This window comes from Oculina patagonica, chromosome 6, assembly GCF_052425735.1.
Source record: "Oculina patagonica isolate OP01 chromosome 6, crgOcupat, whole genome shotgun sequence".
Classification (NCBI taxonomy): domain Eukaryota; kingdom Metazoa; phylum Cnidaria; class Anthozoa; order Scleractinia; family Oculinidae; genus Oculina; species Oculina patagonica.
In genome coordinates, this window is record NC_135763.1 from 12,746,606 (window position 1) to 12,886,133 (window position 139,528).

General features: G+C 39.0%; 10 protein-coding genes across 12 annotated transcripts; 5 read left to right on the forward strand and 5 right to left on the reverse strand.

Moving 5' to 3' along the window:
• Nucleotides 1–7,807: 7,807 nt before the first annotated feature.
• LOC144658912 (uncharacterized) lies at nt 7,808–17,069 on the reverse strand. Its single transcript, XM_078519416.1, has 4 exons — nt 16,911–17,069; nt 16,619–16,693; nt 8,988–9,167; nt 7,808–8,158 (listed from the first exon to the last, which is right to left on the reverse strand). The coding sequence occupies exons 1-4, from the start codon at nt 16,967–16,969 to the stop codon at nt 7,987–7,989; spliced, it is 486 nt and encodes a 161-aa protein (XP_078375542.1). The 5' UTR covers nt 16,970–17,069; the 3' UTR covers nt 7,808–7,986.
• Nucleotides 17,070–20,385: 3,316 nt separating this feature from the next.
• Nucleotides 20,386–46,001, forward strand: LOC144658781 (uncharacterized). Of its 2 annotated transcripts, XM_078519246.1 has the most exons (17): nt 20,386–20,621; nt 22,282–22,480; nt 23,818–23,916; nt 25,178–25,276; nt 26,068–26,166; nt 27,109–27,207; nt 27,892–27,990; nt 31,433–31,531; nt 32,875–32,964; nt 34,190–34,336; nt 34,472–34,663; nt 36,143–36,234; nt 40,649–41,272; nt 41,327–41,432; nt 42,448–42,979; nt 44,119–44,366; nt 45,304–46,001. In XM_078519246.1, exons 2-17 carry the CDS (start codon nt 22,364–22,366, stop codon nt 45,445–45,447), a joined length of 2,886 nt encoding a protein of 961 aa, XP_078375372.1. In that variant the 5' UTR covers nt 20,386–20,621; nt 22,282–22,363; the 3' UTR covers nt 45,448–46,001. The 2 variants fall into 2 exon arrangements, with proteins under 2 accessions (XP_078375372.1, XP_078375371.1); XM_078519245.1 differs by having other exon boundaries at nt 40,649–41,432.
• Nucleotides 46,002–47,652: 1,651 nt separating this feature from the next.
• On the reverse strand, nt 47,653–61,515 carry LOC144655872 (acetyl-CoA acetyltransferase, mitochondrial-like). Its single transcript, XM_078516045.1, has 15 exons — nt 61,430–61,515; nt 61,290–61,337; nt 59,714–59,831; nt 57,184–57,279; nt 56,644–56,744; nt 53,262–53,354; nt 52,563–52,613; nt 51,800–51,901; nt 51,367–51,418; nt 50,650–50,745; nt 49,805–49,918; nt 49,519–49,583; nt 49,025–49,114; nt 48,798–48,865; nt 47,653–48,326 (listed from the first exon to the last, which is right to left on the reverse strand). Exons 1-15 carry the CDS (start codon nt 61,484–61,486, stop codon nt 48,206–48,208), a joined length of 1,272 nt encoding a protein of 423 aa, XP_078372171.1. The 5' UTR covers nt 61,487–61,515; the 3' UTR covers nt 47,653–48,205.
• Nucleotides 61,516–61,574: 59 nt separating this feature from the next.
• On the forward strand, nt 61,575–67,861 carry LOC144655873 (uncharacterized). The gene is made up of 4 exons (XM_078516047.1): nt 61,575–61,718; nt 63,889–63,984; nt 65,651–65,915; nt 66,669–67,861. The coding sequence occupies exons 1-4, from the start codon at nt 61,620–61,622 to the stop codon at nt 66,887–66,889; spliced, it is 681 nt and encodes a 226-aa protein (XP_078372173.1). The 5' UTR covers nt 61,575–61,619; the 3' UTR covers nt 66,890–67,861.
• Nucleotides 67,862–70,111: 2,250 nt separating this feature from the next.
• On the forward strand, nt 70,112–83,678 carry LOC144658982 (NADP-dependent malic enzyme-like). The gene is made up of 12 exons (XM_078519504.1): nt 70,112–70,601; nt 70,802–70,961; nt 73,295–73,654; nt 74,266–74,427; nt 76,044–76,147; nt 76,800–76,909; nt 77,527–77,624; nt 78,134–78,247; nt 78,618–78,729; nt 80,554–80,696; nt 81,633–81,806; nt 82,798–83,678. The coding sequence occupies exons 1-12, from the start codon at nt 70,537–70,539 to the stop codon at nt 83,035–83,037; spliced, it is 1,842 nt and encodes a 613-aa protein (XP_078375630.1). The 5' UTR covers nt 70,112–70,536; the 3' UTR covers nt 83,038–83,678.
• A 3,211-nt stretch (nt 83,679–86,889) lies between these two features.
• LOC144658520 (actin-binding protein WASF3-like) lies at nt 86,890–93,607 on the forward strand. 2 transcript variants are annotated; one of them, XR_013571736.1, is made up of 4 exons: nt 86,890–87,317; nt 90,140–90,399; nt 91,727–93,366; nt 93,400–93,607. XR_013571736.1 is itself a non-coding variant. In XM_078518947.1 (3 exons), exons 1-3 carry the CDS (start codon nt 87,050–87,052, stop codon nt 92,558–92,560), a joined length of 1,362 nt encoding a protein of 453 aa, XP_078375073.1. In that variant the 5' UTR covers nt 86,890–87,049; the 3' UTR covers nt 92,561–93,607. The 2 variants fall into 2 exon arrangements, 1 of the variants encoding a protein (XP_078375073.1); XM_078518947.1 differs by having other exon boundaries at nt 91,727–93,607.
• Nucleotides 93,608–98,633: 5,026 nt separating this feature from the next.
• On the reverse strand, nt 98,634–102,539 carry LOC144658521 (uncharacterized). The gene is made up of 4 exons (XM_078518948.1): nt 102,221–102,539; nt 101,154–101,393; nt 100,661–100,872; nt 98,634–99,737 (listed from the first exon to the last, which is right to left on the reverse strand). Exons 1-4 carry the CDS (start codon nt 102,438–102,440, stop codon nt 99,468–99,470), a joined length of 942 nt encoding a protein of 313 aa, XP_078375074.1. The 5' UTR covers nt 102,441–102,539; the 3' UTR covers nt 98,634–99,467.
• A 3,149-nt stretch (nt 102,540–105,688) lies between these two features.
• On the reverse strand, nt 105,689–109,438 carry LOC144656966 (uncharacterized). Its single transcript, XM_078517227.1, has 4 exons — nt 109,103–109,438; nt 107,790–108,029; nt 106,958–107,169; nt 105,689–106,330 (listed from the first exon to the last, which is right to left on the reverse strand). The coding sequence occupies exons 1-4, from the start codon at nt 109,320–109,322 to the stop codon at nt 106,061–106,063; spliced, it is 942 nt and encodes a 313-aa protein (XP_078373353.1). The 5' UTR covers nt 109,323–109,438; the 3' UTR covers nt 105,689–106,060.
• A 1,660-nt stretch (nt 109,439–111,098) lies between these two features.
• On the reverse strand, nt 111,099–124,330 carry LOC144657098 (pyridoxal kinase-like). The gene is made up of 10 exons (XM_078517392.1): nt 124,143–124,330; nt 121,224–121,278; nt 120,641–120,745; nt 118,506–118,589; nt 118,012–118,046; nt 117,276–117,361; nt 116,353–116,398; nt 115,791–115,893; nt 115,094–115,279; nt 111,099–113,114 (listed from the first exon to the last, which is right to left on the reverse strand). Exons 1-10 carry the CDS (start codon nt 124,233–124,235, stop codon nt 112,996–112,998), a joined length of 912 nt encoding a protein of 303 aa, XP_078373518.1. The 5' UTR covers nt 124,236–124,330; the 3' UTR covers nt 111,099–112,995.
• Nucleotides 124,331–126,797: 2,467 nt separating this feature from the next.
• Nucleotides 126,798–138,438, forward strand: LOC144656836 (uncharacterized). The gene is made up of 7 exons (XM_078517080.1): nt 126,798–126,931; nt 130,631–130,894; nt 131,662–131,973; nt 133,633–133,968; nt 135,012–135,086; nt 135,809–135,934; nt 137,566–138,438. The coding sequence occupies exons 1-7, from the start codon at nt 126,838–126,840 to the stop codon at nt 138,015–138,017; spliced, it is 1,659 nt and encodes a 552-aa protein (XP_078373206.1). The 5' UTR covers nt 126,798–126,837; the 3' UTR covers nt 138,018–138,438.
• Nucleotides 138,439–139,528: the final 1,090 nt, after the last annotated feature.

Genomic DNA, 139,528 nt, shown 5'->3' on the forward strand with positions numbered 1-139,528 from the left:
GTATTTAAAATGTTCAGGACGGAATACAGGCAGTATTCCTTGCATTCCTTTCTTAAAAATGTCGCCGGTTTGCTTCAGGAAAGATTTTGTTAGTTTTTCCAGTGATGCCGAAACCGATTGGGTTAAATCTTACTTTTCTATCTCTCTGATAAAACCGGCGAGGCTTCGTTCCTTCCTGCAGGTAATTTGTCTGAGAATTCCGTTTGTTTCCTGTGTGGTTGAGTTTGTTTTTATTCAAGAGTTACGGAAGTCAAAACAGTTTCAAGCAATGATTCATTTATGCAGAGTTCAGTTGCCCGCTGAACTGAGATAAACCAAAACAAAACCATTTGCAGACCATATGCTCAGTATATGGTGCGACAGCAAATGTCTTTTGTCATCGATAAATTTGTTAGTGGTTTATAAGAAAAAGACTTTTTGCCCCCTCTAAGCCAAGCGCTGTTTCTTGTTAGAGAATAAGCAGTTGTATTTTAAGGGCACGAACTACTGACAAAAGTACATTAAGAACTGAAGTTTCGAGATGAACGCTTTAGACGGCACAGACCAAACATCAATCACTGAAATAAATCAGTTGTATTTCAGCCGGTATTTTAGCAGCACTTTGTAAAAGAAAGCTTTAAGAACTGCCAGAAATGTTTAAAAAAGCTGATCATGAATCAATGTTAATTTTAAACTTCTGTTTCCTTATTGAGTTTAGAACTTCCTTTGCAAACGGATCTCATATCAGCTATATTTTGATACTGTCTCAAAACTCTTAGTTAAAACGAAGTTTGAACGATGTCCAAGTTTCCACTTCGAATCTTCTGCATTTTCCTTTCGGCTTACACACAAGAAAGATTTCAAGATTGATCCTGGTCAAACTAATTATTTATTTGCGTTTACGTGACCCGACTTGGTTATTTCTGTCATGAAAGATTAATTTTAAGTATTATAATATTTCACATTTCCGTGCGCTCAGATTGTATCATTTTGATCAAGGTTTCTACAAGCACGTTCAAGTCTCTAATCCGCGTTGAAAATGATTTCCAATAATTACCATGACAGATAACTTGCCTTTTATTATCCACTAAAACAACATATTATTAATCACCTGTCGTCCACACTTTGTGTTCGGTGATATATTTAATCCTACATGAGGTATTTGCAGATAAGTAATTACCTGCAGAAGGTTTTGGGTCACTTGCTAACCATGAATTACTAAGCGACCACATCAGGAAAACAACAAACACTTGAATTGATGCCAGGAGTTCAATCTGGTGCCGTCCGTCTTGAATTAATAGCGATAAAGCACCCCGACCTTGGAGCTCATTACAAGTAACACGCACCTCCTATTCTGACTAGTACTCGAATCGGCATCACCAAGCAAGGCTATTTTTAGATTTTTCGGCGAATTTTTTATGATCAAGAACTTTCAATTTATCTTGTTCACCTTGGGACTGTCTGAGAAAGCGAACTGCTAATCAATTTTTTATGCAGTTACTCGCTATATACTCGGAGTATATAGCCCTGGAAGGGAAGACTTTCTTACTGAAAATGACCTTACTGGAGAAAATACCATTGTACTTTTTTATATATTTTTTCTTTTGTCGCTCGATATCTAAAGACAAAGGCGGCTTTAATTGCACTGTTCAAACATTATTTTGTAGCACGTTGAGTGCATAAAAATTGTTTAAATTTTCCATAATGAAACCACAATTAACTGAATTAAGTCGGTGCTTATTTTAACTCTGAAACGGAATTCTGTAGACTCCGTTGGCCGGGAAATCACAGCCAAAATTAGTCATCCGGCATACCCTGTGCGGCTTCAAAAAAAGGGTTCACTTGTTTTAGTCGAAATCATTGATTGCTATCATTTTTAGGGGGGGGGGGGAGGGGTTATATCGTACTTTCTATAAATTACTGTAAATTGCTTCTAAGGAAGGAATGAAATTGGGGGGGGGGGGGAAATAATACACAACGATCAAATAGATCAGACTCACACAAGAGAGCACTTCGTGATGAAATCTTCATTTCAGTCTCACCCTTCCATTCCTTTTTCTTTTTTCCTAAATTTTAAAAGCCATCAAAACCTTCGATTCCGAAAAGTTTATGTGATCCTCCACTACTTATCTAATGACCACATTTTTAGATTACAAGAGAACTCAGAGAACTAAAGGAGATAGGACAATAGTGCTAAAACACACAAGAAATATACTTTTATCTGTAAGGGCCACTTATGACCACCTTGTATACAGCAGTATACTGTTCTTACACTAGATAAGATAAACTGTGTTAAAACGTTTGCAGCATTTATGGAATCTATCATGGTCTATTATAATTTCTAGCTGTAATGCCTTTGATTATCTGTAAATGTTTCTGGAAAATTATCAGTTCATTATATAATTAACGGCTGTAAAATCAGCATATACCAGAACATTTGTTTTTATAGTTATAATGGTAATTGTTTTAACGGCTGTCTAACTAAACATTGGACATAGACTGAGAAGTTGGTTGGAAATGCAGCTATAAACTGTACAAAAACTGAAACTATGCCGAAGAAGATGTATTATAACAGAGAAAATCATATTCCTTCCAAGTACGGCGAAAGATCAAAATAACAGCAGTAACATCTAGATAAAAGTTTTCAAAGAAGATAAAAAAAATCTGTTAGAATCATTATAAACTTATCTTAATCTCAAATTTAAAAGAGTACTGTTTTACTGATAAAAGAAAAAAATTTAACATTTTGAAAGCAATGTTACTTGAGAGAATTTAATATCTTTAAACTGAAGAGTTGAGTTTTATTCAGTGTGAAAAAAAAAACACTAAAAAATAGCATATTTCGATAGGTTTAAGGAAATACGTATAGAGATTGATAGTTTCAACCTGAAGTGCTGCCGGTGAACTTCTGCTAGAATGAAAAGTAAAAGGGATAGTAGATAGAGGTCAATAGATAGTTCAGTTCTATGTTGCCATATCTAGCCAGTCAGGCAGATCCAGACCTTTAGCTAAGTAGGGGGTCCGATCATTCAGGCCCGCTCTCGATAAAAATTTTCTAGCCCTTCGGGCCTCTATTTGGCCAAAAGATAAGGTGGGGGCCCGGGCCTTTTCCCTAGATCCCCACTGCCACTGCTAGCACTAAATGCACCGCGCGCCTTGTTAAAATCTACTGATTTATCCTTTTAGCTCAGAACTTATTCATTACTCAGCGATTTGTGTATAGTGCACATGCAATACTATGGTGCTGCTCATTAACCCACTGTTTTCCAATTCCCGTCCGGCCCGCCCTGGCGTGCCTTTCTCTAAAGTACCGAAGACACTTCGGGCCCGAGGGCTTTTTTGTAAACATCACTTTTTTATCAAATAGCGGTGTTGTTTTAGGCCGAAAACCAGTCCTTCGTGTTTCGCAGGCGTTAGATTTCATTGCTCACTTTGAAAGTCAACAAAAACTGAATCTTTGTTGGTAAACATTCTGCAAACTGAACAATACAGCTTTTCGGGTCCGAAATGTCTTCGAAATGACTTCTAGAAACGCACGCCTGGTTACTTCAGTAACCAGTTCCTCTAAACAACGAGTAGTGCCTCATCGCGCGTGGAATGATGCGCACTCGCGCGTTTCCACCCGACGGACCCTGAGAAAATGAAGGACTCCCCCGCCCCAGTTCGCTGAGTTATGACTTTGCAATATTCAAGCCAAAGGCTGCTTAACGATTGAAAATGGCTGTTATGGCTTTTTGACGATTGAATATCGAGAAAAAAATACAGGAACAAACTGAGAAAAGCGGTCCAAATAAAAGGCAACTCTCATAGGTTTTGTTTATTTAAACAAGAGCCCATATAAAATAAGAAAAACGAAAGCCAGCTTTCACTTGACTCTGTATTCATTTTGGGTAACCTCAACCAGAAACCAATATGAGTTTCTGACTCAACGTTATGCATGTTCGATCAAAACAGGAAACAGAATATCAAGCCTATTGCTCAGTGACTTTCACAATAACTTATCATTTTGACGTGGCCAAGGGACACCCGTTGAACGCTGACACCTGGTCATGGTCCCAGCCTCATACAAAACTTCTCCTAAGACTTCTAGGAGAACTATTTCGCTGGTACTACGTGTATCCGCTCAAATGTGGGAGGTTCGACATCATCATCATCATCGTCATCATTAATTAGCCACTTTAAAATTGAAAATTTACAGCAATAACTATGGTAGGTAGGGCGAGGAGACCTCCAAGAAACCACCAGGCTTATAGGGGAGGCCACCTCGGTTGGCAATATGTTAGAATCTTAGTTATGGATGTGCGGCTAGGTCAATTCAGACTCATTTAATTAAAAATTCAATCACTTTTTTCTTAAGAGTAGAAAAGCTAGTCCAACCAGTGATCGATATTGGGCGAAAATTCGGCCAAATTTTAGGACCCAAGTAAAGTCTTGTAAACTGCTTGAGATTAGTACGACAGTGATGTGGTCGATAACACTTGGCTATTCTTGTGTCATATCTGTGTATTTGACTGTATTTGAAACTGAGGACATCTAATTGATCAGAATGACTGACTGACTTTATTAAATTGTAAGGGGAAATATTAAGTTTACACAGCTATCAGGTTTAACTTTTGCCGTAAATTCAAGGTCTTGATCGGTCTAGAATGTGCCGCTCAGTGACCCTGGGACGTCTGCAAGTGATTTAGCTGTAAATAAGTTTATGTGGGATTATAAAACGACACTCAACTGGTGATTAATGCTATTTTGTTTTGGAAGATAAGACAGGATAATCGGATTTTCGTCGCGGATTAGAATCGTAAACATGCTTAAATGCGCAATATTAGTCTTGAGTGACAAGAACAACTAAGTTAAGCCCAACGCCCAAATATATGTCCGTTTTGTAAACGGTGGATTTTGTCGCTAACCTTTCTTCTGTGTAAGTCGAAACAGTTCAATGGGATTAAGGAAAATAGTGCAAATTTCCCGCGGCGCGTACCGCTGGCAACTTTTTAAGATGCAAGAGTGCTGTCCGTTTGAATGAAGCCGTTTAAAAGGTAAACTACAAGTCATTGGTCTTTTGATCCAGCAAATTACCAGAAGAGCTGTCAGAAAAATCAATATTAAAGAAAACACACGTTTTAAATTGACTTTTAAATTAAGTTTTACTTTATCAATCACTCTACACGATAAACCTGGGCTGCGCATACATGTTTCTAAACAAAAAACAGAACTTTTGTCGGAGAATAAGGGTCAAAAGTCCATTGTATGTGATCATTAAACAATTTGTGATGAAAAGAACGTTCTGCCGAAAAAAGAAGGAATGTATAACATTTGGTGCGCAGTTGCATTGTTGTAAATCTTAGCTCAATTATTTTTAGAACATATGCATGTATTCCCTTTTCTAAAGTGTATAGGAAAATACAGAAAGCATAATTCTGATGTTAGTGACTGTCTAATCGAAAAAAAGCCCGAAATAAACTTAACAGCAAAGTGAACAAACAAAATTATTGTTGTCCATAATGTTCGCTTGATAAAATATATGCTATTTACAAGGCTAAAAAATAGCATAAAATTATTGTTATTGATGATCAAATATTTAGTGAACAGTTGAAGAGAGAACGAGAGGCTTGCCAGATTAAAAAAAAAAGAAATTCCTTGAAAGTTTGGTTCATCCGTGATGCTAGCATCAGGGGAAAAACTTTCGAGATATTACCTAGATAACATGAGTAAAACCAGAATGGTGAGCGCATGGACGATGGAATTCATCTAAGTTACTTTTCCTCATATCGGACCCATGAGGACTCTTGAGGCCAGATGGAATTCATCTAGGTGAAGAAAATTATCTTCTTAAAATAATCGCATTTAAAATTTTTTAATGTGTTTCATATTTGACATATTTCATCGCAGGTGAAGAATTATTACAGATAAGCCCAACTAAAGATATGTTGATATAAGACCCAGGATTAAAAAATTTACAACAACGACGAATGGGATGCATAACGAGAAGGGCAGACATGGGTTTATGCCTGAGGCATTATATCTCTGGTCTTCGTTTTCGTCTATTTTTATACATGTACATTAATTGTGCATGAATATAACGCGTTCACTGTCTTTCCCAATCCCCGTTTGTCGTGTATAAAATTTTATTACTCGAAGCAGCGACAATTTGTCAGGAACAAGTATTAGCAAGTATTAGATTCTTCAAATGGAACAACGACGAGCAATTTCACTTATTATCACTTATTCAAGTTCAAGTACCAACCTACTTGGTTGATAAGAAAAGGGGGATATTAAAAGAGAAGCCCTGAGCCAAGTGGTCCATATAGCCGGAACTAATCCCGATTTGGATAGCATTAAGTGCTAGGAATATTTCTACTCCCCCTGGATAGGATGCTAGTCCATCGCAGGGTACCCCATAGCATTATTTCGCCGGTTCCCATTTATACACCTGGGTGGAGAGAGGCACTGTGAGAGTAAAGTGTCTTGTCCAAGAACACAACACGATGACCCCAGCCAGGGCTCGACCCTGGACCGTTCGATCCCGAGTCCGGCATGCTAACCATTTAGGACACCGCGCCTCCCACTAAAGGGGGGATATTGGTGATCCAAAAAGAAGAGAATTAAAGAAGATAAGCCAGTTTCAGCGAAAGCATACGAAAATAGCCTTTAATTGTCGAGGCCCGGGTTGACCAGTTTATGCTCAAACTGAGTTGAAGAAGTGCCTGCTCGCATGCTCAGTAGAAACCGAGTATCAAGTTAACGCATGCCTTAACTTGATATGCAGTCTCGAATACATTTGAAACTTTATGAAGCTATTAAAAACACTGACAAAGGGCACTGGTTTCTTCGTCCCCTGGTCTTTCTTAGTCATCTCGACCCTAGTCCCAAACCGTCCTCTTTTTAGCAAGAGCAAAGTGTGAGTACGTTCCTTTAAATAAACGAGTTAGTCTGGGCATCTGGTAACCCCTATATAGGGCGAGGAAAGGAGAGTTCAGGGAGTGGACTAGTGTCACAGAATCCGCCTGACATCACTAGTTAGTGGTTATGTCTGTATTCAGAGCCCCCAATACAATGCATTGCGCGGGTTTTCTTCTCCATCTTTTCGTTACAAATATCCTATCCACTTCCGCCGTTTTGCTTTCATATGTTCGGCTACCATCCTTGTGTTAACACTCTCCCAAGCCTCCACGTCAGCTATGCAGTAGGTGTTCCGCAAAATGTTTTAACAAAGCTTTTGAATAACTTTAAACTACCTAAAGAAGTCAGTGTCCTCTAAGGTTATTTTAACTTCTCCGTGAAGCACAAAGAATCCAGAATGACAAAAGTGGAGACATGTACCGTAAAATTCCGGTTATAAGCCCCCCGTTTATAAGCCCCCCGGTTATAGGCCCATCTACCTGTAAACAAAAAAAAAAAATACATCCGATTATAAGCCCCCCCCCCGGATATAAGCCCCCCTCTGCCGGATGACAGTACTGAACAGGGCTAAATGTTGTTTTATAATGCGTTTTTAACTTAAAAACGTATTTCGATCAACACTCCCGTGGCTCGTTTCGGAACGTTTTTTTTATTCCGCTTATAAGCCATCCCTGATATAAGCCCCTCCGCTTATAAGCACACCCAAAACCCCTTACTAAGTTGTATAAGCCCAGGGCTTATAACCGGAATTTTACAGTATTTGAAGCCGCTGTGGATGCACGGCTTCAAGTAACTATGGATTATGGGCACATTTCTTTGGGAGATCATAATTTGAATTATTTCGCTAGTAACCAGATGGCAACTGTTGAAAAGTATGAAGCTTTTAAAATCTTTTTGACATACACGGTACCTCTGACACGCTAGCAAGTACATATTGCACGGTTTATTCGAAATATGTACAATGTCGTTTAATTTAGTGAAAATTTTAAAGCATATTTTATACATCAAATTCGTCTACAGCTAGTAAGTCGCTCTATTCTTTAGAAAAAGAGTAAAAAATACAAGCGTTACAAACTGCATCAGCCAGTCATTCAAGTCTATTCACCATTACAACTCAGTGGAATGAAGATTAGGAAGCGAGATACTTGGGCCGTGCTGCGGATGGTCTCTCTGAAACTGTGAGAACTGACGTGCCTCTTGTTGTCGTTTTAAATCCGACAATCTTCTCTGACCCCTTAAAGTTTCCCTCTGAAGGTCAACTTCTTTGTGTTTAAGACCTCTGTAAAGGAGCAAAGTCGTCAAAAGTTCAGGGCAATACCTTATATTACGATATTGTGTACACTGCCTCAACTTGGGGCACAACTGAAACGGATTCCATTGAGGGCAACAAAGGGAACAAGTTTACCCTTACCTAATCGGTATACTTTATCTTGACCTATATGACGTCTTATTTTTATCCATCATGCGTTTTCCAAACTGTTCGCTTGTTTAAAGCAAAAAACCCCTCAAGACGGACACCTTTCCTCTCTAAAACGGAGGAAAGACTACTCTCTGGAGTCCTCTTTAAGTTAAGTTCCTCTCTAAGGCGAACACCTCTCAAAAGTAGGTAGGATTCTAAGAAGGACCCTCGCCTAAAGGAGTGCACCTTCCCAAGACATGTACATGCATACTGCTAGGATCAGCAATGTCCAAATCATCAAGTTTGTAGTAAATAATAAAGATGGTAAAGGACACGTGTCACATATCAACTTAGTAAATGGCCCAGCTCACAACGAGTCTCTGGTAGCTGAGTTGGTTAGAGAGCCCAACCGGTATCTGGGAGGCCATGGGTTCGATTCCCGTTGCGGATTCAGATTTTTTCTTTGTCCTATGCTCGTGTCATGTTGACTACTTCATCTTCGTTATTATATGTGTTATTTAAGCATTTCAAAAGTTAAAACAATTTAATGAGGGCCGTAAAAGGTGCTCTTGAAGCTCACGTTGTTATGGAGCCCAGAGCTCGAATTTCTGTTGCCTGACAGCCCAAGTTTGAACATGTTGAAGAATCGGCGCCCGGAGGTGACACATTTTTGGCCCATTTGGGACAATTTTAATAAAAGAGTACAAACCTGACGTGTTTTTCTAGTGAAGCGCATCTTTCGTCAGCAGTTTTTAGGGAAACTTCCCCAATGAAACCTTTTTTTCTCAAATCCCGAATTTCCGCCTCCATTTGAACTGTTCTGCTGTCGATGTAAGCTCTCCAAGTCACTGGCATTGAATCAGGGAAAATTCGATGCTGAGCGTGTAAACTGCAGAAGAATGAATGACAGTTTATTTAGAGGAGTGTCAATGAAGTAGTATACAGTAGAACATTGCATCTCTCTCCTCCGCAGAGGCCTCTTTTTTTTTTCGTACGAGCTGGGAAATGGGGAGAGGTGAAAAGTAAGCGCGCTGAGCCTGGGGTGAATGGCAACGAAAGCGCGCGGAGGACACTGGAAAACCTTTCCCGTCGTCCCCGCGCTCCCCTCTTTTTCATTTTTTCGCCATTTCCCCTTCACTGATGGAGCCTTTGCGGAGGAGAGAGACACTGTATTGTGTTTGTTGGCTTTGACTGGCTACAAGGTTTGGGAAACTTACAGACGTGACAGAAAGATCATAATTTGTGACCTCACACGGGAAAACGTACACTAGCGCTTATTCGTTAAACGGGTGAAAACGGACGGATAGAAAACGCACAGTAAACGGTTTTTTTAAGCGTTAAACGGTGACATGAAGCATTACAAACGGTAAACGAAACGCTGCGAACGGAAAGCTTAAAGCGTTTAAACTTGAGGTTAAACTTGCGAACGCATAACTCGAAGCGTTTAACGGTGAAGCAAAATTTGCGAACGAGTAGCTCGTAGCGTTTAACGGTGAAGCAAAATTTGCGAACGGCAGACAAAAACGTTTAAATAAACAGAAAAACTTAAACTATGAAGCTAATAGAACCACAACAACAACAAACTTCAAAATGAAATGGTGATGTTTAATAGGCCATAAAACTTATGGTATGTTTTATCAACTCCGAGCCCTTTAATACAAGCATTCGGGAAAATCACTCATTGTCGTAAAACTAAACTAAGAAATACTTACCCAACGGTAAGCTTCATCTGGACTTAGTCTGGGAAACTAAACAACTGAATGCAGACATGCATCTTCGTCTAAAAAAGTTTGCTAGCGGCAACAAGTCCAACTTTCTTATCCTTTCCAGAACAAATGCAGCTACATTTACATTTCCGTCTCTCAAATTATTAAATGTAAATGAGGAAACATGAACATCCTTCTAAAAAGAAGATTTATAACTGTAGAAGAAAGAAGTTAGAGAGAAATATACGGCCGCTTCCCTGACAAAACATGTCTCGAGCGAACGACTGTCACGTGGAATTTGTCGGCGTATATATAGTCGTCCTTTGTACCGTCGAGAACATTCGAAGTCCCGCATGTCTTGAACGATTTAATTTTCTCACAATCTCTTCCATAATTTCTGCCCAAGACTATTTCTGCTGCCTCACCTTAATCTTTTGCAGAATCAACGCTTTCGTGACTCAATCAACGCTTTCAGTGAGCTGACTAGACTTTAGGGTGCGTTTCTTTGGGAAAAATCCAAATCCGGATTCTTGATCCAAAAACGGATTTTGCGTTTCTTTACCTATATCCGAAAATGGATTAATCTTGGATCAATGATCTGAAGAATCTACACTACGAGTGGATACATCAGATCATATTTGAATCGGATTTTTAGGATTCATGATCCGTGCGTTTCTTTGGGAAAGGATTCGAAAAAAGTACCATGGCCCAGCGGTCTTTGCTGTGAAAATACAGGTTCGCTCTTTGTAAACACTGTCATACGGTAAGTTTTCAGGCGTTATTTCGATCAAAATACAAAAATATTTCACGATAAAAGGGAACGTTAGCTTGATAGGTATGAAGTGTCATTTTAAACTGGATACAGGTTTTCTAGAACAGCCACCGTGTGCCAACGGAAGTCGTATCCTTGAAATTTAAGTGAATTTGCATCGCAAACATTCTTCGCTCTCAGATGCTTTCTCGCCACATTGTGCTTGAGGCTAAAGAAGAATATTCACGTGTATTTTAAAAATTAAAATTAGCTAGCAGAGAAAATTTTTCTATTTTTGTTTGCGAAATGTTTTACGGGGTTTCATGGCAAAAAATCCATTTTCGGATTCTTCGTTTTTTGGGAGCAAAGTACCTAGAGATCAATGATCCAATTTTGGATTTTCCCAAAGAAACGCACCCTTAGTTTCACTTGTTTTGGCGACGTCAGAAACTGACCAATCAGAAGCGATTGTTCCCACGACTCAGAGTAAACATGCAACACGATCTGCTGATAGAAATCGGCTCGTTAATTTTAGTTCAAAACCAGTTCAAAAACCGAAAATTTATAATACAGTTGTCTCTAACACGAGCGTTCGATAGGTAGTTTCGTTTTTAATTTTAAGCTCACCACAGTCAAGTGTCCAGTTTCTGGCGGCCACGGCACCGATTATTGAATTGAAGTGAATTTAGTTTTGAAAAAACACTAGATTATATGATCGATTACCGCTTAATCTACGGAAGAAGTGTATTTTGAGATAGGATTGAACTCAGGTAATATTACGTAATGTTTGACTACAATAATATTATCTTCCAGCATGTAAACGCCGATCACATAAATTATATTCTATTGTGATTTTTTTTTTCAATGGGAGAAAGCGATGTAATAAAGATTTGCTGCGCTTGGTTAAAGTTTGAACAGAATATTGGTCTCGACTTGTACTTGTAGCCGAGTATGTAGGGTATTTTTCGTTAGACTCTACAGGGTTTGATAGCCAAAAGTTTAGCGTAGTTTAGCGTCTGGGCCTATAGCCTAATATAATAAATACGACAGTGCTTGCTGTTTTAATAGGTTTAAAGAGCGTTGATAAAAATGTTTGAACGGAAATGACTTGCCGTTTAACGAAAAGGTCTTGCCGAGAAAACGGATGCTAAAATTTTCGAACGGTTGAAGTTTTCCGTTTAGCGGGTACAAAACTTTTCTGAACGGTTTCGTTAAATGCTTGAACGGTCTTACTTTACCGTTAAACTCTTTGGCATACGCTTAAAACGGTTTTCATGAAGCATTTAAACGGATAAAAAACGGAGAACGAACGGTTTGTTCCGTTTAACGTTTGAGGCTTAGTGTACGTTTTCCCGTGTGAGGTCACATTTATCAAAATATGTCAAAATAGAAATAGTAACTAAATGTCTTTTTTTTAATTAATCTTCTTATGTCTCGAGTGCAATCTACGTACTAAGAAGAACTAATAAATTTCGAGAACAAACACAACGATCTTGATTTGTAACAATGACAGATGCATGTCACGTGACACGTTTGACTGTACCACGTGATCAATTTTCTTTAGTTAAGGGGTACTATTTTTTTTTTGTGCGGGGAGGCTCCGCCCCGAGGTCCAAAAACCCGGCTTTACCCTTTCACATACAGTTTTGACTTTCATATGTGCCTTCGATACCAAATGGTACCCCTTCCACATACCTACAGAAGTAATACTACTCCTCGTTTTTCAACTGTTACACTTGAAAAACCTCTTAAGATACTTAAATGAATCGACAGTTTGGTGTGTCTTTTCGAAATAGTTTCAAGGGTTCTCTTTTTTATAAAAAGGACATTTTTAATAGGGAAGGGAAATCAATCATTTAGGTATTTAATACTAAACTGACAGGTTTCCCTGCCCTTTTGAAATTTTGCTCTTAAATAAATTCGCACCCTTTACTATATCTACATCCTGAAAAAGGTACTCCTTCAATTTTTAAAAGGGAAGGGAAATCAATCATTTAGGTATTTAATACTAAACTGACAGGTTTCCCTACCCTTTTGAAATTTTGCTTTTAAATAAATTCGCATCCTTTACTATACCTACATCCTGAAAAAGGTACTCCTTCCTTTTTTTGGAAAAGGAAAGGTAAGCCTATCGTTTAGGTATTTAGTACTAAACTGACACGTTTTCCTGCCTTTTTGTAGTCTGTTCGTAAAATACGCACTCTACAGCCTAAAAAACGGTACTCCTCCAATTTTTAAAAGGGAAGGGAAACCTATCATTTAGGTATTTAATACAAACTGACAGGTTTCCCTACCCTTTTGTATACTCCACTCCTGAAATCCCTTCCCTTTTATAACTACAGCCTATTAAGGTAATTCCCTAGAAATAGAACTGCTCACAGATTTCGAACCAAACTTTGCCAGTTGGTTATTAACCTTAAGGGAAGTTAAATTTTGAAATAAAAAAGGGGGGTCACCGTATTCGTTTAGGAACAGGAAGACCTTGTATTTACCATATAATTCCTTATATTTCCTTTGCGAGAACGGGCAAAGTACACGTCTTCGGTGATAGTGTATTATTCTGCCATAGAAATTGATCTGTATTCATTTTGTAGAAAGCATTTGATCGCTACTTTCGAACTAAGAGAAAAAAATAATAGGTCACTGAACTCGACTACGAGAAAACGGTGATTTCTCTCTCGCGCGAGCCAAGCCGCATATAGAAAAGCCGCCATTTTGTTAATATGCGCGCGCTAAATACGCGTAATATTCTGCGCAGTAAGGATGCGCAATGCAATACTAGGGAATCACCTTAAATAGATTTAGCCAAGCCTAAAAGCGGAGCTTCCCGGTTATTTACTTCTCGCTTATCGAAAATCCAAATTTACGGACCGATGACAGGAAAAAAATATAGCACTTGAGCCCGCGATCCTATATAAACCATTTGTTGGTCAGCGGTAAACTTCAAAAAAACATCGACCTCGATGAGTTCTGTATGCGAGCCCGCGATATAGGCATGTGATACTGGTCAGCGGATACCTTGTTTTGACAGCTGTCAATTGACCATGACATGGATGTCCAATACAGTAAAAACCCGCGTATAAGAACCTAACATTTAAGAACCTGTTAGGCTAAAATTTCATTTTTAAGCACCCTTTACATAAGAACCATTTTACCCCAAAATTCTACAACAGGTTCTTATTTTCAAAAAAAGAAAAGAGGAACTTTGACATTTTGTCATGTTATGTTGTTTTGTATACAAGATTTATTGGGAACTATAGTGAAGGTTACAGTATAGGTTTGATTTTAACAGAATCGGATTAAAATAGTATAGTATTTTGCTTACCGAAGCCTCCAAGAATACTGTTGTTGGACATTAAAGACCAGATCATTTAAAAATTCTACTTTATTTCTTGAACAAAAGTTAAGAACCTAATTAAGAACCTAGTTAAATCCGTGGCACTTTCCGCCATTTCGTTTTTCATTTGATTCATTTGGTTGGTAAAACTAAAAATCTCTTTATTTTATATTTTCCGTTTTCGATAGTTGGATTATCTTTGTTTATTTTATCCTGCGCTTTCTCCGTTTTTCATATCTCTTTTTTCTAGTACCGTCTAATCATTTATCCTTTTACCCTTTTCTTTATTCAAATTTCTATTTTCCCTTTATCAATATTTCCTTTTTCTCTTTTCCTTTTTTCTTTTTCTCTATTTCTTTTTTCATTTTACCTTCTCCCTTTTCCTTTTTTTCTTTATTCTTTTTCTTCCTGTTTCTTTTTCTGTATTTCTTTTTCATTTTACCTTTTTACTTTTCCTTTCTGCCATTTTTATTTTCTTTCAGTCGCTTACCCAGTAACCTTTGCTGCAAATTTCGCGCCATTTTTCGCCATTTCCAGGTGAGCTTCATTTGTGCCTAGTGGTCTTCATGATCAAATTATGACGTGGAGAACTTTGTGCAAGTCCAAAGCAGAGAACAAGTTCTTAAAGTAAAGCTCAATAATAGCACGATTACTGGGTTGTCCAAGGTGTTTAGCCTGCAGGCCGAAACGATCTATCTAATCGGTGATGACAGTGTGGTAATGCCCGATCCAGACACAATGGTTTTCAATGTTGCGGGCATATTATCCTTAATCTGTTACATACGAAGTACATGGTCAGCAAATAACTGGCAAGCACGACCCCATCGACAAGTTACCCGTTCCCTTTGGAAATCGTTATTCGTACCAATCATCTTATTTGGCCGCTGGCACAAGCGGCAAAAAGAGAGAAACCAGCTGCAGTAAGAAACAGTCGCTTCCCTCGCGACGGGAATTTAAGTCAAGTAGAGAACATGTTTAAACTGAGAAATGGCGCAAGAATATTATTATCTCCGAAGTTGTGGATGGTAAACCTTTACCCATCTATCAGATATACCCCACTCTCAGTAAATGAAACAGCATCGTTCGAGCAAGTCACACGAATGGTGGCCGGTTGAAGAGGAGGTTAGAACACGTGTCATGCTGCTCGACAACAAGGGTTTGAGAATATACCTCTGAATCAACGATAGAATTAAGGAGAAAAGAAAAAGAAATAAATAGAAAAGAAAATAGTAAAAAGGAAAAAGGTAAAACGAAAAACGGAATAAATGAAAAAGGAATAAAGGAAAAAGGAAAATAGAAATAAAGAAAAAAGAAAAAAGATAAAAAGATAAATGAAAAATCGAAAAAGGAATAGAGAAAAGGATAAAATGGAACCAGAAAAAGGAATATGATAATTTAATAAAAAGGAAAGAGAAAAAATGGATAAAGCACAGGATACAATTTTCAAAACTTTATCGCACTATCGAGAACGGAAAATATAAAATAAAGAGACATTCAGTTTTACGAAACCCTACTAACCAAGCGGAAAACAAAATGGCGGAAAGTGCCACGGATTAAGTTAGCCTAATTTTACACTAAATACCATTTATATAAGAACCTGTTTAAGCTGACTTGAAAAAAGCTAGGTTCTTATACGCGGGTTTTTACTGTATCAAACATATAAGCTGGCGTTAACAATGACCTTAATCCTATTACTGGAGTATGGCGGCCATTGTTGTGGCGACGTCGCTAGGCGTACGCGCCCGCGAACCATACCTCTAGCCATGATGACCATGAAAAACTAAAAACATGGGTCTGTTAATTTTCTATGGGTATGGGGCTCTGCGGCAAGGGCCGCTGGGAGCTCCGCTAAAAACGGTACTGCTTTTGGGCGAAGCCTAGACTGTTTACTGCCTTTATTTTTTTTTAACGCAAAAAGCGTAGAGGAAAAGGGGTGGTTCTGTTCGAGATATTTTGAAATGTCCTTTTTTGGGAAAGGAAAAGAAATTACAGTTTTCCCTCCAGCTTTTGAAATTCCTACTCTTGTGTTGCGTTAAACTCGTTGCTTCTTTTCGTATAATGATATTAAGGGTGATGTTATACGAGGGGATATTTAATGACGATATTTCTATCCATTTACGCGCGACAACTTTCAACACAGCATCGTTGCTACAGCTGTATGTTGCACGAGACGATTTTTAACGCAATGGTAAAAGTCGCATCGAAAAAATGTGGCAGGTTTATTACAGCATTTTAAAGACCAGCAGCATTTTGCTGCGACAAAATGTTGCGTCAAAGATCGTCCGGCGCGCTATGGTTCACAATAGTTGCGTTAAAAATCGTCATTAAAATCGCCTCGTGTAAACTTCACCTTAGACAAATAGCTAGGGGTAATATTAGATAGAAAAGGATCCATCCAGAGGTGGAGGAAATACTCAAATAGGAAACTAGAATAAGCCCGGCTGTGTTGGCGGGAGCAACTGGACTTAAGACTAGAAGTTCACATGCTATATACAGCTTGCCATTTACTTCCAGTGTAAGAGCACTTTATCATAACCGTGACTAACTTTTTCATTAACTGATGCTGTTCTTGAAGAAGATCAATGTATTCCTCCGCCTCCTCTAACCGTCTTCTCAATTTTCTGTTTAATAAAGGAAAAAAAGTTCAATCTCTCATTACTCTCAAAAAGAATCTGAAATATTTCACACAGGCCTGCGGAACTGCGGTCCTTTCTTAATATTAAAGCCACATATAAAATTACCAAGTGCTTGGAAATACTTTCCTAAATTCCAGTCAGGCAATCTGAACTTCTTTTTTTTTAAATGCGAAGAGAAACAATTGACATAAAATGCGCATACCTTTTAACTTCAGCTTTTTCCTTTCTTTTCAACTTGTATGAGCTCCAAACTGTTCCCATTTTTAGTGTTCAGGCATATCTTATCCAACAAAAATCAAGCCCATGAAAGCAACACGGCTAGTCAGGCACATTTCTCTTTCCGAATAAAAAGTTTTGCATTGTGACCAAAACAAAGGAGGGAAAGCGCGCGCGCTCTTGTCAACCAATCATAGTCTGTTTTACATTGCTGTCAATCAAGCGCGAGCAAGAAGAGAAACATTTGATAAAGTTATTTTTTTTTTTCTGCAAAATAATGCAAAAGCCTGTTTAAACCAGGTAACTCATTCGTTAGTCAAAGAGTAAAATTAGTTTATTTATTATTGCAAAAAAAAAAGTTAAATGCATATGAGGCTATTAATTATTTCACACAAACCGCGCGCGGCACTTTTCAGTTCAGTAGCATGAAGCGATCAAGAGTAGCTAAGAGTACCGCTGCCCTTGGATTGGATGCTTGTTTTACAACACAATTCGCTGATATATACCTTCAGGTAATGTGAGAGTTAAGTGTATCGTTTATGCTAAGAACACGATGAAGACATGGAAGGGCTCAATCTTTAACGCAGCGAGCCACATTTATGCTCCAAAAATAAAAAAAACTTTCTGATTGCTCTCTTTTCTGCTTTAAATTAGTTTCTCATTGAACAGTTTATAATGAAAATAAAAAAGAGACAAACAACCGGACTTCAACATTTGAGAAGAGATTCGTTCCAAACGATTCAAGAAACTGTCAAACTGGAGTGAATAGAAATTAGTGAAATCTAGTGATTAGCGATTAGAGAAATCTTTTAATCCAATTATCTCCTTAATTGGATCTCCCGCGTGAAACTAAATGCTGTCCAATTTGGAGAATAATTGGATAGAAGCGTAACCTTTTACATTTTTGTGGTAAGTCCTTATGTTTACGTTCCATCCAACTAAAATGACAGTGTTTTTTCTTGGCGCATCTACGAAACAATTCAAACGAAATAAACGAGCGGTACATTAAAAATAATCGTTATAGAAAAGGAAAAACAGGAGTGGAAAAAACTGCTTGTTTTTGGGCATGTGACAATATATGGTGTATTTTTGCGCGTGGTTGCGTGACCTTTCCAAGAGTTTCACGCGCGTTTAAATTGTACCTGAACTGATGAACAATTCATAGGTCCGCGTTGCGTACATACTTGAAATGCAAGTGCATTTTGTGTGTGTCTCTTTCCTTAGAGAGGTGATCGAACTAAATACCAAGCCTGGACTTGACAAATAAAATAGATTCGCGATCGATCAGTTTGAAACGCGTTTGCATTAACGAACAAAAACGGTATTCGATTTTACATGGAAAATTTCTGGAATTTGAACAAGAGAATATGAAAGGTTTCTATGAACGAATTACAGGGAAACATATTCTTCTTTTCCTAGCTAACTCCCTCATTTTCCCGCGGATTGGAATGGAACGCCGTAAAGATTTTCTGTGCGACCTGAACATTTCCGGTCATTTCCCCAGTTCTCGAATTGTTTTTAGAGCAGTTGCACGTACTTGGTAGGTCTGTTATAAGATTTGGCAGTGATTTGAAATCTTGCGGTTTAGCCATGCAGCAGAAAGGATAGCCGAAGGATTTTTGCGCTTGAGATTTGTGGGAGAAAGGGGAGCTTACTTCGTGGAAGAGAGCTTGAGATCTTGGCGTATGGACCCATTGCAGTGAGTTCCTTCTGTGTATCGTGAACGAGATCAGCTCTCGTCTGGCAACCAAATTCAGCTAGAAAGTGTTATATCATGATACCTTTTTGAGCGTAATTTATACAAAGTTAGTGTGGAAGTGCGTTGATGAATTACACGGATAATGTTGAATTCTGCGCGATAATTGAATAGCTGATATGTTCGGTGCCCCTCTCCATTTTTTGGTGAGTGTGCTTTAAATTGCAGAGAGCTGTCTTTTTCTACAATTGAATCCTTGTTGAAGGAACTTTTTTAAAAATTAAAAGCAATCCCAACCAACTTGAAAACGGACTCAAGTTGATTCTGTTTGGCTATTTGTTCATCGTTAACCACACAAGTTTCTAACTGGGTCATGTGTTGGATATTGCGCAAACTATTTTTATTGCTAAAAATTTATGTCATTGCTCCTAACCTGCGCTTGCTTTAGGCTTCTTTATGCCGTTTACTAATCAAGACTCAATTTTACATCGGGGCCGAATATCTTGGGGAGGGGGAATCAGTGCAACCTTCAGTTTGCTTAGCATTATACTTTAGTCGTCGAAGATAGCAACCGCAAAAAAAAATGGAAGAGCGAAATGAAATATTTCTACGCGTAAAGGAAAAGCGAAGAAAAAGTAGAGAGAGAGAGAAAAAAAAAAACAAACAGCTGCAGAAGACAGGCCAAACTGTCTTAACTGACCAGTGAATATCGACTTTGCGCTTACAAAGTGGTGTCAAATCTCCACGAATGATATCCCTGTTTGCATGGGACAGGGTCATTTAATTAAAGAAATCCCTTTACCTTCCATTTCTGGATAAATTTGGAACTAGCGACTTGGGCACGCTTTTCCATTAACATTTCCCTTCCACATTGATACAGACTCAGTTATGTACAAATGCAATTCAGCATTCTGGCCTGCACTTGCAAATCGAATGTTTGCTTGCCACTGGCGGGCACCTTCCTCAAACCGTGCCACCTTAAAGGTTCGACTGTTCACAAAATGGCGACAGCTGCTGCTAGTTAAAATAAAAATATCTCTAATTGTTGAATGCATCTGTTTTCTGATCAGTTCCAGATAGTTTCATTGTCTTTTCTTTGCACTGATTTACTTCGGATGGGCATAGTGTTTTCTCGTATGTTCCATGTGTGAAACATTTTAATATAAAGAAGAAAAAATAATGTTATAATCAAATGTGAGCATAATTCTGAAGGACAAATCTACCCTGGGTGCCAGAAGGTTTTTTTGGCGGCGAAGCCGCGATCGTTGATAGAGTAAAGAAAAAACCCACTGGCACCCAGGGTAGAACAAATCGCGTGACGAACTCAAAGAGCTATAGTATTAAACATCCGGTTTTTGAAAGGATTTTTATGCACGGTATGTGGTAGCATTGGATCGATATGCGCAATATCTGGTTGCGCTGATATTATTTTTAGGTCAAACAGTTTTGAGAATTTAATTCATAAGCCCTCCAGTTGTATATAGCTCTCTATAAGGTTTGATTGGAACTGAAACTCATGAAAATCCTAGAAACTATTTATTTGAAAAGATCACACTAGCAGTCTTCAGATGGATACTTCTCCTCATTCCTTCTCAAGACTGCAATTTTGTATGGGAGGCAGGGGAGGGGGGTGAGCATCGTGGCTAACACAAAGCCTTGTGTGACGAGACTGAAGGGATCATGTGACACATTTCCGTCACACTACGTTACTTTGATTTCGTGACAAACCGCGAAGATTAGTGGTTTCCGCTTTGTTTGTTCTTCTTCAGTGAGGCTAGCTGTTGTGGTCAGTGGCCATTGTTTTGACAATTTTCCACTTATTGTCGGCGTGCAGTGTTTTGAACGAGACTAAGAGAACACGTACCGGTACCTTCTTTAAATTTACTTTTGGACGATAGAAAGAAATTGGTTTTAGCACACGTGTATAAGTTTATAGATATCTGCCTGCCTGCGTGCGTTTTATGGCGTCCCGTGAGGCGAGATGAAGTCATGTGCTGTTTGGTAAGTACATTGTACGTTCACCTCTGCATGCTATTTAAACAGTCACTCTGATATCTATAGTTAATCTACAGGAAGTTATTGTTGTTGTTTTATGACTTCTTGGTGAGAAATGTTGTTTGATGGACCTAATATCACGCCGAAAGTGTTTTCGTAGTCAAACTTCAAACGCAGCTCAAGTAATGTTTACAAAAAGCTCAAGTAGACTTCGGAGCAAATTAAGACCTCGAAGCCATATCTTCAATATATAGACGTCATAAAAGTTAAATCCGTGCAATCGTTGATCCCGATTTGCTGTTTAATTCATGAACAGTGCCGAATATATGGATTATCCGAGAAAAAGCGTTGTGAAGGGATATGGTCTTTCTAATCCCGTTTCGAAAACAAACCAGTTAGCTTTGAATTAAAGCAGACTTCTTTGGGCAAACGTGTCGTTATTTCACCTTTAAGTAACACCTAATAAACCTCAAACCATTTTCAATGACAACATTTAAACTACTTGTTGTTCTACCATAATCTTGCGGTTCAAATTTTACACCTTTGCTAATGGTATAATAGGCATGTCGTGAAAGCTTTCAACTGAAAGCTATCAATTACAATAACACCAGATTATGCCCTCTCAGACTCCCATTTAGAAATAGCAGGCCTAACGTTCGCTTTATGATCTTTTCTGCTGTTAAATCATTCAGTTTCGCTCAAGTTTATTTGTTCAATTTGCGTACTTTGGAGTTTGGTGAGATAAATCAAAAGTGTTGGGTTCACGTTTTAGTGACGGCGTATCTTTCAGATGCAGATTAGATCAATGAAATGTACGCGCTCGTGTGAAATAGGATCTAATTGCGGAGAATCGTTTGCATATTTATTCCACAAGAAGAAAGGACATTTGTGCTTTTATCTATCACAATAACCGCATCTTGGAAGGTGATAATGACCGATATTGATAATTGCAATGATATAGTTAGTGTACAATTCAGTAGCACATGGTGGGGTGAAAGTAATTAAACAATTAAAAATACAATGCAATACAAATTTAAAGGAAGTCTTTAAAGAGAAGTCGTGCAAATCTTCAAATTTTCTTAAAAATATTCCTCAAAAGAAGCGAATAGCTATATTAGAGAAGACAGAGAAGAGGAAATTTATATTTGGTCTTTGCTAGCACAGCGTTTTTCTTTATTGAGCATTAGCATTGACAAAAGTAAGCCGTGCAAGCAACAAGCACTTGTCAAAAAGCTACCTCCACTAAAAACCAAGCATGCGAACGCTTGTAAAATTATGCAAGCATGAGCAAACAAGCACCCACTAAAAACCTGCAAATTTTTCCTTGCTTCTATTTAACACTTTGCGAGTTAGTGTAAAGAATATTTCATTTTTTCAAAGTACCCCATGGCCAGAAGAAAAAAATATAAGGCTGTTAGATTATTGTTCCAATCACAGGTAATTATGGTCTCTCGATCAAGCGCGATTCTTAAAACAGTCGGTCTGGAAACCCACCCATTGGCACATATTTTTTATAGAAAATACCGGTACTGTACATAAAGTAAGTCTCCTTGATCCATAACAACCAGAAGTCTATCGAAAGTTTAAAGTAGTTAATTGGTTGGGAAAACCAAGAATAATAAAATTAATATTATTTTATTTTTTGGAATTGAACTCATCAATGTAGGTGGAGAACAGAAATGCTTCTGTAAAAAGTTAAACTTGTGATGCGCTAAATGACTGTGTGGCACTGAAGGATTTTGAGGCGAATGTTCAAAAAGAGCAATGTGGGTGATCAGCTTCTTATTGCTGTCAAGCTCAATAAAATCTCAGAAATCTCACGACTTGTTGCCCTGGGTGTTGATGTCGACTCAAGAATAGACAAGGTAAGTACAAACAGTTAATTTCTTTGTTTTTGTTAAATTTGCAATCATGGTCTAATTAACCAGAATGCCCAAAAGGGGTAAAATGGGAACTGGGATTTGGGCAAATTTTCGCTGGGAAAATGGGATTTGGGATACTGAGAATGGGAATCACAAACACACCTCCCTTCAGGACCCTCTAACTGTCAAGGTCGAGAGTACCTTACATGCCTGGGGTGGGTACTTGACCTAAGTTTAGGTATAGGGGTGCCGCTGGGGGTTTGAAACCCTGACCCTGTTTAGGACAATAAAAACTTAAAATGCCACCCTGTGTAGGACAACACCCCCTATTTTAAGACCCTATTTAGGACAAACGACAACATCAACAATCTTTTTCGCTTTATTGCGATTGCGTCCCGTACGCGATGTTTGACGCATTGAAATGCGAAAACGCCGATCCCACCAAATAAAATAGTGCTTTTTATTGAAGCAAAAGCGAAAACAATGTAAATACATGGACGACAGTCTTTCATCCATACCCTGTCTAAGACAGCTTCAGGCCCTGTTTAGGACAGAAGAGCTTGAAATTATATACCCTGTTCAGGGCCAGAGGAGTAAAAAACCATACCCTATCCAGCGGTACATCCCCGTATAGGCCATATATGGGAGTGCCCCCCCCGGGCTTACATGTACAGGGAGTGGTAAGGGGATTAACCTGCTACATGCACTGTTTCATTGCTTTCACACATTCCAAGGTTATGCGTCAAACATAAGCCTCTACTTTCTTTTTTTGGGGGAGACATGATGACCAAAAAATATGCATGTCATAATTCAGATCAAGCAGACCAGGTTGGAGTGCTGGCCAGGACCATTATGTTGTGTTGTTGCGCAAAACCCTAAGTGCCTCTCTCCATCCAGGAGTACAAATTGGTACTCAGTGATATGCTAGGGCAACTTGGCAAATTGCAGTAGGGTTACATGGAACAGCATCTTGTCAAGGGGTGTAGCAATACTCCTTGTCAGTTCTTGTTACAGAAACTGGAATTAAGTGAAGGCACCAAAATTGGCCATTGCAATCCACTTTGATTTAGAGAACACCCTACATGGTATCAAATTCATGCTTTTTTAACATTGTTCAATGAGCTTCCCCATTAGTACCATATACTGTGTAGGGAAAGGGGGTGGAAACTTGGGAGTAGAACCTTGCACTTTATCCGTCCTTCCAACAACTGGGAATTGGTGACTGGGTCACTGTCTGTCCAAATTTTATGTTGTTCAATCTGCTGTGCATTCTGCTGCGGAGTTAAATCTTAATCTGTAATGCAGTGTTATCAATTGGCTGGTTTGTGTTAATCTTTTAGAATGGTAAAACAGCTCTTCATTATGCAGCCTACAAGGGTCAGTTGTTAGCGGTGAAGGCTCTGATAGACGCAGGAGCTGACTTGGACTTGACAGATGAGGTACAGGGCACCCTTAAACAATCAAATCTACAGTTTCTTCTACAGTCAAGTTGCCATCGGCGTCTGACATTTGCAGACTTCAGACTGTAGACTAAGAGAATATATCGTGTTCATCATCATCTGAATCTTAAGTCTCCTCTGGGAGAATAGAGCCATTGATTAGTTTCCTCCACTCCACTCTGTTTTCCGCAAAGTTGACTGCCTCTGCCCAGGTGGCAAAACTCATCTTCGGCCTCTCACCCTCTGCCCTCATCCCAGGTGATGAAGTTGTCCACCGGAGTTAGGCAAGTCAGAGTGCTTGATCCAGTGTAGACTATCCTCAACGAATCTCTGGTTTCCAAAATCAGTAGTTTTTACAGTGCAGTGTGATTAGCCCTACAACCAACTCCAGATGGAGGGGATATATCCTGTTACTGGTCATTACCATTATTGAGAGTTAACCGTAAACAGGCTAACCGAATACTATCCAGGCTAACCAGAGTGAATACCGGTAGTAGACTAACCGGAGTGCGTAGTAGGCTAACTGGAGTGAAAAGTCTGCAGTCTGCTAATGTCACACACTGAGTTGCCATCTCAGATTTACAAACTTGCCTCTGCCAAAAGTTTGTAAATCTGTAGATATATGATCCAAAATATCTTTTTAATAATACTTGAGATTTTTTTTTGTTAAAGTTATAAACTGCTTGTCATGTCTAAGTAAGCGTGACATACAGATTTGGCTATAAAACGAGCACTTGTACAGTGCATTTGCTCAAAAAGATAAAAAGATCTCACGCTTGCTGAGATAGTATCAATTGGCTTTAGTTGTAGGAGGGGGTTGAAAAGATTAACGGATTTCGAAAATACAGCAGATCACGGATTAGCTGAGTATCTTGGCCCAGATTCTGTACTCTTCATGTGACGAAGTTCGGACCATGAATATACTAAATGAAGCTTGGATCACTTTGGTCGGTCTTCATCAGTATGTTGGTGGAATTGTTGCAAAATGCACTGCCCGGAAACGAAAGGTTGTCTGTTGCAGTAAAACTATACCTCACAAAGTTTCCCAGTAATAGAAATGCGGATTCTGATTTGAGCGAAATTAGTAGCAGATTGATGGATTTTGAATAAAAATTAACATGGATCAGGGGATTTGCGTACCCTTATTCACCCCCCTCTTGTAGGCCTGCACCACTCAAGGACAAAATCACAAGCTTCTTAAGAAACTGTGTAATAGTGAATAATACAATTTTATTATCAAATTTATTTTGGCATGTGTCAGAATGGAGTGACAGCTCTTCATCGTGCCATTATTCATGGACACACAGATGTTGTTCACACTTTGTTGGGAGCGTGTTGCTCTGTCGACAAGATAGATGAGGTAAAACACATTTTATATCAAGTCCCCAATCTTATGTTCAGAGCATAATGAACAATAGTAATTAATTTTAGATGCGGCACACCTCTCCTGGATAATAACCCTTAATAACCCATGATAACCCGTAAACTCGTATTGGCTAGCATTATAGGGATGCATTGCATGCCCGGGGGGGGGGGGGCACTCCCTAGAATGGCCTATACAGTAAGACTCTGTCCGAAAAGGATACCTTTTTCAGGCTTCAGGTATATAAAAGGGTAGGGATTTCACAAGTTTAGGTATATCAAAAGGTATGTCTGATATGTCATTTACATATTTAAAAGGGCCTTTAATTAAAATATTTTGAGCAGACGCAATTTACGGCTGTATTAGTTTAATTTATTAAACGATACATGAAAATGACAAGAAAACTTCTTGTTCTAAGTCTTTGCCATGTCTTATACGAAAGGTATATGAAAGGGGTACAATTTCTGTAAAAATGGTATATAAAAGGGTAAGGGGTCAGAACAGGGGTGGAGCCTCCCTGTTTAAAACGTTTTGTCACATGTCACAAATTTGTCACATGTCACAAAGTTTTGGGTAGGGGGGAGGAACTATCTTGCGAGTTTTTTTCCCTTCTTGCTTTAGTTTATGTTAATGTTAAAAACCCCCACAATAATTTTTCTGTAGAATTGTATTGTTTTTATTGAATGCATTATTAGTAGTCTAATGGAAAATTATAATGCAGTAGTTATGTGTTGTTTAATTTAGTGATAATTTTTAATTAAATTAATTAATTAATTAATAATGCTTAGAATGGGAACACAGCTTTGCATGAGGCAGCCTGGAATGGTTACAGCAAGTGTGTTGAGCTTCTTGTGGCAGCCAAATGTGATGTAAATATTCATAATCGGGTAAGTCAGCAAAGCAATGACAACATTAAAAAATATATTATCTGCACATTATATATGCTATACTGTAAATGATCTAATAAACGCCTACTCTCAAACAAATCTTTGTATCTAATAAATGCTTCTCCTGAGGTGTAAGTTTGTATTAGACACCCCTCTCTTATAAACGCTCCACGTTATAGACACAGTCAAAAACATACTAACTAGAAAATGGGGAAATATCTTAATAAAACAATGCGCTTGTGAATTGCAATTTCATATTATAGCAGTTTGATTCAATTTAAAATCTAGTGTAAAACGTGGTGGTGGGGATTGCTTTGCTCGATTGCGAGAAAAAAGAATTTGATGAGCGTGCGTTCCGGTGCTCTTGTTGCCATTTTGGTTATAATTTGGTCTATGCCTACAAAAGTGATACAGCTGTGGTGATCGTTTTTCAATAGCAGTTAATGGCAAGTTAGTTAATTCTCAAACTTGAGTGGTGTTACCCCAAAAAATCCAGTTGAGCCACCTTTATATGCCCCAGGTGTTTATTAGATCATTTACGGTATACAACCAGCTGACGCAATATTAGAGAAAAACTTTGTGCAATCTGATGCACTATTTCAGCACATTCATCAAGAAAGTTCCATATGAAATATGAAACTAAATATGAAACTAAATGCCAATGTGATGTGATAATATACTTATTGACTGGGTTAGGTTGGGTTGGACGAGCAATTAATGGTTTTTGGCCATTTTGCATGCATGTACACGTGACCTCGAGTCAAATATTTTCCTCTCTGGTCTTCAACTCAATAAATAATAGCTCATAGTCTCCTTCTCAACAGTTCTTTGGATAATTTGTCGCACAAAACGTCTTTCTACTAAGCATTTTGTAACAGCAAAATAACAGCCAATGATCAAGAAGAGGATAATTATTTTGATATATTTTTCCTTTTTTTTCAGACTGGTTACACCAGCCTCCATCTTGCTGCACAAAACTCTCACTGTACGACATTAAAAGTTTTGTTAGATGGAGGATGCAATCCACTGGCAAAGAATAATGTAAGTGTTGTTTTGTCCCGGGGGGGGGGGGGGGTACTCCCATAAATTTCGGATAGGGGTGTGCCGCCAAGGTTCTTAAACCCTGACCCTATTTAAGGATAAAGAAAGCGAAAATTGATACCCTTTTAAGGGCCCAAAACCGAAAAATGACACCCTATTCAAGGGGAGGAGAAGCGTTCCGTGACGACCCAAATAACGGCTAACTGCGCACGGCAAGACACAAATCTTTATAAAATCGCTTTTCTAATACCTGAACAGAAAATTCAGTTTTAACATATCTTTTTTTCGTTTAGCTAATAGAATTTAGGTACGCTATCTAAGGATCACACCGGGAACATATTGCCAAAAGGAGCAAAAATGATACCCTATTTAAGGACCGAGAACCTCAAAAACCATACCCTATCGGGCGGCACATACCTATATAGGCCACATATGGGAGTACCCCCCCCCCCGGGTGTTTTGTTAGTCAGCCAGATCAACATTTGTTGATATCATTAAATTAAGTCGTGTTTGGCTTTTAACTACCATCAGTGACATTTTGGTACGATAAACTTGAATACCAAATATGAAGAGACCATAACAAATTGAGTAGTTTTGCCTAGTTTAAAATAAGAAAACAAAAACCAGCTTTAAAGGCACCAGTCATATCTTAATATGAATTTCATTATTAATGTTTATCAACAGTATGGTGATACCCCCCTGCACATTGCAGTACGCTATGGTCATGTTGAAGTGTGTAACATTCTTATGGAAACAAAGATCAACGTCTCTGAGCAAAATAATGTAAGTTGAGCTCTTGTCAAGGAATGTAAGAACACTCCTTGGCAAGGGAAATTGAAAATTGAGAATTTTTTCAGGTGTGTGAAATATTCTTTAGAGTTTTAGTGCATTTCTTGATAGCAGAACCAGAGCTCAAGCCCTTAAAAGAACTTGTAAGACTAAGAGACTGCACTTACGTGAAGCCTGTAATCAGATTTCCGTTCATGATAGAGTAGTTTTCAATTGAGTGTCGTAAAACCAAAACCAAAGTAATTACTCTGGCCAATCACAAAGGACACAGACAATAAAGTGAACCAATCAAAACTCGAAGCAAATACATGTAGCTGGCACGAAGCGCGGGAAAACGTGCGCGAGCGAGTCACGATTGGTTTTGGTTTGAGTTCTGATTGGCTGATAAAGTGGCGCGAGATTTTTAAGCCAATCACTGAGCGTAGTAATGCAAAACCAAAGCAAACGCAATTCATTTTCGACACTCAAGTGAAAACCGCTCTATGGTAACTAAGACAGGAATACAAAAGATGCTGAGCTGTCTCACAGTTGGTGCAGCTTAAAAATGTAAGAAAATGGTTCGTAAAGGAAAAGTTTGCATTCGAGCCTAGTGGCCCATCAGGCCAGAGCTTATCCTGGTTTCAGTAGCATGAGAGCAACTAGGAGTATTTCTCCCCCCCCCCCTCCCACTGGAAGGGATGCTAGTCCATTGCAGGGTAACCCCAGCAGTAAGTTCGCCAGTACCCATTTATACACCTGGGTGGAGAGTAGTCTCCCACGCAGTCGTTCTAGAACGACTGCGTGGGAGGCTAGGTGGAGAGAGGCACTGTGATAGTAAAGTGTCTTGCCCAAGAATACAATGCAGTGCCCCGGTCTGGGCTAGCACCCGGACTGCTTGATCCAGAGTCCAGTGCATTAACCATTAGGCCAATGCGCCTCCCTTCGTAATCCTTATAACTCTTTCCCACTCTCAACCATCCCCTCTCAAACAACATGTCGTATGCCCTGTTTTTTGATGAATTTTCGAGATTGCTTGAACATGTATTATCCGAGCCCTCTGCTAGTTTAATGATTGCTGGTGATCTAAACTTTCACATGGAAAATTCTCACAATGTCCATACTAAGCAGTTCTTTGAAATTCTTGAAACTTTTGATCTTAAACAACACGTCTGTTCTGCTACTCATGCAAGTGGCCACGCCCTGGATTTGCTGATAACAAGATTAAATGAGCAGATTGTTAGAAACATTAAGATCCGTGACCCGATGATCTCTGACCATCTTGTGGTGCTGTGTAACCTATCTCTCAAGAAACCTCAATTTAGAAAAAAAGTTATCAGCTCCCGAAAACTGCGCACCTTAGATATTGACTCTTTTTGCGAGGATGTTCGTAATTCTAAGATTGTCCAGGAACAACCCATGGACTTAGACAGTGCAGTTCACCAATATGATAACGTTCTTCGATCACTGTTGGACCAACATGCCCCGCTAAGAAAGCGTTTGGTGACAATACGACCTGCTGCACCTTGGTATTCGCCGAACGTTGCTACCGAGAAACGAATTAAACGACGACTAGAGAGAAAATGGCGGAAGTCTCGGCTCCAAAGTGATGGGAAGCATACCAGTATCAGTTTGCGTCGTCAACAATTATAAGTTCCCTTAAATCTACTTATTACACATCACTTATTAATGATCATTCTTCAGACCAAGGGATGCTTTTAGGACTGTAAACAAGCTTATGCAGAAGTCCCATGAGACGCGATACCCGCCTTCCCGTAGCAATGCTTTACTAGCTGATTCATTTGCTGACTTTTTCACTGCCAAAGTTGAAAAGATTCACACCGTCCTTGTAGCGAGAAAAGAAATCTATGCTAGCTGATGATGATAAATTGCCTACAATCGCTGCTGAATTAAACAACTTTCATGAGGTCAGTCAAGAGGATGTCAAAGATTGCTTATAAGCCTCTAAGCAGTCCTGTTGTCTTGATCCGCTTCCGGCATCTATTATTAAGAGCTGCTTCCCTATACTCCTTCCTGCTATCACCAGGATTTTAATTCGTCTTAGCAACTGGTATGATGCCTGATGCCCTAAAGATTGCTTCGCTTTCACCAACCTTAAAGAAACCAACTGCCGACTTCAAGCAGCTTCAAACCGACCACCAATTTTTTTTCTAAACTGGTGGAAAAGTGTGCAGCAGTTAGCTAAGAAACATTTATGACCAACCACCTTGACGAGACGTTTCAGTCAGCATACAAGGAATTTCACCACTGAAACAGCACTTCAGAGTACAAAATGACATCTTGTGTGCTCTTGATCAAAACAATCTCATATTCTGTTATTAGACCTTTCTGCAGCATTTGATACGGTTGATCATGCAATACTAATATCTAGACTCTCAAACCGTTTTGGAGTGAAAGGAACTCATTGGCCTGGTTTAAGTCTTACCTAACTTCGCGTAAACAGTTTGTTAAAGTAGAGGAAGGCCTGTCGTCAAATCGACCCTTGCTTCGCGGGTGCCTCAGGGGTAGTACTGGGCCCACTGCTGTACCTCATCTACACTGCACCGATTGCTGATATCATCAAGCAGCACCTTCTATTCATTCTACGCCTTATATCCTCAAGATATTTTTGACCTTGAAAAAGCAAAGTCTTTGAAGCTAAAAAGTTATTTACATTACACAGGAATGTAGTCGTCAGCTCAATCGCATTGCCTGATCTTAAACATATTCGGGTTGAATGAGTACATTGCCCCTAAGTCTTCTGCACGCAACCTAGGAGTAATTGATTGCTTAGAATGAAAAGACAAGGAAAAAAGCCTCCTAGGACCGTCATGTTTTTGTTACCGATTCACTATAGTAGAAAATTTTAAATCAAGAATCAGCCCCGTCACGTTACAAGGAAATATTCTATACCCCATATTTAACTACATGCTACCTGTACAATTCCGTTTTTTTTAAACTACTTTAATAGTCTACAAAGCACCGACGACACACCATCCTATTTTATATTTTAAAAGTCTTCGGTCACTACGTTAGTGGCCCTCTGAGCCAGCTACCAAGACTACGGAGACCGGGCGTTCAGCACTGCTGCGCCAGGTGTGAACACCGCCACTAAGCGCGGGAGAAAGTTTTTTTATTTTCTTTGTCGGTTTTCATTTTTTTTTTTTTATTTTTACTTTTAAATTACCTTATTTAGTTTTTAGCTCAATAGATTTTTAGTTAGTTTTTTTTTTTTTTTTTTTAAGTGAGTAAGCGAGAAAGAAGCTTAGCGCTATAGAAATGATGATGATTATTATTATTATTATTATTTTTTTAAAACTTATTACTCTTTATTTTTGAGTAAACCTTAAGTTTGAAGAATGTTTCGAACAGTGCAACTAAGACAAGAAATAAATACGATATTATTGTTATTTGCAGCGCAGTATTTAGCTATTGACAATGCCGGTTGTTTTCTCATCAGGACGGCAACACCCCTCTGCACATTGCTGCCAGTATGGGACATGAAAAACTCACTGAAATGTTACTGAATGCGGGAAGTGAGACAACTGAGAAAAATAATGTAAGCAGTTTCCTTGTTTCTGGACTGAGCCTTACAGTAAATATATTGGAATGCAGAACGGTTAGAGGTATCGGTAACTGCGTGCTGCCCGAAACGATCCTTGAAAGAAGTGTCGCAACCTTCCCCGTTGCGTTTTTTATTTTTAATTATCACTGAGAACTTTGATGTTTTTTTTTTTACATCAGTAACGTATAATCAAAAGAAAGGACGAAGATAACCTCGACATGACGTTTTTGACCTCTCAAGTTTCACTAGAGTTAGGTTGCAATTGCAATGAGATTTCGTTGATAGCTTCTTGACATTTTTATAAGAATATGATTGTCTTCATTATCCTGGAAATTTGACAAGCGTCAGATATGTATCGTCTTGTCGAAGCAAACTAACCGACAAAAACTTCGACTGCCTAAATTAAAATGACAGTTCATTTTCTGAAATGTCTGTAAGTTTCAACATATTTTGTCAATGCCAACCCTTTCGATGCTGAATTTCCTAAAAAAATGCTTTTCTTACCCTTTTAAATTAGATTTTTTGGTGCTCTGATACTTAATTTACTCTACATTTTGCTATAAAAGCACTTTTTTACACTGGAGCTAGAAGTTTGTACATTGAAATGCACATTATTTTATTTGGCGCATGCCAATAAGGCTAAATTTTGACTTGATCAAATATAGGTTTTTTTGGCCTATTTTACCACCAATTTTGCACCAAAAACCGATTATGTTTTTTGATTAGCTCTGTCACAATGCAGTCGAGATTCAAACTGGACAATCGTGGGGAAAGATAGTTGCGTATCACAAAAATCCGCTGACGTGCAAATCGATGACGTCACAAATAGTTCAATGACTCCCCCACCACCAGTCTAGTTTAAAAATAAACCCAGTGATGAATCACAGTTTATCTTAAGATTGGAGTTTCCATCTTTAAGTAGCTAACATACTTTTATAATAAAACTGGTGAAAAGCGCTCCTTTACTTTCACCATACACGAAAGCAAGAAATTGCCCCCCCCCCCCCCAAAAAAAAAAAAAAAAAAAACTCTGTCTCCCCGTGCTTATAAAAGGGCTCGTAGTCGAAGTAACTATTAAAAAAAAATACTTTTTATCTGAAGACTTCGATTCTTATTTTTATTTAACCAGTTAAAACCGGTTTTATATACGTCACTTGGCCTTATCGCGTGTTACACCCAATACATGCCCTTGGCTTCGTTTTTCCGGATTTCGCACATCACGAGGTCAAGATGGCGGCACACCAAGAGCTAATCCATTTTATCCTGCCATTTTTTACACTTCACATATTTAGTTTATACCTTGTTATGTTCATTTTCGTTTCTCGCTTGTTTCTCAGGTGGGTGACACTGCTAGAGATTTAGCTGTGAGAAATGGGTTTAAAAAGATTGCCAAGTTACTAGCCCCAACCAGAGACGACTCCCTGAGGGTAAGCGGTTTTTTTGATTTAAGAAAAAAATCTCTGTGATATTGAATTTCCAGGTTTCTGTTCTGAAGGAATTCTTGCGTGAGAAAAGCGCCGTGTTCCTCAAATCGATGTCAGTAGCCGTGTATTTGTTATTTAATATATCAAACACTACAGACAGTGTCTCATCACACTTCCAGACGCCGTACCGAGGGGTGAGTTGAAAATGCGACGACGAGACAGCATCTTGTTACATTAACATTACTTAGCCGTCCTCTCATTACTCACGTATTAAGGCCTGGCCAAACGGAGACACAAGTAGGCGCAAGTTTTCAACTTGCGTCCACTTGCATTTTCGTTTTGCCAGGACTTGCGATGACTTCCGTTCACTTTGGTCGAGATCAAATTTGCACGTAAGTCAATGCAAGTTGTTCACCGTTTGGCCACCCAACGCAAGTCGACGCAAGTCTTGCTGTTTACTACAAGCACTGAATTGCAGCGCGCGCAGTAGCATTGAAATGGCTTGCGAGTAAACTTGCGAGTCCGTTTAGCCAGCCAATGCAAGTCTGTATGCAAGTTCAACTTGCGACAAATTGCGGCCACTTGCACTACCGTTTGGCCAGGGCTTTAGAAAGTTTATGTCTTACACATTTTAACGATTTTCATGGCGTTTTCCACCGTAAACAGCTTAATTTCCGACTGAATAGGACATTTTTTTTCTAACATGTTTGATGAAAGGATGAATCGGCCAAACGATCAAACATTGCCTTTCACCAAAAAAATTGAATAAAAACTTTTTTTTTCAGTTGAAGTATTTTTTTTTTTTCAAATATTTCCCCAGCATATTTCTTGAAAGGTTTACGTCATGATATTTAAGGTAATTCTATTAATTTTCGTTAATTAAGAGCTCTTAAGTTCAAATTGGCAGAGCAAAAGTCTTTTATGAACAAACAAGGACGATTTCCGATCATTGTAAATGACACTCATACAAATTGAGATAAACTTGAAAAATGTCGGGCCGATCTTTTTCAAGTTTACCCGAACGCAATCCGTTTTAGTTTTCTCGAATTTTGCCCATCCATGCCCCTTTTGGGCCTTTCTGTGTTCTTTGAGTTCTTCTACAGCTTTAAGCCGTTATTGTGATATTTCAGACCAGTTGGTCGGTGCCAAAATTGCGTGACATAGCCCCTTTAATGAGCCAAATTCCTGGATCAAACCTCTGTGTTCTCTCCTGCTTTCTCATTCTCAGATGTTTAGCCGGAAAGAAAGGAAAGACAGACAGAGGCCTTACAGTGCTGATGTATCACAGTTGTTCAGCGGCACTACAGACTCCACTTTAACTACTGCAACTCAACTATGGATACCAAAACCTATGTCTCTCGACCCAGACTCCAAGGTGAGCTCACGGCAATGTTCTTCTCACGCTCCGGTGTTTATATGAAGTGAAAAACTTAAATCATCAAAAAAACCTAACTCCTTTAATCCACACTGCAAGCTTTAAAGAAGCCTACTTCACTTTTATCTGTTTTAGAAACAAGGACACAAACGAGACTTTTCAAGTCACTTTTCATGGGGTAGAAGAAGGAAAGACGAACGCAAACCTAAAGTGTTGACCATTAAATATGACGAGATGTGCTCAATTGAGCGAGATTACATCAAGAAACGAAACTCATCAACAAGAAACTCACAAAAACGCCATTCAAGAAGTTCCTTAAAATCACAGGTAGGGGCTAGAGCTTTTTTGGTCTTTGTTGTTTGCGAAGAAGTCAGACAGCAGATCACTGCGGCGGCAAGTACTGTAAGACTAAGTTAGACTAAGCGCGGGAAAACACGAAGCGGGTGCCAAGCGCGAGAATATGTACAGTAGAACCCCGGTAACTCGAACTCGGATAACTCGAACAACCCCGCTAACTTGAACATACTTCCATTTCCCTTGGATTTGAACTCACTTTTAAGTCATTTTTACTCGGTTTACTCGAGCGGAACTCGAAAACCCCGCTAACTCGAACTAAATTTCGTTCCCGATCAAAATTGGGTCAAACCCCGATAACTCGAATTCCGTTCCGCAACCGCCACGGTTGCCCAGAAGAGCAACAAAACAGATCATCTATTTGACAGCCTTTTCCACTCTATCCTAAGAATTATGATCATTGATTTCTACGAGATAAGTTATTTGCACTGTGCGAACGAGGTGAAATCAGTAAGCTATCATTTTGATTAAATATTCAATCAACTCCGATAACTCGAAACCCCGCTAACTCGAACGGTTTTTCGTTTCCCTTCAGAGTTCGAGTTACCGGGGTTCTACTGTAGTCGCTGAAAGCGCGGGAAAGGTCACGTGGGGATATTTTGCACCTGATTGGTCTACAAGAGAACATCTTCGCTCTGATTGGTTAAAATCACTTCCACGAGTTTTTAAACTCACAACAAAGTGCAAAAAATGTCCTAAACCATGCTTTTTATTTTCGTGGCCGTTTTCAAGCCATTGTAGGACCGCGAAACTCAAACCTCGTGACAATGTAATAGCTGCGTAATGTCAGTTTTTGATAACGCAAATACAGCTTTTGAAAACATCATTGAATTTTGTACATTTTAGAATTGGATATAGTTTTCCTGATGCCGGCTCTCAAGGGTTTGAATTTACAGAATTTATTAGGGGAATGAAAGCAAACTGACACTAGATCACTAGATCTGCTTGTTTGCCAGTAAATGTAAACAACAAGGGCAGGGAAATACTAAGTTTTGATTTGTGTCACACTATCATTAAATTCACCTAGTATATAATAAACGTTACCATACCTGCTAACTCTCCAGATTTTCCGGGGAGTCTCCAGGTTTTTCATCAAAACCCCAGTCTGATTTTCGGAGAGTACACATATGTCTAAAAGATTCCACAGCAAAGATCAGACATCTCCAGATTTGTACTCTGGGGGTTGGCAGGTATGCGTTACTATTTTGCAATGAGGATTTCAACTGAGACTTTGGACGGTTTTGGAAAGTTTCGCTCAACCTTCAATTTTCAGATTTTCTTCTTTAAATGTACATTGGGGACTTTACTCCCTTAATCTCACTCTCAATTTGAAGCCCTGCAGCTCTCTGTTACTTCACTTGGATTTATTTTTTTAAAATTATTATTTTGGCGGAGATTAGAATCGCCATGTCTACGTGGGTTTTAATAGCGTTTTCTTTGTTTTTACTTTAGGAAGAAAGAGTGCGCTCTGACCCAGGGCTCAATCAGAAGTCACGGAAGTTCCATTCACTTGTCAAAGTCGACGAAAAAGTGAAAATGAAAAGGTAAGGAGAGAACAATATACAGAACTCAGAACCTCAATGGGACATTGATGCAACGTTCTAAAGTTTGAGGTTAAATTTATTTATGAGAATGTTTCATCACTTTTGAAAGTTTTGTCAAACTTTTTAGCCAGTCAGGAAAAAACTGCTGCATGTGCAACGTTTTGTCATGTTTCTGTGGGCTTTTCAAACTTCTTAGCCAATCAAACGCCAAACAACTGGACATGCAATGTTTAAAAATACTTTTTGTCGGTTTTCCTAACTTTTCATCCATCCAATAGCAGGCAACCGCGCGTACAACGTGTCCACATATTTATGTTGGTTTTCCAAACTTCTTAACCAATCAAAACCCAACAACCGCACGTGCAATGTTTAGTCAACTTTCTGTTGGTTTACCAAACTTCTCAGCCAATCAAAGGACGAATAACAGCATGTGCACTTTGAATCGTCGTCATTCCCAGACCTCTTTTTGATGCCATAAAAAGATCTGGTAACGAGATTAAGATTGAATACCATCGGCCTCCCAGACTAACTTGGTTTCTCCACTGAAAAGAAGCATTTCGCGGCGATCGAATCAATGGCTGTGGAAGAGACTATATTCTGCCGTGGAAAATCATTTTAGGAATGAGTACACGTGGATTATCTTATAAAAATAATCAACGTACTTAACATTACAACCGCCAACAGGAAATTGCTGTTGGACCGCAAGTTTTACAAACAGTTGTTTGGGCGTGAGAGATAGCGCTTGAAAGAAGCCGCAATTCGCCAGAGGGGTCGGCTTTTCAGCTAAATTCAGTCTGATCACAGTTTTTGGGATACGAAAAATAAACTGCTCATTAGGAGGCGATAACGAAAAAATTGCACCATCGACATAAAGAAACACCCCTTAATTTTCATCTCGAAGGCGTCAATGAATTAAACTGTTTGTTTTCAAATTTTCAAAGGATTAATTCTTCAAACGCTTCTGGCATCCGTTGTTCGCTGTGTTATTATACTGCTTCCGATTTTAAATGCTCTTAAATCGTGTCTGAATGCATACGCCTTTGTTGTGTTCAAATGCAAATTTCATTTGGTTCCTGTCAATTTGAGAGCTTTTCTCTTGAAACCCATAAAAAGCCCTTTGGCTTTCTTAATTGCAGGTTATAACAAGCATTTGACAAGCTTGCGGTTTTTATTAAATTAAATGAAGCTAAATAAATCTTAAAAATGTGTTAACCACTTTGCGTTAATAACTGCAGTGCAAGTTCTGCATTGGACACCGAGATTTCCAAACTGACACAATTAATTCAACGTCGCGTTAAAAACTTTGACAACGTCAACACGACCGAGCGAATTGCCAGCTTGTGTTAGCAAGGGTTATAGCTGTGTTATTAGCATTCAGTGAGGACCAAGCGTCACGTCCATTGTAAGTGTGTTTGCTTCGAGCCTTGTGGGCGGTCCCTTGTCCCGAGCATTGTAATTGTGCTATGAACTGTGAATTGGTCTCATTTGAATTCACACGACAAACACTTGTGCTGAACAAAGTGTCTCGTCCTTTGCTCGCGCGAACTCGATCTTCTCGAGGCGCCACAACTTCTGTTCAATTATACATCGACGTTGTAGTCAAAAACTTGTAATTTGACGTTTATAGAATGGCTAGAAGAGGAGTGAGTCCCTGGATTTGTACGCTTAGCAGGTTAGACGAAAACTCGTGCTCGTTAGAATACTTCCTTTTAACTTTACTTTGTCCTTTGATCTACGAGTCGTGTTTATTCGAACTTTCATTCGTAATTTCGTATTGTTTTGATTACGTTGTTACATTCCCTTCGTTGCTTATGTTTCGTTGTTTGTTTGATGATGTTTTAAATGTTTTAGGGGGTCTTTCAGGCATAATTCACCTGCTTTTGTGGCATAACTCGTGTTTTGGTACAAACCTTCGCTGGGTCTTTCTCTTCGCTAATTTAATACTATTACGTACGTAGCTATTTTCATTTTGTGCAGTCTTCAGTTTCGACTGCTTCTTGTTCATGTTATAGCTACACGGTTAGTAAGCGTGTTAAACTGATTTTAAGACCAACTGGGGTACTGTTCTGTGAGAGAGTTTATTGAATCTCTACAGCAGTTCTGTGATCCGGCCTGTTTGCTAACTAAACATAACAGAATAGAGCACGACATTATTTCACAGTATTTTGCGTTCACGAGAGCCAAAAACATTCGATAGAGATGTTTATTTTAGATAAGCTGTTTATTTTGGAAAAACAGAAATGAAAGTTTTCAAGAGGTTTTCTTTTCTTCTGTCGATTAGCGACGACGTTTTAGATGTACTTAATTACAAGCTTTAAGCGTCGGGTTTAAATGAAAATGAATTACGAGGCGATAACAGAGGAAATTTGCGAGACTCAACGAGACAATTTACATGAGAAATTAACCGAGTCACGTTTCGCTTTATGAAAATGTTAATTTTATCTGATTCTTTTCATGCTTGAAGCAGTTTGAACTCAAATAAAATGCCTTTTGGATTTCTATAAATGGGTTTAAGTTTGACAGCTCCACTCATGGTTACTTTGTTATTGTGTTCTAGCTGAAGTAAATGTGGCATTGTGGTTTTTTAATGCGGAAAATAGTTCCGTTTAAAAAACATATATTGAGTGTTCAAGACGTTTAGCGAGCAATATGACCTTCGCCTCGGGCGAAAATTGCTTCTTTGTAATTATTATCGATTTGTTTGGCTGGGTACTGTTGCCGAGTTTTACTTTTTTAATAAGAACTGGGTCGATGTTTGAAATTCTCTGATATGTGGACAGTTTCTCAATGTTTGGTGTACTGTTTATCGGTCTCTTCGAGCAATAACAAGAACAATATTGGTAAGGGTGGCATTCTTTGAGACACTGAAGATAACACTGTCTCGATGGGTGTTCTGATTAAAATTTTTTAAATAAACAAATTTAAAAACACAAAGAAAAGAATACTCTTCAGCATACCAAAAGACCATTTCTCGCTTTTTTTTAGAAATGCCGATTCTTCAAACGTACTGTGATCACAAGGGGCTTAATTTCCGGAATCTCCCACAGCTAAATTGTTCAATCTTTCCTCTCCGTCTTCGTAATAAAACGAACAGAAAAAGACACGTTTATAATGAATACAATTTTTTTATCTTTGAAAAAGACTTTGAAAATGATTAATCATTTAAATGCAATCATAGCCATATCTTAAATAACCGTCAGTGTTTCTTCGTTTTTATTGTTAAATATCTGCTCTATCTATCTAGAGACACTCTGAAAGGTGTTTTATGAAAGACAAAAAAATCCTGGTTGTTGACACTTGATGAAATTCTTGATGAAATTTTCACATTTAAGCTGGTTTTTCATTGCTTTTCAAATTAAAACCCCGAACCACGTGACGAGAAATAACACGTGCAATTGCTTTGTTTCTTGATTGCTTGTTAAAGTTTGGAAAACCAACAAATCACAAAAAATAATCAAATCTATAGCCCGTTGTGTAATTACGATGCCTCTCGCTAGTTCAACAATGGGACAATTTAAGTTATACAAAATGTTGGGTGAAAATGTATCTTGTATAAACAATTTTCATCTTATTTGCTTGATCTTTTAGCCGGAATTTAATATTGATTCAAATGCACTCCAGCCGCGTTTATTTACTTCTAGGAGAGTTAAAACATGAGCGTTAAAAATATCTGCACAACCCGACTCAACTTGTTTCTCTAATGTCACACAAAATTACAAATAATAGCAAAAAAGGAAAGTGTATTTGCATAAGACTTGAAAGGATGAGATAATTCAACTTTAAACATATGTAGAGCTTCATTTTCAAACGATAGCTCCCTCGTCGAATGAAGACGTTTTTAATCTTTTCCACTCAACTGTTCCTGACCACGATAACAGATGGGCATTAACCTCAAGGGAAAATTCTAAAAATAATACAATAAGCAGTAAAATTTGTAATGTGAATAAAAGAAGTTTAATGAACCAAGACGCCAACCCATTAACAAAAGGTAAATACAAGAGAGTTGGCGTCAGTCGCAATCTGCTTGCTGGAACGAAAAAACAAAAAAAAAACATTTACAGATTTCACCGTTTTATATATTATTACTTTTCTGGATAATACTTAAAAATTGTTATTACATATGACCTGAACGTAGTTTGAAAATATGGCAAAAATATTAATCATAAGTCATAAACTTTAAATCAACGAAAATGATTGAAAACGTTATTGAAATAAACGCCAAAAACAATCTTCACATGTGCAAGGCACGTGCAAGGAACGTTAAGTACGCAGAGTCGGCAGACGCATTTGTTACCCTATTCCAAGATGGCGAGACTGCTTTACTTGCATTTGCGCTTCCTTTATTTATGTTCACTAAGAAAGTTTTTAAAGCATTTGGTTTATTAGACTTAACTGTTTTCTCATTTCATCTTAGCGCTCAAAGCAGAGACGATTTGGAGGTTACTCTATCGCCCAAGAAAAACAAAAAAGACAAAGGTTTATTTGCGTTGTTTAGAAGTTCCAGTGATCCAGACTTCAACACTGGCGAGCAGAAGAATGGCTTGTGTGGTAAAAAGCACAAAGACAAATACCCCCCTTCTGGGGAGGTGATGGGCAATGGTTTCCACCACGTGGGCAAAGAGGTGAAAGAAAAAGGAGAGACTGAAGAGACTAAGGAGAAGAAAGACAAACGAAAAAGCGAGGAAAAAGCAGAGAAGAAAGACAGGACTAGTAAGAAAAGTCGCGAGGAAGAAAAGTTAGAAAAGAAGGAGAGGCGGAAAGAGAAAGAAAAGGAAAAGAAACAATCACGTCGAGATGAGAAAGATGGGAGTGAATCTGATTGCACCATTTGCCAGGAAAAACGTCGAAAATCCCGAGAAAAAGCTCACAGTAAGGAAGCCAAACAAAAAGAACACAGATCTAAGTCTGAACATAGGCGGACTAAAGATCATAAAGAAACAGAGTTAAAGGACAAATATGAAAAGACGCTTGTAGATAAGAAGGACGAAGAGAAGGAACATAAGAAAAAGAAGCATCATAGAGATAAAGAGAGGGAAAAGGAACACAGGGATAAAGATAAAGACAGGGATCACAGAGATAAAGATAGAGAAAGGGAACACAGAGATAAAGATAGAGACAGGGAACACAGAGATAAAGAACGGGAGAAGGACAGATCCAGGAGAGACAAGAATCACAAAAGGAAAACTGAGGAGCATGTGGTAAGTAAACAGGTCAGGGCAGGTTATTCTTGTAAGTACATGTTGGTCTTAAAAGCCCACGTAAATGGGTACACAAAACAGACCTAAGGGATTACTCGTGGAGATGTTGACGCAGTACCACGCATACATCATACGTCAAGGCAACCGAAGGTATCAATCTCGTCCCCTGAGCCCGCTATTCGTTTTGTCAGCACCAAGAACGCGGACTCTGGCCAAGTCTGAGTTGAAAGTCCTCGATTCACGGATATCCGGTGTGGTTTTTTTTAGTTTCTGCTCAAATCTGATTGGCTGACAATCAAAACTGGCTGTTCTGCGCACGCCCAAAAAAATCGGACTTGGCCAGAGTCCGCGTTTTCGTGCTGACTAAATGAAAAGCAGGCTCTGTGGATGAGATTGCCAAAATTATCACAAGGCGAGTAAGCCATTTACTGTCTATTTATAAAACAAACAAAAAATACTACGCGCGAAGTTCGGTTGAAAATTCGCTTCGCAAAACTGGAAAATAGACTTCTGAGTGGGAAAGTGTTGAACCTCATTTTTTTAAAAACATATAATACAGACAGTGCTTTTGATCTGGATTAAAGAATCTTTTCCGGGACTTTGTAGAAAAGTTGCAATTGAGCGCCTTTTGCTTCAGTTTCAGACTGAAGCCGTATTAAACTGAGTTTTCACTACATGTTATTTAAATTCATTTTCACATGAACGGGTTTGCAGTAAGCCTTACTTTTCAAAGAGCCAAAAGGCAACTTTGAAATTGCATTCATATGTTTCATTAAGCAATGACTATACTAATTGAAGAACGTTTGACCCATGAAAGCATAAACCATGAACGATGCGCCCAAATATTAGCTGGTAAATCGAAAAAAAAAAAACTCTTTTTTTTTTTTATTTTTTTATTTTTATAAATCCCTTTAAAGGAATAAAAAAAAAAAAATTTTTTTTAAAAATATATTTTTTTTTTTTTTTTTTTTTTTTTTTTGTTTATAAGTTTAACTACGTGTGTTTGACTTATTAGGTGGACCTTGGACATACCCCGTGTAACCAAACTCATTGCAGCACATGCCAGGCCCAGCTAAGCCGTCTGGAGGCGTGGCAAGAAAGGTGTACGTCGGAAATCGACTCCGCTCGCCGCAGACTCGAACACAGATTGCAACGATTAGAAAAGAAACTGGAGGAACAGTTGTCGGAAGAGAGACATGAAAAAGAAAGTCGAGATAAAGAGTACGACCGTGTGGTCGGTCGCGTCACGAACGAATGTCGTGAAGTTAGCAAGAATGTTAAAGATAGCAGCGGTAACGTGAAGGAAGAAATCCGCGGATTAATTAAAGGAGGCTTGAGCAAACTGGAGTTAAAACTCGGACAGATTTCTGCGGGGTATAACATACCTTTTATGGAGTACAAGGACAGATGTAATCCTGAGTTAGGAAGGAACTGTTCTACCGAGCGTGGGAAACGTCATGTAAGGAGCAGGAGCTCGCCTCACCTGGGGAGGGCCCCCTGTGAAGACTGCATACACGTCATGGAACACAGAGCCGGTGGAGCGTCCCGTATGTAGACGCCATTTTGTAATGTAGTAATGTAATGTTTTATAGGCATTTCACTACATCATGCGCTTTAGGAAAATGCCAACCTTTTCAGTTCGTGGAGGTCACATACCATCTGTAGAAATGCCTTTCAACGGGGACAATCTTTCTGATAAATTTTATCATACTGCACTTTAAAATGGGAAAATGTAGGGATAATAAATTTCAAATAACCGTTTCGCCCCTACGCCTTGGTAGTGGCTACAAAGCAAAATTCCAGGGGAAGTGATATTTGAAACTCGTTGCCACGTGATAAAACTGAAGCTTTCTCTCCTCGTTACCATTAGTTACTTCGGTTCTATTTGTTTATTTACCGTTGGAACTTGGCAAGTCCCCCCGAGGGGGGGTAGGGGCATGTCCAGTTCCAGTCCGTCTTGCTTGTAAAAAAAACCGTTTTACATCTGATGACCGCCGTGTCCTGCATGATTGCTGTTGCAGTCGCTGTTGCTTGCCCCTGATACATTTTTTGCGTCCGTAGAGTGTGTACATGCGATTTAGTCACTTTTGTATGTTGTTGTAGCACGTCCCTTCAGCAACTGAAGTCTGTTGTGAAAACAAGTGTAAATAAGCTCCTTGGCGAAGGGAAGGCAGGCCAATAGAGCGATTTTCAATTGAGTGTCGTAAAACCAAAGTAATTGCTCTGGCCAATCACAACGGAGACAATCCAGTGAACCAATCAAAACACGAAGCAAATACAAGTAGCTGGCACGAAGCGCGGGCGGGAAGACGTACGCGAGCGAGTTACGATTGGTTTTGGTTTTAGAGCGGTTTTCATTTGATTTTCGAAATTTATTTGTTTTTTTTTGTTTTTGTTTGTTTTTTTTGTTTGGTTTAAAATTTCTCCCTCTTTTTTTCTCTAAAAAAAAAAAAAAAAAAACCTCCCTTTTTCTTTTTTTTTTTTTTTTTTTTTTTTTTTTTTTTTTTTTTTTTTTTACTTCCGATTGGCTGGAGAGTGGCGCGAGTGTTTTAAACCAATCACAAAGCGTACTAATTGCAACGCGAATTACTTTACACACTCAAGTGAAAACCGGGCATCATTTATTGTCTTTCATTATCTTCAGTTGCCGATATCTTTATCACTTTCATTTCCTATTCATTTGCAGCTCACCTTGCTTCGTATACCACGAGTGAAACTTCTTCAATGGCAACTTCTGGCATTCGTGTTAGTGATTCAGGGTCGCTGGACACAGTCATCGAGGCTCGGCCTGTCGGTGTCAAAAGTCTTCATGCTTCAGGTACAATCATTGAAGCTCGGCCTGTTGATGACGAAGGATTGGATACGATAATTGAGGCACGACAAGTTGTTGAAGATGATGCTGATAAAATTAACGACACCCATGCTGCTACACAGGTACATGGTTTGCTCGAGTTTATTTGAGGCCATTTTGGGCAGGAAAACGTCAAGAAAACAACTCCTTTCACTATCTGTCTGTCTGTTCAAGCTAAGGGAGGCGCAGTGGCGTAATGAGTCAGACTCGTTTCCAGTCGCTCCCGAGGCGGTTTTGACTAGAACGCATTGCATCAAGGGAAGGCTGCCCTGCAACCCTTGCCTCATTCCAGCCCAGTCTTTTATCGCCTTTAGGAACAAATAAGTAGGGACTGGGAACGAGTCTGGTAATGATTGGTGCGCTGGACTCCGGATCGTGCGGTCCGAGTTCGAGCCCTGGCCGGGGCACAAGACACAGCTCTCATAGTGCCCCTTTCCACACAGATGTATAAATGGGTACCGGCAGATTTACTGCTTGGGGAAACCCTGCGATGGACTAGCATCCCACCCAGGGGGGAGTAGAAATACTCCTAGTCGCTTCATGCCGAATGAAACCGGGAATAATTGTAAATCTTGATACTTTGAACCTAAAAGGAATTACCCACCTCCTTAAAAGAATGAAGATTCATCCTTAGCTTGTACTTTTAGTAAGCGCAAGTACCAAACAGTTGCCTTTTCTTCCTTGGAGTTACTGCAGAGAAGAAGTATGCAACTTCCCGGCAGTCACATCCCTCAAAATGCGTTAGCAAAATCTGTTCTCAGTTATATGTAAGTTACCAGATTGTCAATATGCTAGAATTAAATTTTACGTTATTTATTCGACACTTGTTTTTTTTGCAAACACTGTATTTCGCAACATGTTACACCTCTTTCAAATTGGCGAAAAGCCGTGATTTGGTTGAGTTCGGACCCCACTGCAAAACTGAGAGACTTGAATCATGCCTTTCCTCTTGAATATCCATTGAAACAAGTCAGTTCGTTTTTCTTGGCTTTTCATTGATAATAGATTATCATTTCACAGGTTCAACACCAGAGACAGATTCAAGAGGTGGAGCAGTGGTGGCGAGCCAAGGCAGAGGAGGAACAGCGAGTACTGTACGCCAGGATCTGTGAACTCGAACAAATGCTGACAATGTCACGTCCCGGGGGAGACTGCTTTGTATGACGTGCGTGGCGCGGCAGCGAAGCCATCTGGGCGGGAACCAGTCGGCGATCTTCTTCTGGAGAACTATTTGAGCCCGCGATTTGCCTGAGAAGTTGCTAAGCAACTTGTTCCCGGGTGGCGTCATATTGACGTCAGAACATGCGAGCGTTCGCGCTAAGTTGTGATTGGATGATAATAAACAGAAACCATTCGATTACTTCTGCGAAAATTTACATCCGAATCGTTTGCATAATGTCCATAAAATCAGCGGGCGGGTAATAAATACGCCAGTAGTCAGACCTTGTGGCCAAAGTTACGTTTTGGCGGCAAACGGTGCCGTGAGGGTGACGCTAGCTAGTTATAAAACTAATAAACTTGTCGCCCTCATAAAAATAGTGAAGCTCATCAACAACAGAGGAGTCACAAATGTTCTAACTTTTCCAAAGTTTATAGTCTATATTTTATAATATGATTTGGAAAACAGCTGCAGTTACATTTACTAGTGTGGGGGAAATTGTTCACAAACTAAAGCATTTGTGAAAAAAAAAGAAGAGAAAAAAATATAAATTGAAATTGACAAAGTCAAGATGTAAAATTCATTTATTTTGTTGGCTGAGCAAAACCATGTAAAAAAAAAACTTGTTTTGTTATGTTCAATTTATTATTGACCTTGAAAAACACGTCGACTCAAAACTGGTTTTGTGAAAAATACACAGAACGATAAATTTTCAAGAGTATATTTAATATACTACTTTATATTTTTTATCCTTATTGTATAATAGATATATATATAAAATATAAAGGCGAACAGTTTGTGACAAATAAAGTATCGGTTCCACTGAATAGAAAAGGTGTTTCCTTTCACTATTGCGAAAAAGGGAGTCGCGGTGGCCTAATGGTTAGCGCGCTGGATTCCAGATCGAGCGGTCCGGGTTCGAGCCCTGGCCTGGGCATTGTGTTGTGTTCCTGGGGAGTCACTTGACCCCCTCTCCACCCAGGTGTATAAATGGGTTCCGCGCTGGGGGTAAGCCTGTGATGGACCAGCATCCCATCCAAAGGGGAGTAAAAATACTCCTAATTCTTAAACGCTTTTAAATTCTACGGAAAGTGGCCTGATGGGCCATTGGACCAGAACGTTAACCTTTGGCAAAAAATCACTGATTTTGACGTGCTGAAAGATTTACGACATGTTGCAGGTATTTGAGCTGCTTTTAAAACCTGAACGTTGTACGATTTTGTAACGTTACGTTTAAATATTAAAAATCGCCCCGTGTAACGTCACCTTTGTAGGATCATAACTATTCTATCGGAGAAAACTTTGTGGACAGTCTCCGTTGAACAAAGAGGTTCAAATAAAACTACAAGTGTTCAGCTATCACTCAAGTAGTTGAAAATCCTCGTTTGGTACCCATACTGTTCTTCCTTACTGATCATGATCGTCATACATTTCACAAGTTTAGAATTTAGTGGTTATCTATACTCGTACTATACTTGCTGCAAAGCGCGCAAAAATTGCGCTGCCACAAGACAACTTGTTCTGCACAACTGTATACAACGAGGCACTGAGCCAAGCCTAGTCCCTACAAACTACCAGAAGATGAATGTTGCCAAGGTATAGGGGAGTTTCAGTAATGAAGGGAACGTCGTAAAGCGATTTAATGCTTCTCCGGGTGGTAAGAGCGTTTGGCCCCGAAGCAAGAGGTCAGGGTTGTTTGTTGTTGTCGTGTTTCGGGTAAGATACCGGTACCTAGCTGTTGCAGTGCCTCTTTCCACCCAGGACTGAATATCGGCAAACTATATTAGAGGAACTCGACAGGTTGTACAAAATTTAATTTGGCTGATTCAGGGGGATAAGTAGTGTTCCTTGTAGGCACTTCATGCTACAGAAACTGCAATGACTTTGTAAAATTCTTAAAGTCTCCTGCCCCAATGTCATGGCATAGTGAGGATAGAAATGGATTACATTCTCACGTTTTAGGTTTTGCTTGGATTACTTACCAAACAAGAGATTTAGGTTTTTTTTCCGTGGGTTTTTTTTTTCTTTTTTTTTTTTTTTTTGTAAAGGGCGGGGCTTTTTATAAAAATTTTTAAAAAAGAGTTTTTTTAAAAAAAATTTTTTTTTGGGATTTTTTTTTTTACGGGGGTTTTTTTTTTTTAAATAAAAAAAAAAAAAAAAAAAAAAAGTAAAAAAAAAAAAAATAAAAAAAAAAGAAAAAAACAATGCGGTGCAATACAATCAGAGTTTATACACTAACAGTTTTTTTTATTCCACTGATTCAGAGAACAAAATTTGTTGCATTTATTGCAATTTAAGTAAATACACGGCGACAGGGCTCTCAGTCTGTTAATACAATTTGAAACTGAGTTGTCCTATGATAGGGTGCCCAATAGCGAGAGGGAGAAATGCACCTAAACCTTGTTGTTTGGTCAAAAAAGACTGTTTGCTTTGAAGGGCTCTCTGACCGGCAACCACGAGCTTTAAAAATGTTTTGAAAGCACAATGTTCAGGTTTCTTTCTCATTTGGTGACCAAGAGGATTAAGAAGTTTTAAGACTCTTTACTATAGCTTTGGACACAATGCTTAGAAGGAATTGATAAGTGGGTTCACATTGTATATTCACTTTAAAAATTTTACACCCCGTTGAACATGATTTTACCCAGTGACCAGCCCCTCCCATTCACATTAGTCGGCAGTTAAACTGCAATAAATAAATTGACGACATCAAAGTCTTGTAATGACGTCAGCATCTCATGATGATGTCATAATCCTCTGAATACGTCACAGTCTTTTGATGACCATTGCAGACGCGCCTCCACCTCCGTTGCAGATGCTTGCTAGACCCAGAGCTCCCTCGGGCAGGGTGTGCGTCATGTGAGATATTAGCCGCGAGCCAGACATTCTGTAAGATAAAACAAGGGGTCAACCTGGAAGAGTTCTGCAATATACTTGGTTAAAATCTGACGGAAGCGAGAACAAAAAGAAAGCAAAGAAAATGCTCCCCCTCCCCCTCCCCCACTACTTCCACATAAATTACCTCTGGGGGTTTGAACCTACAGCTTACATTCCCATCTGAGTTACGAGAGAACTGAAGTCTCATTGAATTTTAAGGCTCACGCTCATTGATAGCACCTATCATCGCTTCTATTACTGATATAAGGAGAATTGTACGTCTAAAGGGCTGATTTAGGGCCTTGGAACTCAACCCACAAACGGATGGCTTGCAATTGATCTCCCATAAGCGGTGTATGTACAGGGCGTATCTGTCAGTGGAAGTTTGGCTGCAGTTATAGAACACCTAGCTGTGGTTTCCTCGCATGCAATGTTTATCTCAAGTCGTTTTTATAAACAAAGGCAGAGTTACTTAACTCACCCAATGGGATGACCTATTGACACGGCACCGCCGTGGATATTCACTTTGTCAGGATCTAACTCCATCAGCTGAAAATGGAAGAGAAAAATCGTTATATCAACCAATCAAAAGAGGATGTTCAGTCTATATGAAGACTCGCAGATGCTCAAGTGTTACTGCGAGTTTGCCCACTGTGAAGACGGAAGTAATTTAATTAATCCCGGCGGTATCAGCAAGGTGAAACAAACCTTGATGTTGGCCAAAACAACAGCGCTGAAAGCCTCGTTAATTTCCCACATGTGAATATCTTCCTTCTTTAATCCAGTCAGTTGTAACAACTAAGGAGCAAGCAAAAGCAAAACTAAGGTTAATACGGAAACAGAGTAAAATGCTTTTCCTGATGACTGTGTTAATGAACTGTGCTCACTCTGGCTTTGCGTTTGTTTATTAAACCCGTGCGATGTGCTCTAACCAATCAGAACGAAGGTGTTGTCGTATCAGCCAATCAGGAGCAAGCCAAAACTAATCACGTGGTTTTTCCCGCGCTTGGCACTGGTTGCCTGTTTTCCCGCGCTTTGCACCGGCTACATCACTCCGTTTTTATCGCGCTTGACAACAGTTAATTCCAAGGAAGGCCACAACCCATCAAAGCAACAATAGCAAAGAAACATGATCGCTCTAGCGCATCCTAGTTAAAGCCGGAAGCTCTTCGTCCTTGCAAACTCTAATTTTAGCTATGTACCTTGGGCATGGCGGCTGCTGGTGCGATAGGAAAGTCAATTGGTGCAACGGAGGCGTCAGCAAAACCTGAAGAACACAAAATCAGTTTTACTTCCACGTCTATAAAAGCATATTTTGTAAAGCCACTAATCAGTGTTAAATAGTTATGAAAATTTTGGTGATGAATTGAAGATTTTCTTAAGTCTTGTCCAACCTAGGAAAGGTATACCGTATTGTATTCCTATTCGCACTGTTCAGACAGGTGAAAATCAGTTTTTAAATGCCACTCAGCTAACTGCTTCACTTACCCACTATGGAGGCAAGTGGCTTCACTCCTAACCGGTCAGCAGCCTGTCTGGTCATGAGCACAAGCGCGGCAGCCCCGTCATTTAGTGTGCTGGCATTGGCGGCTGTTACTGTTCCTGAAGAGTACAGTGTCACGCGTCACACATCACGCAATACTCTTACAGCAAAAAAAGTGTTGTACAATATACAAAATCACGCTACTATACACATCTTACTTTTCGTTAAAAGCAACATGCCTACCCGATAAAGTTTTAGATGATGTTTTGACATCGTTAGATCTCTTTTCCTGTTGCTTGGCCAACAAAAACCAAGTTAGGAAGTCATGCATTTCACGTGCGTGTCGATAAATTGCACGTGTGGTTGTTCGCTCTTTCATTGGCAAAAAAGTTTGGGAAACCAAAGAGATGTCAAAACGTTTTTAACCTTATAGTCAAAGAAAATCGCAATAAAATGTTGGCTGTGAAAGGTTTTTATTTTTTGCAACTTGATGAAGTAGTTAATAAACAAAAATGTTTGACAAGGTCTGTATACAAAAACAGCATTAGTTGACAAGTTTCTGTATGGACATCTTGTCAGTTTGTATAGCATTCCGCCTATCAGATGACTTGTGGTGATCTATTAGCCAACTGTACACAAGGAATGCATTTAAAAAAATAACATTTCTAAACAGTTTTACTTCTATTTGCTAGTTCTACATAAGAAGGGAGCTAGAGACTAGAGCTACACTCAAACTACACTGAAAGAAAATGAAAGCAAAACGTCTATTTTTACTGCAATTGAGTACACTGCCAAATTATTGTACCCTATGGGTAAGATTTACTATGCTAGTAAACTAAAAGGGACTTACCATTGTTTTTTTGAAAGGCAGGCTTTAGTGTGGCAAATTTGTCATATGAAACTCTCTTGAACTCCTCGTCTTCACTGAAAACCACATCAGGTTTACCTAGAAAAGATAAACAATAAATTAATTTCCAAAATATTTGACTCCCACAATTTGTTAAAATCATAGTCACGCTACTACCTAGATGAAAGCACATCTGCACACTAAACAAATAACTTGAGGAGGGAGCCTTCCCAAAGAATTGAACTTTTTCATCAGGTTTAAATTGAATGAGATTATACTTAATGGTTAAACAGTTTGAAAAGATGCATCTTGAAATGTCATTACCGTCACTGAGTGCTTTATTTTATAGCATTTAAACAACATGGACTTCCTGGCAGGCTTTTGGCCAGGTGGGAGTCCAGGAGTCCTATGGACGGCCACTTTTCAGAGAATATTAATATGAATAACTGTATACAGAGGGTTTTTAAGCAAACTTTGAAATCTTGAGGAACCTTTGCACTCATATATGCAGAAAAACACCTTGCATGCTCCTCAGGCCCTCCTATGGAGACAAAGTCTGGCTTTATAAAAATCTTGGACTCCCAAGTTTTAACTCCTGGCTAAAAGCCTGCTTCCTAGACTTCAATGAGTGCTAAATTGTTCTTGCCATGAATCAAAGAGGCTACACTGAATAGATTATTTAATGTTTTAGATTAATTTGTTGAAAAAGACTGGACAAACCTTTCTTTTGAGGAATGGTGACTGGGATGACTTCATTTTTGAATATCCCTGCCTAAAAAAATGTGACAAAACAGCAGTACTTAAATTTTCTAGCTAACAGTAAGCAATAGAGACCTAAAACAAATTGCTTTAAGTTTTTGATGTGCTGGTTTAAATACCCTGTAGCCTGTGTAGCTGGAAGTCATCACAAGAGAGAAACAGAAGACAAGAAAATCACTGAATTGGTTAAGGGTTTGTTGATCCCCTAATCTTCATTCATCAGACAGTTTTGCCATTTGTTTCTGTGGCTACCACCTAATACTATTAAATTGCCACGACTAAAAAGAACAGCTAGCTGTGCAGTCTAAAGAATACCTCACAACTTTAACTATTTAGTATTTATTTAGTTATAAAATTGTTTATTAAACATTACAAGCAATGACAGATGTGTTACCTGCCAAGCTGCTTCTGTTTTCTTGTAAGAGCTAACTGCAAATTGATCCTGTTCCTCTCTACTTATTTCAAGCTTTGCTGCTGTGTTTTCTGCACAGTTTCCCTGCAGAATGAAAGAACAACCAAAAAACAGTTTGCCATTTTCTTGACACCTGATCAAAATAACGACAGATTTCTGACAGGACTTCCATTTTATATATAAAAGCTTGTAAGCCAAGCTCTACCTCTAGCATTCAAGCCCTCCCTCATCTAAGATTTGTAAAACTAAACTATTGTAAAATTATATATGAGCTACTGTGAGTTTGAAATTAAGTTAAATTATTTAAATGTTTGACAAGGTCTGTATACAAAAACAGCATTATTTGTCAAGTTTCTGTATGGACATCTTGTCAGTTTGTATAGCATTCCGCCTATCAGATGACTCGTGGTGATCTATAAGCCAACTGTACACAAGGAATGCAATTATGGACCGTTTTGGTGTCTAAAGCGCTTTCCATTTGTTAGAACTGACCGGCTGGTCTGGTACTTTTGAATGTAAAATGGACCTTTTTAACAAGATATTCACCCAAATCAGTACAACAGTGTACAACATTTGTGCATTGACTGATCTGACAGGAGAAATCTGGCTAACAACGTAATTCTGTTCTTGAACTTACAAGTCTGGCCGGCCAGTTCTTACAAATGGAGAGCCTCCTAAGACTCCATATGAAAATGCTACTATATAGTTCAGTTGGTGTTGTATTTTGGTGTACATTATTACCCACCATGTGAATCTGATTGTAAACATCCCATAAACCATCTTTGACAATTCCATCCTGCAAAAGAAAAATAATCAGTATCGTAAGCGATTAACATAACAAGTAATACGAAAACTGTTCACATAAACATTAAAATACTGATAATAACAATACTTGGGGTCTTCACTAGCCCATCACTCAGGCAAGCAATATTTAAACACTTAACTTCGAGGTGTGGCCTAGTGGTTAGGGTGCTGGACTTGTAACCTGGAGATCCCAGGCTCAAATCCACATCCCTGCGACTAGATGGATTTGTGGTTGGTCTTCCCGAATTCAACTCCTCCATGCTTTGTAAATAGCCAACTGGTCAGCCTCCTGCCAGTTGGGATTTTTAACAAATTTCTGTTCTATTTACAACATTTATTTATCTATTATTTACAAGGCTAAAAAGTTATAAAATTTTAAAACAGAACCGAACGTTTTCAATGATGACAACAAGTCGAAAACGTTCGGTTCCTCTTTAAAATTTTATAACTTTTTAGCAAGTGTAAATAATATTTTTACCTTTTTAGCGAACATTATGACAACATTTATTTATCTATTTTCAGTGTCCCAATTAGCACAGCAGTGCTAGGTTCATTGACGCTAAAATATTTAATTTCATGCAAGAGACACTGAACCTTAAGTCCCATAAGATTTTCTTATTATTTGACCATGGATACCTACTTCCATCATGTGGCCTCCATACTTTGGTGCGTCTCTGCCAACTAGAAATGGTACATTAGACATGCTCTCCATACCACCAGCTACCATCACTTCCTGAAAAGGGAACGTAAAGATCATTAGAACTTTAAAATCTTGAGAGGTAAAGTGCACACTCACACCAAACTGGCACGCAGTACCAGGGCTGTCATTAAGGGCCATAACCCATAACACCTGTTACGGTTGAGTTCAGTTGATGTTACGGGTAAAGATGTTGATTAGTGTTTCGTTACACTTGTGTACAGGCGAAATGCTACGGGTGCTTAAAAACTTTATGACAGCCCTGCAGTACTGCACTTTATCTTGGTTTCTGCAGCACAAAGTGACTTAAGCTGTGTTCACATTAGGCCGAAACATGATTAGTCTTATCACGAATGAAACATGTTTCGTTGTGAAAAGTGTTCACATCAGGCAGTGCATTGCGCAAATCATGATTGAAACTAATTGGTCTGATCATGATTGAAACTACCTTACAAGGTAGTTTCAGTCATGATCAGACTAAACAAGTTAAAAATGGCTGACATGCAGTGAGAAGGCGAGTGCCCAAAAGCTTCAAATTTGGGCTTTCTATATGACCAAATGTTTATTTAAAATATGGGCTAATAAAGCGATACTTTACGACGGCGGCTACAAGCGCGCAGCATTGCAATGCAAAAACAAACTTCACAAAATAAAAATCTTCTGTTATCTTCTCAACTGATAACGCAATTTCTGACAATACTGTCTTCTTGCTAAACGCTTGAAAGCCCTGCTTCATTGAAGGGCTTGAAAATAGACAGAAAGACAAAGATTTAATGGAAACTTTATTGTAATTTCGAGCTATATTTTTACGGTTAAATAAAGTGTAGAGATTTATGCAAGAACCGTGAAACCGCATAAATTACACACCAGGCATGAAACGTGTTTGAAACTAACACCTAATGTGAACAATGCAATAACAAGCATGTTTAGGTGAAACATGTTTCATTGAAACATGTTTATTCTTAACATGTTTCTGGTTAAATGTGAATGTAGCTTAAGAGTATTGCTACTTCCCCTAGATGGGATGCTAATACATGACAGGTAGCCCCCTGGAATTGGTCAGATTGCCCTATCAGTGCTCATCAGTACCCATTTCCTGAGTGAAGAGAGGGACTGTGAGCAGGGCTCAAAAAACTTTGACATGCAACTCTCAAATTTTGCTTGCCATGGTTGTCTTAGTTTATATATATATATTTTTTATTTAGTGGGCAGACTACTTGCCTGGGCCCTTGTGCATCAAGCAAGTAAGAATTAAGTTACCTGCCCAGGAGGAAAATTCATTTGTCCCAGACAACAGGCAGTCACTTTTTCGAGCCCTGCGTGACAGTAAAGTGTTCTGCCCAAGAACACAATGCAATGGCCCCACCTTGCACTAAACCTTTTATCACTTGATCTGGAACAAAGGTACTAACTAATTGGCCACCACTGCCACCCATAAAAAAAGTCTCAAGGATGTAACTTCAAAATTCCCCTTTCCATTTTGCATACATTTTCTATATTCCCCTTGGGAAAAAATCACAAGCTCTTTCCTGAGGTGATAGAAACAACCTGACTACTGAAAACATATGAGACAAAAAGACAAAAAGAAAGCTTTGAATGTAAAGCTTTTGACAATAACAATTGCCTGTTTGTCTTTTTCTGTAGCATTCTTAATTACAAGTGACGAGATTGCAGGCAAGTCACCTGAACTCAACGGAATGCAACAAAATGTAACTGTACATGTAACAGTTTATCAACAAACCATCTTAACTAATGCTTAAAGTGCCTATGAAGTAAAAAATAATTGCTGCTTATTTTAAAGGCTTTTCAAAGTAAAAAAGAATGGCGTTTTTGTTTTTGCAATATCTTTTTTCGTTTTAGAGATATTTACGTTTTTATATTATGCAAATGAGGAAAGTAATGACGTCATTAATTGTTCCACAAAAAGATGAAGCACTAAATCAAGAATATCTCTGGGAATATTTGAGCTGTGTTCTTCAAACTTGGCATCATTAATGTACACCACAAAAGACTCAAAATGAAACCTGTCGTGCCGTTGCCATGGAAACAGTTTTGTTGTAAATACCTATTTAATTTAATACTCACATCCCCAATTTGTGGTTAACCAAAGATGATCCACTCCCAACAAGCTAATGAGGAGAGTTAGGGTAATATGGGCATCATGTGTGTTCCAGGCCGGACCCTCTGTCCCACATTTAAGGGTTGCAAATGGAGATATTTGGTTTATGACAGAAAGAGACTGGAACCAAGAGTGTTGCCATGGTAACATCATCGTTTGAGCCATCTTAAACCTTTGAAGAAGGTCACTACCGATGCCAAGTTTCAAAACTATCAATGTTATATTTTCAGAGATATCCTTGATTTTGTGAGCAATCTTTTACTGGAACAATTTATGACGTCATCACTTTCCTCATTTGCATAACACAAAAACTTGAATATCTACTGAACGAAATAAGATTTTTCAAAACAGTAAACGCCATTCTTCTTTATTTGTAAAAGCCTTTCATATAAGCATCAATTAATTTTTACTTCATAGGCACTTTAAAGGAACTGTGTCACAGATTTTAGCCAAATTCGGCGAAAAACATAAAAATAACCACTTAAACAAGTGAAGGTCAGAACATTTCAATAACACAGCAAATACAAAAGAAGGTACAGATGGCCAAAAGCGAAGAAGATTCATATGCTTGTAACTTAAAATAATAATTAACAGGAGGCACATTTGGTTGTAATAAAGCTAATTGGTTTTGTCATTTAGATCCATAGAAGTAATTTCTTTTGCAAACATTAAGTTTCATAGCGAGTATTTGGCAAAACTTTTGTAAAATAAACTCAACTCAGCCGTGACACAAACCCTTTAAGCCTCTGTAGCTTGGGTTGGCGAGTGCTGAATATTCTGAATGAGTGTTTTAGCTGTCATACTGGATTGGTAAGATGATCAAGAAAGCCTGAAGTGAGTAAAAACTGTTTAGGAACTAGGGAGGTGGTAGTGACAACAACAGACTAGTGAGAGCAACCCTCCAAGTTAAGACCATTTTAGTCGCCATGGCGACTAAATTTTTGGAGCTGGCGACTTAATTGGAACCAAAGTCGCCAGCCTGGCGACTAAAATTGAGAAGAAGGATTGAGAGCGTGAGCTTAATTTGACAACTAAAATTTTTCACTGGCGACCAAACTTGAGTAGTCGGTGGCCAAATGGCCACTAAGGAAAATAATAAACTTGGAGGGTTGGAGAGGGGAGGGGGAGAGGAAGGAATTTTTTCCCCTTTCCCTGCCCCTCCTCTTTTTCATCCCCACCTTAGTTATGAATAATAATAATACAAACCTGACTTCCACAAGCAAGACTTTGGGCTGCCATCATAATGGACTTCATTCCAGATGCACACACCTTGTTTATTGTGGTACAAGGAGTTGATATTGGTATACCTGGAGATATGTGAATAGACAATATCATAATGAAAAAGAAACAGTGCCCTTGGCTTCCTAGACAGCTCCACGCTTTTAAAAGTGTGTGATTCACCAAAGCCAATTTCTCATGCCCAGTATGACACTGTGGCAGAAAAGAATTGATGATGATGAATGCCATTAATTTTTTGCCACTTTACTTCCTGAAATTTGCTGTATTCTGAAAATTAGGTAAAATGATAACCAGTAAGGGAGGGCTAGTATTTAGAGCTTGGACTAGAAGCTACAGTAACCAGTAACCAATGTTACAGGAACTGTCCAGTTTTTTTTTTTTTTTACAAGCAGTTACATAACTGCTGATTGTATATTAGCTACCATGTATTGAAATAATTGACTCACTATTATTTTCAAATTTGCAATTGGTATCCTAAACATATAACCCTAGTCATAACATGCATACCTGCTCCAAGGGATGCCTGTCTTGTGGGAGCTTGACCTTCACCAGCTGTGCAAACATTTCCCATATAAACTTCCTGCACATCCTCTGGCTTGATACCTAAATAAAATGGTAAAGATAAGATTTCAAATATCTGTTAACATCTTACTTTACCTTATGTATTATTATGATTTTGATTTTTCTTGATCATTTGAAAAAGAAAAGGAGTGATGAATGGTAACAAGTGTAACACCTGAGCAAACATAAAGTTAACCCCTGCCTCGTGAATATGGAGGAAGGGTGCCTGGGATACCCGGCAGGGCCTCCACTGAGGTCAGCTGGCCCTCCCCAGATAGAATAAAGCTGCCAAGGCTGGCAATCCCAACAAAACAGCCATGAGCCCCCACACACAGACACCCGTCACACTGATTAAATTGATCAGTGGAAAAATGAATAACTAATAACAAGAAGCAGGGAAGGGAGGGAGGGAGGGGAAAAACTCGCAAAACATCCCTGAAAACCCTCCATGGAACGAAGACCTGACACCACGCTGTCATGTCCGAGATTACAAAGCACTGAGCCTGACAAGAGCTAGTAACCGCTGACCACCAGGACAGCTTACTACTCACTCGTTGTGGTTAACTTGGTTAAATTGTTTATTTAACTTGGTTAAATCGCATTTAACCTCATTATAATAATTAATATGCATGTGGTCCCCTCATAGGCGTACAGGCACCTTCGGATCTGGGGGGCCGGAGACCTTGTTGCCCGAAAAAAAATGGCATGGGTTGAAAGCCGAATAAACAGGCATACGAAATGGATAACAGTTGTGTACAAACCTTGCCTGCTTGCTTAAAGAAAATGATAGTTCTTAAATTAATCTTGTGGCATTGCCCAAAGATGTCAATGCACTGAATCCTTTTTCTTTGGAAATATTTTATTTATTCACTTTAGTTCAGCAAAAATAAAAGTATTTTTGGGAGGCAATTTACATTGTTTTCCCCCCACTTGAAAGTTATTTAAAATGTGTGAAACCTTCAGGGATGAATGGGTTAAAACATATTGTTGAAAGTTTTGAGCTCATTTGAGTCAAAAGCATAAGCTTCATTACATTTGTAACCGTATCGCAGCTTTGTTTCAAGGCCTTAAACTGGGTCCACCGCGCGCAAACGTTCAAGCTATGAAAAAGCTGATAATTTGCAGCTGAATCATGCAGAATTTCCGAGAAAATCAAACATGATTATAGCAATTGGCAAAAGGAAACAAAAGCAGATAAATGAGAAAATTGGACTTTTGAACCACAAAGTTCTGTATATTTCCAATACTTTTTCTGTTGATATAATTCGTTTTGATTGTAATTTTGAGATTTCAGTGCTCGACACTAACTTTTTTGGATACTAGGCAATTGGCTAGTAGGTACAGATAATCACTAGCCCACAAGGACAAGTCACTAGCCCCACCCCCCCCTCCCCTTTAAAAAAATAAAAACAGCCAAGTTTGAATCAGCTAATCTCTTAGCACTATATTTGTTTGAGTCCACACAAGTACATCTTTCCTTCACTGAGACGCAGCAACGATGCTATCATCCAACTCGGTTAAGAATTTCTTGACCGTGGATCACACTTCTTTTTCTCTTCATGCTGTGTGTGGTCCTCTGGTGAACAATGTAAATCTGGCTCACGATTATCGGCCCTTGAAGGCAGTTTTCTTGTAGGTAAAGTGTTACAAAAGCTTGAAATCATGCTCGCGCGATCGCTCGCGCGAAAACCCCAAGATGGCCGACTTATTATGGCTCTCTCCCAGGTCCCTTTTGGGTGTCATGGAAGCGAGGACAGAGGGTCTTTTCCAAGATGGCGTCAGGTTTGCGAGTTGATCGTATGATATAAATCCGTATGCGATGTGGGTCGCAAGCGCTCTGGTTTAAATTACTCAAGCTATGGAAACTAGATCCTGATGAAGGTTTCTGGGAGAAAAACTTCCCAAGTTATAGAGTTGTAGTTGATTTATTTTTCCACGAATCTTACTAGTCTATAGGCCGTTTTACGGATAATGACTTTGCCCCCTTCGCATCCTATAATATATATTTTTTCTTTTATTATGGTAATTGCGGAATTATCACAATAAAATAATATATCATTTTAATAAGCATTATAGGATGCGAAGGGGGCAAAATGCCGTATCCGTAAAACGGCCTATGGGCTAGTAGGAAAGTACTTTACTAGCCAAGCATGAAATTTTACTAGTCCTGGGCTAGTGTACTAGCGTTAGTGTCGAGCACTGGATTTGTCTACATATTTTCTATTTTTTCTCTGGCTTGTTGCCCGAATTCTTAGCATTTTGCCTGAAAAATTTTGGCACTGGGGGGGGGGGCTGCAGCCCCCCTTGCCCAGCGCACACCCCACCCCCCCCACTAATCCTAACCCCTAAGCCAGACTCTTGTTTGGTTCATCTAAAAAAAAACCTGCATAAAATCCTAGAGGTGACCCATGAAACATGTTGCATGAAGACAACTCCAACTTTTCATGTAGCCAAATAACAAATATGAAACACATACCTGCTTTTTCCACTGCAGCCTTTACAGCAATAGCTCCTAACCTTGGGGCTGGAACATTGCACAGTGAACTTCTAAATGATCCTATTGGTGTTCTCACTGCACTGACAATCACTACTTCCTGTGAAAATGAAAGAAGTGAGAGTGAGAGCAAAAAAAAATCTCTCTCTTTCCATGCTCAATGAAAAATATTTATTCTTTTTTTGTCCTTATAAAAGTTCAATACTGAAGATAAAGCTGAGCTACCAGGACCTGTGAAGCATAATACTGGTTACTTGTGTACAAAAATTCCAAGCTATTAGCAAAACCAGATTGAGATGCCAAAACTTGTATAATTTTTGTTTTGCTAATTTAATGTTCAAAATCAATAATGCCAAAAGAAAAAAAAAACAGTCAAACACACTTTTCCAAGTTTTTTTTTCTAAGCAACCACTTCTCATAAGTGATCCAGCCTTAGCTTGATATTCGAGGTGGTTGTCTATGGGAGGTTCAACTGTGAACCCGATTTTTCAAATCTTAAGCGAAATGAAATTTGGTTCAAGATATCACGAAGTTCAACAAATCAGTTATCAGAAATTGATGGTTCGAGAAATAGGGAACTCCTCTCTATGTAAATTTATATCACTAAATGATGTGTATAGTGCATGAAGCTGTGGGTTACCCATGTTGTCATGTCAGGCATAGTTAAATGTTTAGACTCTACATTGAAGGATGTTTCATTAAAAATATATTTGGAAAACCATGAGGGATAGACCGAGGGAGGGCTGTCAAATGGTAAATGTGATACTTTGCAAGACGGTGAGACTGATATCTTTTCTGTGAGCCCAAGACGTTTTTAGCCTTGCAAAAGAAATCAAGACACCGAGAAGGAATGGAAGAAAAAATCCAAAACGACAAGACCCCTAAAAATTTGGCTAAAATTTTGCAAGACACACAGTTTTTGAAGGACCATTCACCACCCCTCAAGGGGTATGAGGTTTGTAATGTAAAAGTTGTAATGTAAAACTGCCAATGACTGACAAATATGAATTTTTTAAGAAATCATCAACTTGAAGAGTTTTTTTTATACACATACCCAAATTGAACTTTAAATTATAGACATTTTGATTCTTAATTTTCAAATTTCTTCACATGATAACATTTCAGTTGCTTGTGACACACCTCCCTCACACCCACCCATATGTACATGTATTATTAAAGCTTATAATGCTGTTTTAGAGAAGCCTCTTCTCTTGTTTTATATACTTGTAAAATTATTTGTTGACAAATGTATAGCTAATCTGAGCAAATAGCTATATGTTCGAGAACGGCATGTAGTTTTGACAACCATTAGCAAGAACAATGCGCGTCCTGAATGACGATGCAAAATCTTTCGAAATCATCAATCGAATCCTTATTAGGTCTTATTAAACTTGCGGTTAAGCAAACAAAGTTGGCTTAAATAAAAGTGTGGATACTAGACAAACAAATGTTATTTGTTCTTGTAGAAAAAGCAAAAATGCTATGTTATTTGACTGATTTAAAATATTGATAAGTTACTGTAAATATTTTCAAACACAAGCAATTCAAAGATACCCACGTGTAAACCCGAGGCTGTAGACAGAAACTTTCTGGACGCATTCCGACTCTGGGAAACAAAGGCATGCACCGTAAACCAAATGTTAGATAAGTTAAAACCCACATAATTAATAAACTGTGGAAATTAATCAGAAACTATACCAAGTATCTTGAAATATTGAGCCTGGAAAACCTCACAGCCACCAAGGAACTCGCCATTTTGTCCGGGCAATGCAGTTAGTACTTCATGTAAACTTCAACCAATAATTGACGTGTAGTTAGATCGCAGGCTCACCTAACTCACAAATGTTAGAGGGCTGTTGTCAAATCAGAATACGCTAATCGCGGTATCATGGACATTTCTGAAGTAATTTTTCATCTCAGAGACTTCAACCCAGGAATTGTAAAAGCTTGGCAAGAAGAGTTTGCGCCTTACACTAGTACTGTCAAGGTGTGCACTAGATTATGGTAAATTTTTCCAGTCCGGGGAACAAGCAAGTGCCAGTTAATGCCCGGGGGGGACTGCTATATGAAACGGATGGGGATGCTCGTCGGAAATTTTAAAAAGAACCCCTGAAAGAGACCAATCTGGGTGTAGCTCAAGCTTTTCTTGACCCCAAAAAGATACCAAAAAACTAAGAATAGAATTTATATTTGTATATCACTTCGTGTGTAACCCTAAACGAGACCATTATGGATAAAAATATTGGCGTTTTGCCCGGAACACCCTAAGCAAGACCAAAAATCCGAAATTTACACCCCTAAGCGAGACGACGAGCATCCCCGTCACTTTCATATGCGAGTCCCCCCCCCCCCCCCGGGAGTTAATGGCGCCATCACTTCTCCGAGACAAAGAATTGACTGAGCCCGTGGTTTTTGTCCCAGAAGTTGCTAAGCAACATGACGCATTTGTATGAGCATAATTTTGTACTAAATTATGAGCGCTCATGCTAGTTTCTGATTGGATGAAATAATTTGGACATTCTTGAGTGCTTCAACGAGGGTTTGGCAAAATAGGCACTTATTTCCCCGACTGTACTCACTGAAGTGAAAAGGGGATGAATGTGATACCGAGCAAATGCAGTGAATGAGTTCTGAACCCTCAGTTTGTCTGTGAACTTTGTTATTAAAAAGCATAGTTCACAGACAAATTGAGGGTTCAAACCACATAGATCAGCAGGAGTGAGGGAGGGGAGGGGAAAGGCTTACTATGATTTGTTTCATTAAAAAATCATCGGTATTAAAAAAAAACAGGCTATCATCAATGACACAATGACAGTCTTGCAACCATACCCTGTCTAGGACAGGTCCAGGCCCGGTTTAGGACAGAGGAGCTTGAAATTATGGGCGCTTTCCATTCCACCAAAAATTCCGGAAATATCGAAACAAGGACAAATGGTACAGAAATTTCCTGGGAATGTTTCCAGAAAATCTGGAAAGTGTTGACTTTCCGAAATGCGAACCATTCAACCGAAAATCCCGGAAATTCCAGAAGCAAAATCAAATGGAACTGAAAGTTCCCGGAAATTGTTTTCGAAAATTTGGGTCTACCTTGCGAGGTTGTCCTCTTTTCCAGAAATTTTGGAAAAAGCTACCATTTTACACTCAGCCTAAGTTCCTTTGGCAGAAAATTTAGCGATTTGTGCAGCTGAAAGCAGTTACATGTGTTAAGGAAGCATTCTTGAAACAAAAAATTCAGGTGAACTTCTTGGTTGTTTTTCGTTGATGTTTTGCAGGCGGCAGCAAAGAAATGTACAAATATTTATAACGCGCGTGTAGGCTACGCCATTGTTTTGCTCATTAAACTTTTTGGGTTGGCGACGTTTTTGTTGCTTGTAGTGTGCCTTTTTAAAGGTCCGTGTATTTGTGGCCACGATGTCATTCGTGGCGTTTATTTTCAGTGCTCGAAATGCTTTTTATTTGCAAAAATATCGAGTTATATGTGCAGGAAACCGGCCACAGTGCATTATTTTAATGTACCGTAGAAATTTCCATATTAGAAGCACATTATTAGCTTTTACCTGATCATATGCAGATTTTGTTCTGCCTTATGTGCAGTCAACCGGAAAAGTTGGAAAATGCTGTTCCATTTGCACTGGAATTTTCCGGAAACTCAAATTAGAATTTTTGGTCAAATGGAAAGCGCCCTATATACCCTGTTCAGGGCCGGAGGAGTCAAAAACCATACCCGATCCAGCGGCATATAGGCATATAGGCCATATAGGGGAGTGTCCTCCTGGGATATATTCCAACCCTTTTAAAGGAAAGGGGGAGTTATTTCTAAGCCCAAAAGCGCAAGCCCCCAGGGGGGTCTAGGGGTATGATCCCCCACAAAAATTTGCAAATTCACAGATGGGTCTTTTAGTCAATAAGACTGACTTGCAATCTTAGCTTGCTTGTCAAAATTGCAGACAGGTTTTCTGTTTTCCTCCAGTTCTGGTTCAACCTGGTTCCCAGCGTCTCTCTTGGGGGTGGTTCTGGTTCACTAACATGACTGCATGCAACCTCAAGGGAAACATGTAATGTTTTAATGTTATGCCACGTCGAGACATTTTTGACTTCAATAACTGGTAGGATCATATGTGACATGATTCAATATAATTCTTGACATATGTTTGCAGATATCCTGTGGTGACATCTTTGTAGGTGCCCCTTCAGCTGATGCAATTGTGTCCCCCGCAAACAGTTTTGGTTTCATGGATGGAGGTATTGATATGGTAGGAGAAGATAGCTTATAAATCTTTTGCAGTTCACAGTTTGTGGGAGGAGATAATATACTGCACACAGCATGAAAGGGAGAGGAAACAGTCCATACAGAAAGCTATGTAGCTGTAGCTCTGTGGACTTATTATGGTCCTATGATGCATTGATACTAAATAAAAAAAATTATCATAAATAAAATTATACCACAAAATGTGTTATAAACCTTGGGCTTATACAACTTTGTCAGGGGTCTTAGATGGGCTTATAAATGGAGGGACTTATATATGGGGGGGGGGGCTTATAAGGGAAATAAAAAACCTTTCGAAATGAGCTGCGGCAGTGCCGATTGAAATACGTTTTTAAGTGGTAAAAGTCATAATAAAGCAACATTTAGCCCTGTTCAGTACTGTCATCCAACAGAGGGGGCTAATATCCAGGGGGGGGGGGGAGCTTATAACAGGATGTATTTTTTTGGTTTTTAGGTAGATGAGCCTATAACCAGGGGGGCTAATAAGAAGATGGGCTTATAACCGGGATTTTACAGTATATAATTATTGACTGAGGAAGTGAGAAATAGGCATTATAGGCTGAATTAGACTTTTCAAAAAGCTAGTTAACCAGATGATATTGTAGTAATTGGTTTTTTTGTGGCGTAATTTGACACAACTAAAAAGGAAAAGATTTTTGCTTTTAAATTTTCCGCACGCCACCATTTTGGATTTTATGATGTGTTATGGTTGCTGCTATATTTGTTTGGAAGCAGAGGATCTTTAGTGTAAAACAATTGGGCAACCATTGCACGTCATTAAATCCAAAATGGCGGCATGTGGTGAAAATTACATTAAATTATTAAATTTTATTGTTGCTAGGAAATGTTATTTCTCCCTTATCCTGTAAAATTTTAATTTAGGCATTATTGCAAACAATTCAATGTCAAACTTGATATAAGAGTGGAGGTTCCCTTTCTCTTGTTTCGTGGTAGTGAAAGTGACCTCTCGGCTTAGAAGTGTTAGAAATAATTTCCTTGTTAATAAGAGACAAGACTGTAAGTATCTCTACTCGAGGGGGGCGTAAGGGCGGGTCCGAAAACCGCAAAACTGCACAGAAATACGTTACAAAACCGCACACTGCGTCAAATTTTAGTAAAATACGGAAACCTCAGTTTCAAATGACAAACGATGGTAGTTAAGACAATCTGAGATGAAGATCCGGCCTGGAATGTCATCAAGTTGACATGTATTTCATTCGATAAAACGATTGATCACATCAAGTATTAACTAGAATTGGCTGAAATTAAAACCCCCTCATTGTGCAGGATGATAAAACAAAACACTCGGCTCGTGTGAGCTTGTTTAACTGAAGAAAAACAACCGAATGCGAAGACTGTGAAACGATCCAGTGGAAACATAACAGAGTCGTATCACCGCAGACCATTTTTTCACCGACTACTGCGACCTTAAATTCGTAATAACCGCACACCGTTTAGTCTTGTAAAACACCGCAATACCGCAGGTTAAAATAAAAATTACCGCTAAACCGCACCAAAAATAAAGCAAAACCGCATCACCGCAAACCCTTATGCCCCCGCTCCTACGTACTCCCATTGCCACTTAGTAAAATCAAAACTTGTTGTTCTGTACAAAATGCAACCCTTGCCTTCTGCTGTCATTCAATCTACAGGTTTATAGTAAGCACTTTGGTTGGCAAATGCAACACAGACTTCAAGCTTTGTTAAAAGAAGATTACAATGGGGAGCTGCTAGTGGGTCAAGCTGCGATCATTAAGACTCTCTCCCCAAATGATAGTGTCAAAAAGTTTGAGGATCCAAAGTTTAATGAAGGGAAACTGATCAAATACCTTATCAGCGCACCAACCATGAGGGTACCATTGGATGTTATTCATACAGTCAATGCTTATCTGGCATTCAGGGCAGTAATATTGGCTGGTTAGTATAATTTATTAATAGTCTTACGGGGTAACCATTTAAAGCCATACATCACTGACTTGAGATCACAGGATGACATTTTGTGATCACAGGGTAACCAATTATGACCACATGGTAACTGTTCTCTGTACACCTGAAGAAGCTAAAACCCCTTTCAAAATTTCAGATAAGTTTATAATGCGAAGTGGCAATAAGTAATTTTAATGCAGTGGGTCAATAGCTATGAACCTCATCAAATCTTCAGAAGATTTCTGTTACACCCACTTTCAATGTTACGTGCATAGCTTCGATCTTTACATCCATCTTTCGACATCATCTTTCGACGTGCTGTTTGCAAATGAGCCCACAGGTTCAGAAGGTCATACTAGTGGGATGTGATTGAGGGATTTCGATCTGTATCTTGTTTGTTTAGCACAAGATGGATGTCGATAGAAAGTCGCTATGCATGTAACACTCAAATTAAGCGGGTGTAATTTCTTGGGTCAGGTAGCTGACATTGTTGGGTTTTTGATTTGGAACACGGCTTTTTGAATGGAAAGTGTGACTTGAAAAACATATTTGTATGAAGAAAAACAAAATGAAAAAAAAAGCCAGTGCCCAAGCTTGGTCAAGAAACTCATTTTATCTCGATCTACAGTCCATAACCTAAACCAGCAGATCAGCAGTCCATGCAAGTTGGTTTTAGTAAAAAAGTGCTTAAAAATAAACTTGCCATATTTACCAGTACTCATTACTTTTTTCCTTAACCTTCAGTTAAAGAACACAACAAGTCAGTGGAAAACTCTGAGGATCAAATAACCAGCGTGTTATGTCCTGGTCTTGGCACTGCAGTCGGTAGGATGCCTGCCAAGAGATCGGCCTTCCAAATGCGACAAGCTTTTGAAAATTGCGCCTTGGGAAAGGAAAGCCCGCTAACAAATCCATCACGTCTGAGTACTGTATGGAACCATCATGATTCAATGTCTAGCTATTGATAATTGACCCGGGTAATTGACAGCCAAGAAAAAATCCTCCTTGCACACCGCTATATTATCCGTTAAATGATATGTCGCCAAGAATAGGGACACATGGCGAGCATTGATGTCCGCCCTATTCCCCACCCGGGGGAGGAGCAAGAGAGAAATGATATTTCTTGTGCGCGATTGGTCTAAACATGTCACGTGATGCACCCAAAACAGGAAAATTTCCTAGGATATCCACTAGTTTTTACTTTAGAACATTCAGTTTTAGCACGTCTTGGAAATACTTCTAATATTTTTGAACGCCACTAGAATTACTTTGACGTTTTAGAGCCTGACCGGGATGTTCCAAAAGAGAGGTCTTGTGTGAAAGGTTTGAAGGATGATAAACGCATTAGCCTCAATCTGGCATTAAAAATACGCACGGGTGCGTGCCCTTGAAAATTTTGTAAAATTGTTTCTTTCTCGGAACAGACAAGTCCGCGGACAAATATCCTTGGCTGCGGTTTTGCGCTCTATTTTATGAAAGGAGGGCCATTATGCAGTAAAGAAAAATACGAGGCCACCAGCAATTAGTGTTATATTAGCCGGGGGGAAGCTGGGTGGTTCCGCATATATACTGAGCACAAGTTTCAATTGCTAATTCTTCCAAGCTAACCTATACCTTGTCCTACAAGAATTTGTTATAAAAGAAAGAGACATGGAAAATATTCGTAAAATAAGCAGAAAATAGTTTTGTTTAGGTACAAAGAGATTATTGCTGTTAGAACGAGAATTTTTTAAAACTGGAACGATTTTTTGAATATTAAAATATTTGAAACAGAAAGCCGTTCTTAAATTCTACGTTGCATATACGTTGGTAATGGGTTTCTGAATTTGATTCAAACCTATTGTAAATGGTAACTTTTTCATGGTTGAAGTGAAGTCCCCCTAAATAAAAATTTATCTGTGATGTTTTTCCGTGTTGAATAAAAATCTTTTGATAGATTGATCGAGTTACTCCATTTAAACGTAAACATAGTAAATTCTCAAATAAAGATGAACGTGTTTATAAGTGTATTTTCGTTTGTGTTTTCGGGGGGCAAACGGGGGGGCCCTTCTGTTTCCTTTTATTTTCGCAATTCGCTCGAACCTTTACTGATTGTAAAGAGCTACATCACGGTTTGCGCCTTAAACAAAAAAAATATTGCCTAATTTTTACCTCGTTTGAAATCCCTCGTAATATTTTCTATCCTTAATCATCCTCGTTCCTTAATTTTTCCTTAACCATTTCCTCAGGTGCACGTGGTTTTCTACTTTTGGTAAACTGTTATCTTGAGGTTTCTTACATTTTGAAATTAATTTTGTACGGCGAACACAAAATGACTCACTTGATTTTATAAATAGCTTTTCTTTTCTGCCAGTTTTGTTTTCCCAGGCAATATAAACCGATCGAAACTTACCGTTTTTCAAAATACAATTTTAAGCTTTTTTAGATTTTCAGTTGCAGGGTTTTCCGTTAACAACTTGTGTGATATGTTTCATCTTAGGGGATCTTTTTTTTAATGTTTGCTGAACGTCCCTTTCTATGGGTTTGACTCGACTGAGGAGGGCTTATTTTCGGAAGGATTTTGCGTCTGACATTTGCGGGGTTTATTTTTTTGGGGCTTATTTTCTGAATTTTACGTTATTTTTTTAAAATATAAACTGTTTATCTCGACAAGCGGTTTGAGGTTAGACATGAGCTAGGGGTGAAGGTCTAAACTCGGGTACCCACCTGTGACTCACTTGTAATCCTTTCTTTGAGTTGCGTGAGTTTGCTCAACTCAACCCTGTCTCTGCAGAACCTTACGTAAACCGATGGTACTCCGTCTAGACGAAATCATATGCACGTGCCAAATCTACTCACATGTTGGTCACCCCCAAAACTGGACTTTAAGAGACTTTTGCCCGCAGCCAGAACATAAATCAGCCCTCTGTTCCTAGAAAAATTTTCCTCTCCAATTATTTTATATCTGTTATATGTCGTCGACGAAATTCTTCTCCTTCTCCAAAAATGATTTTCGTCCAATTATTTAATATTCCGTAAACAAAATTCTTCCATATTGACGCAATCATACGAAAGTACAAAGCAATATTTATTTGTTGCATCCGCACGGTACTCGTTTAGTTTCTGTGTCTGGTTATTCCGGCAAAGGTTGATATAAACCGGCTGAATAAATCACCATCCATGTGTACAAGGGTGCAAAGGTTATTACGCATTACACTAAAAAATGAAAAGCGTTATCTATCCTTGGAATAACAAGGCCAAAACAGTGAATCTCTGACTGCTCACGAGAAAATCACGATTTTCATTGCCCAATATGCAGCGGCACCCATTTCTGGCCAGATTAAACTTAGCAACAGACGCCAGTTCAGACAAAGGACATTAGGAAACACATCGAAAAATGAAACAATAAAAGTTCAATTGTAACTGGCTGGTTGAAAATTGTTGACAAGCATTGACAAGGCGTCGGTCCTAAAAATGAGATAGTTTTATAAACACAACAGGTAGCTAGTCTGGCATAAAGGCAACAACTGCAATAGTGAAACATCCACAGAAACGAAACCGTCGTGTTGTGTGAACATTGCTTCTTATTTTAAAGAAAGATTATGGGTAAAGGACAAGAAGAGAGAAAAACAAGGTATGGCCGTGACAACGTAGAATAGATCGGTAGTGTACAGCATTTTTTTCGCATTTTTAACTACAAGATTTTGTTACACGACTGAAACCAATGCGCCTGGCCTTATCTTCTGTGTAATTTTGGACGCAGAATATTTCGTCAAGATGACGCAACACTGTATTCGGAAAGAAAAATTTGATTTTGGGAGAATTCTTTTTTTTTAAATTTGGTCACAGCGACAAATGTGACTGCTTGTAATATGTCTCCTTCTAAATATTAAAACATCGCCCATGGCCAGCAGGCAGCTGAGAGGAAGAAAACGCAGCCACTAATTAGTGATCTTGTTTTGATGAAACACCATTTTCTCATAAGGGACGGACTATTATTTTCTTGGAGGGGGGGGGGGTATGAAAAATTTTCCTCTGCAAACTTTTTTTTTAGTTCATGCACCTCTGCAAACATTTTTTTCCAATGTCAGACTACTTTTTGAAATACATATTACTACATATCCTGTTTGCAAACAATTTATTTTGTCTTTCTAGGCCCTGCAAACAATTTTTTCCAATATTTTTCATACCCCCCCCCCCCCTACCCACCTCCAAAAAAATAAAGGTCCGTCCCTGATGGCAGTTTGAATGGAGAAAATACGCTTCCACGATATGTTGATCGTGAGTACCTTAGATGCAAATATGAAGTTTCAGAAGTTTATTATAGTAGCCACTGGGGTATAGAAAAACGGTGGAAAAGGGATTCCATGATTTTAACCGAATCAAGTTCTTTTATATACCAATTTTTTATGGCAAGAATTTTGGGCGTCATGCCCTGACCCAGTACACCCAACCCACCCCTCCCTCATAAGAAAAGGTCTCGACTTCCCAAGTTCTTCGCCATATTTTTCATTTTTGATTTCCGAAGCTCGCACGCGCTTAGTTTTATGATTCCTTCTGCAAGGCTGATGTCAGCTGAAAAGTCCGTTATGTGGGAAAGACCGTTTCCAGTTCGTGTCTGTGTTTTTCAGACATGCAAAGTTCTACTTGTTTTGCTAGTCTTGCTCGAAGAACAATTCTTCGGATGGCTTTTAGAAAGTTAGGGCCTTTTCCGTTTGACACAGCTTTTCTTTGACTTTTGAAAATGTTTTTCTTTTGATGTTTTCTTTTATTTGTCCTTACTTTACTCTTATTAACTTTTTACAATCTTTATTAACTTCTTTAACCCCGTTACTATTGTTTGTTTTGTCATGCAATCCGTACACAATCCTCATTTTCTGCGTGACTGCTTTTACCAGACAAGAGGCGGTCTTCTCGTTGGCCGGACCTGGACAACTGCAGAGGGAAGGTTTATCGGTGATCCAAACTTCTGGAATAGCCATGTCGGGAGTGAGACACGTTAACAAGATTCCTACCATCAGAGGAACGGATATCATAAGAGATCCAAGGCTGAACAAGGTGATGTTAAATTGTGCACGTATTTCAGATCGACTCTGCGACCCCGTCCATGATCGAATGCACGGCGCTGCACTAGCTCACTGCGTCAGTTGTGCAATGGAGCGCTCTTCATTTTACGCCTTATTACGAAAGACATTTGAAAGACATTTTGTATATTTTGTGTGTTTTGTAACAAGATTAGGAAAAACCGTAGTCCTTTCCCTTGATTGCGTACTTTATAAACATCGGCCGAAAAAGTTGTCGACGAATTAAGCTTTAAATTTATGCAAATCTCATTCAACCATCGCTAAATTGGCTACCCGCAAATACAAAGATTATTAACGCGTTAACAAATTAGGTTTTGTTAAATTATTCATGCATTCGGTTGATCTGTATTTAATAAACCTTTAAACTGAGCTCACTGATTTTATTAAATTTTGGTAAAACCGCGTAAACAAACCACTCGAGGATTGATCTGTTCAAGTATCTATCATGGTTGCGCACTTTTTGAAAGGCGAAAGAAACTGTAATTTGCATACTATCCTGTTAATCGTGTTGATGCTGACTACATGTTGTCCTCCTAAACACTCTCCATACAGTACTAACAGTACTAGAAACAGGGTCTGGAAGGGGGGGTCCTGATCCCGCATTCCCGCTCCTTTTTTACGAAAATCCCGCATCCCGCATTTTTTAAAATGGCTATCCCGAATCCCGTTTATTCTCCCCACCTCCCCACTCCCCCCCCCCAAAAAAAAACATCTAACGGAAGATTAATTTCTGCAAAAGCTAGAAATGTAAGATGTAGATTGGCGCTTTCGATTGATATTTTGAACTTACGCGTGCAAAAAAGGAAATAGCTTTTCATACCTCAGTATGATGAAAGAGCACTAAAGAAGTTTACAGAAACAGTGTCGACCGCGTCTATCTGAAACGATACACCGCGTGCTCGCCCGGTTGATTCGCGTTCGCTGCTTGAACGTCAATTTGTGTCGTGACGACTTCCCGATTTCCCGACAGAAAGCTTAAAAATCCCGCATCCCGTGCCGAAATTTCGATTAATCCCACTTCCCGGAGAGCAGTCAAATCCCGAATCCCGTCAAGATATCTTGCGTTTTCCCGAATCCCGCACTGTATTTTGGTCAAATCCCGGATCCCGAAAATACCCTTCCAGACCCTGTAGAAACTGAATGTGTATAATCAGTTTTAGGCAATTTTTTTTTGGCCTGTAGTACGCCCTGCCCTGGTAAATTCCAACACAGGACATTACATACCCGTATTTGTGACAGCACACAAAAGGAAATTGTGACAAACAACATTCTTCCGATGATTTGCTTTGAATTTCGGACCATGGGCATGAAGTACTGATAAACAACTGACAGGCACCCCTCCCCCCTCCAAAATGACAACCCCCCCCAAGACCTAGCAGGACCCTACCGAGGGAAGGGGGAGGTACCTTATGCTATAAAGGTATGTGCTACTTGATAGGTCCCATTCTTGACCGGGGGAAATTTGGCCTTATATTTTGAGATGAGGTTGGGGGGGCAGAATGGAAACAAATAAAATGTTAAATTTATCTAAGTGAGGTCTATTTTAAAATGTGCAAAAATAAAAAGCAGATTTTGTGGTAATGTGGATAAAAATTACAAATAAAAACATCCTATTCACTTCTGGTCTGAGATGGGGAATACAATTAACTCTTTAGTCTGAGATGGGGTACCAAATTTGCGTTTTTTTGTTTTTTGTTTTGGTCTGGGACAGGGCAAGGGTTGAACAAGTGTTATTTTATAACAGTTTGGAAAGTGCTTTCCTCCATCCAGTATATAGCAGGCTTAAGTTAGATTCCAGCCAGCAGTCATATGTGGGTTGAGTCTGTTGTTGGTTGTTCTTTTCCCCTGGATTTTTTTCTTTAATTTCAGTCTATCGCTTTTCAAACCAATAGTTTTAAATTCCAATTTGATCTGGAATCTGAGAGCCTCAGAGAGTCACAAGGCTGTAGAGTATCATGCTTGTTTGGCAAAGTTGATTGATCGATTAACTGACTGACCGACTGACTGGCTGGCTGGCTGGCTGATCGACTGGTTGACTGACTGACTGACTGACCAACTGACTGACTGACTGACTGACTGACTGGCTGGCTGGCTGGCTGGCTGACTGATTGATTGATTGATTGACTGACTGACTGACTGACTGACTGACTGACTGACTAGCTGACTGACTGACCGACTGACTGACTGACTGACTGATTGACTGACTAGCTGATTGACTGACTGACTGACTGACTGATTAGCTGACTGACTGACTGAATGGTCAACTGATTGATTGATTATGGATTTGTTGTTTACTTGTTAACACAGGGAACTGCATTCACTCTACAAGAACGACAGATACTTGGAATTCATGGCCTCCTCCCTCCTTGTGTCTCAACCCAAGAGATTCAGAGCCAAAGAATGTATGCAGAACTACACAGAAAGGCTAATGATCTTGAAAAATATATTCTGTTGATGGCTTTGCTGGAAAGAAATGAGTCCTTGTTCTTCAAAATCTTAATGGATCACACAGAAGAACTGATGCCGATAGTCTACACCCCCACAGTCGGGCTGGCATGTCAGAAGTATGGCATGATATTCAGGAGGCCTAGAGGGCTGTTTGTTTCTATCCACGATCTTGGGCATGTTAGAGAGCTCTTGTCAAATTGGCCAGTTGAAAATGTTAAGGTATATTTTGTACAGATAATTATTAGCTGTGGCCAGTTAAAGCAACACTGTCTGGCCAGTGATGTAAATGGAAATCTTAGTCTTGGGGAAATGTGTGTGAAGCCAAATTATTATCAGTGCGAACAACAAAATAGCTTGTAATATTCATGTATAAAATATTTCTTGTCCCCAAATTGTCCTGTATCAAATACACAGTATATTACTAATGAGCTTAATATTATTGACTGCGTGAGTGGGCGGAATAGGAAAACATTGGTTTGACGTCATGGTGTATGCAAAATTATCTGGTCCAACCCATTAACAATAAATGTAAAATTAATTAAAATAATTAAAATGTAAAATTATAATGTGCAGTAATGTGTGTGAAAACTAGGGTTACTTTTACAGAGACTGGCACTCATAAACTGTCCCTATGTATAAGTGTGTTTGTGTCTGGGCTTCTGGGGGGGGATAAAACCATTTTTAACTTTCTTGCTTGATAGACACATTACAGTCTTGATGTACAAGAACTTAGTTTTCTCAAAAGAAGAACATTTCAAAATTTAGTTGTAGTGAGTGACATTGTTGGACTAAATGTTCAATCTGTATGTTTTTATCTTCTGCAAATCTAGGCCATTGTTATGACAGATGGAGAGCGCATTCTTGGTCTGGGTGATCTTGGCTGCTGTGGGATGGGGATACCTGTTGGTAAGCTTGCGCTGTACACAGTGTGCAGCGGCATTGATCCAGCAGTGTGTCTTCCTGTCATGATTGATGTTGGAACTAATAATCAGGTGAGGGAAACTCATACTACTTCTTTTCCTCTCCAGGGTCAAGTCAATTTTCCTTGGGATTGGGGGCCAGCTGGCTCATTAATGCCAGTGGGTATTTCAGGTTTCTGTACTTGTAGTCTAGGTTTACTGCTATACTCCCTCTGAATAGACTTAGTCCATCAACGTATCTCACATCGTCATCATCATCACCATCATCATCATCATCATCATCATCATTATCATTTAATACCGTATTTTCCATGGTGCTAGTCTCTTGCAGATTACACCAGTGTTTACACCAGTGAAAGTCTTTCCCAAGAACACACAATGCCCATGAAAGTCTTTCCCAAGAACACACAATGCCCATGAAAGTCTTTCCCAAGAACACACAATGCCCATGCAGTTGGGTACCATACCATGCCACTGCTAAGTCTACAGACATACATGTACAATTATTATTAGCAAAATGATTTATTTTGTGATACACTTAAAGCTAATGGCATCTGCTCATTAAATGTATTATATTTTTTTTGCTAAGCAGCATATATTTAACATTTCGGCTGCTCAGCTCAAATATATACCAACCCTATGTTAACAAGTTTAAATTTGGCAGACTTCTTTTTGATGCCTGTGTTTTTTTATTTTATCATTGCCAATAGTCACCAAGACCTCCATCCTATGTCAGGGACTTCTGCCCAGGGCTGTCCATAAACAATGTTTTCCCCCATCACCTGGGATTTTCTAGACTTAAGGTCATTCCCCAGTATTGCATTGCACATCCTTACTGCCCCGAATTTTACGTGTGATTAACGTGCGCACATAAACAAAACGGCTACTTTTTTCTGTGTGGCTTTGGTTGCGACAGAGAAAAATCGTTGATTTCATGTAAAAGCGTATGGTGACCTATCAGTTTTTTGTCTTTTTTGAGTGTAGTGATCAAATTCTTTCTATAAAATGAATACAGATCAGTTTCTTTGTTTGAAAAAGAAATTTTGATGGGGAAACGTGTTCTTTGCCAGTATTCGCAAAGGTCAACTATTAAAGGGGCTATGTCATGTTATTTTAGGTAATTTCGGCACTGACCAACTGGTCATAGAATTAACTGAAATATCACAATAACAACTTAAAACTGTAGAAGAACTCAAAGAAACACAGAAAGGCCAAAAAGCGGCACGGATGGGCAAAATTCGAGAAGATTAAAACAGATTGCATTCAGGTAAACTTGAAAAATGTCGGCCTGACATTTTTCAAGGTTTTTCTCAATGTGTATGAAAGTGTTATTTACAATGCTCAAAAATCATCCATGTTACTTTGTTATGTGGCCGTGATTTTGCCAAATAAAAACTTTTACTCTGCCAATTTGAAGTTTAGAGCTCTTAATTGACGAAAATAAATAGAATTACCTAAAATACCGTGACCTAGCCCCTTTAATTAAGGAATTATGCAGTATATACAAGGTTTTCCTGTACCTAAACAAATATGGCGACTCCCCTTTTTTATTTAAAATGTAAGTTCCCTTAACATAAACAATCAATGGGAAAAGTTTGAATGGAAATCTATGTTCAGTTCTATTTCAGGGGAATTACCTTAAAAAGAAAAACAGACTTTATAATAATATGCCGATGTTTTCCTTCCAGACTTTGCTAGATGACCCACTTTATATTGGAGTACCTGAGAAGCGTGTGACTGGTCAAGCTTACGATGACCTCATTGATGAGTTCATCCAAGCTGCAACTGAAAGGTAATTTTGAAAATAAAACTGAGTAATTCAAATCGCTTATGCGATTAATAAATGAGCAGCACTGTTTTATCATGTTTAAAACACGAGGCGCAGCCGAGTGTTTTAGACTTGATAAAACATGAACTGCGAATTTATTGAACGGCTTAAAAATCTTCTGATGTAGATCAACTCATTCTTGCACTTATATTTAGATTTGGGGTTATTTTGGCCTAGAAAATTGGACGTAAAGTTTAGCCATGTCTTTATCAGATATAAAGACACTCATTAAACATTAATTTTTTTTGTATTTTCTTTATAAATTATTAATGAGTTTTTTAAACACTGGTGAGTTGGGGTTGTGCGAAATTCTCTTGAAAAAAGCCCTTTCACATTCAAAACCAATGGACTGCCCAGCCAGTTCTGACTGATGGAAAGCATCCTAAGAGAGCATCTATAAATAATGCAAAATACCTTTATTCACCCACAAAAATGCCAGTAAGACAGGCTAATGCACTCCCAAATTGAGTTGAACGTGAAATAATTATTATTGGGGGTGGCTCAACATCCCCACAGAACCCTCAGGTTTAGTTAATTCTAGCTCACATTTGAGATTATTTCACCATGTGACTACCTCTGGACTCTTCAATTGACACCTGTTTCCTACCCACAATAGATATGGTGAAACAGTTTTGATCCAGTTTGAAGACTTTGGAAACCACAATGCCTTCAGGTTCCTGGAGAAGTACAGAAACGAGATTTGCACTTTCAATGATGACATACAAGGTACATTAATTTTATTAGTACAGTTGGACAAACAGATGTTTTGAGAAATAAAGGGGTTGCACACAGTATTATAGGTTTAGCCATTTTAGTGGGCATTACTGCATTGACAGAAGTTTTTTTGGAGTGCATACCACCTGGAGGCTTGGGTTGCCAACAGGTTCGGTTAGCCTAAATAGCACTTCAGTTAGCCTTAATTGCACTCCGGTTAGCCTAAATAGCAGTCTGGTTAGCCTAAAGTTAGCTAAAGTAGCTTGCAGTTAGCTTTTTTATTTGGAGAAGGGATTTCTGTCTTGCATCCCCCCTCCTCGCTGCCTTGCAAATTTGTAAGACTTGTTGCCAACTATAGCTGATCGAGCTATCAATTTTCAGCAATTTGATAATACTCAGGATGAATGAATGCCCGATTCCCTCCATGGCGGGTGCCTGCAGGGAGTCATGGTAGTTGTATTCATCAAATAAACCATGGGCAGACTTAGCAACAATGAATACAACTACGGTGATTCCCTGCAGGTGCGTGCCATAGAGGGAATCGGGAATTGGTACACTTGTAAGTAGAAAGAAAGCTCTACTGCATAAAATGCAAACAAGCTGTTCAGTGTCTGTTTGGTTACCTACAGGCACAGCATCTGTCACAGTTGCTGGTCTGCTTGCTGCACTGAGAATCACCAAGAACAAGCTGGCAGATCACAAGTTTCTCTTTCAAGGTGCTGGCGAGGTGAGTAAAGGAAAAGCTAAAATACAAAGGAGGGGGGTGTAAGGGTTTGCAGTGGTGCGGTTTTGCAGGAATTTTTATTTTAACTTGTGGACTTGTGCGTCTACAAGACTAAGTGTTGTGCGGTTATTACAAACAAGTTAGGTTGCGGTAGTCGGTGAAAAACTTGTCTGTGGTAAATTATATGATTCTCTTACGTTTCCACTGAATACCCATCACATCTGGTTGTTTCACTATTTGTACTTTGGAAAAAAACTCCTGGAGCTTTTATCATCTCTGAGTAGTATGAACCTTGATACCAGCAAATCTCAAAATGGATCATGCAGAAATAAGTATATGCATGGCAATCAGCAGTAAGAGTTGTTGTTAGGGCGATCAGTGTTTGTCATGATAAAACAACGGTCAAACAAGGTCAGTTACAAACCGTTGTTTTATCACAGCAGTAAGAGTTGTAATTTTTATTCTTCAAAATGAAATTAAATTGTTATTTGACACCGGTGTTTTTTCAACAGGCTGCTATCGGTATTGCTGACTTGCTTGTTTCAGCCATGATCAAGGAAGGATTATCCAAAGAGGAAGCAAGAAGCAAAATATGGCTGGTGGATTCCAGAGGACTTGTTGTTAAGGTAGCCATGCTCCTGCAATGCGTGCATATTTAAACAACAGCACTTAATATAAAGTATCATGACTCGTCTGGTACTTTTGTTACCAATGAAAAATGTACAATATCACATTTAAGTTACCATAATTTATGCCATTTTATTTCATTTCTAGCTATGTATTATTCATTTGAAATGAAGTGAATTAAAAATGTTTTGTTTTTTTGGTTTTTTTGTTTATTTTTTTTTTAATTTTTAAAATGGGGTAACAGCTCAAGTACATGTGAACTTGTGTACCTCGCGAAGTTATGGAATGCCTGTTAAACATTGCATTATGAGCAGTGTTACAATATTATATGTTATACAATTATACAGTTTTTAATAACTCTGTTTGCAGGATCGTGCAGTTGGAGGTTTAACTGAAGAGAAACTTAAATATGCTCATGAAACAAAGCACATCAGTACTCTTGCGGAAGTTGTTAAGACCATTAAACCAACTGCCATCATTGGTAAGATGAAATTAAAAATACAACTGACTTGACTTGGTTAACATACATGTAGTGAACACTTAATTTCATTTTAAGCAAATGAAAGATCATCGCAGTAATGTACTCAACTTAACTTGAACAGTTGAGAAAAGCAAGCCTGAAAAAAATTCAGGCTTGAACAGGAATCGAACCCATGACCTCTGCCATACTAGTGCAGCCTTCGAACCAACTGAGCTATCAAGCCAACTGGGAGCTGGTCACTTGTGAGTTTGTAATACCCGTGGATGGAGAAGATATGAAATGAATATATGAAATTCATATATTTGTACTGCGATGGTAACATAGAAATCTTTAACAGAAATTTTGTGCGACTGTGTAGCACATATATAACTAGTGTGTTTAAACGATAACTTTAAAATTTAAAATACACCGGATGGTTAATACCAGGCATAACTAATCGATGGCATCAATGACATCAATGAAATCAATGAGTAATCAATGAGTAATCGATGGGTAATCAGTTGATTAATTAGTCATTGATTATTGCCGATGATCAATGAGTAATCGATGACTAATCGATAGGCCACAAAATTTTTGTCACGATTAGTCATCGATTGCATCGATTAGTCATTGATTGCTTTTATTACTCATCGATATAGTTTCGTGGTTGAAAACCGGAACTTGTAAAAGTATAACACGCTATAACAATCTAACAATATCATGGTAACACGTGAAAAAAGTACAGAAAGTAAAAGTCTTGCAGCTGTTCTGTGCGTAATGTAAGTGCTTATGATGGCTGTCTCCCTAAGCCGAAGCAGTTTTACTTTGCTGACAAACATCCACCGACCAAAATCTATAACCACGTAGTCGATTCTTGTTTTCGTACTTGTTAGTTTCATTTCCAGACTGGTTGGTTTTCCTGTTCAATTGTTTTATTATTAAATAAAGAGTTGGGTAAAGTGAAATATTGAAATATCATCTGTATTTGTGCTTAGCCCTTCACGTCTTGATATGCCGGAAGGTTTTTGACCTTTTGTGAGGGCGTATTCGTCAACAAGAATGCCAGTTATAAAGCAAAATATGACTAACATAGAGAAAAAAAATCACAAAAAATGGTACAAGAAAGCAAGGAATGTGTCTTTTGTTTGCAGTATGATAGTTGATGAGTAATCGATGGGTCATCGACGAGTAATCAATAACATCAATAGGTAATCAATAACATCAATGAGTAATGAAGTCATCGATGAGTAATCGATAGGCCACAAAATTTTTAGGCTTCGATTACTCACGATTACTCATTGATCATCGCCAATAATCAATGACTAATCAACTGATTACCCATCGATTACTATTGATTACCAATTGATGTCATTGATCATCGATTAGTTATGCCTGGTTAATAATTGTCTCCATAAGTTTCTAAACATTTTGATCTGCCACAACATTAAGCACAGACAACATGCTTGTGTCAGTACTTCGTGCCGGGCTAAGTGACACTATGGAACTTTAGGAAATGGGTTGAGGCAAGGCTGATTTTCCGCTTCCAGACTGCAGTGCGACCTCGTGGACTGAATGTGGACTTAAGCTTCCTTTAATTGCCTTTAATGTTCGCTCTAACAAGCGCGCCCACTCATGGGGTTTTAATTTATAAATTTTCAAATAAATTGGTCATGTGCACCTGCTTAATACCATTATTAAACTGGCGTTTCAAATTTTCCACTGAATAAGGGGCAGTAACCCCAAAACATATGGAGACAATTATCAACCATCTTGCACATTTTAAATTTAAAAGTTATCGTTATAATACACCTAATTTTCATGGTTGGTTTGGCTTACCTTACACAGGTGTTGCTGCAGTGGCTGGAGCATTCACTGAAGACATCGTCAAGGCTATGGCTTCCTTTAATGACCGACCTATAATCTTTGCTCTTAGCAACCCAACTTCCAAGGCTGAATGCACAGCAGAACAAGCCTATACCTGGTCTAATGTAAGGACTGCGCGTTGTCTTGTCAGTACATGACTGAAACTATAGTAGAGAAATCAGAGTTAAAGTAGTTGACAACAGTAATTTGCTTGTCAATACCTGATTCCCTCTATAGCGCACGCCTGCAGGGAATCACGGTAGTTGTATTCATCAAATCATGCGCGAGACTAAGCAACGCGCACCGTTGCTTAGTCTCGCGCAAGGTTTGATGAATACAACTACCGTGATTCCCTGCAGGCGCGCGCTATAGAGGGAATCGGGTATTAATAAGGAATTACAGAAGAAACCTTTTATGATATAAAGAGTGCTTTAACCTGCAGCAGTGACCGTAGCAATGCTGGCCCCCCATTCTTGCACAGTCCGAATGTTTGGCCTGTGCTGTACCTACTGTAGTACAGTAGCCTAAGAGAAGTGCAACCCACTCATTCCCAAAGGGAACCTGTTGTAGCTTAAGTTAAATGTCACGTGAAAATTTGGTCATTGTTTTTGCAGTTTTCACTTTGACTAAAGGTGCAAATATCTGTAGTTTCTGGTCTTGCACTGATTTGATTTCAAGTCCCCAGTACATTGTGGGAGGCATGGTGGCGTAATGGTTAGTGTGCTAGCCCTGACCAGGGCACTGCATTGTGTTCATGGGCAAGACACTAAACTCTCACAGTACCTCTTCTCACCCAGGTGTATAAATGGGTATGCTGGGGGGTAACCCTGGGGGGTAACCCTGCAGTGGACTAGCATCCCATCCAGGGGGGTAGAAATACTTCTAGTCGCTTCATGCTATGGAAACCAGAATAAGCTCTGGCCTGATGGGCCACAAGAGGATATTTTTTGACATACCACACAATACAGACTTTACCCTTTACCTTACCGCGATCAATACGTTGCCCTCATTACTTGGATAGTTGCTCTCTTTACTAAAGATTTAAATTATGTATTTTTCAGGGTAAGGCTGTGTATGCCAGTGGTAGCCCTTTTGCACCTGTCACTCTTCCTGATGGCCGTCACTTCATACCTGGCCAAGGAAACAATGCCTACATCTTTCCTGGTGTAGCGCTGGGTGTTATCGCCTGCAAAGCTCAGCATGTGACTGATGACATGTTTCTTCTTGCCGCAGAGGTAACATTAAGCTTGTTGTGGCATTTTTTATTTACCTTTACTTCATACAGAGTACCGGTAATCTCTGTTGACATCATTGGTTACCTTATTATAGGAAATTAACGCTTCATGAAATTAAAGCAAATTTAGGTTGCGTTAATTTTTGTTAACGTTAATTTCCGCGCTGTCAATTAAGTGGAGCGCTAATTTCCACGACCTTAATTTCCATTATTTTGGAACCAATTTCTCGATACAGTCCAGACGTCTTGACACTTATGAAAAGACATTATTTCATCAGGGTGGAAATCTGCCGGACCACTAAAACTATGAAAAACACTCGAGGCGCTCAGTTTCCCTTTGTGTTAAAGTAAACTTGTTCCTGTTTTCTCAACAAGTTTTACTTTTTTCCTTTTGTGTTGTGTCGCGATTAATTTCCTTCATTCTGAAATGTTACCCCCTCTTTCGCGTTAATTTCCTTTATTGGGAAGTAATTTTTCCTTCAATTCGCGTTAATTTAAGTCAGGTTAATTTCAAATAGGCCTTAATTAACACAAGCGTTAATTTCCTATAATAAGGTATATGATGTCTAATGTCTAATTAGCATAATTAAACATTTTATCATTGAGCTCACTAAATACAGTGTAATCCTGAAGTGGGAGGCACGGTGGCCTAAAGGTTAGTGTGCTAGACTCTGGATCGTGCAGCCCGGGGTTGAGCCCCGATTGGGGGTATTGTGTTGTGTTCTTGGGCAAGGCAATTAATCTCATAGCACCTCTCTCCACTCAGGTGTACAAATGGGTACTGGCAAATTCAATGCTGGGCGGTAACCCAGCGACGGAGTAGCATCCTACCCAGGGGGTAGTAGAAACACTCCCAGTTGCTTAATGCTACAAAAACCGGGACAAGCTCTGGCTGTATGAGCCACTTGGCTTGATGCAGACTTAACCTTATAATGAAATTATTAATTGTTGAACATTTCATTGTGTAACACACTTTTCATCTTTCATCGCAGTCTCTAGCCAATCAGGTGGAATCCTCACAGCTGGACAAGGGCTGCCTGTACCCACCCCTGAAAGATATCAAAGAAGTGTCTTTCAAAGTGGCAGTTGATGTGGTGAAGCTTGCGTATTCCTGTGGATTGGCCACAGTCCATCCTGAACCTGAAGATAAAGCGCAATTAGTGAAAGAAAACCTGTACAGTCCTGATTACATGTCCTACATTCCACACACTTACAACTGGCCAACAAAATAAATGAATGATATTCTAAAAACAGGAGTAAATTAAAAATAAAATCTGAATAATTTTTCTTTGTGTAGGATAAGGTTGGGTGGGCTCATATGTTTACTAGCTTTTTTTAACTATGGTCTGTCATATGATTGTCCACTAAGCAAGTAATTTTATAATGCAGTCAGTAAATACAACATTTGAAATGCAGCATTATATACTAATGAGTCATACTTTAGTTTTTAAAGATTTGCTCGTATTTTTAACATTTATTCACTCTTTTATCTCGGTCAGCAAGTTCAGAGAAAATTGTACTTGTTATTTTTAACCACTATTCCGTAAGCATGAAAAATTAGGATGTAAACTTTAGAATGTACTTGACATGTTTACCCTAGCTTGAGTCAGTTGTTGAGAGCTGTTGATCAGTTGATGCCATGCGATAAGAAAAAAATAAAACGCTGTAAGCAATAGACCTACAAGTAGGTATGTCAAATTTTCCAGACTCAGAAAATAACTCATAAACAATATCTGTCTGACAAAATTCTAAGTTGTGAGTTGCAAAGTGCTTTTTTTGAAGAATTACCAGTAAATAATGATCCATATCTATTGATATCAATGCTTTTAATATATTTCAAAATAAATAAATATACGGAAGATTATATATCTTACCTTGTCATTTCTTTACTATATTTCATTGTATCCCTTACTGGTGATCACGCTCTTATTCCCTTGTCTCCTTTGCAACCGTGTTTTGACTGTCACGCAACGCTCCCCAGCGTTGTGTGACATCCCAAAAAACTTCAACGAAAGAGACTACTGAGTCACAACTTATTCTCTGGTCCAAGGCAGAAATTATGGGTGGGAAAAGAGAAGGAAATATAGAAGCACGTCGGAAGAGGAAATGCGCGCGCTTTCACGAATAGAAAGGATGGGGATAGCTATCCCATCCCAGAACTGCGCCTTTTTCTAGTTTCGAAAATGGAACAAAATTGAGCTACAAACCCGGGGGGGGGGGGGGGCACTACCCTATATGGCCTATACGGGGACGTGCCGCTGGATAGGGTATGGTTTTTGACTCCTCCGGTCCTGAACAGGGTATATAAATTCAAGCTCCTCTGTCCTAAACAGGGACTGAAGCTGTCCTAGACAGGGTATGGCTGCAAGACTGTCGTTAATGTATTTACATTGTTTTCGCTTTCACTTCAATAAAAAACATTATTTTATTTGGTGGGATCGGTGTTTTCGCATTTCAATGCGTCAAACCAGGCTCAAACATTGCACGCGGGACGCAATCACAATAAAGCGTAAATGATAGTTGGTGTTGTCCTTTGTCCTAAATAGGGTCTTAAAATAGGGGGTGTTGTCCTACACAGGGTAGGCATTTTAAGTTTTTATTTGGCCTAAACAGGGTCAGGGTTTCAAACCCCCAGCGGCACCCCTATACCTAAACTTAGGTCAAGTACCCACCCCGGTGTCACAGCCGATTTGGACCCCCCGCCGATTTGGACCCCCCGGTCCAAATCCGCTAGCCGATATGGACCCCCCGGTCCAAATCCACTAGCCGAATGGACCCCCCTAAACAATTGTTATTTAAGCTTTGTCTCCTTCTTACTCAGTAAATTTTTCCATTTGCGAGCATATTTTTCAACGAATGACAACACAAAATTTGTAATTAAGAGAATGAAAACAAATGCATATCTCGTTATAATGCTGCCATTTTTATTATAGTAAATAAAATAACTATATATAATAGTGTTGCAATTTTGCGTTCTATGCAGGCCTGATTAGCCGACAAACTTGCTCTATCGGCACTGTTACAAACAAAAAAACTTTTTAAAGAAGTCGGAACCTCTTTTAAAAAAAGTTGTGAAATGTAAACAAAAAAGACAATGTAATTAAAGTCTTTGAGTGAGTTATTGTCCAGTAACTATTGATTACTCCATAATGATAATTCGTTCTAAGTGGAGTAAACTAGACAAAAAACGCGGTGTTAGCGACTTTATTTAACCTGTTTTTGGTGCCTTGGGTATTGTCAAAACGTTTCATTTCAAGCGAACGACAAACTATCAAGAACACAACAGTAAATGTGTTTTTACGCTTTCGGTATGATAATAATTATAATACCGTGAACAAGTATTTTCTCCTAGTTTCACAACTAATTTACACAGAAGTAATAAAACTCGCGTTCGCGCTTTTTGTGAGAATCTTTCTATTTCAAGTTTACAACTTTAAACAAAGCTTATACTACAAAAAACACTTCTTACGCTGTTTAAGTCGAGAAAACTGCTCTTTGTTTTGTCGGCAAAGCGAAAAACTGATTTAAAAGTCGGAAGCTATTTAGAAGAAATCTATTGTGTAAAGTAAAAACAAAAAGAAAACAATGTAATTAGAGTCCAGTAGTAATTTATTGTCCTGTATCTTTTCAGGTTTTTGTAAATTCACTCAACCGAACATTTATTCTAATAAACTAACTTGACAGTAAGGGACTTATTAGCCGAACATGTCTTATTATAATTTCAGACGTAGACAACAAACTAACAAAAAACGCAATTATAAATTTGGTTCTGCACTTTAGGCTCGGGTCAACAAAAATGACACTTGATTTTCATTTGGAAAACGTTGCTTCGGGACGTTGAGAATAACATAAATTTTACAATGCGCGTGCATGCTGTGTTTGGTAAACACCGGGGCGTACGTTGTCTATTTCCATTTTTCAATGTCCGTGAAATATTCGTATGGACATTTAATCATCTTCTCTTTTATTCGTTTACGACTGCAGGAGTACGAAAGTAAAGTAGTCACTCTGATGGGGGGGGGGGGGGTCCAAATTCCCGAAGGGGGGTCCAAATGCAAGCCAAATGGACTCCGGGGGTCCATATCGGCTAGTGGATTTGGACCGGGGGGTCCATACGGCAGAGATTTGGACCGGGGGGTCCAAATCCAGAGGGGTCAAAATCGGCTAGGACACCGGGGCTACAAAGCGGAGAAGAGAAGTCGAGGAGTCGGGAGAAATGCAAGCTTGAAGCTCAGTTTTTCTCAAATTAAGAAAAAGTTTTTTTTTGCAAATTATGAGATCCGAGTTAGATGACGATTTGACTCTGAAAAATTTAAGTAAATTTGGAAATAGAAGTGCGAACAAGCTCACGTTTAGGAATACACGCGTGAATGGCGAAGTCGCGAAAACGAGTCCGCGAGTTCAATTCACACAACAAGGCTGGTCTTCGAATAGAAGACGAGCTTTTTCTACGATTTTCCTCAAACTTGGAGATACGATGAGTTGACAACAGTTGTGTGGGGATTTCATTATTTCATCATACCTTAGGCATCGTTTTTTGACACTGTTTTATTTTTAAGTTGTATCTTTTTTTTCTGAATCGAATATCAAAAAATTCCGAAACACAAAACTTGCTTTGAGCTTTTAAGTTCAAAGCAAGTTTTTTTTTAAAAGGGAGTCACAGAAAACGTAGAAAATTACTAAAATATTATTGTGTGTTATTGTAGTTTATTTCGTAAGCTTTGATTTAATGTTTTTCTAACGTAATCCGGAATTGCTACATCGCTTAGACTGGAGTCACCACCAACGGAGATGAAAATGAGTATCCGCACGCTATGCAGACCTACATTTTGCGACTGTGATTCCCTTCACAAAAAATTGCATCAGTAAAATCAGTGCTTCAGGCTTCATTTACATCGTTACGTTAAAGCTTTTGCTTATTCTCAGAAGAAATTAACTCTAGGAAAAAAATAATAATTCAAATACTCCGGAATCTGCCTTTAAAAATTGTCGGGTTCTTCCGTACAAAATGGTCGCCTTCCGACGGCCTTCCGACGATTACCCGACAGCCCCAAGTCACTCGCAAAGAGTTCTGGGCAGGAGGAAGTCGCCATGTTGGGTGTTTGAGCGAGGGTGGAATAAGTGGATCTGTAGTATTTGTGAATTTGATAATTCCAGTTGGACCTTGCCACCATCCGGTGGAGGTGAAAAAAGACTGGGATCTTGGCTTTTATCTCACGGTGTTGGTTGATTTGGTAATCAACCATGCCGCTGATAAAGAGATCGGTTGATCCGATCGAGTTGAGTCGTGGGAAGTTAGAAGACGGGCTGAAGAGCGAGTTAGAAGCCGTGTCCGTAAACACGTTATGTGGGATAATGCGTCAGCTGAGCAGCATTTCCAAACACGCAGAAGATTTATTCGGAGAATTATGCGCCGAAACAAACAATATCTTCCAAAGAACGAACTCTCTTCACGAAAGAATTCAGAATTTGTCCATGAAGGTGACACAACTGGACTCAAATGTCGAAGAAAGTAAGTGACCAAGGCTATGTAGTAAAATAATATACAACGCATTCCTGAGATAAATTTATCAAATTCTTGTCTCGGTTAGTCAAGATAAAAATATCTGCTCTTGCTATGTAGTATGCAAAATTTATAGTGCTGTTTTGATATCATTAAGCTTATTTGATGTCCCCTCTGTACACAACTTTATATTTATATTGTTGGGTTTCAATGAATAATTACTTTCATGTCGCTTTCACGAAAGATAGATCGTGTCTAGAATATCAGAAATTCCCAGCTGTGATTTCTACCCCAATTTTGCTCAAAAATTCGTCATGGTTTTTAGTTTTAGTTTCCTTTTAAAATTAGAAAACAATTTTGTTTTTGATAACCAATTATAACAATTAAGCTTAAGCTCGTTATACCTGCTGCTTTCGACGCAGTGATTGCTTTGCATGAAAACAGTTTGTAAAATGGGTTGATTGTATCAAAAAGTGCGAGCTGTTGTTCTAATTAAGATTGTAACTTTTCTCACATTTTAAATTGTCACCTACATGTTGCAGGAGTTTGTTTAATTATCGAGAAACCTATAAAATATTAACACGGAACAAACTTTGTGACCCCTAATTTGGAAGTTTTCATTGAAAGAAGTGTTTGTTGCTCGTGGCTAAATATAGCAATGATACAGTGATATTAAAATGGTGGTATGTCTGTTTCTATGAGCTTGCGAGTTTGCTAGGCCAGTGATAATGCTTTACTTACAAGAAACTTTGTTATCAGATATTCTTGTTGCTGTTATTTTAGTAAACTGACTCAGGCTTTCTAAGAGCATTTTGCAGAAGAAGTAACAACAAAACTTGTTGTCTTACATAAAAAAAGCCCTGTCTTGTATGGTCCTGTCCTTTCTCGTAATGTATAATTGTACATCCTGGTACAGAGTTGCTCATGTAAATGTTAGAAACACACAGATTTTAAAGTCAAGTTTTTTTTAAAGTTTATGGGTCATTTGAACTTGATCAAGACTTTAAAAATAAGCAGCTTAAAATTTCCCCTGGTCCTTAGATCTTGATTTAATTTTCAAACTTCTGTCTCAGACAGAATTGTACAATAGTACCCTAAAAACATCTGCTGATTCAGCACGGCAAGAAAGTGAAAGTTAGAATTTAACGATTTGCAATGCTGATAGTGATATGAAAATGTTAATATGGTGTTTGTGATTTTCAGAATATTGAAGTTAGATTGCGCTTTCCAAGCCCTTAATTATTCTGGATATCACTAGAAACACAGGGCTTTCTAATCTGATTCACAGTAGGTTGCTGCCCTGAAACCCGTCTGAGGGTAATATGAGAAGCTGAAATCATCTCCCCATTATAGGGAACTGCATGAATTTTAAGCTGGCGATTAACAAAAGAATACCTGCTGGAGCACTGGCAGGTGCTGAAAGTCCTGGAAACAATTCTAATTAATAATATTGGTCTATTAATTAAACACTATTGCAAATTCTAAAATGATCGCCTTTCCTTCAGGAATACCTCAAATATAGATCTCAAAACTAACAAACAATACTAAAAGACAGTACAGTGGAAACCTGATATAACGATCCTTGATATAACAATATTCCCGATACAATGACATCTGAATATTTTATGTCCAGCTAAAGTTACAGTAAAATGTATTTGACAGAACCCCGATATAATGATCTTCGATAACAATATTCCCAACATAACGATGAGAATTTAGTGGACCGAACATAAAATCTTCCCCGATATAATGATATTATCAGTTTACAGTCACAATTTAAGCAAAACATTGAATTTAATACAATAACGTAATGGTAATTATTAGTAATCTTTATTGTTGCTGACAACAGCTTTATATGATGATACAGTCAACTCTCTCTAAAATAGACACTTTCGGGACCAGTTCCAACTGTCCTTCTTAGAGAGGTGTCCGTCTTAGAGGGAGTTTAGTTACAGTAAAATAACTGAAAAACAAAGGGATGGGACCAACGCCAGGTGTCCGTCTTATGGAGGTGTCCGTTTGATAAAGGTGTCTGTTAAAAGAGAGCCGACTGTATACAAAAATGATACTATATTCTAAGTCTCTTTATCCAATGAAAAGTATGTGTTAGGTTTACCTCGATATGACAATATTTTCGGTTATTTTGCGGCCATATCATTATATCAAGAATTTCGATATAATTTTTATTTTTTCGGTCGATTCCTCGATATAACAATATCATTTTACTGCTCCCTTGGCATATTGTTATATCGGGGTTACACTGTAGATGTAGACAAGTACTTGGTCTGTACTGTAAAATTCAGAAATGTCAGCTATACAACGTCTCTCCACATAACTCTGTTTCTCTTGGTTTTTCCATTCTATAAACTATTTTTATGTTGCATTGATCTGCACATTCCTAATGTCCTCATTGGGAAAATTCAGGGCTTTGATGGACACTTTGCAGTGGTTATATGGTACAAAATAACACAGCCTGGAGGGCAAACTACCCCATGGTACATCCAGAACAAAGTGACTTCAATTAGTCATGTTTTGTTTTGTTATGTCCCAGAGCATAGCTTGCCCTCCAGCATGGCGGATTTTGTATCTTGTGACCATAAGCTGCAAAGGACCCATTTAAATATCACAAGTCACTACATCAGTCTTTAGATGATTAAATTCTATATTCAGTTTATGTTGTGATTTCAATTGCCTCCCTCCAGACAAGATAGGGGGGAAATACGCCCTTCTTTGTCTTCCATGCAGGGCTTTACTGGAGCTGTTCACAGCCTGTATTAACTGTTCGTGAACTACAAATGTGGGGTCAGTCTAACATTTCTTTCAATTTTCAGTTTCTTTACAAGATATAAACTTGCGGAAAGCCTTCAAGTGCACCATTGTCACAGATCAGCAGGTTTTGGCCAGTAGCACTCTTCCCTCTGCAATGAAGGACAGATACAGTGCTTGTGAGAAGCCTCCAAGACTTCAGGATATGAACCCTTACAGAGATGACAATAAAGATGCTCTCAAGTTTTACACTGATCCTACGTACTTCTTTGAGTTGTGGTGCGAGGAAATGAGAAAAGAAACAGAGAAGAAGAAGAAAAGAAGGGTAAGAAATTAATTTGTTTGCTTTAACCTGATTGAGGCCCTGCCAGGGGGGCTCCTGTGTCACTTGTCTTAATTTAAAAATATGCCATGTCGCTGTTTATTTAAACTTCACGTCACTGTCGGTAGTAAAATTGAAGTTATTGAGTTTTGAGGCAAGCATAACCTGACAGGTACTCCCTATTCATTTGAATTTCATAATGATAAATATTGTCCATGATGTACACTTTTGAGTGGGGACACACAAGGACACATAAGGACCATGCACAATGCATGACACAACATATCAGTTCTTACAAAACTCACTTAAAAAACTCAAATAATTTAATTTTTTATTACAACTTACCTATTGGACAGGCAACTTATCTGGGGCAGTTATGTGTTTGAGTTTAATTTTTTTTGTTAAATCATAACTTAGTTAGCAGGCATCTAGCCTGCAATCTTTTCTATTGAGAGAATGAAATGTTATTTGCCCAACAGAAAATCTACTGTATATGTCCCAAGTGCCTGGACATACTTTTTTGAATCCTGTATATCTCCTGGGAGAGAGAGGGGGGGGGGGGGGGGTTACTACCATATATGGGCTTATAGGTATGTGCTGTGGGACAGGGTATACCGTATTTCTCAATTAAACGCCCCCGGCGTTTATTTTAAACTTGCTTCGTGGATCCGGTGTTTATTTGAATGGTGCAGTTTATTCGAGCAAAATTTGTATTAATAAAGGGCTTTTAATCATTATTTGTGGCATGAATGCATCTTGCCATTATACCTGAAGCATGTTACACCTCGATTAAATACCTAAAGGGCTTATTTACCACTCCACCTTGGAGACCCGGCGTTTATTCGGGGCCCGGCGTTTAATCGAAAAAATACGGTATGCCTTTTGAGAGTCTCTTTCCTTAAAAAGGTATTGCTTTTATCCATTTTGGTATCGTGATCCCTGCTTACATACATAAACTTTATTTAAGTGTCAGGGTGTTTAGCTAAATGGCTAATTGGGGACACTAATAAAAATTAATATACAAATATAAAATATAAAAATACTAATATTATATAATATTATATAAATTGATTCTTAGGTAGGGTTCCTTTAAATTGATGAGATGAAATTACAGTGCATAAATGTCCAGCTAAACAAAAAAAGATATGGTCTAATCAAACTAAACTACCTCCATGCTACAGAAAAGAGATAAAAGTGACCTGTTCACACAATTTTAAGTGATTTTTTTACCCTTGAATAGGGTTAAGACCCTACATGTCACACAGGCAGAAGTTGACTGTGGCTGAAGATGATGGTTGCACATTGTTAAAAATACTGTGTTTGCTTTTAGCGAGGTGGAAGAGAGAGGGTTGGTACAAAAGAGAAGAGACCAGTCAAGGCTGTGAAGAAGAGAGTTTACTGTGCACAAGGCGAGGAATTTAGAACACCTGGCACTGTCCCTTCACCTACTGCTGTTACAGAAGAAAGTTACAATGCCGAGAGACGTCACAGTGATTACTCTAAACAACCAAATGGTGGCATCCCTGATGGTGAACCTCCCAACCATGTTATAAGTCCTGATGTTGAAAAAGGAAAGTCAGGTTCCCCAGCGATGCGGAGGCAGTCAAGGCGGTACACTGGCCATAATGTTAATAAGCCAAATGTTGCACCACCGCCCCCTCCGGTCCCTTCACTAGGAAAAGTGGGTTCTCCTCCTCGATCTCACGAGGCCATGACATCACCTGCTGGGATGGTCCCGCCACCACCACCAGTGCCAGGGGGTCCTGCTCCACCTCCCCCTCCACCCCCACCTCCCTTACCTGGTCTTGGGGGTCCACCTCTAAAACAGGCCCCGTCAGAATCTTCTGTTGGATCACAGCCAACAGTGTCACCATCATCAACATCGCTGACAACCTCGGAGTCAAGCATTAGTGTTCAAAGTGGTGACACACCCCTTCCCCCTAAGGAGCAAGTTGATGGTAGAAGTGACTTGTTGTCAGCCATCAGAAGGGGCATGGAGCTTAGAAAGGTGCAAACCCAAGAAGCCAAGAATGAACAACGCAGTGATAACAATGGTTTCATGGATGTGGCAACAATCTTGGCTCGTCGTATTGCAGTGGAGTACTCGTCTAGTGAAGATGAAAGTGAAACTGGCTCTGAATGGTCAGACGGGGAAGATGAGTAAAATGTTTTGTACCGATTTCATACTTCTGACTACTTCTAGAATGAACATGTGGGAAGTCTGCAAGGATCAATTTATAAACTGTGGGTTCTTATGACTGTATACCCAGCAATAATTTTGTACAGATGCATGAAATATGAAATAATATTATCTAGCACCACAATCATTTCATGGTTTCATGGATTTTGTATAACTTTTTTTATAAACAGCATACATCCAAAGCAATGTACAAATTTAAGTACACCATACTTTTTCAGTGACAATTTGTTACAAAATTCAGAAAAACGGTTAGTAATAATAGTCATGGAGATTATGCATGGGGGCAAAAAAGTTTAATACTGTAGTCTGAATGTGTCGTTATAAAGAAATCTTCATGAATGTATTGTAAAGAAATTATGTATGCAGTTGGACTCCGCTTAGCTACCATTATGGAGGCCTTCCAAGGGGTAAAAGCAACAAGCGACATGACCCTGAATACTGGTAACACAGAAACATTTTAACAGCGACAGGCAACATCATAAAGACACTGAAATGCGACATCAACACCATAGCAACCCTCTAAGTCATCCGTTCTTAGAAACATGCGACATTGTGACACGGCTACCCCCCTTTGGAAGGCCTCATTATGTGTAAGCATATGCAGCATGGTCAGCTTTGGAAGGTTTGACTGCAGTTGAAAAATATATATATTGTTGGTCGATGCAGTAGCTTACAAGTAGGTTTTGTTGATAATTTGGTGACTAAATGTTTGCTTCTGAAAAGACACTCCTAAAATTTTATGATTTCAAAATGTAAGACATAATTACAATGTACCTCTTAAAAGCTTGTAATTCCACTAGCAGTTGCTATTGTTTTGATGGCTGGGGGCATTGTTCCTGTTGTTTGTTCTGTTGATCTCTTGAAGGGTAGCGAGCCTTTGAAAGATTCATGTAAAACTTTGCGAGCTGCTACCCAACTCCAATGTACATGTGCATCCTGAGACCCAGTGACATGCTTTAGATACAAGTGCAAATCAAAGAATAAAAAATAGTTTTCTTTGTTAACAATTTATTTCTGTGTTCAAAGATGCAATGAAACCCATTTTCCAACTGTTAACTGAAAGTTTACAGTACTGTTGTACAATCTTTTGCTGAGTATTTTCGCTGTTTCTTGGAACATTTATTTTGCTCTGTTTGATTATTATTTTTAGGCTGTATATACTCATACCATTATATATAAATAATCATGCACACAGATCACAGAAGTAATTGAAGAAATGACCCAAAGAAATTTGGCATGATGTTACAAATGTTTTCAACTCGTGCAAAACAGAGGAAGGAAATTGAACCAGTAGGAAGGGTTTTGACTTACCGGGTAAGCAATGGAAAACAGTATGCTCAACCCTCCAAGTTAAGACCATTTAGTCGCCATGGCGACTAAAATTTTGGAGCTGGCGACTAAATTTGAACCAAGGTCGCCAGCCTGGCGACTTAAATTGAGAGGAAGGATTGAAAGCATCAGCTTAATTTGGTGACTAAAATTTTTCACTGGCGACCAAAACTTGAGTAGTTGGTGGCCAAATGGCCACTAAGGAAAAAAATAAACTTGGAGGGTTGATGCTGTGCCTTTTTTCAATTGCCAGTCAATCACTTTCAGACTGTTCCTCCACGACTCAAGAATGAAGCATTTCCACAAGTTTGAAGCATTATTGCGGTTTTCAGTGAAATAAGAGCTCTGAAATTCTATTCTCAACCAACGGTTTACACTTTTTGCTGCCATCAATCATCTTAGCGGACCTCTCGGGAAACAGAAGTTCACTTCATTTGGGTCAAAAAGTCAAGTCTGTCAGTCGTAATTGGTAGATTTCAATCCCTTTTGCTTGCTTCTGTTTTTCATGGTTCGTTGGCTGTCGCATAATTATGATTGACGGCAGTGAAAAACGCAATCGTTGGATATTGAATTCCAGAGTTTGCATTTCACTGAAAACCGCAATAAAGATCTTTAGATACAACTATAAGTTATTATGAGATTAATTTTGACGGCAGGTTTTCAGTGAAATACTAAGAAAAGATATTGATGTCAGAGTTGAGATGTTGACAATTTCTAATCAAATGATCCATTCTTTTGACCTGCCTATTTGAAACTGCTGAAGAAAAAAGTGAATTGAAGGTACAAAATTGCTAGTAGTCACTGTTGCATAAATTCTGCCTTAAGATTTGTTCCTTGTGAAAATCAAGAGAGATTATTAGGTAAATAATATTCTCTCTGCACCTTTGTGGCCACAGTAATGCCTTGTAAGTCACGAGGGGCGAAAAGCTTGATGTCTGTGGGAAGGGGCACTGCCAGAGGAGATCTCCATGAGACAACACTTATGCCCTCCTTCCCAACGTGTGTTTGGTCAAGTTTTAATCATTTTGAAAAATGGTTCAAAAGGAACAGCAAGTGAATTTTCAGTCATGTTAAACAGTTTTTTTTGCAATCTTTAGTTAAGTTAGGAATGGTACATCTTGCAACTGTTGGATCACAGCTGCAAGATGCAACATTGTAACCGTTAAGAATTTGTCTTTGCCATTGGTTTCGAAATACAAAGAGTCTGCACCCTCATTACTGTAATTAAGAGAAGATATTGTGCTGAACTAACACTTAATTATTACAACAACTAGAAATTAAAAAATAATAATAATTATAAGAGAACAAAATGTATATTGGGAAATAGTTTAAACAAATGGATGTTATAATCAACATTTTCATGTACCATAATTGCAAATATGTCCTGTAAAAACAACTATTTTTGTACTCCATAATGTTTGTTACTTCACATGCTTTGTAAAAATGAACTAAGCGGAGTAGTATAGAAAAGAAAATTGGTTTGTTTTATTCAGTTGGGGAACATGCTGTGTTTGGTAAATTTTATTGAAGTGCTCATTAAGTTTCCAATGTTATTATCCAATCAAAATTAATATGAGAACTTGAGAGTACAATCACATGGGTGTGTGAGTGATACTTTATTTAACCTCGGAATTCCATCAATTACATTGGTTTTCATGAAAGCCGAGTAAGATTTAAAAATTTAAATAGAGTTTAATAACACATAAATATTAGAGTGGGACAAGCTATCAATAAGAAGATAGTTACATATCAAAGTCAATATCTTCCAGTCCTCTTTTAAAGGCTGCAAGAGATTTAGCTGACTTAATTGAATTAGGCAAGGAATTCCACAATTTAGGACCAGCATAAAGAAAACTCTTTTTCAAAAAATCAGTTTTCGGTAATGGTAAATTAATATTTAATTCACTGTTCCTAATATTGTAAGGATTTCTTGCCTCGACTTTGCAAAATCTGTCAGTTAAATAGGATGGGGCTTCACCAGTAGAAATTTTAAACATTTGAGTGGCCTTACGCTTAGCTCTTCGGGTTTTTAGATCAGACCACTCAAGTTCCTTTAAAACATCCTTTGAGCTTACATCATAGGTAGCCCTTAAAATAACCCTACCAGTCCTATTCTGTAATTTTTGTAATCTGGTTGCTAGACCTTTAGATAAATTATCCCATACCAAATCACAATAGTCAAAAGATGGCTGGATAAGGGAATTATAAATAGTTATAAGAGTATCATCATTAACGAATTGCCTTATTTGTCTCGAGCCCCCGATTGCAGATGAGACCTTTTTTGCCACGTGGTTAATATGAGTGGACCATGATAAACGATCATCAATATAAACACCAAGAGATTTAGCAGAGTAGACACGTTTTATACTTGTATCACCTAACCTGATCTCAGGAGAATAGCCAAGGTTGGCAAGATTGTTATTAGAGCCAATAATTAAAAATTCTGTTTTAGTGGTGTTTAAACTCAGTTTGTTTGCTAAGAGCCACTGTCTAATATTTTCCAAATCATGATTTGTACCATTCTGTAATTCAAAATAATTTTTACCAAAAATGGTTAAATTAGTGTCATCTCAAACATTCTTGGGGCTGAGAAATTGCAATTGGGTAAATCATTGATATATAATAAAAACAACAGAGGGCCGAGGATAGATCCTTGAGGAACACCACAAGGGATACCTGAGAACTCTGATAGACAGCCATTTAAGTAGCATTTTTGCTTGCGATTAGAAAGATATGAATGAAACCATTGATGTGCTGTTCCAGAGATACCATACATCTCTAATTTGGCAAGCAAAATGCTGTGGTCAACTGTGTCAAATGCCTTGGCTAAATCAAGAAAGACAACAGAGTTTAAGAGACCATTGTCAATATTGAAGAACCATGCATTCATTAGTAGCATCTAATAACGAAGTAAGAGTAGAATACAGGGAATGAAACCCAGACTGGCAATTTGATAAAAGGGAATTTACCTTAAGGTAGTCATACAGCTGATTATAGATGATTCTTTCAAAAAGATGGCATAATCAGTTGCCTAGCAACTGTGAGACGAAAACTGCAGGCTCAGTTTGGTCTCTGAGGCTGGAGTTTGCCATCACCTTGTGATTGTTCTTGCAATTGTATTAGCTAGCACATCAAAAACTGTAAAAAGCATTGCCAGAAAACATTGCAAAAAGCATAGGAACTGATCGCATTTTTTGTAGACCTTTTCCAGACATTTGATGAGTCTGGTTTTTTAATCCTCTTTGGAAGAATGGCTGGCTGAAATTAGCTGAAAGTCTATTGTTAAAATTTTGAGAGACAAAATCAAAAATTGTGAAAACATCATTATACATGAAGCATTTGCATGGGGTTTGCGATAATTCAGCTTCCAGCATTGGCCGTTCCATGGTAACTGGTGACAGTTGGATTGCCTACATCACCCAGGGGGGGTACTCCGGCTTGTAAATGACGGGGATGATCGAATGGAGGCAAAACTCAGGACCCAAGAAAATCCCTAAGTCTTCCGACAGTACCCAAAAAAATCCCTGGACCAAAAATAACCCCCAAAAAATCCCTTGCCAAATTACCCCTAAATTGCCAGGAGGGGCAATAATATATAACACAAAGAAAACCACAAAAAATTGAACGCTCGTGTTTGTTTATTCATCATACCATAAATACGCCAAGACCGCGCCAAGGCACTTTAGTTCGTTTTTAATACCCAAAAAACTCCCCTACTTAAATCAAGTCACCCCCAAAAAAATACTTGCCAAATTTTCCTACCCAAAAAAATCCCAGAGACGAAAATTTCAAACCCAAAAAAATCCTTCGATCATCCCCGTCATTTACAAGCCGGAGTACCCCCCTGGGCTACATCATAAGGTCAACACTGGTATATATATGGTCATATATATATGGAAAACTTGATCTTGTTTGATAATTCTTTAAAGGTTATTAATGCATGGGTTTGAAAAAACTCTTAAATGTAGCATAAAGTATTAAACTTGTACTATTTTGGAAAAAATGTCCTTTTTCTGTGTGCTGCTGTGTCGGTTCAAGGGGGAAATGTTAAAACAAAGGTTATTTGGCAGTCAGTAATGTGGCTGGTACTTTTTCAAGTCTGTGTGTCTTTAGCTTATAAAGACACACACTGCTTATAAATGTTTGCACGGACAAGCCCCAGCATATCTGCGAATTTTTTTCTTCCTTCTTCAATAAAACACCGATTTTTTAATAGTCTTTAGCCACATGAGACATAACCATCTTGCAAGTCACTGTTCAACAGCTTTTAGGGGAGCATGGTTGGCGCTGTGGTGTGAGCGCTCGCCTCCCACCAATGTGGCCTGGCTTCGATTCCTGGACCAGCATCATATGTGGCCTGGGTTGAGTTTGTTGTTGGTTCCCATCCTTGCTTCAAGGGGTATTTTTTTCAGGTTCTCCGGTTTTCCACCCTCCACAAAAACCAACACTTCTAATTTCCAATTCAATCAGGGAACAATGGACGAAGAGCCACTTTGTGAAATGCCACTGCAAATTCCCATTTTTTTATTATTTATATTTATATTATTTAAATGGTTGCACTCTAGGATTTCATGCATGGGTGTAAAAATAAGACCCATTTTGTACAGCATAAGAAACGTACCACTCAAAGTAGCTCTCATGCTTTTTTTCCACGGTCCCATCCAGACTCAAAGTTAGTTAGATGTGCCAATACGTAGTGCAACAATCATGAGAGAACAGCTTTTATTTGCAAGAATATTATCTACAAGTACAATCTTGATAAAACAGTTTTCTATTCTTTTTGCCTTAAATGCCTAAGTCTACCATTTTAAAATCATTAATAGACCTGGAATTCATGTCAATATAAAGGGACAAATTGGTCTTTTCTTACAAAATTATAAGTCTACAAAATACCGGTATAACATCAAATTGACTTGAGGTTTATAAGGGGTGTCGAATGGTAAATGCGAGACTTTGTGAGACGGCGAGACTGATATCTTGTCTGCGAGCCCGAGACCTTTTTAGCCTTGCGAAAGAAATCGAAACTTCGAGAAGGCTTCAAAGAAAAATTCGAGACGATGAGACCCCTGAAATTTGGCTCAAATTTTGCAAGACCCTTTTTTTGAAGGACCATTCACCACCCCTTTTATATAATGCCTTTGGGAAGAAACTGCAAAGAATCAGTTCATCAAATATTTGACTAATAATTTTCTTGTATAAATAAAATGTAAACATAATTTTCTACATTATGTACAATCTTGATTAATTTTATAAGACTTCAAAATCTATAGTCAAAATAAATATGAGAAAAACTTAACTTTTTGAAAGTCTTGAAAATTTCTATAAATCAGCTGAACATATGTATACACTCAGCCATCTCTCTCTTAACGGACACCTCTATAAGACGGACACCTCTTTAAGACGGACACCTGGTGTCGGTCCTGCCCCTGTTGTTTTTCAGTCATTTTATTTTTTCTAAACTCCTCATGAGACGGACAACTCTTAAATAGACAGTTTGAGCAGGTCCCGACAGTGTCCATTTTAGAGAGAGTTGGCATGACTACTATTTTTGGTTCCATGTTCCAGTTTCTTTCTGTTTATTTACTGCTTTTTGTGCTCTGGCATGACGTTCTTCAGATCCTTTAATGGAGCCAAGTTTCCCAGATCGATAGTCACTAAAGGCCTGTTCTATTTCTTCCCATGTGTTCATAACAAATGGTCCATGCCGAGCAATAGGTTCATTCAGTGGTACACCAGCTATTACTAACACATGAATGTCTTCATTGGGACTTGCATTGATTTGAAAAGTGTTTCCCTTTCCAAGCAAAGCAACCTGAGGGTCCAAGAAACATTTTGTCAGCAAAATCAATGTACACTTGTCTTGAAAATAATAGGGGTTGGGTGCATTAGATTTTTTATTGCCTCTCTGGATGGGAAAGGATTTTACCCCAGCACTTGTTAGGCTGCCCCAACAATCCACTGATACCCATTTACATTATATTTTATGCTCCTGGGCTGAGCCCCAGGAGGGGGAGGGTGTGGTACTATTATAGGGGAGGCTCCACCCAAAAGTTGTATCTTTTCAAGGCTGGAGGTAAATGAAAGTTCATAAGTGGAGGTACAGAAAAACTGTCATTAACAGGTTAATGAAAAATGGCCTTTCAAAATAACTGGAACAGACTCCTCAGGGCTGTTCCGAGGATTTTCATTTGTCCAGGGGGGGGGGGGCAAGTTTTCCTGGCAAGGGCAACTGGCTCTTTTTTAGTTAAGTTTCTCCTTGTTTTAGTTTTTCAGTTTTCCTGGCGAGGGCATCTGTCCTGCCCTGCCCTGCCCCCCCCCCCCACTGGGTACGGCCCTGCCCCCTAAAAGCTGATGTATCTTATATAAAACAGAGATGTTTTAGATATTGAAAAGTTTAGGAAAGGGATGCAGTGTTACAGTGGGGAAGTATGAAAGGGGTACCATTTTTCATGGAGGGTATGAATAGATTACCTTTCCTGTCAAAAATGGTATATAAAATGTTAAGGATTTGGACGTTCTGGTGGAGCCTTCCCATAAACTGTCCAGTGGGAGAAGGGGGGGGGCATACTAAGAGAGTTAACTGTCTTGCCCAACAACAAAGCACAGTGACCAGTGCCTTTTAAGTCTTTAAAAATCCCAGATCAGAGTGAAATCCACTGCACCTTCGAAAGTGATCTGTGTTGTAGGTGAGTGCATTGATAATATTTTGAGGATTATAAAGGATTGTTTTTTTACCATTCCCATGTCTACAGAGATTCTTTCCTCAGTGAATGAACCAGCCCCTCTCCAGACATAAGCAAATCCATTATATTCCTCTGGAACATCCTGCACAAACGTTCCACCAGCCTGCACATAAATGTCCAGGAACATTATTGGTGTCCGTGTGTCTATCACAGCTTTGGCACCCAAGCTCTCTCCTGCAATGACCTTCACCTCGGTCTTTCCATCTATAAAAAGATACAGATCTAGTTGAGGAATAAAATTTCCTTTGGGGTATTAAATTTTGCCCTTAACAGAGTTTCTTTATTGCCAACTGGCAGCTATATTTAGTGGCTGGCTTATTTGTTTGTTGGGTTAAAACCATGGTAAAATTAGGGTGTGGGGGACTCGCAAATGAAAGGGGGGGGGGGTGGTTATAAATGTTCCTGGAAACAAATATGCCAAATTATCATTTTTGACCACTTCTTCACACTTTGCATGAAAACAGTCTCTGAAGAACAAATCTTACCTGGGCTGGTGACGACAGGAATTTTCTTAGCGTCAGTATCCTGGTATCGTGGTTTGATCATCTTGTCTTTTGCTGGCAAGTTTACCCAGAGTTGAAAACCCTCAGATCTTCCACCTTTCTTATAAAATTCATCTGACGGCATTTCACTGTGAACAACACCAGACCCTGCCGTCATCCACTGAACCCAGCCTGCTTTTAAGACACCACTATTTCCAGCACTGTCTTGGTGTTTCATTTCACCTATAAATATATGATGGTTAGATAGTTTCAACAAATTGTGATCTGACTACAATATGTGCACTTTGTATTTTGACCCTTGTAATGTCTTCAAAATCGTTTCACCTTCCTCTTTATTAAGATAGGTAAAGCCGATGAGGCATCACAGTGGCGCTGCCAGGGGGGATCCCGTGTCGCTTAAAGGAAAATTGCTTGTCCTTGTCGAAATTTAAAAAGTTTTTCCAAAAGGGTTGTTGCTTGTCGCAATTTTATTTTATGTGCTGTCGCTACTTTAATACTGGGCCGTGTCGGAATTTTCCCTGGCAGGGCCTCATCATCACACAAACTGTTCAACAAATAGAACAAAAGCACAAAAAACAGCGAACGCTTATTTTTGCCCATATTTCAATTCAAAAACAACTGTCATAAAAATGATTGACAACTACTTTTACCCTTCAAATAAGTGTTTTAAAAAGGTTTCAATTCGAAGTCTTTATTCTAAAAGGTAGATTTCGAAGGTAAGTTTTAATAATGTTAAAAAATTAACATGCGATTCTGTAATGTTTGCCAACCTGTCAACCAAACGTTTAAATTTAACAAAATTAAAATGACATTTTTCGTCAGAAATTCGTGATAAAAGTAGCTTTTTCTCCATTTTTTTCTCCTAAAATATGATCGTAAAGCAATGTCTTAGATAATGAAAAGTGTAAAATGTATCATTCTGGTCAATTTAAACGGCAATTTGTGACATTTATGTGCATTTGTAACACAATCGAATTAACACATTTGGGTCACGCGATTATTCAACGAGAAATTAAAAAAGAGAAAGCCATTTAAATTAATGTTCTTACCGTCAATAATGTACGAAACAGTCTCAAATCCTCGATGAGGATGATCAGGCGCTCCTACAGCCCCTCCTGGCCCGTAAACTCTCGGTCCGGAATGATCCAACATCAAGAACGGGTCGCACTGATTAATGCGGTCCCCGATGGGTCTTCGAACTAAAAATCCACCGCCTTCTCTCATCTGTTGGGACTTCTCTATACGAGCTACACCACGAGCGACAACCATTTCAATTTGTGTATCAAAATCCGCGAGACAACAAACTTAAAATTCCTGATTTTCACACTTTGCGATCTGTGCACTTGTCGCTATGTTGTTTATATGACAGCTGCCCTTGACCCAGCATGCAGTGCGCGCCGACAATGACTTTGCGAATATTTTGCGGTGTCACGCTTACTTGCTGGGGTGGGGAGCATTCCAACTGTGTTAGAAGGGTTCCTGAAAGTAAACAACCCTCCGGAATGTGTGCACGTGATGGAGGAAGCGTGGGATTCGTCATTTTCTTCAAACAATTACCATGCAATAAATCAGCTCTTTTGTTTACATAACTACGGGCTTCGGAATGCAGATTAAAATAGGTATACTCTGCATAAAGACGTGGAGAGGAATGGTAGAAAAGGGCCAGGAAAGAACGGCGTTGTTGTTCAACATCTGCTTCCCAGACGGGGGGTGGGGGGGGGGGTACTCAGGTACACAAGAGAGGCTCCCCCCTACTACTTTTCAAGTGTCCGTTGACGGTTTCAAAGTGTTCGTTGTCCGTCTTAGAGAGGTGTCCGTCTTATAGGGAGTTTAGTTACTGTAAAATGACTGAAAACGACAGGGACCTTCACCAAGTGTCCGCCTTATGGTGGTGTCCGTCCTATAGAGGTATCCGTAAAGAGAGAATTGACTGTATAACGTTATTACGATGTCAAGGTAATTTTCGATTAATCTCAGACTGGCCAGAGAAAGATCCCTGCAACGCAAGATCTTACCGTCATCATGGGAGAAGAAAAGCAAAGGTTGGCGCTGGTAACTCGGGTAGCCAGTGACAGGATGATGGAACGGTATGGATGTGGCATCGTCAATGAAAAAAAAAAAGGTTTGTTGAGTTGTGTGCAGCAAACTATCTGTCCAATGGTGGGACTCATTTTCCCACGTCAGGAGATCCATAAAATAATATGGTGATCTCCAAAATCAAATTACTCATCTGTTGATCAAATTTATATGGCAATTGGCTCTTTACGATTTCAAGGAGTCCAAGGAGTGGAGAGGCCGAGAGGGGCAGAAATAGGAAGGGGACCATAATTTTTGTCCTATTTGCTGAATTGAATCGTCCAAAACAGACCTTGAGTTTGCTGTGGCCAATCAAACCTTAATTGCAAGAATTTTGCCCGGGGGGGGGGGGTACTCCCTATAATGGCCTATACGGGGAGGCTCCGCCCGAAAGGGGTACCTTTTTCAGGCTTCAGGTATATAAAAGGGTAGGGATTTCACGCGTTTAAGTATATGAAAGGGTATGGAAATATGTCATTTGGCTATTTAAAAGGGCCTTTAATTAAAATATTTCAAACAGACGCAATTTATGGCTGTATTATTTTAATTTATTAAGCGCTACATAAAAATGACAAGAAAACGTCCTATTTTAAGGCCATGTTATGTCTCTTAGGTATATGAAAGGGGTACCTTTTTTCAGTTAAAGGTATACGAAAGGGGTACAATTTCTGTCAAAAATGGTATATAAAAGGGTAAGGGGTTAGAACTTGGGGCGGAGCCTCCCCGTTCAAAACTTTATGGAGTACCCCCCCCCCCCGGGGAATTTTGGAGCAGGAAGAGCTACCATCAGATTTGACTAAAGGAGTATCTATAGAGAAACATTGGAAGGGGTCTGCTAATTGGCGAAGAATTACACTTTTGTCTCGGCTCAGCGTGCAACTAGTTGGCCTAACAATTAGGCTACGTTTACACGGGACCGGAGCGGCTAGCGGAACCGTTCCAAACCGAACCGGATTGGATCGGCTTACTGTTTACATGAAACTGTTTGGAACCGATCCAGATGTTTACATGGGACCGTCCTTGAACTGGTCCGGAACGGATCCAAAACTGGACCTGCAAAATAGCAGGTGCAGTTTTGGATCCGTTTCGGACCGGTTCCAGAACGGTCCCGTGTAAACAGAAGGCATATCCGGTCCATAAATCGGACCGGATCGGTTTGGAACCGGTCCCGTGTAAACATAGCCTTAGATTAAAGAAAGTCCCTTCCCCACAAACAGAGTCGGAGAAAAAGAACTTCCCTACATAGACAATTTCAAATGCCCTTGCAAGCATGTCATGCCAGGATCGTGGTACAAACATGAACATGACGCAATGGCAGAATAAAGCAAGGAATGCAAGCTACAGCCCGTGGACTAAGCTAACCTTGGAATCTTCAACCACTGCGTGTTGTCAACCCTCCTTTTTTCTTAGAACAGAATGCCAGCGAATGACTGAGGGTCACCTCATATGATTGGCTTCTTTCCACAAAAACTCAGGCAGATTCTAAAAATCTTCTAGCCGTAGAGGATATAAGACAAAATGTGTGCACCAAGATCATCGGGAGGCGCTGGTTATAGATTGAACACGAGCTTCGCAAGGTTAGCAACAACATAGAGTAGTTTTCACTTGAGCATCGACAGTAATTTGCGTTTGCATTGGTTTTGCATAACTACGCTTAGTGATTGGTTAAGAGCAGTTTTCAATTGAGTGTAGGAAAGCCAAAACCAAAGTAATTACTCTGGCCAATCACAAAGAACACAGACAATCGAGTCAGCCAATCAAAACTTGAAGCAATTATAAAGTAATAGAAGACATAGAAGAACATTAACTTCCACTTCCGTTGATTTTCCGCTAAGTCGGAAAGCCCTAATACATGTCGCAGGCACGAAGTGCGGGAAAATGTGCGTGAGCGAGTCACGATTGGTTTTCGTTTTAATTCTGATTGGCTAAGAAAGTGGTGCGAGATTTTTAAACCAATCACTAAGCGTAGTTATGAAATAAACAAAGCAAACGCAAATTACTTTCGACACTCAAGTGGAAACCGCTCTAAAACTATTACTCTCGCGCCAATTTCTCAGCCAATCAGAAGAAAAACCAAAACTAATCATGACTCGCTCGCGCACGTTTTCCCGCGCTTCGTGCCAGCTACATGTGTTTGCTTCGAGTTTTAATTGGTTCACTGGATTGTCTATGTCCTTTACGGGCCCTCCTTTACGATTGGTTAGAGTAATTACTTTGGTTTTGGTTTGATTGGACACCTGAGGACTGAATCGAAGTTTAAGAAGACGCCCAAAAACAACGTGGCGCAAAATTGTAAAACCGGAATTAAGGGAGCTAAACTCCAGTGAAAAAACTGGCGAAAGATAGGGTTAGAGACGTTTCATTGCTGCCCAAATGCACCCAGAATGATGGTTGGTAAAAAAGTACATCAACATAAACTGCGCTGTAGAAATGAGAGTTGCTCAGTGTATAGTCGCTTTTATTTGCACGAGTAAGCACACTAAAGGTTTCATCTGGTTCTAAAATAACATACATAAAAATACTTCCTGGAAGAAACCCTGCTTAGTCTACAGTAATTTCCAAACAAAATCACAGACCTGGAATTCGTCCCTAGACATAGAGACAATTAAGCGTCTTTTTTAGTTTTCAGTCTTGTCAAAAAAAAAAATTAAATAAAAAAATGGCGGTTTGTCTTTGGAAACTCTTCAAAAGAACCAGTCCAAGTCCTCAACAAACTTTTTTGTATAAATAAATAGTCAAAACAATTTCACACATAGTTTGTACAATCCAGCCAAAGTTCTGGTAATAAGCTAAACATATCTATATAAACAAATCTATTTTTTGTTCCATGTTCCAGTTTCTTTCTGTTTATTTACTGCTTTTTGTGTCTTGGCATAGCGTTCTTCAGATCCTTCAATGGAGCCAAGTTTTCCGGATCGGAAGTCACTAAAGGCCTGTTCTATTTCTTCCCATGTGTTCATAACAAATGGTCCATGCTTAGCAATGGCTTCTTTCAGTGGTACACCAGCTATTACTAACACATGAATGTCTTCACTGGGACTTGCATTGATTTGAAAAGTGTTTCCTTTTCCAAGCACAGCAACCTGAAGAACAGTTAAACGTATATGTTGTAAGATTTTTACTGAACTGCAAAGACACCACGAAAAATCTTCAAAGCTACCCTTTTGTTAGTGCCCTATGCAACACCAGGCATTTAAGGACTGTCATTATTGTTGTTGTTGTTGTTAATGATGATGATGATAAGGATGATGATGACAATGACTACAATGACGACATTGATAAAGATTAGTGCTGCAGGTGATGGACTTAATGTCCCAATGGCGGTGGGTTGTACGTTGCTGGTCCAGTATACTTACCGGTAGGTAATTCACAGAGTTATGGAGGATGAGCTAATGATCTGTGTTTAATTTAAGTGAAAGGTAAAGTCTACTTGCAGATAAAGTCCCAGTCTCAGTTTCTGTAGTTTTTAGGAGTACTTCTTCTGGATGCAATGCAAGTTCGGGCCTGGGAGGGGAGGGTAGTTAATGCTGTGATGAACTAGCATCCAATGTGGGGGAGGGGGAGGAACCAGCCCTAGTCACTTTGTGCTATGAAAACAAGAGATAAGTGCGCAGACCAAACAGGCCACGAGGTTTCAAACACAGACTCTACCTAACAGACATTTATCTTATTTATTTATTCTGGGGAAATTAGGAGATTTTTTTTATTACCATTCCCATCTCCACAGAGATTCTTTCCTCAGTGAATGAACCAGCCCCTCTCCAGACATAAGCAAATCCATTATATTCCTCTGGAACATCCTGGACAAACGTTCCACCAGCCTGCACATGAATGTCCAGGAACATTATTGGTGTCCGTGTGTCAATCACAGCTTTGGCACCCAAGCTCTCTCCTGCAATGACCTTGACCTTGGTCTTTCCATCTATAAATGAAAATATGTTACAGATTTAGTCAAAGGCTCTGGGAGTAGAGACTTTGTCCTAAACAGGACATGTTGAAAATCAATGGCCTAATTCTGCCCATTCAGTAAAGCTTTAACTGGGTTTGTTCCCAGTGTTAAAACCTTTTTATATCAAAATTTAAACACTCCCTCAGAAAACAAAATGAGTGTAGTCTTTGTTTTTATGTGTTTTTGCTTATGTTTAGTGAAAACCAGCCTTATTTAGTTTGTGCTTCACCTACCTTGCCACTGAGTAAACAATTTATGGTTTCCAAATATAACTGAACATCTTCACAGGTAACACAACTTGCACACAAATTTGCCAACTGATCATATGCGAGTCCAGTGTTTCAGAGCTGTTGTTTCCAGGCGTATACATTTTGTTTTCTTGGGGCATTGCAATGTTTTGCGGCATGTCACAAGATATAAGGCATTTAAGTTGCAGGCTACAACGACCGTGTTTCCAGGAATAATGTTTTAACAAATCATGTTTGCAAGTCCTTTGCAAGTCCTTTTCAGCCACTGTGCTGAATGGGCCACCCTGCATAAATAAAGTTTACCTTACCTTACCTAAAAAAGAATCTCTGAAACTCAAATCTTACCTGGGCTGGTGACGACAGGAATTTTCTTAGCGTCAGTATCCTGGTATCGTGGTTTGATCATCTTGTCTTTTGCCGGCAAGTTTACCCAGAGTTGAAAACCCTCAGATCTTCCACCCCTCTTCAGAAATTCATCTGACGGCATTTCACTGTGAACAACACCAGACCCTGCCGTCATCCACTGAACCCAGCCTTCCTTTAAGACACCACTATTTCCAGCACTATCTTGGTGTCTTATCTCGCCTAGAAAAACAAGATGGTAAAATGGTTCCAATAAGACACGTCTTTGTGATCCATTAGTGCTTACATTGATATTTTCAACTTTCAATCATCTTGTATGTAATCCCTCTTACTCTTTTACATATCATGCACTCATTTTTGCCCAAATCATGCATAATTATGCAAAATCACCAGCCTTCCAAGGGGTAAAAGCAACAAGTGACATGACCCTGAATTCTGGTGTCACAGGAACATTTTAACAGCGACAAGCGATATCATTATGACCTTGAAATGCCACAGCGACACAGTGCGACAGCAACACAATAGCAGGATAAACAACAGCGATATTTTCAGCTGTTGGCGAGGCGACATTGGTTCCCAGAAACATGGGACATTGCTACCCCCCTTGGAAGGCCTCTGGTATCAACTCTTTTGTCTAAACAAGAAAATATTTTTTAAGTGTGCCTAGCCATCCTAATTAAACAATCAAAATCACCCATTTGAAGAATAATTTTATCATTTTTTTTACTTTTGGCAACCATACAGTTAGAAATATCAAATACAAAGTAGACTAAAATTTAATGTTCACAACGTCACAGTAGGGTAGGAGCCCTTATGCATTACGGACCTGACTTGCGCAAATACTTAACAAAATCCGTGTTGTTGAAAGAGCCTTTCAACTCAAAGTAATTGCATTTTAACAATTTTAAGCGGAGTCTTTATGCTAAAAGATAGATCTCGACCTTGTTTTATATTATGTTAAAAAAATAATATTTACGATTTTGTGTTGTTGTTTACTGAATCGAATCGAACCTGCCAGCCATATAATAAAATTTAATAATCATGTTACCCCAGTAAAATCTACTTCTTTTGACACAAACTAGTGATAGAAAAGATCTTTTCCTTAACATTTGTTCTGTTTTTTCTTAAGAAAGATATTTTGAAAAAACAAAATTCCGGGAAATTTGGGGGGAAATTTGCACATCGGTGACAATCAAATTGATACGCTCGGGTCACGCGATAAACGACCTACGTTATTGTTTTCGAAGTTTTAAAATCAAAAATATTATAAAATGACAACAAGTTTATGGCCTTACCATCAATCAGATAAGTAACAGTCTCAAATCCTCGATGTGGATGATCAGGCGCTCCTACAGCCTCTCCTGGCCCGTAAACCACCGGTCCTAAATGATCTAACATCAAGAACGGGTCACACTGATTGATACGATCACCGATGGGTCTTCGAACTAAAAATCCACCGCCTTCTCTCATCTGTCGGGACTTTTCGACACGATCAACACTTCGAGCCACGACCATTTTATCTTTTGTATCGAAATCCTTGCGACAAACTGGCTATTATTACGGATTTGCTCACTTGTTTTTCTTCTTTTGAGATCTGTGCACTTGTCGCTATCGTGTTGTTTATAAGCCAGCTGCCCTTGACCCAGCATGCAGTGCGCGCCGACAATGACTTGGCGAATATTTTGCGGTGTCACGCTTACTTGCTGGGGTGGGGAGCATTCCAACGGTGATAAGTGACTGAAAAAATGTGTTCACGTGATTAAAGAGTGCTAATGTGGGATGCGTCATTTCCTTCTAACTATTACCATGCCAAAATCAGCTCTTCTCTTTCTTGTTATTTTATTTTGACAATTCCGCATTTTTTTACTTCCTCGTCACCCGAAAAAGTGATTCTGACCCCCGGGGGGGGGGGGGGGTACTTGACCTAAGTTTAGGTATAGGGGTGCCGCTGGAGGTTTGAAACCCTGACCCTGTTTAGGACAATAAAAACTTAAAATGTCTACCCTGTGTAGGACAACATCTCCTATTCTAAGACTCTATTTAGGACAAAGGACAACATCAACAATTATACCTTATACGCTTTATTGTGATTGCGTCCCATATGCGATGTTTGAAGTATTGAAATGCAAAAACACCTATCCCAGCGAATAACATAATGCTTTTTATTGAAGCGAAAGCGAAAACAATGTAAATACATGGACGACAGTTTTACAGCCATACCCTGTCTAAGACAGCTTCAGGCCCTGTTTAGGACAGAGGAGCTTGAAATTATATACCCTGTTCAAGACCGGAGGAGTCAAAAACCATACCCTATCCAGCGGCACGTCCCGTATAGGCCATATAGGGGAGTGCCCCCGGGGATTCTGATTGCTTCTGTGTTACTAACTTGTACAAGCAAACAAGTAAAAGTCTTTACTTTTTCGTGTGCTTGAGTTTGAGGAACAATATAACTTTATATTGATAACTCGTTTGAATTTTACTGTCCGAACTAAATCACTGACAAAACACCTACAATATTGACCTGTTTTCACGCTAGGACGGGTTTTCCGTCTCGTAGTTATCCGTCTTTTGTGTGAAATGTTTAGAGACGTTTACAGTAATAAATTACTCCTTGGAATGAATGGGTTTATCATATTTATGAGGAAGACTTCGTATAATATAAAATAAAAAATAAAAAAATAACTGGGAATTTGCAGTGACATTTCCATAGAGTGGCTGTTCATCCACTGTTCCCATTCAGAAGTGTTGTGTTTCTTGAGCGAATAGTCAGAGATTACGACTTAGACTTTTTCTTTGATTTTAAGCTCCCATAAGCGGACACACCAAAGAGAATCCTATTAACAACCTCTGTATCAATCAACTTTACATCGCCGTTCGTCACAATAGTTAGCCTGCGTGGCAGGCGTCTGAGTAGTTTTTGTAGCGCGCGTATGGGAGAAACGCGAAAGGCGCGAGAGAGCCACGCGAGGAAAAAATGGATTCTCGCGATCGCGCACTCTTTTAAACGCGCTGAAAACTACACAGACGCCTGCTACGCAGGCTACACAATAGTCAGTTTTACAGTAATTGCAGTACCATATTTCAGTGTTTGTTTTGTTGTCATCCACGTCTGTCCGGTTGTTAGCTGGGCAAGCTCCCGTTAGCGGCCATCTATCCCCTACACCTCTAGTGACCGCTTACGAGAACCATTCTCGTAAGCGGCCAGCTCCAGTTATGGAAACTTTTTTCGCGTCCTGAGGGTGTCCGCTTACGAGAGCTTCGACTGTAATACAAACCAAGCAGAAACACGAATATAAAAATAGTGTTTTATTTATGGATTCCCTCCATGGGATATCACAGTCACTTCACTGTCTGCATGCACGGAATAACAAGAACTGAAAAAATTGAGTTTTTTTTACACAAAAGTATTACTGGCACTACTGCCAAGCTTTTACGTCACCATCATATTCACGTCAATCATAACAGATATGATTTCTAAATTTTTAAAACCAATACCAAAGTTATTACTCTGGCCAATCACAAAGGACACAAACAATCCAGTGAACCAATCAAAACTCAAGCAAATACATGTCACAGGCACAAAGCGCGGGAAAACGTGCGCGAGCGAGTCACGATTGGTTTTGGTTTTAGCTCTGATTGGCTGAGAAAGTGGCGCGAGATTTTTAAACCAATCACTAAGCGTAGTGATGCAAAACCAAAGCAAACGCAAATTACTTTCGACACTCAAGCGAAAACCACTCTATGTTGTGGTTCAATTTTACTCTTGGTACAATTTGGTATTTTTCTTTGTTTTATATTCATTATCATTTATTACCATACAACTTACAGAACAAAGGAAGTTACCAAATTATACCAAGGGTAAAATTGAACCACAAAATATACATTATCTTGGTGTTGAAGAAACCATTTTAGATATGTCCAGGATTGAACGCTAATAAGATGCACGTTCCTCATGACAGGCATCACAAAGTGTCCTTATTAATAAAAATTCACCAAAACACACCAAATTTTGTCAAATATGAAGTAATATGGAAATGTCAAATAACACAGTCAAACATGAAGTATTCATTAAACAATACCTACGTTCAATTCTGGACATAGGTGAACCATTTGGTTTGGTTTGTCTTTTGGATCTTTTGTTTCACGTCATTCGGCGATTTCACAATCACAACACCACGAGGGCCAAATTTTAGTACTGACAATTTTTTGAACAAAGCGTAAATGTGTACCAAGTAATAAAAGTAATGAAAATTAAAAAAAAAATCATAAAATTAGCTAATGATAACTTTCTGGCTGTTCCTTTCAACTGCTTAAATACGTGTTTCTTATGTTACCTTCTGTTCAGATATACGTACTTGGTTTATTTCATATGTACATTATCGCCGAATGATCTATCAGTAAGTAATCAAGTGAAACGACGAGCACCCTTGTCCTTCATATGGGAGTTTCCCCTCCCCTCTCCCGTGGGGCAACAACATGACATGTCATATAAACAATACTGCCAGGAAGATCACTTCAATTCTCTTATCAACTCATGGGTGTTGTTGTTTGCTCGCCGAAAAAGCACAACTTACAAGTGAAAGAAAAAATTGATCCCCTTATCAAGTAGCACTTGAATGAACTCTAACCTAATCACACTAAATAAAAAATCTCACATTCTTCTGAAAACCCATGCTATTATACACGGTCCCTTAATTTTCCTGAATTAAGACGGATTCCGCTGAAAGTTCGAGCAGTGAGTGCAAATATTAAGTACCAAGAAACTGCTCATAGCACGGCAACATTTTGTATACTATTTAAAAGATCTTACTGAAATTCATTTGTCTTAGTGACCCTGTAATTAAATAAAATTCTAAAGCATTCTCGAGAAAATTAAAGTTGAACCTCGTAAAAATGTTCAAAGTGCGCGCCATTTTGTTTTGAACTAGCGTGAAAAGTCCGTTTTAACTGAAATATAGATAATTTCAAAACATTTTTTCTCTCGCGAGGTCAGCTTGAGTGCTAAAGTTTTGGCAGGTTTTTGTTGGCTGTACGTAAAGTGTTACCATGCTATGAGGTCTCGTTGGTAACTTTATTTTTGCCTGTACTGCTCGAATGTTCGGCGGAAACCATCTTAAAATAATTGATTGAATTTTTTAGTGGGCCAAACTACATTTTACAGATACCTGTAGCTACATTTAATCCTTCATCAATCTGAAAATATGTGAGCTTTGAATGTTATTTTTGGATTCCTTATATCGTCAAGGCTCTGAACAAGACGCAATTCAATTTGCCCAGCTGTTGGCCTGTTTCCTTCACCAGCTAATCCTGCATAAAAAAGAGTAATGGTATAAACTAGTTGTACCTATCGGTAAGTGCCAACGAGCAAAATACTCATGTTTGTTCATAAGAACAGATATTGAATGGTTTTTGATAGAACTATATTTGAAATGACCAAAATATGGTAAATTGTATTTTAGGTAATCTCTGGTGTTCATAAATGACACAGGCTTGATAGCCTGCGTAGCAGGCGCCGTATTTTGAAGTTTCCAGCGCGCATATTTTCGCGATCGCGCACTCTTTTAAACACACTAAAAAACGTACACAGATGTCTAGCTGCACGTCTGCTACGCAGGCTACGGGTTTGACAGATTACTGTATACAACACGCGATGGTTAAAATGTTTCCGTCCACAAAAAGGATAGCTGCATTTCAAGAACTTCTTATAAATCAAATCCCAAATTTTTTTTGAAAAATAATTTTCAGTAATCAGAGACAGTAATGCACGGGTCAGATTTCAGTCTCGCATGCAAGCAAGTGTCATGTTCAGTTACACTAGTTATGCAAAACTTGAAAAATTTGAACAGAAAACAAAACTTGAACGGTCAAGGATTATTTGGAGACAAAATTTTTATTCAAGTTAACATTACATTTGCCGTTAGAAGCAAAAAACTTTTGACTTTCTTGTGTGTTTGACATGCAGTAATTTTAGTGAGCGTCGCTTTGTATTGATGTTATTCCTACGCGGAGCGAAAAATGCGTGCCAAATAAAATATAAACGGTATTTGATTTGGAATAAATCATCGGTCAAACAATTACTATAAACACAATAAATACTAAAAGGAAGCATTTACCCGACTTCAGCATTCTCATAAGTCAAGAAAACTCTATTTGAAGTCAACAGTCCGCTTTTGATTTTCATGTCTCTCTTCGATCGTAAATCAAAGGACTCCAAAGTCGAAAGATTATTTCATCGCTTTTAAGACCTTGATGTTCGTTTTTTCGGCGGTCGAATATTCTGTACGGTATTCTCTTTCGATTTATAATTTCCTAAAGGTGTATTTATCGGTAAAGGGATGAATGACCACATTGAAAATTTTAACAGCGAGCCGCGTGTACGCCATTTTGGTCATTTGCTCTCTAGCAAGGAGTGAGAGACTGGGAACCAGTTGGGAAGAACAATACAACCCAAATATGGGGTTTACTTACACCCAAATATGGTCAAAAAAAAGTCCCTTACTCTGAACATAAGATTTTCTCTGCCTATACACTCATACGCACACGGCTCTATGATTCTGCCGCCTCGACAGCCTCGCCTCTTGGCTCGGCTGTCTCGTTGGCAATTAAAACGCTTAACGGCAATTTTAGTTCAGAGAGAAGGTATTCAGTACAATCTGCTGTGTGTAAAAGAATTCTGATTTAACTTAACTTCGTGTCACTGGGAGGTGGCTATTCAACCCACACGGTTTTAACTGAAATTCCTAGATGAACGCTCCACCGATCCAACACGGATTTATGAACAGCATTTAGAGCGTAAATAATAAAACAGTTTTTTGAACTGAGTGTCGTAAAACCAAAAGCAAAGTAATTACTCTGGCCAATCACAAAGGACATAGACAAGCTTGTGAACCAATCAAAACGCAAAGCAAATTCATGTAGCCGGTACGAAGTGCCGGTGAAAACGTGAGAGACGATTGGTCTTTACTTTGTTTTGGTTGGCTGACAAAATGGCGGGAGATTTTTAAACCAATCACTTAGCATAGTAATGCAAAACCAAAGCAAAAGTTAATTACTTTTGATACTCAAGTGAAAGCCGCTCAAAGAATAATTGTGCTACAAAGGGCGTATTATCCTCTCCCCCTTTTTTTCACTCGCCTTTCTATGCGCGGCTTCCCAACTAACCGAACGCCTGGAACAGGCTAGTCGCTCTGCGCCTCACCCTCTTCTGCTTACATAGAAAAGCCCTTATGCTATGCTTCTGTCGCTTATGAAAACCAAGGGATGTTTCACGTTTGCTTTATACTTACGTTTAGCGTGAGCTAAGGTCCGTGTCAGCACAGCTTGTACAGTTGATACAGTTGCCTCACAAGCTAGTGCTAGATCATCAGGATGTCTGTAAAGCCACGCAAGAAGCACGCTGGCAAAAAGGTCTCCAGTTCCGGTAAAGGTCGCATCTACTTTAGGAATCTCCATTCTTATGCACCTCTTTTTGCCTTGGTAGTAAAAAAATAGAATAAATAAAAGTAAACGTTATAACATATTTTCCATTTAAGGTTTGTTTACGCATATGTTGCAAGCAAAGGCATGTGCGCAAGTGTAAACACAAAATGGTTGTCACAGAGATCAGTTTTCAACATTGCCTGACTTTATCCTGGTAAAAGTAAAATTTCCCTGATTAAATGTCTGTGATAGTAGCGGGCTCCAGCCTCCACTTTCAAAAAAATAGCTGAGATCACATTCACTGGAAATGTTTTTTCCAGCCATCGGTTGTATTAAATCAGATGCATTATAATTTCAATTTTCTCTGAATTTCCTTCAAAACATCAATTCTCTTTGACTCAAAATAAAATTCCCTGACTTTTCCCTAACCTTCAAAAATTTTATTTTTCCCTTTATATAATGCACTTGTCAAGAAGTGACATTCCCAGGCCGACCCAATGCTTTTAAATTGTACTGTATGACACAAAGAAATAAAAGACTACTAACAGTATCAGCAGGACTAACCATTCACAGAGCTGCCAAGAGCTATCAGTGTTTTGTGATCGCCCAGCTCTGAGCTAGTTATAACCACTGTCTTAGTGCCTCTTTCATGTAAAATCTTCATTGCCTTCACATGGGAAAACAACATAGAAGAGTTAAACTGATGTTTTCATTGATTCATTTGATCTATAACTGAATAAAATAACTGTTTTAAATTAAACAAACAATATTTCAGTCCAACCTGCTCAAAATAGAATGTCGATATTATATATTTCTTGAGCATACACACAAAGCAAACATTTTTTAACAAGTAAAAAACAGACAAGGTCGGACTTTAATTTTTTGGCCATTCTTCTTCCTTCATTTTCCCCTATTTTCTTTTGTTATTTTTGGCCTTTTAGTCATCCTTAGTTACATATTAGAAAAAGTCTCTTCCCAAACGCCAAGGGGAGCGAACATTTGTAAGAAACAGTGTTTATGGTAGGGAAAATCAAGTTTTCCTCCAATTTTGCTTGCATGGTAAAATTTGTAGGTTTATTGTAAAGTGGCATGACTGGTTGTTGCTTTTGAGGTGACCACTTGTTACCTTAAAGGCTTCACTTTCGTTAGTTATCTTCATACCACTGAGAAGTCTATTAAAAGAAAATAATACAATGATTAACAATTAGATTATAAGCTCTCAATTTCTATGAGTGACAGTTGATGAGGCCTTCAGCCTATCACCTCAAAGAAATTGAGAGCTCATAATCTAAGTGTTTTAGCAGAATTCTAACTCATTTAACAAAATTGTGTGCACAGACTGAATTGTCATTGAATGGTGAATTTCCTTCTTTTAGTCTTGCCAATAATTGAATTTTTCAATAACATTTGTAAACTTTCTCCAAAACTTCAGAGAATTGAGAAAATGTTGCCATTCTGTAGATAACCTTCAGCCACTGCACACTAATTAACAATTAGACGGCAAGCTCTCTGTTTCTACCGCGTGATAGTTGGCGAGGGGCTTCCAACTATCAAAAGTCAGTAGAAAGCTAGAGCAAGCCGTCTTATTGTTTTAGCATAACCCAGTGGTTGATCTATTAAACACACCATATCGCTAGAGTTGATTTTACGAAGGATTTGTTGAAAAAATTCAGCAGAAAACTGAGCGCGTGCTCGGAGAGCCATCTAACGATCGATAGAAGGCACATGTGTAGCCAATCAGATCACACATTTTGCCAATAGAGGGCCGCTGGGTTATGCTAATGAATGATAGTGTGCAAATTATAGCTCAGCCTATCAGATTGCAGCATTTGCGTTAGTGTGGGTGATGGTCAAAATGGAAATGATAACTATTTAGCCATATCAGGTAAAAGCTTCTTCCTACTTCAGGTAAATAAAAAAACTAATACAATTGTAAGTATTGATAATCTCTTTTTGTGAAAAAGGTTCTGTCTATTTTCCAGAATTGTATGTTACTATATTAAATCCAACCAACCAATAACACTGACACAAGTTTTTTAAGCTACTTACTCTGCTTCAAACTGATTAGGTGTTATAATATCAGCCAATGGAATTAACTGATCTCTGTACACTGGCATCAACTCTTCAGGAACATACTGATACAAAAAGCAAAGAAGATGAGTGGATTAGTCAATGTAAGGAGTGTGCAGTCACTAAACAAGTGGTTTAAGAAAACTCAAGCCATCTGTGTGAGAGACATGGTGGCCTAATAATCAGCAAGGTAAACTCTTGAGATTGAATTGTCCAGATTGGAGCGACTGGTTGGAGTTGTGTTTTGTTCTTGGGAAAGAGAACTTACAGCACCTAACACTACCCAGGAGCACAAATGGGTTCCCTGAATGGTAAGGGCAACTTAACAAAAAGCTGTCGGCGAGAGGGGGGGGGGGGGGGGAGGGGGAGGGGGGAGGGAGGGAGGGGAACTTGAGCTGGACTATCATCCATCCAGGGTTAGGGGGAGTAGCAATACTCCTGTTGTTCAAAAGGTGGATGTTGCTATCCATGGGATAAATCACAATACAGTGGGTACGTGCTCACCTGGATAGCATTATCCAACCTTTAAACAGCAGTTGTCTGGCAGCTTTCTGCTGCAGAAACCAGGATGAGCTTTGGCTCAGGATAAGCCCTGCTTTGGCCTGAGTGCAGACTTTTACCATTCAAAAGTTACCGTAAACCCTGGACATCTAGTTTGGGTTCATCATTTTAAAATAAAGTTAACTATTTACGCAAATAATTTAAAAGTACTTACAAATTTGCCTGCATCTCCCATGACAGGATCACAAACTTAAAGAACAAATAAAATGAAACTGTCAGCTCCAGTTTAACAAACATGTCCAGTGTTAATGTTAAATATAAATTTACTATTATTCTACATTTGCTACAAACAGTACTCAGATTTGAAGAATTTTACTGTACATTTACAATTTAGGTATCTCAATACCTAATCACTGAACATTACAGTACACTAGGAATTTTCTATCATATCATTAGCAACATGGATTAAGTGGCACCCCTCTAATAAACCGACAACAATGATCTTGCGCAATTTGCTCGAAACCAATGTTTGATGATGATCTTGTATAACTTGTGGCTGTGTATAAATTTTTGTTCTGAGTAAACCCCATAATATACCCTGTATACCCCATAAAATATTATTATAAAATACACAAAAGCTCACTAAAATGGCCACTTGATTAGCCACGTGTTAAACTTAAGTGCACAGAGTATAACGACGATACATACCAAACACTAACTTGGGATTGGCCTGTCTTAGTTGGTGTACAACTTGCAGTACTTCTTCCAAAAATGATTTAGAACCTACATAACCTGGACAAAAAGGAATGAAATATTAAGTGACAACAATAAAGGACCTAGAAGTAAGTCACGACAAATATTTGGCACTGAAGAAGTAGGGAACCGGGCTACACTTCTTTCATGCTCTTGCCACTTTCTTGTGTGTTAATTATAAAAGAACAAAGCACAACCACACAAGGCTTTTTTTATTTGTTAAATACCTTATTATAGGAAATTAACGATGCAGGGTTAATATTATTAAACTGAATTTCAAAAATTTGTGTTTATTATTTATGTTAACGCGTTTACTATAAGCATCTAACCAGAACTTTTCTTAAATTTGCGTTAATTTTATTACGCATAAATTTCGTTCACATCGTTAAAATGCTTCGTTATATTCCTTTAGAAAATAGCACAAAGTAAATACGTGCGCTGATTGGTTAAAAATTGTGTTTCTATAACTCGATGGAGACACAGACAGTTGTTGTAGACACGGCAATCAATATTCACGGCGCTAAAATAAGCAATGCAAAAAAAACAACTAATAATTGTGCCAAATTTTAATGTCACAGCTGACAAAAACCAGGTTAAGACTAAACAAATATTTGCACATTTTAAAACAAGCGAGTAAGATGTTTACAGAGCCCGCTACACATTCAAAAATAGTCTGTGAAAGAAATTATCGAAGTGGCTGACCTTTCAAAGAAGTATATGAATTGGCGCAACTTCACTCCATTCTAGGCTTTGCAGCACTTCAGAACTATTCACAGCTCCTCGACTGGACAAGATATTCGTCCAGAATGCCGAATCAAACTTCTTTTAACAGAAAAATAATTCACTTTCACCTCCAAGGTTCGAGTTGCTCGATCGTCGATTCGTCGGTCGTCAAACCATTCGGTTAGTTCGATGAAGCGAAGTAAAACCACAATTCTTGACTCCTTCCAGTGCTGGACTTCAGTTAAACCATCGACTTAGTTATTTCTCATAATTACGTTAACTTTGGAGCCTGTTTTCTTTGTTTGTTTGGCCAAACAACGGTGAATTTTAGCCTTGAAGCAAATGTTGAACAGTTGATTTATTTCTGTTCATCGACTCCCGTACTATGATTGGTTGATTACTGTTCATGACGTAAAACCGTGAGGTGAAGAGAATCTACGTTTTGATGTTAAATAAAGCGCTAAATATTACTTTGATGTGCGTTATTTTCTTTGTGCTGTTTTCTAAAAGAAATAGAAAACATGTTTTCCGTGTTTCTATCGAGTTATAGAAACACTCGTGAAAGTTTGGGAGAACTCGAAAAAGCTGTGGAAACACTCGTCTATCGACTCGTGTTCCCACAGCATTTCTCGTTCTCCCAAACTTCCACTCGTGTTTCTATAACTCGATAGAAACACGGAACATGTTTTCTATTTCTTAAATAATAAGGTAATAAATTACTATGATGTAATGCTGAAGCTAGTAAGTTTTAATAATAATAATAATAACAACAACAACAACAACAACAATAATAATAATAATAATAATAATAATAATTATAATGACTTCACTACTTAACAGCATATCCAAAAGTGGCTCTTCAGCTGCAATAGAGCGTAGGCCAAACGTCAAACTTTACATGAGTCGAACCTCAATGCAAATGACCAAAAACAATAGGTTTTACTCATTTGCATTAGGTTCAACTCATGAATGTGAAGTTCGACGTTTGGCCCGGGCCTTAAACTACTCCTACTCCATGTTCTTACTCTTTTAAATAAATAAATAAAATAAATAAATATGTGTGTTTATAGTGGTCATGCACTTAGCTTCATATCTCAACGAGATAGCTAGTTTACAGGCATGCCACTGAAACAGAGGAAACATAATTTATAAATGAAGTACATAACAAGGTTAAAAATCCCAACTGGCAGGAGGCAGACCAGTTGGCTATATACAAAGCGTGGTCGAGGATTTGAACTCGGGACAACCGAGAAACAAATCCATCTAGTGGCAAGGGCAGGCCTCGAACCGGTGACTTCCGGATTACAACACCAGCGCCCTAAACCACTCGGCCACGCTTGCCTCCGATAATTGTTCGATATCTGTACCTGTAAGAAGGTGAGAGAAGTGGTGTAATTTGTTTAACTTCAGTCCTTCAAACAAGACTTTCAGTTCATTAGCATCCAAAACTTGACCTTTAACATGTTCATACCCTAAGACAAGAGAACATTTTTTTACCATAACAGCACTAATCGTTGTCTTGTATTTCAGTGTTTTCCCCAGACCAGTAAGGGTAGGCGGTTCAACTGGATTGATTAGTGGAAAAAATGCTACAACCTAGTTTGAAACTTTTGGCAGCAACAACAACACACTTTCCAAATTTCTCAGCTAAGGGCCGGCTGCCGGCTAATTTCACCGGCTGAATGAGAACTTAAATCCGGTTGAAATTTCACATGAAAACAAAGACTTAGGTAAACTTTTAGAGCTTCCAAGGCCAGAAAAGCTGGCTGGGCTTGTTGATGCCTAAGTGTTTTCTTAGCTACATCCCTGATTTCTTGGACAGCAGGCAGTGCTGCACAGTATCAATGAAATGTTTACAGAAGCTGTAACACACTTCAACAAATTTGAAAATTTAATCTCTGATACGTACACCAAAAAGAGTAGAAAGCAAAAAATTCTAGTCAAACAAACCAGTGTGGTTAGAGAGTTGTACTGAATTGATTGTGTCAACATCAAATCCAAGAACCTGAAAATAACAAAAACAATAGGTAAGAAATTGTTTAATCCCAAGCCTTTGAATATTAATTCACATCACATGAACTTTGTTTACTACGCCTTTCAGGAACACACAAACTCTACTCAAGTCAATGGTTACATTTTTTGCTGCTGTCAATCATCTAAATGTACCTCTCCCGAAACAGAAGTTCACTTCAACCAGTTCAAAAGGTCACATCTGTCAGTTGTGATTGTTAGATTTTGATCCACTTTGCTTTTTTGTTTTTCAAAGTTCGTAAGCACCACCATAATTACGATTGATGGCACCAAAAATACAATCTTAGTTGGTTTTTGAAATTCAGAATTTGAGTATTACTAAAAGACAGAGTAAAATGAGCTGAAGGAATATAGTGGTCCATCAAGGCATCAAGACATCTTCTTTCATGACATATTAACAATAATGAAAATAGGTAATTATCATACACATGGGTTATCTGTCCTCGGGGGGGGGAGGAGAGGTACTCCCATATATGAGCTATATAGGTATGTGCCACTGTGAAGGGAATGGTTTTTAAGCAGTTTAGTCTGGGATTGAGTATAGAAATCAGAGAGTTTTGGTCTAGAATAGGGCATGGTTTGCCGGTAAACTGATCAGTGGTATAAAGGATTAAGTTAAGAATAGAAATTAGAAATTCAGAAGAGAAAAAGACATTCATAGATGTAAATAAAATCATCGCGACAATGTTGTTGACAGATGGTTTTCCATTAAAAACACTTATAGTGATACATACTAGTTATGCAACGGATTCGAGTGGCATACTATGGAAAAGGTTCTTGTGTATACCAAGAAAATATAAGTTGCAAGTGGGATATTCCATATTATTAAAAACTAGCAAAGGTATATTGCAATTCCTGAGTTTTGATTGGTTGACAGACAATGGTATATGAGCTCATATACCATTGACCATAAAATGGTAGTCAATTCACGTCAACGAAAACAGCTGGGGAGCTCAAATCTTGCGATTCTTAGGGCGTTTTAAATAAAAGAATTATTCCACTTGCGCTTGTTGGATATGGGATCGTTATAGCTAACTTGGTGCTATGTGCTTCGTTGGCTATCTACCATCTCATATCCAATGCACGCTCGTGGAATAATTGTTAAGTATACCACGAGGAAGTGTTGTGTAACTATTTTACACCATGCCATAGAAAATATGCTTACAAAATTTTGTCAAGGAGATTACAGCGCACGACGGGAAGGTTGGGTTGAATACTGTCGAATATACAATGGCTTTCATGTATTCTGATTGGCTGAATTTTCTATTGCATGGTATAAAGGTCTATATAAAGCAAGTCTGGGATAGGGTTGGGATTTTTGGTGTCTAGTCTAGTATAGGGTTGCAAAATCAGCTGAACATTGTCTGGTATAGGGTCCGGGTTAACAAAGTCCCAGCAGCACACCCCCACCCTAAAATATGCCCCCCACCCCCCCCCCCTGCACGCTTGTCCTTACACAGTGATATTGCAGAAAAAAAATTTTCCTCCTCAATAGTAAACATGAAATGCAAATCAAAAAATACTTCTGCTGATGCGGTCTACCATTTTTTGGACAAAAATAAACCCAGAGTCAATTATTGTTGGGTATGTGTCGCTGGCCTCTCAGAACCCCTACCCCATTATAGTCATATTCTATGGCCAATTATAGACCCCATCTTAGTCACTTTTGGGTAAATGTAATTTTCACGACCCCAACTTAGTCACTTTCTGTTTTTGCGTCTACCGTATAAATCCTTTTAACCAAGTCATTCTAAGCAAAAGAAGATCCAAGTTATCTTAACTTCGATGGACCCAGAATAGCAATTACATGTAAACACGAGTGTGGACTTTGTTCTGAACTATTGTGCAACTGGTTAGTGTTTAAGTTGTGATTTCAAGGCTGGCAATTTAATGGAAGCCATTTGTCAAATATTCAACCCGCAATACTGAATATGGTAACTTTTTTTTTTCGGCGAATCTTTCTGTTTATAAATCACAACTTGCTAGAATTTTCTTACTCTCAAAATCACAGAAAAGTGTGACCCCATTCTAGTCACCCTATAAAAAATGCTTGAAAAGGTGACCCCATTATAGTCAGTCCAGTCGTGAAAATGCGACCCCATCCAGCGGCACATCCCCATTAGCCCATTTATAGAAAGTGCCCCTCCCCCGGGAGTTCGTGCATGCGAAAAGGCACAGCCTGAAAAGGCTGTAAACCTTTTAGTTCCATCTGGTTTACAGATGCAGAAGACTTCAAATTGAAGTTTAGGTCTCACAAGGTTAAGTCTGTATAAAAAGTAAAATTTGAATACATTTGTGTCAGCATAAAATATATTTATCGCCAGTTCATTTGTGTGCTCGCTCATGTGAAACATTATCTGAAGTACATTCCTTCGAACTTTGGAGCCGGCAGGGGAAAAAGACTGTGACTGGTATTTTGTTAAAAATACCTGCATTTTCACACCTGATCTGCATTATGCAGTCTGCATTTTACCCTCAGTCTAGTAAATTTATAGTAAGATTTTATGAAAATCAATCCCAGTTAATATCATTCGGCAACAATAGCTAAGAGCATAACTGATAAGCAACTGGCATTCATTTCTGTGGTAAAAATAGTTATGGGGGAGGGCTTTTCTGGAGCATGTGCATAGTGAGGTCATGGTGAGTGAGCCATACTGTTTGACATTCTCTCGTGGATCAGATTGTGAAGGTAATAAGTAAATACCCACGGCAAGGATATAACATGACCTTCCAACGATCATTTTTGTTTCTAGGCATGATATGATAGCTTATAAACATGAGTATTTCAAGTATTTTAAAAGCTTATGTAACGATGTAGATGTACACTTATTTGATTACCTGAAGTGGAAAAGTTGCTGAGTCGTTTCCAACATAACCCGACACAACGTGACTTTGAATAGATAATACTCTACACGAGTTAGTCTCCTCCATTTGATCTCAAAAGAAAAGTTCGATATTGTACAAGATCTTTGTTGATAGAACTGCTGAAACTGCCAGCATCAAGCTCAGCGTGAAAATCCCGCGTAGAACGTGTGGCTTGGTAACCTCTCAAATAAGAATACTTTAGCCCTAACTTTAGCTATGGGGGCACGGGAGATAAGAGCGCCAGGCGGGGAGGGGGTGGGGCCCGCGAGTTGAGGGTAATGAATATTGGAAGTGGCCTTTGGGTTATCTCGTGTAACCACGATCATTATTTAATAATTATAAACTGCTTTCTCGGTCAAGAAAACAAACAGTGTCGTAACCAGATATATGGGATCAGGGATCATAGTTTCGGGATCGGGATCATGGACCCGGGATCCGTCTTAGAGAGGTGTCCGTCTTATAGAGAGTTTGGTTACAGTAAAATGACTGAAAAACGGCAGGGACCATCACCAGGTGTCCGTCTTATAGAGGTGCCGTTAAGAGAGAGTTGACTGTATACGGATATTATACGCGCGGACTTTAAGGATGCCTTCTCGAGTTTTGGCCTCTGTATCAAAACCCTGTGGGGGCAATAAACCAGTAGCTAGGTCGACGAAAAAGACTAAAATATATCATGCTTTAACATGATCTGTCTAAGTCAAAGCTCTATCTTCCGGTTCTCAAAACTGAAAAGTCAAAAGGAACTCTCGGCATAAAAGGCAAAAAGTCCAAGGCCCCACTATTAATATTGCTGAGAATGCCCTTCTATCTTGACCAGCGGCACACCCAAAATTGTCTGGAGTTTGCCTATTCAAATTTCTTAATATTAAACGGCATGATGGCGTTCTCGAAGCTCTCTTTTGAACAAATTAAAATATTGAAGCACTAAACATTCAAATTTCAAAAAACGGCATTACCACGCAAAATAAATTATTACCTTTCAAAACAATCACCCACGTCTATGATGAAACAACGCCGAGGAAATCGGGAAGTCTTTTTGTCAATAATTTGTCCTCCGTTCACAGAAAATTGTCCTTCTTCTTATAGAAAATGCGCAATATAAATATTAAATATTATTATTATTATTCTTTGTGTGAACTGAATGCGTCTGTTTTTCTTTTTTCTTTAACTGAGAGCAACTTGTTTCGTCTCCTGCTTATTTGAATGATAATGTTCAAACCTCGCGTGCGTGGCGCGCGGAAATAATGTTATAGAGCTTCGCTAACTAGCATGTATCAGCGTTATAATGCTTTACTAATATAACGAAATGGACGATATCTCGAAAAAAAATATCTGTGCATAATATCTACACATTTCAATTCTTTCCTTTAAAACTGAGCACACCCTCTGGTCTTTATATATTATAGTCAAGGCATCTAATAATTCAAAATATTAAAGGCTATCGTTAATTGGAGCAATTTAATTCACTAATAAGCTTGGTCTAGATATTGTTTGATCTTTAAAATAATATTTTTTAAACTTTATTCATGGCAATTGTTTAGGAAAGAAAAGACGTAGATATTTGACCACGAAGGAGCAATATACGCCTACGTACACATTGCAAACAATAGTTTAGCCACGCCAGAAAAGAATTAGATCCGAGCATGTCCTTGATTTCATTTTAGTTGTTTTGGTACGCAACTGCGAGAACAGTAGTAAAATTTATACATGCCGTTTAATTTCAATATTTTGCTCAACTATTTCGAAACAACAAGAATCATTTCTTCTGACCAGTGGGATGCTAATAAGCCTATCAAGTGATAAACAAATATTATTAGAAACGTCCTGCTGAGCAGATATCAGATAGAGCAGCCGGCCGGCCTATTTATCTTTCATTGTTGCGCGGCGCCAAATTTTTTTCCCGTGTCTCTTCAAACAAGAGACGAAAAAACCCCGAGTACTTCGACAGGATAAAAACATAGAGATAAGGTTACACGTCCGCCTACGAATCAACCTGTTTCGAGTTTTCGAAAAGAAATCTTAAAAATTTAAAAAACGAAGAGAGTTGTGTTCGAGGATTCATATATTTTCGCATCATTATTCAGACCCTGAAAAATTTCCGGGAGCTCTATAAAACTGTCGTTAAATAAATGAAAACTTTTGTTTTTCTGCACTATTATATTTCCCCGATTTCAAACAATTTACTGTCCGGGATAGGTCGGTACTGCAAGGTCCCACAAACAACTCAAAACATTACTCTTGCTTGACGTGGAATGCTTGAAATTAAGCCAGTTCCCTGGGGGATAAGTGGATTGAACAAAAATAAGGGAAACATTAAATATTTATAATTGTAACCTTAAATTACCAAGTATAGATGAACGCCAACACTGAGGGACTGCTGTCATTTTTTGTAAAATTTCTTTCATTGGCGTCTATTAACCTTTTCTCTTTTCTATTTTAATCCTCAGGCTTATCAATAAACTGTCATGCTATTTCATAAAAATTCGTGTCTAACGCCCACGGCTTAATTCACGTTACAACTCAGAGTAACCAAGGAACTAGTGACGAGGAAGTCATAAATTAACATAATTGTTAATACATTTATAATCACTGGAGGCAGGAACACGAAAACACACACAGCAGCCTGCATGTAACACAATTTGACCTGAGTTCTTTTTCACTTGTGAACATGAAAATACTTCTTCGCAGCAGATTTTCTGCACTTTCTAAGTTTGCAAGATGTTTTATTTTTGGCTCCATTCTGCATGTTATATTTCACACAGGTAAGAGAGTTTTATGTTCTTCAATATTGTTTGACTTAATAAGCGACAAGGAACACTTTAATCGGACTTTATCACCAGCAGATCATGCGATGCTTTACTCAAAACTCATCCTTTCACTTTACTTTCACACGCGTCACTACAACTTGAAAGAAGGTTTCGACGGAGCCGTACCACAATATCAAAAGTTTCCTTTGCGAAGACTATGAGCACTTTTTGGTGAAATTGACCTTATCACGGTTTTGGAAGCCATCCAGTTCGCGCCGGTAGGAAACACCGTCGGAAATTACAGTGTTTGTATGTAAATCCGATGGCAAATGTTGTTTTTTTGAAAAATATTCTAGAAAATTTATGAATCGTAAAGTTAAGATACCAGGCAAAGGGTTCATATCCACCAAATTTGAAGGATGTAGCTGGGCTAAGAGGCATTCAGTTTTCAATTTTTTTCCCCATACATTTGTCTCTAATATTTTTCCGTGATAATATGATTCATTCACTTAGACTGTTACATACATACATAGCTTTTTGTTGTTTAAACGGTTCTGCAGCTCATTCCAGGCATTTACTCAAAGCGCACACCATCTCTACCAAGCATGAAATATGCCTTTATAATATTTCTTCCTACACATTCCCACTTATTGAAAAAACTAATCCTAGCAGTATACAGGAAGTTAAGGTTGCTCCCACGAGCTGTCTGTAGCTTAGAGTCCGACCGGTATGCGAAAAACCATCTCGTCCCCTGTTAGGAGAACTTGGAATTTTTTTCTAAGTACTTCGTGTCACTAACTGATTTTAAATCGTTCTAACCAAAATCATTTTTCCTAAAATCGCTGATTCATAACAATCTAGCTCACGCCAGCGGCGGTGGAGAAAAACCATAACAACAACGCTTTGTAACAAAACCTGTCACTTCCGGTTTTCGCGCCTCGAGCAGTTTGAAGCGAAAATATGCAAGACTTTGTGTAAGAAAGCCTTGACGTTTTAAAAAAAAGCGGTGGTGAACGAAATAACGAGCCGGTACACTAGGTAGATAAGAATTATTAAATTTGCTATGCACATGCGACGTACAGAGCTTAACTTTGCGGTGACTATCTTAACTTTTGGTTTGAAAGTGCAGATAGTTTCTACATTACGGTACATGGCTACGGTACATAATTCACCTTTCTCAAGATGATCGGGATGAAAATCTTAAGTTTGCTTTTTCTATCACATTATTTAAATTGCATGAAAAGAATGTTGGTTATGCTTGGTAGCAAAATCATAAACTACTTGAAAAAAAAACCCGGGTTCTCCCATATGGGATCAGGAGCCAGAGAAGCCATATAAATAGGTTTCCGAGTAGCTTGTATCACCACTAATTAACATCTTTCTTGTTAGTTAAACTGTTTTGGATTAAACAGTTTTTGATTAAGGACACACCACAGAAACACCCAGGAAAACAACTTTTAAAAAATAACATTCTGCCCCTTGATGGCACGCTTCTTGATAGTATATCCAAAGACAACTTCGAAGTTCATAACGACAACAATCAACCATTTGTTTTGCGTGGTAGCACGTTTTTTCCTTGTCTTCATTTCTGAGTCTAGACCATATGCGCGGCCCGAGATATTAAGTTATTGTTTATAGAAAGCCATTGTGATCTTACAAGTGTGTGATAACACCGAAATATTATTTATATAAGACGTGGGACGTTTCTGAGAAGTTTGAGAATCGAGGGCGAGTTTTGGCTCAGGTGCGTCAAATTGAGAAACGAAATGAATGTTGAATGGGAATTAAAGAAACACCTGTAGCAACCTTGGTGTTTATTAACCGCCTTGCTCCAAATATTGACGCATACATTTTTGGAATAAAAATCGTGTCACTGTGCATTTCAAGTTTTTTCGAATAATATTTATTTTCTAGTAGAAACTGAAATAATGAGTTTTCGGCTCAAATTGTTTCGTCCCTGGCAGACGATATTTCTTGAAATTGACGCTACATTTCAATGTATTCGCGGGGATCAATATCATGTGGATTATTCTAACCATCTAAAAGTAATTTGACACGTGCTGTTGCCATGATACGTTATTGCAAAATGTTTGCTGTGTTTATCTTGATTATAAAAAATTCTGTTATAGCGACGAAATGCATGGCTTTTCAATAAAATGTCGAAGTGATCTTGCTGGTTTTTAAACCAGCTTGGCATAAACATGAATCATTTATAAACAGAGGACTACGACATGCAATCTTTAAACAGGCTTTGTGTGGTTCAGAGGCATATAACATATAAAAAAAGAGCTTATTTATATTCTCAACTCCTCTTCAGTCTGGTAAAATGTTCAAGGGCAAAATTACAATATGATGAGCAAAGCTTTTAGAAAACATTTCAATACAAAAATAAGAGATAAGAGCCCGATAAGAGTAAACAACGTTTCGACATCTTCAAGACGTCATTGACAAGTTGAAATGCGTAGGTAAGTTCGTGCGCAAATAGATGTTCAAATACAAGATGAAGATGTCAAAACGTCGTTTATTCTTATCGCTTATTTTTGCATTAAAATTGTAATATTACCGTTCATTAAATACAACTTCGATGGAGGATAAACTTGACGAACAAACTGCCATTCGTGAAAGTTTCTTTGAATATTGTATTCACCGACCAATAATTATTGTCCATTAATGATCTCATCTGAAAACAAATACCTTGCCATCCATCCTCTTTAGCCTTGTTAATCGGGGGTGGAAGCGGAATCATTGGACTTTGGATATTCATGATTCCTGTCTTATTTTACCTCAATGATTCATGATTCATTAATAAATTTTATTCGATATTCATGATTCATTTTTCATTCTTTTCATCCAGTTTTCAAGATAACGTGTTACCAGTTTCTGTTGCTTTTCGCTTACAAGCTGGTTGCGCATTCCGGTTCCTTGCTAGCAGAATTTTCCAAATGAGACTCTTCTGGCACAGAATTATGCTGGAAACCAAAGTAAAATATTTTCAGTCGACAAATTATTTCAATATATTCACTCTGTGTAACATACTTGATCATTTTAAAGTTAGTAAGGGATGAAGATGTGAAGCCAATACAAGGGTACATTCGTGTTTCCATTATTTTCCTATAGGGGGGTCTGAGGGCATGCTCCCCCAGAAAATGTTGAAAATTAGATGCTCAAAAATACGATTTCAGGCCATTTCTGGAATATAGTTGTTAAGAATTTAGTAAAATGACCCATCAGTTTAATTGTTGTTACATTCTATATTCACAAGCCTCCAATATCGATGGAAGCATTCCTTTGTTATTCATGATTCTTTTAGCAATCTCCATTATTCATGATTCCCAGATTTTAAACACAAAGATTCATGATTCCTACCAATTCTACAGCTATGATTCATGATTCTGATTCATGATTCCGCTTCCACCCCCCGATTGTTAAGCTTCGTATGCTAATTGCCTATTTAAGATCTTGTGACGTTCTCTGGGGAATTGTTGCTTCATCTTCTAAAAATAGTGCATTCATGTGCTTGTGAAAATTATTATAAAATTTGAAAGAACAACTCTCGGGAAGGGGGGGGGGGGGGGGATAGCATTATATGATCTGAAATGGAACAAGCTGGTGGTCGTCCAGTGCAACGTCTACCAATCACAGCCGAGATGCAGTGTTCGTAACTAATGTACGGTGGGTAATTGTTTTTTTTTTGCTAAATTCTACATTCAACAGAGGCATCGCGCGCGACTGACATGAAGTGTGAAATCAACTCTTCCTGCTCCTCGTCAGAATGTCAACAAACAAATCCGATGACAGTAGATCCAGGCTCCAACATAACACTCAACTGCTCAATCATTACAGGAGAACTGATACAAGGCATGACCTGGAACCAAGTTATGAAAAGTACGGGGTTATCAAATTTGGTTTTGCAGCGATCGATGTCAACAGAAAGTAGTGGAAAATATTCATGTCAATGTACCGTCATAAAATTCATACGTAAGTGTTTCCTCGACTTATCCCTGGTTTTACAGATACTAATAAAAAGCTGTCATTTTACCGCTTAGGTAGGGTTTCTTTTCGGTTTAAACAGACAAAAGATTGTTACCCGTACTAGCAACTTTGACGTGACATGACATGACATACCCAAAAGTAACATAACATGGCACGACACAACACGACAAGACATGACATGAAGTGACGTGACACGACATGATATGACTGACATGGCATGACATACCTTAACGCAACATAATATGGCATGACACAACATGAAATGACATGACGTGACATGAAATGACATGACGTGACGTGACGTGAAGTGACATAAATGACATGACATGACGTGACTTAACACGACCAAGCATGACCTGAAATGACATGACCATGACATGGTACACATTGCTATACATCTCATGTCATAGCACATGGCACATAGTATGACTTGGTATGGCACACACGACAAAGGCATCAAACAGGCGTCTACGTCAAAGGCTCTTAATTCCTCGACCGTATTCAAATCCGCAATATCAACTGACTTTTATGTTTTACAAAATAAAGTCAGTTGGTCACACGACCATCTAGAGAATAGTAGGAAATGGCGCTGGCACTTAAAGGTTGCATGAAATCCAAAAAATTTTAAACTCTCTTATTTCTTTAAATTCAAACGTAACGTTTTTTTTGTAAGTGCAGTTTCCCTTTGTTATACTGAATTGACATGGTCACATGACCAATTTAGCTAAACATTTACTTGTTGTTTTCCTTAGGTGAATTGCAAATTGAAGATATCGCAGGTTCACCAAATAATATCATCCAAGATGAGCCAACGAACGTGAAATGCGTATTCTCGGGATGGCCTCTCCCTCACATAGTTCATTGGCACAAGGATGGTGCACTTATCAGCAACGGAACTAAAGGTGTGTCCCATTCACTGCAGAAGAAAGGAGAAACTCTACATAGCATACTTCATCTTCCACCTGGACGCGAGGAGCAGCATGGGTACTACAGGTGCAGCGCAATGAACAGTATTTCTGGCTGGTCAAGCAATTATTCCGATGAGATAGAAATGCCCTATATGTGTAAGTTATGTTGTTTTCTCCGTCCAGCTAAAACAGCTTCCCGCAGAGTGGGTCCTTTGATAGAGCAAAATGTAAAAGAATGTCTTCGTTTTATCTTAAAAATTTAATCTTATCCAGCCAACATTGTCTAGAGATTCTAGCGAGATAACTAATGCTTGCCTTCATTAAATAGAGAAAAAGTAAAGTGTAAATCAGTGTATTGAAAATACAAGAATTGGCTAGACGGGGTAGTTGCTCTCTGGCTGGCTGCCTGCTTGATTGACTGACTGGATGGCTGACTGCCTGGCTGGCTGGCTGGCTGGCTGACTGGCTGGCTGGCTGACTGGCTGACTGGCTGGCTGACTGGCTGGATGACTGGCTGGCGGACTAGCTAGCTGGCTGGCTGGCTGGCTGACTGGCTAGCTGGCTGGCTGGCTGGCTGGCTGACAGAATGACTGACTGACTAACTGACAGGCTGGCTGCCTGAATGGCTGGCTGGCTGGCTGGCTGGCTGGCTGACTGACTGACTGACTGACTGACTGTCGACTGACTGGCTGCCTAGCTGGATGGCTGGCTGGCTGACTGGCTGGCTGGCTGAATGGCTGGTTGGCGGACTGACTGACTGACTGACTGACTGACTGACTGGCTGACTGACTGACTGACTGACTGACTGACTGACTGACTGACTGACTGGCTGGCTGGCTGGCTGGCTGGCTGGCTGAATGACTGACTGACTGGCTGGAGGACTGGCTGGCTGCCTGCTTGATTGACTGACTGGATGGCTGACTGGCTGGCTGGCTGGCTGGCTGACTGGCTGGATGACTGGCTGGCGGACTAGCTAGCTGGCTGGCTGGCTGGCTGGCTAGCTGGCTGGCTGGCTGGCTGGCTGGCTGGCTGGCTGACAGAATGTCTGACTGACTAACTGACAGGCTGGCTGGCTGACGCTGGCTGGCTGGCTGGCTGGCTGGCTGGCTGGCTGACTGACTGACTGACTGACTGTCGACTGACTGGCTGCCTAGCTGGATGGCTGGCTGGCTGACTGGCTGGCTGGCTGGCTGGCTGGCTGGCTGACTGGCTGGTTGGCGGACTGACTGACTGACTGACTGACTGACTGACTGACTGACCGACTGACTGACTGGCTGGCTGGCTGGCTGGCTGGCTGAATGACTGACTGACTGGCTGGAGGACTGGCTGGCTGGCTGATTGACTGCCTGACTGACTGACAGGCTGGCTGGCTGAATGACTGGCTGGCTGACTGACTGGCTGGGTGGCCGGCTGACTGGTGACCTGACTGACTGACTGACTGACTGACTGACTGACTGACTGACTGACTGGCTGGCTGGTTGATTGGCTGGATGGCTGGCTGGCTGACGACTGACTCCATCTACATCACTTTCTGAGAAGCATAGGACCTCCACGGCTGCTTTCTATGGTACTCTGTGGTTATTAGACCTCTTCTTACCGGGTCATCTTGCTATCTACCATCTTCTTGTCCTCCTCCGTTTCTTCCTCAGGCTAACCTTTCTTTGCGCACCGTAAGGGTCCATTCCAGGGCATGTGTTGTGAAGATGCTGGCAGAGTTTCCAAGTGTGTCCGATCCATCGAGCGGGTTATTTGTCACATTTAAGAGTCACTTGGACTTCGATAATAATTAAGGGTTTTTTGCTTTTTTTAATACAGGTCCGAAACCGAAAAGCCCGAGTATTTCCTCTCCGGAGATTCTTGCAAGCATGTTTTCTAACGTCAGCCTGTCATGCTGGATTGATCGGGATGATTATTGCCCTGATGGGTTGTATTGGTATTTTAATGACAATCAGGAGATCTTGCCGGACGACGAGAAGTATAAAGAAGAAGTAAAAGAAACGCACAGTTTCTGCAAGAAAGAGTTTGTCCTGTCTATTTTTAATGTTACAAAAAGTGACGAGGGAAAATACAGCTGCCGCTGGGTCTGCGACGACGAAGACATTATGGAAGCTGCCCTTGACTTAAGAGTATTTGTTCAATCACCACCAACAAGTAAGACATTCTTTTGATCAAATGTAACAGACTTAAATTAGCAACTTTAAAAGAAATTATATCTAAAATGAAGTCTTACTTAATTATCTCAAATTTGGGTAAATATTTGAAATTTACATTAAAGTTGCGTTTTATTTTTATTGTGTTATTAATCACAAATAAAGCCGCGCACTGGCTGGTTGGTTAATTTATAGTTGGCTGGCTGGATGGCCCGCTGGTTGGCTGTTAGTTGGCTGGCGGACTGGCTGAGTGGTTGCTGTCAGGTATTGTCCTGGTACTGAGTTAGGATGAAACATCTTAAATTAAAGATTTTAGTTTTACGGAGTGGTTGGTTGGTTAGTTAGCCAGCTGGCTGGCTGGCTGGTTTGTTTGTTGGTTAGTTGACTGGCTGGCTAGCTGGTTAGTTGGTAAGCTGGCTGGCCGGCCTGGTGGTTGGTTGGCTGATCAGTTGGTTGGATAATCAGTTGGTTGGATGATCGATCGATTGGTTGGTTGGTTGGTTGGTTGGTTTGTTGGCTAGTTGGTCGGTTGGTTGGTTGGTTGGTCGGTTGGCTGGTTGGTTGGTCGGTCGGTCGGTCGGTCGGTCGGTCGGTCGGTCGGTCGGTCGGTCGGTTGGTTGGTTGGTTGGTCGGCTGGCTGGTTGGCTGGTTGGTTGGTTGGATGGTCGGTTGGCTGGCTGGCTGGCTGGCTGGCTGGTTGGCCGGCTGGTTGGTTGGTTGGTTGTTTGGTTGGTTAGTTTGTTGGTTGGTTAGTTGGTTGGTTGGTTGGTTGGTTAGCTGGATGGATGGCTAACTGGCGGCTTGGTTGATTGGTTGACTTGCTAATTGCGGTGATTGGCTGTGTGGTTTTTGGCTGGTTGGTTGATCGACTGTTCAGTTGGTTGGTTGGTTGGTTGACTGCTTAGTTGCTCAAATGCTTACGTCATGTCAGTAAAGTAGTCGCCTTAGTTTGCGGAAAGCGTAAGTCATGTAGTAAAACCACATACACAATAGCCATGCTGCTTAACTTGGCACAAGTTGAGTCCTTTTCACTTTCATTTTCAGACTTTCCATCAAAAACTGCATACAAGACCATTTTAAATCAGCCCAACACAGTTTTGATTCCTTCCACTTACTCAGGTCAGTGTTAATCTGTCAGTGATTGCACGAAAAGCTTTTCAGAAAGCAAACTTCGTAGCTCGACTGGCCAAAAGAAAACAATTAAATGTGTTTAGCCATCAGATCTGTGATTGGCGGGTTACTTCAGTAAGGAAAATATTATCAACGCGATAACAAGTTATTGAACGCGCAGTTAAATCAAGAAAGGAAATCGAACGTATTATCTTCACAACTGATCAACATGCTAAGGGACTTGAAAATGTGTCCGTGTGCATACACCGAATGCAAATATGGCGCACCACTCGGTCGGTGCCTGTGACGAGCTGCATAAAGGGGGGCTAGTCAGGCTTCGGTGTTTTGTTTTGTTTTCCTACGAGGATTATACACCTTTTGTGTTTCTATGATGTCATAATGTGCTGAAATCAGGACCGTAACCAGACCTTTACTATAGACGAGGCAAGATCTTGCTAGGGGGTTCTGGGGGCATGCCATCCAGAAAACTTTGAAATCTAGAAGTTCTGGAACTCTTTCTTCGACATTTTTCATAAAGTATTTCTTGAGAAAAAATCAATCTTGTTCAACTTGGGATTATTTTCCCAACAAAACTTTTTTTTCCAATTTAGGTTGAAATCTAGACGAGGCAAGTGCCTCGTCTTGCCTCTTGCTAGTTACGGCCCAGGATCTACTGACGAGGTTGAATTTGGTTTAAAGTTTGTTTCACTCCTGTTTTTTAAATTTCACAGCAAGTCGCAGAGTTTGGCTCCTTCCAGTCATCGTTTTATCAGCAGGAAGTGTCGCTGTTTTTTTCATGTTATTTGTGTGGTTTATTGTCAAGAAAAAGCGAACAGCATCATGCAGTGTAGAAAAACGTAAGTTGAAAACGTACGACTTTAACGTGACTCGGCGACATGTTGCTGCGACAAAATTTTGTCTCTGCGATGTGTCGCACGAATTCAAACTGGTTTGAATCCGTGCGACACATCGCAGCGACAAAATGAGCGATAGCAGCGTTGTCGCAGCGTGTGTAACAAATCGCTGCGACAAGTTGCTGCGACAAATTATAAATTAACCAATGAGAGAGCGTCATGTATTTTCGCCGTATTGAATTGGAAAACTAGTTCACATTCCCACCCTTCCAAATTCAGTTTGTGCACCGAACAAACACCTTGTCGCAGCGACTTGTTTTTAAGCAGTACACACGGATCGACTCGTCGCAGCGACCTGTTGCTGCGACTCGTCGCATAGTGTGTCCCGACCTTTAGACATTCCCGCTTTGGCATTCTATAGCAGCTACACTAATAATGTTGGAAAACACATTTAGTACGAATTTGTGTAGGTTTAAACATTGAATGGATAAATGCACTATCAAGAGGGTGGTGGAGGGTATTTTTTTTTTTCCCTCATGAATCGTGATTTCCATAGTAGCCGTGAACCGTGATTTTCCATAACCCTTTCTTTGATTTTCTGTGAAGCGTGAAGTGTTAATATTATATATCTCGTGAATAGTGAAAGGGCCGTTTTATTTTCCGTGAATACCCCCCCCCCTCTTTACCACCCTCTATCAATAACTAGCATAGATTAGACTCGCCATGTATGCCTCTCCCCCTTCACGATAGCACCACCTTTTTTCAATCTCCTTGAGCTTTTCTCGTGCCTGTTCAAACGGAAGGACTGGGAGTAAATAGACGAGGGTTAACTAGGTCACTTTGAACTCTCGTATCGGTGTTTCAATTTCTAGCGTTATGGATTGGGCTCGGATCACAGCCCAGTAACCCAACAAAGAAATGAGCATTGTTTTTACTGACGGACTAACTACCTATACCTTCCTTTCTACTGGTGAAACGCGCCACATTCAATCTAACCTGACCTGTGACACTCAAAACCTCATCTACATGATTCAATGTAACCGCTGTAATCTACAATACATAGGAGAAACTAAACGACGTTTAAAAGACCGATTTAATGAACACCGCCGTACCATAGATAACCCTAACAGTAAATCTAAACCCACTACAGCCGCACAACATTTCATTTCCTCGCCTAACCACACTGCTAATGACATACAATTAATCCCCATCGAAAAAGTCTTCTCCAACCGAGACTCAATCCGGCCAGGGAAGCTTTTTTAATTTTAAAAGGCAGAACACTTGTTCCCGATGGCCTTAACATACGCGAAGAAACCTATTAGTTTTTCTACTTTTACTATTTCATTGGCTATTTTAAGCTTAGCATATTTTAAATTTTTTATTTTACACTGTTTACATATTTCCTGTATTTAGTTTTACGTATTTTCGGTATTTCGTAAGATACATTATCACCATATAAATTTAAACATAGCCAATGTACACTCCATTGTACCTGAAGAAGGCTGGTTTGGCCAGCCGAAATATAGTACAAAACTAATTCTCTCATTCTACGTTGTATCGGTCTCTGCTTTTCAATTTCAGTTATTGTTTTAATAACTATTTTAATAATTTATTGTTCTTTTTATTGCTGGCAGAGAGCCTCAAGGAAACAGAATTTATAAACCGACTGTTTATCAGCTACAGTTCAAAGGACTTTGGCTGGGTCACTGAGAATCTCATCTCAATTCTTGAGAAACACTCAATCGCCTACAGCATTCACAGCCGGGACTTCGAGATTGGAAAACCCATCGTCCAAAACATGGCCGACAATGTGTACGGAAGCCGTCAAGTTTTGATTGTCTTGTCTGAGAATTACCTCGCCAGCAACTTTTGCCGAGAAGAGCTGCACATGGCCTTCCAGAGGGGGGTGGATACGGGAGATTCGTCACTGATTCTTGTGGTGATTAACAACTTGAAGAGAAAGAAATTACCTGCCGCTTTAAGGAAGAAGCGTCTGATAGATTTTGACAAACACAAGAAGAAACAAGATTGGGAAGAGAAAATATTACGAGAGATATTAGAAGGCAATCAGATTGCTTTTGTTTAGAAATCTCGCACGTAACTTTTTTAACTTACAAGGGGTTAACAACAATATTGATTTGATTTGTTTTCTTTTTTAATGATAATAGTCGTTTCCTTATAATTCGGAAAATTTTGGAAATTCTTTGGAAATTTAAGGAGTCATTGGTACTTTAAACCAGTTGCTCGGAGTCTTGATTTGATTTCGCGGATGAATTGTCTGTCTAAGATGGATTATAGACAATTAAGTTATTTGTATTTTTTCTATTATTTCCCATAAGTAAGTAAGTATTACTAATTGGCGCGTAAAGTTTATTGCGCTGGACTGTGGATCAAAAGGTCTGTGTTCTTGGGCAAGACACTTTATTCTCACATGCAGTGCCTCTCTACACCTAGGTGTATAAATGGGTGCATGCGAATTGAGCGTTGGGGTAACACTGCGATGGACTAACATCTGCCGCGAATACAGACTTAACCTCCCGGGGGGGGGGGGGGTACTCCCATATGTGGCCTATATAGGTATGTGCCGACCGATAGGGTATGGTTTTTGAGGTTCTCAGTCCTTAAATAGGGTATCATTTTTGCTCCTTTTGACAATGTGTTCCCGGTGTGATCCTTAGATAGGGTACTTAAATTTTATTAGCTAAAATAAACGCCCAGCTAAACAAAAAAAAGGGCTTAAAACTGAATTTTCTGTTCAGGTATTAGTAAAGCGATTTTAAAAAGATTTGTGTCTTGTCGTGCGCGGTTAGCCGTTATTTGGGTCGTCGCGGAATGCTTCTTCTCCCCTTGAATAGGGAGTCATTTTTCGGTTTTGGGCCTTAAATAGGGTATCAATTTTCGCTTTCTTTATCCTTAAATAGGGTCAGGGTTTAAGAACCTTGGCGGCACACCCCTATCCGAAATTTATGGGAGTACCCCCCCCCCCCGGGGGCTTAACCTCTACCTATTTTCCATTAAGCTGATAATGGCTGCATTTATAGGACGCTAGCAATGCAGTACGATGCAAACGAATGCCATTTCAGTCAAGCAGAGGCTGTCGACAACTAAAGATTTTTAAGCTTATAGGAATCGAAACTCTTAAACTAAATTTCGGTTCAACAATCATTTGGCCAGGTGGAATGTAAAAGTAGCATGCTTCCACACTGAAATAAGAAAATTCGCGTGCCCGTGTCTTTTGCAGGTTTTAAAAAAATTCTGATGTTTTCTTTCGAGTTACACTTTCATTTAATCAGATTTAAAATTGAACTAAGGGACCTGTCATTAACGTAGACGGGGGAAGGCTCGTGCAAATTAAATGGAGGGAGGCTATGTTCAAATTCTCCTGACCTTCCCCTTTTATGAAGCACATTTTTTGCTGTTCCCCCCACCCCCTTTAATACCCGCTCAGTCCTACGCTATAATTCGTATATAGGAATTTAAGGACTCTTCCACTTTCCTATTGCGTTTTCCCAATGTTGTAAATAATTGTCTTTCAAAATTTATAAAATATTCTGCCGTTCAGTTGTACAAAAACGTGATTGCCTTTTCGGCATTTTT

Coding starts and splice junctions, on each gene's coding strand:
- LOC144655873 (XM_078516047.1), top strand. CDS start 61,620: ATGGACATTTCTGAAGTAATTTTTCATCTCAGAGACTTCAACCCAGGA. Junction 63,985..65,650: donor TGGATGGAGGTATTGATATG/GTAGGAGAAGAT, acceptor TTCAATCTACAG/GTTTATAGTAAGCACTTTGG. Junction 65,916..66,668: donor CAGGGCAGTAATATTGGCTG/GTTAGTATAATT, acceptor CTTAACCTTCAG/TTAAAGAACACAACAAGTCA.
- LOC144658521 (XM_078518948.1), bottom strand. CDS start 102,440: ATGGTTGTCGCTCGTGGTGTAGCTCGTATAGAGAAGTCCCAACAGATG. Junction 100,873..101,153: donor TCCTGTCGTCACCAGCCCAG/GTAAGATTTGTT, acceptor ATCTTTTTATAG/ATGGAAAGACCGAGGTGAAG. Junction 99,738..100,660: donor TCTCTGTAGACATGGGAATG/GTAAAAAAACAA, acceptor TTGGACCCTCAG/GTTGCTTTGCTTGGAAAGGG.
- LOC144656966 (XM_078517227.1), bottom strand. CDS start 109,322: ATGGTCGTGGCTCGAAGTGTTGATCGTGTCGAAAAGTCCCGACAGATG. Junction 108,030..109,102: donor TGTTACTTATCTGATTGATG/GTAAGGCCATAA, acceptor TTGTTTTTCTAG/GCGAGATAAGACACCAAGAT. Junction 106,331..106,957: donor TCTCTGTGGAGATGGGAATG/GTAATAAAAAAA, acceptor ACTGTTCTTCAG/GTTGCTGTGCTTGGAAAAGG.
- LOC144658982 (XM_078519504.1), top strand. CDS start 70,537: ATGCAAAGTTCTACTTGTTTTGCTAGTCTTGCTCGAAGAACAATTCTT. Junction 74,428..76,043: donor ATGTTGGAACTAATAATCAG/GTGAGGGAAACT, acceptor TTTTCCTTCCAG/ACTTTGCTAGATGACCCACT. Junction 78,248..78,617: donor CCAGAGGACTTGTTGTTAAG/GTAGCCATGCTC, acceptor CTCTGTTTGCAG/GATCGTGCAGTTGGAGGTTT.
- LOC144656836 (XM_078517080.1), top strand. CDS start 126,838: ATGAAAATACTTCTTCGCAGCAGATTTTCTGCACTTTCTAAGTTTGCA. Junction 126,932..130,630: donor GCATGTTATATTTCACACAG/GTAAGAGAGTTT, acceptor TACATTCAACAG/AGGCATCGCGCGCGACTGAC. Junction 130,895..131,661: donor TACCGTCATAAAATTCATAC/GTAAGTGTTTCC, acceptor TGTTTTCCTTAG/GTGAATTGCAAATTGAAGAT.
- LOC144658781 (XM_078519245.1), top strand. CDS start 22,364: ATGTTCAAAAAGAGCAATGTGGGTGATCAGCTTCTTATTGCTGTCAAG. Junction 32,965..34,189: donor CCAGAGACGACTCCCTGAGG/GTAAGCGGTTTT, acceptor TCTCATTCTCAG/ATGTTTAGCCGGAAAGAAAG. Junction 44,367..45,303: donor ACACCCATGCTGCTACACAG/GTACATGGTTTG, acceptor ATCATTTCACAG/GTTCAACACCAGAGACAGAT.
- LOC144657098 (XM_078517392.1), bottom strand. CDS start 124,235: ATGGAGGAGACTAACTCGTGTAGAGTATTATCTATTCAAAGTCACGTT. Junction 118,047..118,505: donor CAATCCCAAGTTAGTGTTTG/GTATGTATCGTC, acceptor TTGTTCTTTAAG/TTTGTGATCCTGTCATGGGA. Junction 116,399..117,275: donor CCTAATCAGTTTGAAGCAGA/GTAAGTAGCTTA, acceptor TTCTTTTAATAG/ACTTCTCAGTGGTATGAAGA.
- LOC144658912 (XM_078519416.1), bottom strand. CDS start 16,969: ATGGGAACAGTTTGGAGCTCATACAAGTTGAAAAGAAAGGAAAAAGCT. Junction 9,168..16,618: donor CAGCATCAGTTAATGAAAAA/GTTAGTCACGGT, acceptor ATTCTTCTGCAG/TTTACACGCTCAGCATCGAA. Junction 8,159..8,987: donor TCACTAGAAAAACACGTCAG/GTTTGTACTCTT, acceptor GCTCCTTTACAG/AGGTCTTAAACACAAAGAAG.
- LOC144658520 (XM_078518947.1), top strand. CDS start 87,050: ATGCCGCTGATAAAGAGATCGGTTGATCCGATCGAGTTGAGTCGTGGG. Junction 87,318..90,139: donor GGACTCAAATGTCGAAGAAA/GTAAGTGACCAA, acceptor TTCAATTTTCAG/TTTCTTTACAAGATATAAAC. Junction 90,400..91,726: donor AGAAGAAGAAGAAAAGAAGG/GTAAGAAATTAA, acceptor GTTTGCTTTTAG/CGAGGTGGAAGAGAGAGGGT.
- LOC144655872 (XM_078516045.1), bottom strand. CDS start 61,486: ATGGCGAGTTCCTTGGTGGCTGTGAGGTTTTCCAGGCTCAATATTTCA. Junction 57,280..59,713: donor GGCTGCAGTGGAAAAAGCAG/GTATGTGTTTCA, acceptor CATTTTATTTAG/GTATCAAGCCAGAGGATGTG. Junction 50,746..51,366: donor CACCATTCCTCAAAAGAAAG/GTTTGTCCAGTC, acceptor TATCTTTTCTAG/GTAAACCTGATGTGGTTTTC.